The sequence below is a fragment of the Mesoplodon bidens genome (assembly GCF_964165515.1).
Source record: "Mesoplodon bidens genome assembly, chromosome: 10".
NCBI classification, from domain to species: Eukaryota; Metazoa; Chordata; class Mammalia; order Artiodactyla; family Ziphiidae; genus Mesoplodon; species Mesoplodon bidens.
The window spans coordinates 83,460,950-83,572,657 of record NC_138172.1 but is presented as its reverse complement, the minus strand read 5'-3'; the positions used below and the strand labels follow the sequence as shown (position 1 = coordinate 83,572,657).

Here is a 111,708-nt window from a genome sequence, read left to right as displayed (position 1 = left end):
GCCCACCATGACGTGAGACCCATGTTTCCTCTCCTTGAATCTGGGCACAGCCTTGTGACTGCCCCAACCAATGGGATACTCTCCCTCCCTCCCTCTCTCTCTCTCTCTCTCCCCACACTTGCCTTTGGAACCCAGGCACCATGTTGTAAGGAATTCCAGGCTGCATGGAAAGGCCAGGTGTAGGGGTTCCAGCTGACAGCTCCAACTGAAGTCTCAGCCAACACCCATCTTTAGACCCTTCTGATGATTCCAGCCCCCAGCCTTCAAATCTCCCCACTGTCCCCTGAGTTCCTGACCCACAAAACCATGAGAGATAATAAATGATTATTGTTTTAAGCCAGTGTTTTAGGGTAACAGGTTACGCAGCAACAGACAATAATTCACTCATCCTGGATGCTGGCTCTCCTCATCAGCTGTGTGACCCTGAACAAGAGTCTTCCTCTCCGAGCTGCAGTCTCTTTGCCAGGTAACAGACATGAGTGCACAACACCTTCCCACAGCACCATCCTGAGCAGCAGAGATAACGAATGCAAGATGCCCACACTCCTGGCTGTTCTCTCAGGCTACCTTGTTTATTTATTTCACCTGCCTACTTACTTACTTCATCTTCCCTCTTTGAGGATGTACATCCCACGAAAGCCCATCTTGCCCACTGCTCTACCCCAGGGCCTAGAAGCACCTGCCACAGTAACTTCCCCATCAAAACGTGCTGATTAGGACTTCCCTGGTGGCGCAGTGGTTAAGAATCTGCCTGCCAATGCAGAGGATACAGGTTTGACCCCTGGTCTGGGAAGATCCCACATGCTGTGGAGTGACTAGGCCTGTGCGCCAGAACTACTGTGCCCATGCACAACTATGGAAGCCCTCGCTAGCTGCAACTGGAGAGAGCCTGTGTGAAGCAAGTAAGACCCAATGCAGCCAAAAAACTTAAAAAAAAAACCAAAACTTTTGATTGATTGAAAAAATAACAAAACTAACGTAGTAGAAAAGTGTTCGCAAAATTCTGTTAGTAAATGACTAGGGCAGGGAGGCAAGAGGCCAAGTCAGGGCAGAGCGGGAGCCACTGAGGCCTGGCAAGCAGCCTAGAGCCCACGGTGCTCTATAGTCAGGAGATCTGAAGCCTGAGGGTGAAGCCCATCCTGACCGAGGCAGGGCTGGAGAGGCCAAGGGAACGGCTCTTCCCAGAACTGCTGAGTGGTGGTTGCACCACCCGGCAACACATCTTCCTCACACCAGGAGCCTCTGCTGGCCCTACTATTTGACCTGGTCCCTGTCTGTGCTCCTGCCAGCAAAGAATGTCTGGCTTGACCTTGGCACAGTAGAACTGACCCTCTGTAATTTGTAGCTCCGCTAAGTGCAAAGAAAGTTCAAGGTGGTAACTCTGGTCTCTTCTGTTCTATCCAGGGCTGGGATATAGCTCCTGCTGCTGCTTCTGAAGCCAACTGTTCACTTTCCACACTAAAGGCTTACCTAATCCACAGGCTTCTTCCCCTTTTCTCGAGAATATTCTATTGTGGGAAGAGGGGAAACTCAAATCAAGTCCTATTGGTCCAATGTGGATAATCACAGTAGAATGGTTTTCAAGTACTGCTGGTCCAAGATTTAACCACCCATGCTCTCAGGGAACTTCAGAACTTGGCTCTTCCACAGGATGGTGAAATGAGAGGGCCCATCCAATCCTTGTAGCTCTTTTGCAAAACAATGAAAATCACTTTAAAAAAAAATCAGTGCTATGGGGAAAGAGAAAAATTGAGCTTCAAAAAGGCACTTCTCCAAGAGGACACAAAGAATTACAGAAGTCCCAAGCAATGTTTTGTTTTGTTTTGTTTTCCATTGGCCATTCAATACTTTCTTTCAAGTGGATAGCCAGTTCCTGCCAAGATGCTCAGAGTTCTTAGACAAAGACTTTTAAGGCTGGAAGCACTCAGGGGCCATCTCATCTGCTGCCTCCTAGCAGTCATATTTTTTTGTTATTCTTAATTCCTAGGAAGAAGACTCCCCACATCTGTTCAGCCAAATGCTCCAGGCTCCCATAACTGCCCATCACTGTCAGAGAACTCATTAAACAATAGCAACAGTGGCTAGTGTTTACCCAACATGCTCCACGAGGCAAGAACCATCGTGAGCACTTGTCCTTGCAGCCACCCTGTGGAGGGCTGGATGATGAAGATGGTGATGATGACGATGAGTCTTATCTTCGTAAATGAGAACTTGGAGAATAAAGGAAATTTTTTGCATGTGGTAGAATCTGAAGCTCGGGTAGTTAGACTCCAGTGTCCACACTTTTAACCACTAATGTCATCCCTCACTAATCTCAGTCCTAATAGTGTCCTGCTTTGCCCTGATAAGCCCTCAATGGATCAATAAAACACCTTTTTCCATCCCTCCACTGCAGTGCCTTTTCATCAACGTGGCGTCTCCCGAGCCTCCCTCCTTGGGCTGAAGCCCACTCTGTTCACAGTAAAGGTGCTGAGTCACTCCGTTCACTGGTTTATTGAGATTTGGGGAGCTCCTTCCCCAAGAGACACCACAGTGCAAAAGGGACGCCACCTCCCGCCCCATAGGACCATCTTCCATCTCAACAGTCAGGGGTGCCTTCCTTTGGTCAGGATTCTCACCGAATATCCACTGGAAGCAGCTCCCCAAACCTGCCCCCATTTCTTCTCCTTTCTTTCCCCCAGAAAAACACAAAACCAAGGGAGCACTCTTGGGAGAGGATGATTGTGAGTGTGGACCAAGGGTGGTCCATGAGCACAAAGGAGAGGCTGGAGAGTGCGAGCAGAAACCAAGTGTGACAAAGAGAGGATGTGGACAGCCACACCAAACATAAATTGGGGCAAAGTGCGTAACAGTGTGCAGGGTGGGTGCATATGACTGTTAGAAGAACAGAATGATTTTAAGGTGCAGAAAGAAGAGGGTACGCGAGACACCACGAGGGCACACAGGGAAAGTGCATGGATAAGCTTGGATGTGTGCACACAGGGAAGACGTGCTAGACAAATGGCACACGCCCACCCACACATGCCCTCACAAGGACACACCCATGACCATGAGAGGGGCACACACAGCCATGAGGGAAGGGAATACAATGGAGCATATGCGGCCACAGGAAGGGTGCAGAAACCACGTGTGAAACATGTGCACACACAGGAGCCTGTGCAGTGGGAACGAGCAGTGGAGGGGAGGATGAATGTGTGTCTGGCAGAGAGGAGCATGTGAGCCTTGGCAACAAGAACGAGTGCCCTGCAGAAGCAAAATTCAAGAGGAGCAAAACTTGTGGATGTGTGGAGGGGCAAGTGGGCTGGAAGGAGATTAGGATGGTGCGAGAAATGGCCAGGCCCTGTTAGGGCAGAGAGAGCACTCTGGGGAGACCCCTGCTGGATGGGCGCAGAGCACAAAGGCAAGGGCGCTGTGGGGTTGCCATGGCAACGAGGCAGAGGAAAAGAAAAGGGTGTAGGTAGTGAGACTGCCGAGGAGCCAGTGAGTGAGAAGCTTCAGGCCAGGTACAAACTAGGTTATGAAGTAGAGATAGAAAATCATACGAACGAATGAGAGAGAACAGGGCCTGGCTCTGGGAGTACTGGAGACCCAGAAAACCCCGGGACTTGCAGAGGGGCAGGTATTTACAAGAGATGGGATGGAGTAGTGTTCTTCCCACCTGGGGTTGGTATCCCCTGCTTCCTCCCAACCCCTCTCCCCTTCTCCCTCTCCCTCCGCCTACTGGCCTGTCTCCCCTTACACCGCCCTCACTTGTAAAGCAAGTGGACTCGACTCCCATCACAGCTAAGCCGGTCGGGGGGCTCAGGGGGCCCCCTGGGCAGGGCCCCCGAGGGGTCTGGGGGTGTCGGAGGGTGACGTCGGGAGCGGAGCTGCTGCCGGGACTGGAGCTGATGGCGCAGTTCAGAGACGCGCTCCTCTTTCTGGAGGAAGAAAACAATTGGGCGAGTGGGAGACAGGAAGTCAGGAAGGGCTGGGGGAGGGAAAGAGAGGCAGAGGAAAACGTGTGGGAGACGCAGGGGCAGGCTGGCAGAAGAAAGTAACACGAGGCATGGGGGAAAGAACAGGGAGAGCCGAAAGAACACAGTGGGGCACCAGGTGAAGAGATCAGGGAGACACAGGGGCTGGGGGGAGGGGACACAGGTGCACGCACACAGCTTCCAGTAACTCACGCACAGGTTGAGCTTGAGCACCCCCCAGCCTGACACTGCGCCGGCCTCTAGCTACAGCGGGGGCGCAGTGGACACCCTGGGGACCTGCCCAGACCCCTCTCACTGGAGGGTACACTCAAGCCCCGCAGCCAGCCACCCCCAGCCCAGGGCCACCCCCTCGGCTCCTCCGCAGGTCAAGCCAATTGTGCAGCTGTGCTCCAAGAGTCGCCCCCACCTGCCGGGGCCAGCACCCGATTTTGCCTGAGGCCGGCTCCACCCTTTCCCCTTTGTCCTCCTCCACTCACTCCCTGGCCCACTCCCTGGCCGCTTGTCTCCTGAGACCCTCCCTTGGTAAACCACAGGCTCCAGGAAGGCTGATCTCAGGCTCTGCCTCCAGAAGCCAGACCTGAGACGTGGGCCTCCAGGACCTGCCACCAGCCCTGCCTTCACCGCACACCTCAGCAATGATCTTCTCCAGTTCACGGTTCTCCTTCTCCAACAGCCGGGACTTCTCCTCCTCGTTGTTGTTGGTCGAGGACCCCGTCTTCATGGTGTCCTGCGCCTCTGACTGCCACTCCCCTCGGGTGATCAGCCTGCGCATCTGGGGGTGGGGGGTAGGGGCATGGATGGCCGAGCAGGGACTGTGTCAGTGCTTAGCTGACAGTGGCTTGCAGTTGAAAAGAACGAAAACAAGAGGGACAAGCTGGGCCCGAAACAAGGGATGAAGTGGGAGGAGGGGACATGCGACGAAGGTGTGGAGGGGACACGGGCTGGAGAGGGTGGGAGGACACCCAGAACCACACCTTGGGCACGAAGAGCACAACCAGGGTGATATACGAGGAGAAAACTATGGCGAGAGAGGCAAAGGCGAAGGCCGCGTCCTGCTGGCTGGACAGGATCATGGTGACCGGGGCCGTGATGAGGCACAGGACCTGGGGCAGAACATGTTTGGGGTTGCAGATCTGCCGGCTCAGACGAGAGCCGAGGTCTTCTTCCCCCAGGAGAGAGGCTATGGGGACAGGTTCCTGGGGAACTTTCCATTTGAAAAGGACCCAAAGTCAGGATCATCCTCAACTCTAGGTTGAGAAGAATGCCAAACAAACTGTTCCAACCCAGCTCCAGCTCGAGGTCAACCCCTCCCTCGAGGCAGGAGCTCCCAGGACCTCTATACACACATCAGAGTCCCCGAGAGCCAGTCCCTGGGCATCCCTGGCGATTCCAGCCTGTGAACCACAGACAAGTAATTTCACCTGTTTCTGCTTCCTCATCTATCTAGTGGGGATGCTAATATCTACTTCACTGGGTGGCTGTATGAAGATTAGTATGTGCTTTATAGACTGTAAAGTGCTTAACAAATCCGAGACATTAAAAAATGTTTGAAGACTTCCACCCAGCTGACCCCACATCTGGCACCTGATTCATCCCAGGCCACTCCACCTGGGTTGCTATAGTCCGTCCCCAGGGTCGATGCTAGGGGTCCGGGGAGCTCACCGCCACATTGTAGATGGCCATGCCCACAGCCCGGTGGTCGTTGATCTTCTCGGTGGACACACTTTTGGTCTCATAAGCAAGAAAGATCCCCAGCAGCAGCAGGAGCCCCTTGTAGCCATAGAAAATGCCTAGGACAGCAGGAAAGGGCACGCGGGCAAGCAGGCCTTCAGGCTGCACTCAGTCCCCTGCCCTCTGTGCTCTTCACCTGCTGCTACTCCTTCTGGTCGCTCCACAAGGAAACGGGGGCCTCCTCTCCAATCCACCCATTCTGACCTAGCACACCCCTCCCTGTCCGCTGCCCCCACTGTCCACCCAACTCGCCCCGACCTCACTGCTTCCTCTTGGGACTAGGAACCAAGTCGCACAGGACGATGAGGGTCATGAGCAGCTGTCAGTCAGCAAAGGCCTGGGCCGCACACAGTGTCTCACTCCCTTATTCTCCAGGTGGGAAGACGGCTTTCCACGCTGAGGGTAGGTTTGCCATTTGTGCTCATAGGTCAGAGCGATGCTAAAAAGGCCAAAGAGGGCCTAACCCCTCACAGCCCCGGTCTTACTCCAGGGAGCTGACCAGAGATGGTGTCAGGTCTGGAGATGAGGGTGAGGCATCATCACTGATCCCTCTGATGAATACAAGCTCGGCCTCATCCCTGCCTTAGACCTAAGCTCCTCACGCAAAAGACCAACTCTCCCCATTCTCAGAAAAGATTAGTGCAATGACAAACAGGAGGACATTCGCACCGGGTGGGCATGAGCTCTCTCTTTTTCCAAAGACACTTCTCCCTCCAAAGCTACTGTCCCTGCCCCACCCCACCCCTGCCTTAGTGGCATCTTCCCCCACATCCCACACACCAAGCCAGGTATTCATCTTCTTGGAGCTGCAGTGCTCCAGCTGGGGCAAAATAGACACGTCGATATCTTCCTTCGGTTCCTCCTTGGCAAAAGTCTAAGGGAGAGATGGGGCCACAGGAAAGATGGTTGCCATCCTCCCCTTCCCGCCTCTGCTCAATCCCTGACTCCCAACTCTGCCCCCTCTTTCTGATGAGATCCTCAACTCTGATGCCAGATCCCATGCCAGATCCCGGGAGCATTTGCCTAAACACCTTAAAAGTGCTTGTTCCCCCACTTTCCATGATATCTGAAGTCCGCACATCCTGCCAGCTCCCCACCACTTCCTTTCTTCAGATGAATCCAGAGCCTCTGGCGGGGCTCCCTCCAGGAAGGAGGTAGAGCTGCTGAGATGCACTGGGCTGGAAAACACCTCCCACGAGCGGCTCTTCTCCTCAAGACCACATGCAGCCCCGGAGGCCCTTCCACCAGTGAGCCCCCCTCGGCCTCCTGACCACAGGGCCTTCTCCCAAGCGGTACCTCAATGGTCCGGTGCAAAGGGTCCACGATCTGCCAGATGGCGAGGGTGAGGACGTCCATGCCCACCAGCAGGCCCACCGTGGCATACAGCTTCCAGGGCTCCAGGGTCTGGGTGAACACACGGAGTACAGGTGTGTTGGGGTGGGGGTCCTCCAAACCCCGAGAGTCAAGGCGCTAGGGGCCGAGGCATCTGAAGCAGCTCACCTTCCTCCACTCCTTCTTTTCCTCCTTCTTTGTGAAGACCGTGTGGACCCACCAGATCTTGGTGAACATGGAGCCATAGCCCAGGCTAAAGCCCAGACCCAGGAGCCAGAGGCGGGCCTAGGAAAGGAGAGAGGGCAGGAAAGAACAGGGCGGGGCAACAGGTGGGACTGTGCCAGGATGGGGCAGGCTGTAGGAGGGGACAGATGACAAGGCAGGCAAGACGCAGCCAGTAGGGGGGCGGGGGGGAGGGGAGCAGCGGGGTGGCGGCGAGTCTCCCTACTTTTCACAAATTCCTCCTAACCACCTTTGCTACTTTGCCACCTGGGTGATCGTGCTAAAAAGCTCTGGGTTTTAGTCACTTCTGACTGTTCTCTAGTGCCTACAGGTTGCAGCCTGAACACCTCCAGATGTGGCAAGAGGCCTTTCACAACACGGTCCCACCCAAATTCCCAGGCTTATCTCCCCCCAGGCCCTCACCTGCCCCGTGCTCCAGCCCTGCTGAACTGCTCATTTGCTCTCCCTCACCCTTGAGCTACTCTCTTTTGTGTCTTTGCTACCCACAGGATGCTCCCTCTGCTCCTGGAGTAATTTATTTCTCCAGCTGACAAAACCCCCTGCATCCTTCATGATTCAAATGCCGCCTTTTGTGAGGTCCGCCCAGCTACTCTGACAGTGAGCTGCTTTCTCTTTGCTCCCACAGCAGATACCTCTCGTATGCCACTGCAGCTAATTATCTGCTCTCCCACTGCATTAGGTCTCACTGGGGACAGAGAGCCTCTGAGGAATTGTAGGTGTATGTGTGCGCAAATGCCATGTGCATGGATGCATGATCAGGACAGGCACAGGGCAGAGGAGAGAGAAGGAGTGAGGAGGGGCAGGGAAAAGGGTGGGTGTTTCCCACCAGCATAAGAGAGAACCAATCAAATATTGCTGCTGAAGCAGCCCCAGAACCTTCCACGTACCCAGAGTCCCACAAGGCCTCCTCCCTGTGTGAGAGAGGTCCCTTCCCCCAGCTCTCCTTGCTGTTGGTTCAGATCCCCGCCTCCATCCTTCCGAACCACAACTAAGGCTCCCACGGGAAGTCCCCAGTTCTTGTTCTCAGCCCCCATGCCACAGACAGGACACCATTGTCCGAGGGTTCTCTGCGCAAGACCCCCTTCCTTCGCCTTCGATACCTTCCCCCTCTTCTCTGCAAGACATGCCATGGCAACCTTGGAACTGACAAGCGAGCTACAGAATGAAAACTTCTGGAGGCACAGAAAGAAGGGACGGAGCCAGACATAGACCAGAGGGGCGATGTCAGGAGAAGGAACTGGGACAAGGGTCAGGGAAAGACAAGGAGAAGGACAGGCAGGGGATGGCGCATCACAGAAGGCGCTCCTGAGGGGCCGGGAGAGCCATGCTCTGCAAGGGACCTGCCACCCCCTCCTCACCTGGCAGACGAAGGGGAACTGGCTTCTCCCGATGTGGTAACCATCCAGCCCGAGGGGGAAGACGGCAGCTAACGCCAGAGAGCAGCCCACAGCAGTCAGATTATTCAGGTTGGGCTGTGAGTTCTGGATATAACTAGGGCAGAGGCAGAAGGGTGGGAGAGGGAGAAGAGCAGGATTACCCCCTCTCCAGGGAGGCTCAGCTCCCCAAACGCCCTACGAGGGCCTGACCCCAACCTCAGGGCCGGGGGCAAAGGAAGGCAGGCTTGGAGCAGGCAGCGGAGCCTCGAGAGACAAAGCCAGCTGGGTCATGGCAGGGCTGCAGAGGGCTTCCTGCACGGGACCCCGCCATACACAATCTATTAGAGCCGCACACTGTGCTACCCGGTCCCAAAGGCGCTTTTTTTTTTTTTTTTTTCCATTAGTTGTTTTGGAGCAAGGATGGGAGTTATAGCTGGTTTCTCCTTTTTCGTTCCCACTGGTCACTGGGAAAGCAATAATTCAGAGTGGAAACCTCAAGGATGCACAGCCTCAGAAGCTACACAGTTTCCTTCTCACTCCCTTCAAGCAAATGACTGTTATCTTGGAGAAGCAGAAAGGACAGGGAAATGTCAGAAGAGAAACTTACCGGACATGGGAGTTATAGATGTTAAAGGACAGACAGACAACAGCTAGGACAATGCCCAGGCTGGAGAGAACGGATACGGAGATAAAGAGTTTCTGTGACAGGAAGCGGAACGTCTTGATGACCAAGGTCTGGTCAGCTGGGGGGGACCCTCCTGCATGGCACAGGGGAGGGGGAGGGGAGGGGGACGAGAAAGGAGGGAGGACAAAGGGGTGAAGGTGGGACGGGAGAAAGGGAAGAAGGACAAAGCTGCTGATGGGCACCCAGGTCTTAGCTCTGAGGACAGGAGGCCCTAACTGCCCTGAATAGGGGCCGCTGCAGGTCAAATGCTCTTTGATGCTGGGGCTCTTAGGAAACAATCAGAAATGAGACTAGAAGATGGAGCTAGAAGCTGAGCTGTATCACCGAAGTTGTAGAGTCTTTTTTTTTTCCGTTACCGTTTGTTCTTTGTGTTTTTCTGTCTTTCTTGCGGCAAAGGAAAATGGAGGGGAAAGAAGGAGATACTGAGAAATAAACTTTATGAGGTCTCTTACAACTCAAATCAAAAGCTGCAAAAGACAATCATAGAATCATGGAGCTAAAGTCCCTCAAAGTACTGAGTCTGGCCTCCTAACCTCAGGAGGAATTTTTTTTTAAAAAACTGATCCGTGATTTTACTGTAGGCAGGGTGATAGTCCCAAAGGTGTCTTTCAGTTATTATTAAAGGGAAGCTCAAACTTGTCAAAGAGTTCACAGAAAGGAAAAAAAAAAGACTAATTTCAATTTGCTTAGTTTTTTTTTTTAAAAGCATAATTTAGGCCATGAAGCATTTATAGCAATACAGAACACTGTCCTAAATTCAAATTATAAAAAAAATTTCCAAACTCCAGCAGTACTGAGAACTACTAGATTTCAGCTGGGCGGGGCAGATGGCAGCTGTTTTCCACGGCTGTGTCTCCCCTCCCTCCTTAAGAGGCCAAACCTTTGTTTGATCAATAGAGCCCTCCTTTCGCCCACCTCCAGTATCTTTCCCATTTCCTATCATTTAGCTCACCAAGCACACAAAGAATATAATTGCTTCCTTTTTCTCTTTAAAAAGCACATTTTAGCAGAAGACAATTCAATGAGGTTTTGCAGCCTCTCCTACAGTTTAAGCAACCATTTTCCTATCAAAGCTGAAGAGGCAACTCTAGGATTAAAGTAGCTGGTTTAGATACCTCAAGTCACCAGAACATCTGGGAAACCCAAATGGAGTTTCCATTTCCCACCCCCTGCCTCTAATCCCCAGTCATCCCAGCAATGTACTATTTTTAAGAGTGCATTGCTACCAACCGCCTATTCCCTCTCCAAATACACCAGTCTCCCCTACCCACGTCTTGGTGGTTTTATTCCCTTTCTCTGAAACACAGCCCCTGGCCCATCTCCCAGCACATTTCAACCTAATGGCACCTACCACCCCACCCTCACTCAAACACCATTTTTCTGAATTGTTCAGAGGGGTTGAAGGAAAACGTAACCAGGATCCACTTACCAATCCACTTATCCGTTTTGGACCAGGAAAGGTCATCCTTGGTGCTGTCATAATAGCCAATCTTCTTGTAGCTGCCACCTGGACGGACGATCATAGAAAGAGTGACCACAGGTAGGTGAAGACCGATCCCAGGCATTCTCAACCTCCCACTTCCCTAAAGTAGCTCTCCATGGTCGCATCTGATTTTCCCTTCACCTGAGCCCCTGAAGGATACTTGGGAGGACCTGGGGGTCACTTGAATCAGCAATCTGACTTAAAAGCACTAAAGGGTGGATTCCAAGGCAAGGCAAACAAATAAGAATATCTTATATGCTTAAAGCCCTTCAGTGAAGAAGGCTGTACAGTATGTCTGCCGCCCATTCCACAGGCTCACACCTCAGCAAGATGTCTCTCACTGTGATTCTGGCTTCTAAACCTTTCAACGTGTTTCTGTGTATTCTCCCTCTCATGATAGACAGAATCACAGGATCTATTTTCCCAGAGGCTTTCATTTTAATTTTAGAAATTTCTCTTCCGTTGACTTGGCTTCTAATTCCTTAGACAAGCTGCATCTGCCTCTTAAAAAGCCACGAAGTGAAATTCAGTCACTCCTAAGATTTCTAGAGCTGCCCCAGTTACCATAACTCTCCCTTCTAAAGCCAATTCACACCCCTTTGACCATGACTGAAGTCTATTCCCTCTTGTCCTGGTTACAAAGAAGATCTGAGAGGGTGTGGGAGGTGGGGGGAAGGAAAGAAAGAAACTTTTCATAGGAGGCCAAGAAATGGTTCTTTTGGCCCTGCTCTAAGAGGCTGAGAGGGGGGTGGAGTTGAAAAACGAATTCAGAAGTTTTGCAAATACGTGAAGTGCGCTAAGGTATAAGAAAATACCATCTAGAAAAGCCAAACTATACGCACTACAGAAAAATTAGAAATAATTGTTTACAAATCAAGGAAATGCAATGGATTCCCTTTAAAAATAGCAGGTTTCCCAGATTCGACTTTTCTTGAGTCCATGAGTGTGCCACTAACAAGTCATGAACCCCTCAACTCAAGCCACCAAAGGGAAATCTTTCAAATCAAAATGGGGGCCACTGGGGAAGGAGAGTGGCTGTTTTCAATCTGCATGCACAATCACTGCAACTCAGAGAAACCCACCCATAGCTAAGCTTTTTATTATCATCATCATTATTATTACTATTACTATTATTATTATTTAAAAGCTTGATGAAAACAATTAGAAGAGCGGGCAGGAGGTAGGGAGGCACCAAGGCAATCTTTCGATGTCTCCTCCTGGTGTTCTCCTCCCAGACGTTGTCCTAGCCCAGCCCCAGCCTGGCCCCCGACCTCCCCATTCCCTCACGCCCCTGTGCTCACCCTGTAGCTGCTCGATGAGCGTCCATGCCATCCGAGAGCCACTGGCATCAAACACCACATGGCCCTGAGGGGGAGAAACATGTGGAGGAAGGCAAAGCGATAAAAGCAAGAGCAAAAAAGAACATCAGGAACTCTTTGAATCCTTATGTTTTTGATGTAATCGAGCTTCTGAATGAATTCTATTTATGGCATTTGTCTGCATATAGGACATACCCCAGATGCCTATACCCTAGATTTTAGAAACATTATTCTTTTGAAAAGAAGCTTCACCCAGGAGATTTGAATGGGAAAAATCCCCAGAGCACCCAGGGGACCTGGCTTCTGGCCGTGTGACCCGAGGAAGCCACCAAATCCCTCTGGACGCTGTTTTCCCCCACTTTAAAAGGAATAAGTAGATGATCTTTCAGGCTGTTTCCTCTTTTGAAATCCTATAATTTTCATCTGACTCATAAATATTGGGACTGAAGAGAAGTGAGGGGAGAGGTTGAAAGAAACGGAATATACCATTTCCCTTCTAGCCTTCCGTGGGGTTTTCTGGTTTGGGGGCTCCTACCTCCCTGGTCTGAGACCGATTATTGCAGAGAGGTAACTGAGAAAGACAGAACGCATGTCTCCAGAAGAAGGAGCTGGGAGGGGTGTCTCTGGATGGGAGGACAGAGGCAAGTGAGGGGTTGCTGTAACTCACGGAAACACCCTCGAAGGACGAGGAGTTCATTGCCCGGTAGATTTGGTCTGTTATGGTCTGGTTGTTGTAGTTGAAGTCTTCTAGGCGCACTCCTGAACGGCCACCTCCTCCAGACGTCTTGTTCAGGGCCAATGCCAAGGCCCAGATGGCATCATAGGCCAGAGGTGCCTCCTGGAAGCCTCCCGTCTCCTCAGGGTGTCTTTTTAGTCGTTTGGTCAGTTTCTCCACAAACTCCTGGGACGTCTGGGGAGGGAAGAACAGGAGGAAAGGACTGGAGTGGGGGTGGGCTTCTGATTCTGCTCCGGCACTTCGACTTGAAAGGATGGTTTGTGTGCATGTTGTCAGATTGAGAGTATGTACATCCAACATCTTTAACTATAGCCACTTGTCTGTCTTAGATCAGAAGCTACTAGACTAGAGCAGGAGCTAGCTGGCTCCGATGGCCTCAGTGTGCACAGCTGCTAGCTCAGAACTGCAAACAGAGAAGTTTAATAAATAGATGCTCTGCATAATGAACAGCAAAGGATAGAAACCAGAGAGAGGGCAAAGCAAAGACCTGGCGACGCCAGTGAGGAGTGGCAGCGTTGGTGTTCTGTCAGCCTTCAGGCTTTCCCAATAGAGCTGACGCAGGAACTAACAGCTCCTCCAACTCTGAAAGAGCCCGGAAGAGGTGACACCACAGCCTTCCTCACCCTGTCAACCAGGAAGGTTTTTCTTTAGCGTGCTAACCTCCTGCCAACCTCGTGTGCTTCCAGCACACTGTCTCTTGGAGGCTTTTCAGAAGACTTGGGGCTGCAGAAACACCCTTCACACATTTGAAGTCAATTATTCAATCCTTACCCACACCCTTCCCAACCCTCCGTCTGTTTTTTCCAAGAAATCTAAAAAGAATAATAGCTCCTTTAGCTCTGTCATGAAATGGATCAAGAGACCTGAATTTCTATACCCGGCAGTAACGTTGTTTAGCTAAATGACTGTAAGTAAATTGCTTCAGTTTTCGGAAGGGTCTTCCGTATAATGGGGAAAATCACTTCTGCCCTGCTTTATCTCCCAGAAACTGTACGAGGAAAGGTTCAGTGGCCACCTCTTGGCATGGCACAGGTAATACACAGGGGCACTACACAACTCTGTTTAGATTTGGAATCTATTAATATACCAACGTACTCTAATGAAGGAATGAATAGATGAATGAAGAATAAATATAAATCTTTGTTCCTGGTGCCCTGCCCACTTTTCCTTCTCTTCAACTTTCTGGAGACCCGGGGGAGTGGGAAATGCAAAGGACGCGCAGTGTGGTGCAGTGGAAGCAGCCTGGGCTTTGACGACAGGCAGGCCTGGGCTCTGCTCCCCTTGAGGACAGGACCAGGTTCCATTCTGCTCTTAAACCGCAGCATCCAGCACTATGCCCAGCCCATTCTGGACAAATAATAAGTGTCTATAGATTAGGGCAGTGAAAATGCTCTGTTTGGTGGGTACATGTCATTATACATTTATCCAAACCCACCCAATGTACAACACCAAGTGAGACCTCATGTAAGCAATGGACTTTGAGTGTCAATGATATATCACCGTAGGTTCATCGGCTATAACCACTCTGTTGGGGAAAGCCAATGATGGGGAAAGCTATCAATGAGTGAAGCAGGGAGCATACAGGAAATCTCTGTACCTTCCTCTCAATGGTGCTGTGAACTTAACCTGCTTCCAAAAAATTGTCTTTAAGAAAAATGTCCATTGGATGGATAAATGGGAGGATGCTTCTAATTCTAACTAATCCACCTACCTGCTATATAATCTGAAACAAGTTATTAAACCTCACTATGGGGCTTCCCTGGTGGCGCAGTGGTTGAGAGTCCACCTGCCGATGCAGGGGACACGGGTTCGTGCCCCGGTCCGGGAAGATCCCACATGCCGCAGAGCGGCTGGGCCTGTGAGCCATGGCCGCTGAGCCTGCGTGTCTGGAGCCTGTGCTCCGCAACGGGAGAGGCCACAACCGTGAGAGGCCCGCGTACCGCAAAAAAGAAAGAAAAAAAAAAACCCTCACTATGTAGTTATTCAGCTTTAAAATGGGAATAATATTAACTACCTTGAAGAGTTATTATAAGGATGAAATAACAACATGTATAAAATGCTGGGTACAAAGTAAGTTACATTTTCTCCTTCAACTTCATCTTTGTTACTAATATTGAAATCTGTAATTCCAGCTCAGTATTTCAAGTCCTGAATCTCCAACTGTCTCTAAGGCATTTGTAACTATATAATCAATAACCTGAAATTGTAAGTATCTAAGAATAAGCTCTATTTTTCCAACACTCCCCAGTATATAAGATTGAAACCTTAGAATCACCTTAGACTCTTTGAAATCTCCAAGTCCTCTTAATTCTTTTGTTGAAATGTTTCATTAATATCACCACTCCTTAAACAGAATAATGTTAATCATAATAATAGCTAACATTTATATTGGCCTTACATATATCAACTTACTAAATTCTCCAATAATCCAATGAGGTAAATACTATTATATGCCCATTTTAGAAAGAGATAAGGAGACTAAGACACAGAACAGTTTCACTTGCCTGAAGTTATACTGCTAGTACGTGGAAGAGCTGGGATTCAAACCCATTCACAGTCCATACTCTTCCAACTACCCTACACTGTCTCTGTAAGCTGAAATGTCTCTCTCGAGAGCACCCGTTGACAGACAGCAGCTAGCCTGAGACTTTCTGAGTAATCCTTCAGCCTCCAAGTCCATCCGACCTTCAGTTCAAAGTAAACACTGCATCTGAAAATCACCCAGATGGGAAGAGAATCATCTGCTCTGCATGTCGCCATCCCCTGCCCAGATCCTCATACTCTCTGCTGGCTCCAGGTCACCACCACTAACACACTTGGCCACTGGGGGCACCACTGTCCCCACCCATGACTAAAATTACCAAAAAATCTCTCCCCTTTGGGTCAGCGAAGATGGTTGTAAATTTTCAAATGCAAATGTTACAAGGTGGCTTGAGGAAAACTGAACAACACAAGTTCTGCAACCCATAGAAATTAGTGAAATGACCAAGTACAAATTTATGATCCTAAATTTTTAACAGCCCTGTCTGGCTGTCTCTCTGCATGAGAATAGGTGCCCAACGGTGATCTAAAATGTGTATCCTGAGGTAGAGTTTTATTTTCTATCATACCCAGGTCTGACGGGACCTCTATCCCAGTCAGAATCTCCTGACATTCTTACCCCCACGTGTGCTGCCTCTTACCTGATCTCTAGTACAGCTCCCACCCAGAGCTACTTTTCTCCAAAACCACTCTAATCCACTCTCCCATATCTGGCTCCTAAAAACTCTTTCTCTAAACCAGAGTTTCTCAATCTCTGCACTATTGGCATTTTGAGCAGGATAATCTTTTGTTGTAGGGACGATCCTATGCATTGTAGGGTGATTAGAAGCATTCCTGGCCTACTCATTAGATACCAGTTGTAACAACCAAAATTGTCCCTAAACATTGCAACCTCTGATTGAAAACCACCGCCCTAAGAGTCCCCAGAGTGTGTTCCCCACACCAGTAGCATCTACATCCCCAGGGAGCCCCTTGAAATGTGAAGTCCCAGTCCCCACCCCAGACCCACTGAATCAGAACTTCCAAGGGAAGAGCCCAGTTGTGGTTCTGACAGAGGCTAAAGTTTGAGAACTACTGATCTAAACATAAGGCCATCCTTACAGAGTGAAGGCAACTCTGCTTCTTTTCTAAATCTCCTTGGCTCTGGGCCATAGACTCGACCCTTGCTTCTGGTCCACTTCTCTTGGTCCTATTTGATTCATCTACAACCTCTTCTCTAGTCAATTGTTAAGATGGCATCTACCCTCAGAAAAATCTTGGCCTCTTCACCTGGCATTTTAGGCTACTGAGCAGGCCTAGCAATAGCTCTAGACCTCAAAGGCAGACACCATCTTTCTCTAGAGATGAAGAGCCAGAAAGAGACCCTCCAACTCATCCTGTTCAAAAGCCCAGAAGTCCCCCTATAACCCCAACCAAATCCTTGTGTCCTATCAGGGGCTCCTCTAGTTCCCTGCTATGGGGCAGAAGCCACTATTGGCAAGTCCTGGGCCCAGGGTACCAACAAGCCTTTCTAGCTTTGATTACCAGCTCCTCTATCTCCACAGGTTCTCAAGGGCAACTCACTTCTCAGGTGCTCTACAGGGAAGTGATCTTGCAGAATTTTTCCATCGTATTTTTCAACCAAGATCCCTTAGAAATGTCCCAGGACAGTATCCATGATCAGAGTACCGGTGGCAACGGACCTTTCCATCACAATCCACTGCAGAATAAACTTCCTGAATTTTATTTCTCCCTTGCTCAAAAACTGTCATCTGCTAAACAGTGTTAGCTGATAAAAGTACAAGCTTGTTAGTGAGACTTCAGGGTTTTCCACGGGAGGTAACAGAGCAGAGGGTTTGGAGTTAGATTCAACTAGAATTCAATTCCAGCTTCACCACTCAGTAGCTGGTGACCTGCAATAAATCACTTAACCTGAGTCTCAATTTCCTGGTCTATAAAATGGAAATGAAAAGTCTACATCAGAGTATTGCAATGAAGATCACTGAAATCATGTATCTAAGCTCCTGGTTTACTACATAAAAGTGATTATTACTACAACTTTAAAAAAATAAGATATTAGGGTGGCTTTACATCATTCACTCGCCCCTAGCATGCTCTCCAAAGCAGGTATTCCAGACCTGGGGCTACACTTGGAATAATAAGCAGACACATAGGTTGCCCTATCAAGCTCACCCAAGATTCCCGTACTCCTTAAGATGCAGTGCAGAGCAAGAAAGGGGTCTCCCCGCCACACCACACCCTACTCACTTGTGCCCCTCACCTATAGGCTGATTCCCACATCAGAGAGTGTATCTTTTAGCTCTAGGTCTGTCACTAACCAGCTATCTGGGGCTAACTGATTTCAAAAGTCCCTTCTACATCTAAAATGCTAAAAGAGAATCATTAAAAAAGCATCGGGAGCCAAGCTAATTGAGTATCAGTCAGGAGTGAATATTAAGCAACTCTAAAGTGCTCTGAAGTCACCAAGAAAACAAAACGAATGTTTGCCCAGGAACAGCGCTCCTATAAAGGTGTGCTTGCAGATACAGCATCTATATTGTCATTAACACCTCTCCCTCATTTGACTTCTTGCCAACTGCTCCTTATTTCCATGGTAACAGCTCTGCAACTCATCAGGGGCCCACTGAACACACCACTCTCATAACTCTCTCTTTCCTGCCCAAAGAAGTCACAGCAGAGGTGGAATCCACAGGAAACACGATGCAAGCAAGTTCAGGGTGGGCAGAGGCCCCTTGCCTTCCTAGACCTCCAAACGCCATACCTGTTCCCCTCACCTAAGAGACCCCTTCAGTCCCCTCCATCTGCCCAGGTGCCAGCTTCCAAGTCCTCACACACTCACCATGTTGGAAATGCTGCGGGTGTTGGCAGGGTTCAGCATGACAATCTCGGTGGTGATGTGGCCCTCCACCGCCTCGGTCATCTCGTCCACTGTGCAGTTGATGGACGGGTCATAGATCTTGAACCAATTGTCCGCATACCACCCGATGAGGAACCAGACGTACTTCTTCCCGAAGAGCCGCTCCTTGTACACCTGAATGCAGAGGAGGAGGAGGGCTGGGTCTTTGTTTTGTTTCTTTGTCTTATCTCACTTGACACTATGCAGCCTCTTCGGATTCAGAGGAGAGCAGAGAATTGAAACAAGAAATCTACAAGTCTGGGGGTAGTGGGGAAGGCTGGACTACTCCTCCTTCTAAGTGCCTCCCCAGCCTCTATTTTTAAGTGGTCTTTTCCAGCCAGACAGGAAAGATGGGATTCACAGGCTCCTCCAGAAACACAAAGCGATAGGAAAATAAGACCTGGAGAGAGTGTCACATGTGTGAGAAGACAAGATGTGGAGTCAGAGCCAACAGACAGGGATTTCGTATTAATCCTCACCTCCGATCACTCATTCAGAGATGCAGAGGGGAGAGCCCAGGAGACACCCAAGGCAAAGAGCCCACCCAGTGCCCCTCCATCCTCAGATTCCAACTCCACCTCACAAAAAACTTTCCGGGCTTCGGTCTCATAGAAAAGTCCCACGATGATCCGGGCGTCTTGGCGCTACAGAATGGAGAGAGAACAGAGCTCCTGAGGGACGCCGGAAGGGACTAAGCCAAGCACTTTCACAGCTTTGATTTCCTGTCCCAAAGTGCTTAGTGCAGGGTTCTGTCCAATGGGTAGTGGATAAATGTCAGCTAGACGATGGAGCTAAACTTCCCCGGGAGACGCTGTTGCCTCACAGAATCGAAAGTATGTGCCATGATGCAGGTGGTGGCTAATGCTACAATGGTCAGAAACCGCAATAGATTAATGTACCAAATCGACACATTGTACTTTTTTTTTTTTTTTGGCCGTGCAGGCATGTGGGATCTTGTGGGATCTTAGTTCCCCAACCAGGGATCAAAACCACGCCCCCTGCAGTGGAAGCACTGGAAGCACGGAGTCTTAACCCCTGAACCTCCAGGGAAGTGCCAACGTGTTGTACTTCTTAAACTTACACAATGTCATATGTCAATTATACCTCAATACCCCAAAAAACAAAAAACAAAACCTGTCCCTGCCTGACTCTCCTTTCCAACCCACCACTGTTTTCCCCACCCAGACCCTTGCAAGCTGGGCCCATCACCCCCTGCCATCCCACCTTAAGGTTTTTGACGGGCACAGCTGGATCTGAGAAGAAACTCTGACGGAAAGTAATCTCGATTCCAGCCTCCTTTACCCGTTCCTCCAGGTCGTCCAGAGTCTTGGGTGGGGATGAGGAGCAAATAGAAAAGACACAGGGTGCACAAAGGAGTAAAGACTGGAGGTAGGACAGTGGGCTGCGTTCTCAGAGCAAAGGAAGAGCGGTTCTGAACCTCCCTTCAACAGCCCTGTCCCCGGTGGGGAGAGTTCGAAGGAAAGCATCTGGAGTCTTAGGATGTAGCTTCCAGCTGGGAAGGTGCTTGGTGAGCCCCTCCTGAGGAACTGTGCCCAGGGAAGTCACCCCATCACCCCACTCCTACCTGATAGCAAAAGTGGGGGAAAGGAAAAGAGAGGAACCAGAAAAGACGAGGCAGGGTCTAGTACAGGCAGGATGATGTCAACCTCAAGAGGCAAGTGGGCAGACAGACAAAGGATCAGAGAATGTCCTGAGTCACTGAGAGAAGGTTGGGGGAGGATTAAAGAGCCACCGAACATGAGAGTGAATAGAGGGCCCAAAGAACAGAATTAAAGGGAGGGAGCAGACTGTCTTCTCTGGGTACAGAGCCAGGTATTTCCTTTCTTCCCCCACAAATCTCCCTCTTCCCCTCCACCTCTCCTTGCATGTCCGCATCTCGGAATCAATTACCAGGCCATGTACATGCACGTGTCTGTCTGCCTCTTTCTTCTCTCTTCTCTCCTTCTCCCTCCGTCCTCCCTCTCTATTCCCTCTCTTCTCTTCACACACGCCCACCACCTCCCCTTGAGTGCCTCTGGAATCTACTACTTCCATAGGTTCTTATCTCATATTCTCTCCCTTATCTTGCCTCAACTTTAGAGTGAACCTACTTTAATAGAACTGGGTCACTTGGAATCTCTCTGTCTGCGGGACAGAGCCTCAAAGCAGGAAAAAAAAAATCCTAAAACCAGAAAGTTGGAGAAGGTCCCAGAAACTCAACTTGTTCATTCCTCTGGCTACAGGAAGAACATGCACTTAACCCACTGGGAATGTGTTCTCTTTTGATAAAGAATCAAGGTCTTTGCCCCGCCCCCAGTGAATCCCGTGTCACGTCTCTCTGTGCTGCGATTTGAGCAAAGGCTCCCTTCACCCTGTGCCTCCTCACCGAGGTGAAGACCTCAGTGGTCTGCTGGATGGTGGCGATCTTCTTCCAGCCCCACTTTTCGAAGAGTTTCACCCGGGTAGGATTATGGAGTGTGGCTGACGGATGAGTTCGGAAGAACGTAGGAAAGCGTTGCCGGTTTGACAGGGCCGGTGAACTGGAGCCATAGGAAAGCTATGAGAGATGGGGACAGGATGACGTGTTCATGGCAGCCTCACGAAGAGCTGCCGAGAATTCCTTCAACCTTTCCCCGCCTCTGGGATTCTCTCTCTCACTCTATCCAAGCCTCCCTACCTCTGCCCAAGGAAAAGTGCTTCTCAAAAGCCCCCTCCATCAGGGCGCCCTTTCACTGAGCTGACTTCCCACTCCTTCTGATGGAGAGCAGGTCAGCTGCAGCCCTGGCAGGCCAGTGTTGCTAGGAGGCCAACTAGCTCAGGTCTGCAAAGGACTCTATCTCGGAAGTGGGTCCGCTGTGGTCCGCAATACCCTCCCCTCTTTAGTACAGCCCAGGGGACAGCCCCACCTTCTGGCCCCCAGGGCCTTGCTTACCACAATGAGGTTCCACATCCTGGCAGCCTCAGCCACGAGCGTGGACACAGAGCTGCAGCCAGGCATGAGGATGATCTTGATAGGGTCATTGTACAGCAGCTCGTACAGGTACTTGGTGGCTTGGCCTGGGTCACACTGAACGAGGAGGGAGGGGATGAGGGAAGCTCCCCCAGGGCTCCTCCCCTCCCTGCAACACCTACTCTTTTCTTTTCCCCCAACAACCTAGTTACTTCCCCCACTAGCCATCCCTCTGCTGAAACCCTTTTGCCATTATCACCATTTCTTCTCCTTCCTGAGTCTCCTTTCCCCTCATTCGTGAAACACCCTTCTCTGTCTTCCACCTGGCGCCTGCCCCACACCCTCTCCTGCACACACCCCCATCAGTATGTATGCAAACACTGCCTTCCCTCCTTTCAGCGCATCCTCAGACATCCCCTAGCCCACCTTCGCTCCATCACCCTGCCCCCTTTCCTCAGGTTTCTATGCTCCAAACATTTGTGAGTAGAAAAGAGTCTGCAGGAATATGAATAAATTTTTCCTTAAGTCCCCAGACAGCCTCCTTAAAGCCATATTATGAAGAGTCCTCCCTCACCTCTGCAAACTCCCCCTCCCACCTACTATTTTTTCTCCCTCTTCTTTTTTCAGGGCTGGAGATAAATAAACAGGAGAGAACAGGGACAAGACCACCAGGGGGTCCTGGCTCAGCGGATCCATGTCCGCCCACTGAGCTCTGACATTTGACGGGTGCATTGGAAAAAAAAAAGACATTCAGGGGCGAAAGGGGATGGGGAGAAACAAGGATGAGGGAAGAGCTGGAGAGAATAAATAGAATGGGATGCTCAAGAAACCAGATGCTTTTAGGGGTGCCTGAAAGAGAAGAATGGAGTTGGGAAAGTAAACAATGCAGACAGCTCGAGAGGAAGGCGCTCGAGGGGAGGAGGGGAAGTGGGAGGAGGAAGAGCCAGCCACGGGGCTCCCACTGCCTGTTCCCCTCCTGCTGAAATATGACATTTCAGAAGCTGCTGGAGCCCCAAACGAAGTGGGGAAGAAATGGAAGCCAGTGGGGAGCCAGGGAGGAGGGGACAGACAGGAGACAGAGGGGACTGGGGAGGGTGATATGGGGGTGGGGGGGCAAGCAGAAGGAAACAAAGAAGGCCCCCTAGTGCCTGCTCGCTTCCCACTGAGGCCTGACATTTGGGACACGGTGGGAAGTTGGAGAAGGGGGAGCCAGGGGAGGCTGGCCCAAAGAACCAGCTCCCCTGCTGCCCGCCCACCCACACCCCTGCTAAGGGCAGTGTTCAGTGTCTGCTCAACTGCGTGTTTGGAAGGTCCTGCATCCCTCCCACTTGGGCATCTTTGTGTATCTTTACCATTCTCACGCCCCACCTTCCGCATCTATCACTCCAGATCCTGCCCCCAGCTTCTCCCGAGGGCCCTCTGTGGCCCTCACTTTCTTGTCTGAAGAAAAGGTTAATAGAAACAATAAGGACAGATAAGAACACATAAGATACAGGCAAACAGGGCAATGTACGCTACGCCAGCGTCTCTCCTTCTGGCTCCTCATTCCTTCCCGACCTTCTCTTACACCCCTTTTCCCTTCCACGCCCTATTCATCACCGCACATCCCTCGAGCCACCCTATTCATCACCGCACATCCCTCGAGCCGCGTGATTCTCACCCCCTCTCCAATAGACTTCCTCCGCTGCTGCTCTCGCAAGGAGCAAGGATCCGGATTTGCAGGCAGGAAACGACACTTCCCAGTTTGTCTGCCTTTCCATCTCCCCCTCGCTGCCTCTGCTATTTTCTCTTCCAGCCCCCCTTCTCTTGGGTCCCCATCTGCTCCCCAGCACCTCCAGGGAATCACCTGTCATGGTGCATGAGTTTGAGCTCACACCCAGGGCTCCCCTAGCTCCCTTCAATCCCCTATTCTAAAGCCTGCACCCACCCCTCCCTGTCCCTCTCCCCATACTGCCCCCCCCCCCGCATAGCCAGTTACCTCTCTTGCTCTTCTAAGCTTGACTCCTCCATGGGATCTGACCCTCTTTCTCTTCCTGTCTCTCCTACCCTAACTAATTCTTTTCCTGTGCCCTGTGACCCTTCTATAGGCACCCTGGGGTTAGCTTCATGGGATTTTGACTGGAAAAAGTGCAGATCCTTGGGACTCATCCCTGACCAAGGATTTAGAACCTGTATTTTTAACAAACTCCTCTGGGGATGCTTAGGTACACTGAAGTTTGAGAATCACTGTAAAAGCAGCAGAAGGGATTCAAATTTCCCTAAGAGTCCTTGTGCCCTCTTCTCCCCAAGGGCCCTATCTTCAACTTTGCTTCTGCCCCTTCCCTCCTCACATACCTATATCTAGGTGTAGATTGCTGTTCTAAAGAACGTATTTAAATCCTCAGTCCACCCCAGGTGTTAGATCACCAAGTGCTCCCCTCTGTACTCTTTCACTCTCCCCCAGTCCCTTAAGTCTCTGGGGCTTCCTATGAGAGAAGATAGATTTGAGGTCCCAAATCGCCTTCCTTCCGTGTGCCACATCCTTCCCCCATACTCCCAATCATTCATGTAAGGGACAGGGGTGGGAAAGGAATCTTGCAGGACTATCCCCTACTACACCTGGACCCAAATTTTCTTACTTTCCTCCCTCTCCCTCTTCCCCACCCCCCCAACCCTACATCCCATTTCCCTTCTCACATCTCAGAGGCCACAGTGCTGCAGGGAAGACCCTTAGGAGCCGAGTTCCACATGATGCCCCAGGGTCTCTCACTGTCCCCAGCCCTCCTCCTGGTCCCCCTTCCCCACTGCCACTCTTTCCTGTTCTCTTTCTCTTCCTCGCGTCCTGACTCTTCACCATCCCCATGCTCTGCGGGGGCTCCTGTGTGGACCTGTAACCCCATCATTTTCCTAGTGCCTCTGCCCATCCCTTGACTATTAGCCTTCCCCAACCACAATATGCCATATAGTCCCACAACCCAGGAATCTGCGACAGGGTTGGGGATGAAGGGATGAGAAGGAGTCAGGTAGGGACCACAGCTACCCTGCTGTTTGTTGTGATAAATAAACTAGAGCGCTCAAGTCCCTCCACATTTTGCTCATTGGGTCCCTATTCCTTCCAGCTCCGACCTGCTGCCAAGATTTACCTTGTTACCATGGTAAATGTAAACCCCAGATCCAGCTCCCGCCTCGTCCCCTCCATCCCCCAACCCATTCCAGGGTTAGTTTACTCTCTGGAGGAACTGGATCAGCTTGTACCCTAAACCCATCCCCAGTTTCTCCAACCACCCCCCACCCCGGCACTTCCAAGGGTCTCAGGGAGCAGAAGGGTCAGCCTTGCAGCGTGATTAACCACCTTGAACCCCTAGACCCTCATCTTGAACCTCCAGCCCTTGAGACTCGCCCCGAGCTCGCGCACCCCCAGCCTGTCTTCTGCTAGTCACACATGGGAGGGGTCTGCCTGGCAACCCCAGGAGCGACTCACGCTAAGGTACATGCAGCTGGCCCCCTGCCCCCCACCTCCCACCCACTCCCATGTCCGGGGCTACCTTGCTGTCGTGGTGGATGAGCTTGAGCTCATAGTCCGGCAGGATGTCCCTGCGGCTGTTCACGTCCTCCAGCGCCATCTCCACCGCGGGCTGGCAGGCCTGGCCCCCCGGCCAGCCCCCGCTCATGGGAAACAGCGCCCCGATGTACACCGCGCGCCGTTCTGAGGAGGGGTGCGGGGGGACCCGCGGGTGAGGCCGCGGGAGATGAGGGGAGTGGGAGGCCCACGCCGGAGCCACCCCCGCCGCCATCACCACCAGGAGCGGCAGTGCCCACCCCAGCCGGGGAGAGGGGACCCCCGGACCCATGGCAGGGGGCGGGGGTGGCTGCTGGGGGAGGAGGAGGAGCTCAGGGGGGACACTTCTCCCGGGGAGGGCTGCTGAGGGGATGTCGGGGAAGCGCCTCCATCCCTGGTTTTGTGCGGAGGAGGGGGATAGGGCCTCGGGGAAGCAGGGGAGGTTGGCTTCGTACGGCCCCCAGGGCTCTAGCTCCCGCCACCGCCACCGCCACCGCGGACTCTCCTCGCGGACTGACTGACCGACCGAGGGGAGGAGGAGGAGGAGGGAGATGCAGGGCTGGGAGGGGGCTCTGACGTCAAGGGCGGCGCGCGGCAGCCGGGGTGGGAGGGCAGAGTTAGGGAGGAAGGAAGCGGGTGGGGATGGAGGCAAGCGCCGCTGTAGGAACCACAGTGTGAGAGGAGGGGAGGAGAGGGAGGATGCGACCCCTAGGGTGAAAGAGATGGACGAGGAAGGGAAGGATCCCACCTAAGGGAACATCAGTGAAGGAGGAACGAGGCGAAGGGGCGTGCCGGGAGGGCGGGGTGGGCGGAGGGAGCCGCGGGAGGCCGAAGCCATGAGGGGCGAGCGATGGAGAAGGGGAGGACGAGAGTGGGACGCGAAAGAAAAGGGGCTGGCGCCTAAGCGTCTTAATGGGGGTGTGAATAGCTGGGGTGAAGGACTGAGGGTGGTGAGGGAGAGGGCGATGGGAAAGGTTTTGGAGAGAGAGGGAGAGCTGGGTGGGGAAGAGGGAGGGCCGGGGTACAGGGGGAGGTGATGGGGGTAGAGGAAGGGAACACGGGGCTCGGTGGACAGAGGCTGAGAAAGGGTGGTGGGAGAAGGAACTGAGATAAAAGAGAAGGGGAAGGGCGTAGGGAAGGAAAGGATGTGGGGAGGAGCTGAAGGAGGGAGAGTGAGGCCTGGCAATGGGTGAGATGGCTGGGCCAGGCTGAAGGAGTCAGCAGGTGAAATCCTAGGAAGGGGGCAGGCAGGGAAAGGTTCCAGAGAAGGTCGGAAGGAACCCCACAGGGGAGGACGAGGTGGAAGCTCCGGGTCTCCCAGCACTCTGCCGCCCCCTGCTGGGGCCCTGCCATTTGGCAGAAGCGGAGTCTGGGAGGAGGCGGAGCCGAGGGGCGTGCAGCCAAGCGGGGAGATGGGAGGGACCGCAGCCTCGCAGAAAACCGGGACTGGAGGCTGGAAACAGGTAGGGAAAGAAAGGGCCAGCCGCGTACTGGGGTGGGTGGGGGAAGGTGGGGGAGGAATGGGAAAGATGAGAACTCATAGCCTAGGGGCAGAATCCCTGGGGGTGGAGGGTGAAGAGTGAAGGGTAAGGGGATTGCAGTGCACGCGATGAGGGTTTCTGATCTCACCTGAGTGTGGCGTTCGATTCACTGGCAGCAGGAAAGACGGGGATCAGAGAAGAGTTACCAGTGGTGCCCAGCTTCCCAGGCCTGATCCCCAGCCCCCTCCCACACCTGTCCATGCCGAAGAAGACCGCGGGGTGAGGGGGAGCAGAAGCCTGCGTTTCTGAGGGGAGGGTGCCTGGGAATAAGAGCAAGGTGGGGCTGTGGGTCAGGACTTGTTGGTTTTCTTCTTTTATTTCTCATAGGACAACAGAATTTGAGACAGGCGTGCCAACAGCTAAAACATGGGCAGATTCTGGTTTTGTGGAGCCTAAATATTATAAAATTTGGGGGTCTCTCTTTAAGAGAAAAAAATTACAAATGCAATTGATTTGAAACTATTGCTGTTAAAATATCTTACTTTTGCAATTTTTACAAAACCCTATGACCATGTGAACACATTATTAGAACCTTCTACATTATTCGAACACAAGAAGAGGCCTGTGTAAGTGAGGAACCCTGGAGCTTAACTTTCATTAGCTTCATAGTAAATTCACCCCTGGCTGGGAGTCCCACTTTCCAGAATGGAATGATAAACTACAAGCAGGATAATTAAGTGAGGAAAGCCAGGTCCAAGGATCTTGAAAGGTAGAGGGTCTACAAAGGTAGAGGAAGCATGAAGTATGCCTGCATCCCAGGAGAGAAGACTGCAGAGGGAGAATCTGGGTGCCCAGAAAAGGGGGAAGTTTGCAGAACCAGATGGAAAAAAGGGGGGTGGTGGACACAAGATGGATTCCCTTGGGGAATGATGGAGGTTGTCCAGGAGGTATAGAAAAGGACTGTCCTCTTCCCACCTCATCCCTGGGTTGTCCTTAATACTCTGACAATTCTGCCCCCACTTTTAAGTCTTTTAAATTTTTACCCTGATAATTTTCCACCCCGGATAGTCTTTTCAATCTTATCGATTTTTCTAAATATGATATACGATTTATTGCTGAGTCTTTACAATAATTCAGGTATATAATGAAGGGAGAGGGATCAATTCTAGAAGAAGGTTATGCATAGAAAGTTCTAAGTTTCGAGACAGGAACTGAGGCTGGGGAAAACTGGAGTAGTTAAACCTTAAGAAGAGTGATGGAGGGAGAGATTCACAGGGAAGGAGAAAATGTGAGACCCAAGGATCGGGAGCATGGGGAAGATATTAAAAAAGAGAAAGGTAAAGGAAGGAAGTCCCCAGCATAGATAAAGTGGACACGGGGGACTGCAGCAGGAAGTGTGAGGCAGGTGGATGGAGGAAAGTATTAAGCATTCACCTCTGCCTCCCCCATGCCCCCCATTTTGTGTAGCACCCTATTTTTCCCCACCATCCATTCCCACCCCACTCCCATCCTCTGACAAGCGTCCTCATCTGCTGCATGCAGGCAGCTGTTCCCCTCACCCTGGCAGTGGGGCTTGGGGGTGCTCCACTGGCCCTGACTACAGATGCTCCGGGAGCTGCCCACCAGATGGAAGTCGGAGTCACACCGGAAATCCACCCGGGCTCCGTCCAGAGCTGGGAGGTCCCCACCCGTCAGGAAAACCTTCCCATTTTCCAGGGTCAAATAAGACTTGGAGCAGATTCGGACTGTGGAGACAGGAAAATAGAGACAGGCGAGTTGGAGAAGACTCCTTCCCCTTAGGGAGCAGGGAGGGGCCTCAGATTTGAGTTTGGGTCCACAAGCATCCTACTCTGCAGGAAATCAGGTGTTAAAAGGATTAGCTTCTCTAGCTGCCACTCCTCCCTTAACCCTGTAAGCATCCACACATTCAAAAAAAAAAAAAAAAAAAGAAAAAGAAAAGAAAGAAAAGAAAAGAAAAAGAAAAAGCATTTCCATCCTAGGAACCCAAGATGGAGCTATAAGCACATAAAATGGGACCTCTTCAGAGTCAGCTACAGTGGGTGGTTCTTTGGCTTTGAAATGTGTGGATGTATGTAACTTTAGATGCACAATCAGATTTGCCTTATTATCGCTGGCTTATACTCATGTTAAACTGGGTTTTAGTTTGGGGGTATATGGTCTCTCCGTTGGAGACAAGTATTCGAAAATGTGACGAAATCATTTTAGAATGTTTTTGCATAATCTGCCACTAATAATCCTCAAAGAGACTAACTCACAAGATGAATAACCAAGTTATTTTCTCAAATGGGCAGTGGCCTAATGAAGGGAGGATGAAATGAAATGTGCAGGCTGCTAACTTTGCTGCCTGCAACTGCACACAACAAAGCCCCTCTTACATAGTAGTTGTTCAATAAAGGTACTTGTGAATTTAGTTACACTGGATTTAAAGTGCTGACTTGCAAGCAATGATGCTAAGTTTGAGACAGGAAGAATTGGCTTGAAGAGGAGAGGGGCTCTGAGAGGCTACTCACCACAGCGGCTGGGTGTGTCCATATCTGTCCAGGAGCCGTTGGCCAGGCACTTGCGGACCTTGGGCCCCACGACCTCGCGCTCCCCCCGGCACACATACTCAATCTCATAGTCCACGGGCAGGAAGTTGATAGCCTTCACCTGGTCTCGAGTCAGGCCCCTGTACCTGATGCCCCCTTCCCAGGGCGGGTGTATGATCTGGCAACCTGAGGGGTGAGTCCAGAGGCAGGCGGAAGGAGAGGGATGGTGGGGAAAAAGGAAAAGGCAGAGTCAGCAGTGGGAGGCAGGGGAGGATAGGGCGTGGTCAACGGGCAGGTGGAGGACAAAGGGGATGGGATGAGGTGCGAGAGGGTGAGAGTGGGGAGGGGTACAGACCCTGGGCTGAAGGACACAGTGCAATGAGCCAGGGTCAGGGAGCTCACAAGTGGGAAGGGAAGGGTGCTGGTTGGGGTAATGGAGAAAAGTAACTAAGAAATCGTGAAGGGCTATGCTATGCGAGTGAGTTTGGTAAGAAAGGCTAAAGGAGAATGAGTTGAATTAGCATGGGAGGGGGTCTTACAAGGCCACCTGGGCAGCAAGGTGGGACCAAGGAAAAGGCGGAACTGAGGTAGCAATGGGGGGCCCAGAAAGAGGGGCAGGGTTGAGGGAATAATGCGGGGTCACAGAAAGGGGGCCTAGTGTGGTACCGGGGGCCGGAGAAACGGGTGCTGGGTAATAATGCGGGGTGATGGAAAAGAGGTCAGGAGTAGTAAAGTGGGGCCGAGCAGACGGGGCTGCCAGGCCGGGATGCTACGTAGGGCCGACGGGATAGTAGAGGGGATGCGAGGAAAGGGGGAGTGGAGTGGAGGGGTGCCCGAGGTCGCCGGAGAAGGGTGCACCTTCCGAGGTGGCGTTGGGGGTCTGCGCCCCGCCCGCGCCCGGGGGGCGGAGGAAGAGTGGCGCCAGCGGCAGCAGCAGCGGCAGCAGCAGCAGCATCTGAGTGAGAGGCGGCCGTGAGGACCGGACCGAGCCCCGCCGGCGCTGGCCCGGACCCGGGAGGCGGCCCGGCCTCCCTCCTGTCGCCTCCCGGGCTCCGACCCGGCTCAGCCCGGGGACCCGAAAAGCGCCCCGTGGAGGAGGCGGGGGCGGAGCCCGGCGCGGGGTGGGGGGAGAGGAGGAGAGAGAGCCTGTCCCCACCCTCCTCCTGCCTCCCTCGGCCCCCCCCACCCTCCCGGGACTCCACCTCTCACCACCTCCTCTCCCCCGGCCCCCGCGGCTCGCCGGAGCCCGGCTTCCCCACGCTCCCCGGATCGGCCGCCTCGCCGCTCCCGGTTCCTTCCCCGTCGCTCCTCTTCTCCCGCGGCCCCCCGACCCCCGGCTCGGCCCTCCCCGCGCGCCCCTCTCCAAGCACTGCCTCCCCCGGGCCCTGGCTCTTACCTCGGCGCGCCGGCCCAGCTCCCCGGCTCTCCCGGGCCTCAAGGCCCCAGGCCCCGCCGCTCCTCCCCGCTCCCCCCTCTTCTCTTTTCCACCTTCCCCCTCCTCCCGACCCTCCTCCCCGCGAATCCGGGCTCCTCGTCGGCCAGGGTGTCTCCCTCCTCTTTCACCTCCCCCAAACCCCACCCCCGTCTCTCCTTCCCCGGGGCAGCGGCGGCCGCGGGAGCGGGGAGCCGGGAGGGAAGGAGGCGGCGCCGGGGACCGGGGAAAGCTCCCGGGCGGAGGGAAGAAGGAGGGTGCGGGAGGAGACAGGGCGGGGGGAGACCGGGGAGAGGGCACCTCCCACAACCCGAGCCCCGGGAGCCGCCCGGATCCCGGCCCCGCCCTGGACCGCCCACAGCGCCGGGGGGCGGGCGGCAGGGGAGCGGGGCTCCGAGGTAGGGGAGAGGGACGCCGGTGCACAAGCACAAACGCGCGGGGACCCGCGGGCTAGACCACTGGAAGCTGAGGTGGGGGCGAGGGTGACCGAGCCAAAGGCCGAGGAGCTGGCGCTGAGACAGGGAATCTGGGATGCAGGTGGAGAAAGACGGCTGCACAAAGAGAAGGCAGCCCTGGTTCGGGGTGAGACGAGAGAGGCAGAGGCCGAGGGCCAGGAAGAGAACGAGACGGGTGGGAGAGAAAGGAGAAGCCAGGGTCAGACAGGGGATGGGCGGGGAGGGGAGGGGGCGAAGGCCGGGAGCCGCCTCATCGCGACAGGAGTTGGGTGGAGAAGACAGCTGGAGACCAGAGTGGCTCCGTGGGTCCAGCAGCAATGCTACTCGCCTGCTTCGGGGAGGGAACGCGGAGAGAGGATTGGAAGCAAAAGATGGGGAGGGTAGCATCAAGGAGAGAAATTGAAGTAGGAGGGGAAAAAAGAAAGAAAGAAAGAAAAAGACCAGGAAATAAAGAGCCTCCAAGTGGGCAGAAGCTAGCATTATCTCTACTCCAGCAGGGCCTAGCAATCAATATTTCTTGACTAAGGAAGAACTGGGAGCTCTAGAGACAGTGGGGGAAATGCAGGCCTTTTGACAGTTCCGGAGGCTCCAGGCTGTTGTCTGGTGGTGGAAGGTGTGTGCCTGTGTGTGTGTGTGTGTGCGCGCGCGCGCGTGTGTATATTGTTCATGGGAATGAGTTTGGGCTGCCAGAGGAGAGAGAGGGCTCCTTCTGGAGGATGGGGTAAAACAAAAAGCTTCTTTCTGGCTTGTCCTGGGAAGGAGGTGGGGAAAAGCCAAATGCTGTGAGACTGATTAGAACTGAGTTTCTCAACCTTCAACCCTTGAAACATTTTGTCATGACTCCTTTACTGTGCTGAATTGAAGCTCATAGAGGAAATAACCTACCTACACACAGAACTTTAAAAAAAAATCAACATGCTTCCCTGTCTGTGACATAAGAAAAAAAGTAATTTGTAGTAAAAGAACATAAACAGTATTTTAACGAGTATTGAAGTCATGATGAAGTAGGCAGATGCTTGCACTTATCCATAGAATTACAGGGCTGAAACTGCTACAGATGCGGGATGATACAGGTGCTGAGTTGGTGACTCAACTACCTCCAGCACGTCGCCGCCAATGAGGTGACTTAACGAAACGTTGAACAACTCTTGGTAGCAAAGTCAATCTTCCCTGAATTCACGCAGAACCGTAATTGCATTCCTAGAAAGTTCATTGTATATTAAAACCACTTTTAAAATTGTATTAAATTCTAGGCTCCGATAATTAAACACAAGTTTTCACCTACATGAATGTCCTAGGGGACATTTGAGAATCTGGAGGAGGGACCGTTCTTCATAGTTCAGGCTATGCTTTGAAGAGTATCTTATTCGCCTACCCTACCCATAGGGCCCACAGTTCCCCCCTCATCACTGTAATTACAAAAAGAAAGCCCACGAATCTTCAAACTGTTCCCTAGGGAGTGGCTGAGAACCACTGAGCTAGAAAATGGGCAGAAGAGAAGAAGAGAGTGGGGCAGGATTTCTAAACACTCAAAATGATAGCAACCCCTCCTCTGAGTGACCTGCTGTTCTTTCAGCAGGGCAGAATCAAAAATGTGGCTGTCAAGTTATTGGCAGCAGAAAAAACATCATATGGATGAGAATTTTCCCAGACTGCTGTAGAAAGAAGAGTTTCCTGTCTCTGTGCCCTGTCTATGGGCTAGGTCAGCTCTCTGGTCTCAGTGCTCTTTCATGGTCCTGGCAAGGTTGAGTGCCCAGAGGACACCCTTCCCCATCCCAGCAGGGCCTTTCTGTAGGGGAGTATCTGAGTAGGCATTCTCTCAGGATCCCACAATTTCCTCACCTAGTTTTTGTTTTTTTTGGTTTTGGTTTTGGTTTGTTTGTTTTGTTTTGTTTTTTGCCACACGCAAGACTTGTGGGATCGTTGTTCCCTGACCAGGAATTGAACCCGGGGCCCTAGATGGTGAGAGTGCGAGGGAATTCCCTTGTCGTTCATTCTGGAAACTTGTCTCTGGCTTCCCTGAAGTCCTGAGTCCTTTACTATGCTGAATTGAGGAGGATGGAAGGATGGAATCACCCCCTGGAAAAGAGGAGTCTATGATTCTATGAACTTGAAAATTATCTTGGTAATATTAATCACCACATTGCTGATGCTAACCCAGGAAAGGAAACAACTTTAATGTCCAAATCACAGAGTGTTTATTGATTCAATAAATTAGAATGTTGTCTGTTCAAGGGAATAGTTATAAAAACATGTTCAAAAGATTATCTAATGACATTTACATGGGAAAACATGAGAGTTTGGGAAAAAAATACAAAATGTGTACAACTGTGATATAATATGTGTTTACAAGCTGAAAGAAAATACATCAAAATGTTAGCAGTGATTACCTCTGGGGCCATGAATTATTAGATAACCTTTTTTGGTCATATTTGTTCAATTTTTGTTCAAATGTTTTACAAGGGTTACCTTTATAATCCTTTCTCTTTTAAAAGTTGGGTTTTGTTTTCTTTTAACCTTCCAAAGCACATTGAAACAGTCTAGCCAATATCTGTTATTCAGTGGGCAGAGGCATTTGAGGGTGTGGAGAGAGGCTCCAATTATATTCACTACGCAAACCACTCACCTTTTTCCACCAGTAGCTGCAACTTCCTCCTTTCACACTTTTTATCTTCCAATGTAGCTTCCCAGCTTCCCGGTCCATATTCCTCAGGGACATTTATTGAGGTCCTTCCCCAATCACGGCTTGAGTACCCTAACCCCACCCTCCCCACAGCCAATCCACTTCCTCCTTCCACACCAGGCACAGAAGTCCTCTCCTCCGGAAAAGTCCCTGGACGTGATTCCATCCTTCTGCCATCACTCCTGTATTCTTTGTGCCTTTGGAGAAACCACCTCTTTTCTCGGTTTTTGACTGTTTTTCATAGAGATGGTGGTGTTCCCACTTGAATTACCTGAGAATGACCAATCTCCTTGTTCATTTTATTTCCCACACTTCCACTTCCTTTCCTGTCTTCTGCCTTGTCTTCTGCCCAACCCTGAGAGCAAAGAGCCCAGAACTTAACACCTTGTAAGCTCTGGAAACATATTAACCAAAGTAGCTTAATTTATTGATGATCTGCTAGAAGCTAGGTGCTTTCGGGGTGAGGAGATGGTATCTAAGTTAATTCTCTCACAACCATGCAGAGTAGATGTTAGTGCTTTAATTTTGGAGCCAAGTAAACTGTGATTTAGAGAAATTAAGAAGCAAATCAAAGGACATCCAGCTACAAAATCAACAGAGCCAATATTTGAATTCAAGTCTTTTACTCCATTTCCAAATTCTTTCCAAGGCATTCAGAGACTTAGTCTCAAGGCACATCTCTCACCCAAGTCCCACCTCAGGGCATTCTTTATCAAAGGTCAAACTACATTTCAGTTCTGTCTTCCCATCTAAAGCAGCCGTGGTGACTGTGTGAAGGGAGGATATTCGTGCCCTCTTACATTAGGATGAAAGACTTACCTTCAGGGGGTGTTTTCTGTCGTACACAGCTCTTGCTGTTTAGAACATGTATGGGATGAAGACTGAAAATTCAAACATGAAGTATTTACATGCTGGACTTCACTCAGGCATATACAGAGGAACCCAGTCTGGGATTCACAAAACTTCAATAAAATAAAAAAGCCACACTGTGAATGCCTGGTCGAGCACTTACCTCCCCTACCCACAAGGTGCTCTGGGGTCGTGGGGAGCACTCTCTCACAGGATCTCAGGGTCAATAACCAGATTACAAAGTTGACACCATGAGTTACCTCTGCAAATAATTTCTCCATAAATAAGCCCTTCTATAATAATGAATGAACACAACGTAATGAAATGCTCGGTCAACCTAAGCAACAAAAAAGGGAAATGGTAAGTTTGTCCCTCTTCTAAAGGGTATATGAGGTCAGGTTAACAGATTTAGAAAATATTCCATTCTCACAAACAGAGTTAGTGTGTATTTCTACTCCTGGAACTATGAGACAATTGGATTTTTAAGGATTTTAAAATAAACAAGTATTATGTTTAATTAAATATATATAATTAAGTATATACCAGGTATGAGTACCTGTACATAATTATTCATACCATTTCGAAAAGTACGTGCATCTTAATGCATGTATGAAATTGGTTGGTGGGGTTTTTGTTCATTTTGCTGCAACAGATTTGTCTCTTCTGATATGTCCAATTCATGCACCCTATAATGATTCTCACTTATGCTAAACACGCTAGCACACTAGCCAAATAATACTGAGTAAAAAGACACATCACCCAGATTTTTCTATTAGAAGCTACAAAATGTTGGAAACTCTGATTATTTGATATGTATATGCAGGTCTCAAGCCCATAATAAACACAATTATGTTTCTGCAGTAAAATGCATGACTATTAACATTAGGTTGAGTAAACAAAGACTATAAATAGCGTCACCTCTGGCTTTGCCACAAAATGGATGCAAGTCAGGCCAGGTTTTGCCACCCAAATGAGTTAGAAACAAAATTTTTTGTTTTCAGAACGTTGCGGACTTTGGAATTACAGAAAAGCATGTGTGGAACCGACTGTATAAACATGAGAAAATTTTTACAAATAGATGTTTTTAGGAGTCAAATGAACACATCTGAGGCAACAGACTAGAAATGTCTTTTTATTATTTTTAAAATTTTTATTGAAGTATAGTTGATTTACAATGTATTAGTTTCCAGTGATTCAGTTATACATGTGTGTGTATACATACAGGCTAGAAATTCTATTTATGGAAATACCATAAAAACACCATTGAGGATCTCCATAAAGGCACTATATGGAAACCATGACCCTATTACAGTGGGGCAGGTGGGTCCTTCCCTGGTCCAGAGAACCATATGTACCATTCAAATCCTAGCAGAAGGCAATGCCTAGAACAGCTGTGAAGCAAGCTCTGCTTTTAGCAACCTAGGGTAAACAAACACCTGCTGAGTTTTAACTCTTCCCTATTCTTCCAAGCCATCACTCTGAAACTCTAAAAACCAACATGACTTATCCACACCTTCAGATGCTTTCAGTATTCATTGCACTTAGATCAGCACAGAAACATAATACCTTATTGGTGCATGATTTACCAAGAACTCACATCTCTCTTAATCCTTTCAACTGCTTCAGTGTGGTAATATCTCCATTTGTCACATGAGAAAACTGCTGCTCAGAAAGTTTAACTGACCTGCCCAAGGTCACACAGCCAATAAGTAGCAGAGCTGGGCCAGAAACCCAGGTCTCAGGTCCTCCCTCCTCACTCACGGTGCTCCAGCCATGCTGACCTGATTACATTTTTTAAGCTGCTCAAATACAGTACTTTCAACTCAGGAGACACCAGGCTCCTCTGCCTGGAGATGCCCTCCTCCTCCTCCACCTCCCCACCCCATACCATCTTCACTTCATTAACAGCTTAAATATCACCTCCTCAAGGAAGCCTTCCCTGAATTCCTCAGACTAACCTAAACCCCCACCCCACCCTGCTAGGTGCTGTCTTGGCACACTGTATTCATCATTCAAAGCACTTATCTCATTGGTTAACTTAATTGTGGAATCATTTACTTAACATCTGCCTTCCTGACCAGATCTTAAGCTCCATGAGGGCAGGGACACTGATTATGGTGCCCATTTTTTCCCTCCTACGAGAGCTGCACAGTGCCTGCTATTTGGTTAGGAGTTTGATAAAAGATCAATCAATAAAAACATCTTCTGACTCAAAGATCAGTATTCACTCCACTGTACAGAATTATCACACCATTTTCCAAGCCTATTACCCTCTTGGTGGTCTTTGTTGTTTGTCAAAGACCTTCTAGTTATTGGTGAAATGGGTACTTTATTCCACAGGCCATAATGGTGATACACCCTCCATGCATTTAGGTCTTTCCACTCTGTGAGTTATAGGGTCATAATAATAGCATTTATTATAAACAGTTTGGGGTTGTGTACTTTACTTGGATTGTCTCACTTGCTCCTTATAACATTCTCTGACATAGATATCTTTATTTCCATTTTGTAAATGGGGAAAATGAAACGCAAATAAATGTAATAATTTGCCCAACGTCTCACACATAATAAGACAAGATGTGAACATTTATCTGACTTTAAAGACCCTGCTCATCCTGATGACCAGCTGTGGGAAGCATCCCCAAGGCACCTAGGGGTCTGTCTCCCTGAGAGTTATCTGCATATCAGCATTGCTATTGTGGATAAAACCAACCGGGCAATCATTATGTGGGTAAGATTTCTGTTAGGAGTAGATTCACCCTGTCACAGAGCAGGGAACTTGGCAGGGACACAGGCAGGGTCCCTCTCCAAGAAGACTTCTCCAGTGTTTTTCTGTATGTTCCCTTTTAGCAATATCTCTACTTACTTGCCTTATTTGCAGGTGCTGTTGTTTTGCTGTCCACAATGCTGCGATGCCCAGTACCCTTCCCTTACTTCCCAGTACCCTTCCCTTACTGCCCAGTAGCCCTTATGGTTAGCAGACTGAAGCTCCCTCACCGGCATTACGCCTGGCAGGACCTCTGCTCATCTCCCACCACTCACAAGTCCTCTAATGGCATTATGGGTATAATTTCTGGTGCATGCACAAGTTTACACCCACATGGCAGCTCTAATAGTGGTCCAAGTCAGACCACCATACTAGTACAGCAAGATGCTACCAGGAAGATGGTCCTGCTGCGCTTCCTGCTGCTCTTAAGGAAGTGCCTTTCCAAAGATCAGCCTTCTTGGTCTTATTCCAAGATCCTGCTGTGAAATAGGGACAAAGGTGAAGAATTTCCAACTGTATCTGGAGCAAACTTTCATTCTGCCTTGGTAATTACAAGTAGGACAGAAGAAGGGGACAAATAAAAAGAAGAGGGAGACCAAGACCCAGTAGACCTTAGGAGAAGAATAGGTGACCCTCTTGTCCTTGGTTGCTGTCAAACAGCCAGCAGGCAAGACAGGGTGTCTTCTTTCATCTTCCTTCTGTGCTCACTGTCCTAAATCCTAGAACCAATGCCCTTTGAAGTCTCCTTCCCTAAATCCAACCCAACTGAAGCTATTGTGGGGAACTTTTTAAATAGCAGGAATGTACCAAGCAGGTATCCCTGAATTTGCTAGCTTCTTACCAACATGTTACTAAAGGGATTGAGGGTAACAATGCAGCTTCTAACTCAAGGGGCCCATGATGGAAGAGCACAAAGTAAACTGGAGGTTAAAGTGAGAAGAGCAGGATGGTGGTCAGGAAGGAGGATGAAATGGCTCCAAATAGAAGCACAACTAGCATGGGCTGAGCACCTACAACCATTTTTCTCGATTCTAACTCCTGAGTAAATGTGAGTTCATTGATGCATTAATATTTCAGTAAGTATAAGCTCTGTACAACTTTGTCAAACGACTATGGTATGTCGTCCACTAAGTACTCTCACTGGGGCAGATCCCGACTGAACTCCACCCAGTGTCTTCCCAGCGCTTGCTTTGTGTCCAACTTCAGAGCAATAACTTAACCTGACCACGAGATGGCACTAGTTACAAGGCAACCTTAGATTCCCTCCAGAAACAGTATTTTTCCCAACTAAGGAGACTTTCCAGGTTTGTTTTGTAACTTTAAAAAAAATCATTATTATAAAGGCTATATGCTCACTGTGAAACTATATCAAACAGTGTATGAAATAAAAAGGAAATGCCTCAATTCTGGCAGTTTCCTAGCCTTGATTTGAATACAATAGTGTGTAGCGCTGATTAACCCCAGTTAGGCAGAAAGCTGTGCTGGGCTAATAGAAATCACCAAAATATCTCAAGGCCACACCAGAAGTATAGCCATACCCAACACAAAACCACTGTACCCAGGACTATTCCCGCCCCCTCCAGACACACATGTCTCCACATTCAACTCCACTCTCACTAATTTTAAGGCCCCAGTCCCCTTTTATAGTTTACCATCTCCTTTCAAAATCCTTGTCCTCCTTTGAGGGAATAGCATCACCAGACTAACTGAGCTGGTTGAACTTCTGTGGTTTGTTAGTAAGTCAGTACCTGAATCAACGGTTTCAGGAAGCGTATTAAAAATCCTACAGTCAAATATATTAACATAATAGGTTTTTTTTCCTCCTCTATAACATTTTTTTCTGAGATAAAACTATACCTAACATGCCTCCTTTATCAGATGACTTGGCAACACCAACCATTTGGAATGCTGCTGAGAACCAAGGGTAAATGGGAATCAAATTGCTCCAGTTGGTCAAAATAGCTGTCTTAAAGCTCATTCAACAAGAAAGACTAAGTGTGAATCAACTTGATTGATTAAAAAATCTGGACATCGGTTTTCTCATCTGACACTTGAAGGATTCTTGAGCAGCTGGGTGCTGTGGCTCCAGAAGCCTCAACATCCCCTGAAATATACACAGAACTGGGATTGCTGCTGGTGGGTAAAACTAATGTCTTCCTTTCCTGGAGCAGCAGGGAAGATGACACAGAGAGGAAGACTTGGGTCCTGTGAGAGTCTTGGAAGCGGTAGAAGTGGCCGTGGGGAATAACATTAAGAGAAGGGAAAGGTGAGGGGGAAGGGAGAGGAGATGCTGGCTCCAGCTAAACCACCTTTGGCCCCTGAAAATCAACCAAAGTCATTTATCATTGGTCATCCCTATCCCTCAAAATAGCTCCCTCCAGGCTAGCAGACACCTGAAGTTCCTCATCACACAAAGCCCTTAATCCAGGATTCAAGGTCAAAAGTCAAAAATACTAACCTCTGGGGACTTCCCTGGCGGCATAGTGGTTACTACTCCGCGCTCCCAATGCAGGGGGCTGGGGTTCAATCCCTGGTCAGGGAACTAGATCCCACATGCATGCCACAACTAAGCGTTCGCATGCCAGAAATAAGGAGCCAGCATGTCTCAACAAAGACCCAGTGCAACAAAAAATAAAAAAATAAAAAACTAACCTTTGAGTTAACAAGTTGGTGTGATCTAGATCAAGTAAGAGTGTAAATATTGACCTAGAGGGGTTACAAGGCAAGAAGGTGCCTGAAGGGGGAACCCACAGCCTGAAAGGGAGGAGACTACAAAGCGAGGAGAATACAAAGGCTGGAGATCAGAAGGTTAAGATTCCAGCTTGATCAAGGAATCTAGAAACAATAAATGCTGGAGAGGGTGTGGAGAAAAGGGAACACTCTTGCACTGCTGGTGGGAATGTGAATTGGTACAGCCACTATGGAGAACGGTATGGAGGTTCCTTAAAAAACTACAAATAGAACTACCATATGACCCAGCAATCCCACTACTGGGCATATACCCTGAGAAAACCATAATTCCAAAAGAGACATGTACCAAAATGTTCATTGCAGCTCTATTCACAATAGCCCGGAGCTGGAAACAACCTAAGTGTCCATCATCGGATGAATGGATAAAGAAGATGTGGCACATATATACAATGGAATATTACTCAGCCATAAAAAGAAACGAAACTGAGCTATTTGTAATGAGGTGGATAGACCTAGAGTCTGTCATACAGAGTGAAGTTAGTCAGAAAGAGAAAGACAAATACCGTATGCTAACACATATATACGGAATTTAAAAAAAAATGTCATGAAGAACCTAGGGGCAAAACGAGAATAAAGACACAGACCTACTTGAGAATGGACTTGAGGATATGGGGAGGGGGAAGGGTAAGCTGTGACAAAGCGAAAGAGAGGCATGGACATATATACACTACCAAACGTAAGGTAGATAGATAGTGGGAAGCAGCCGCAGAGCACAGGGAGATCAGCTCGGTGCTTTGTGACCGCCTGGAGGGGTGGGATGGGGAGGGTGGGAGGGAGGGAGATGCATGAGGGAAGGGATGTGGGAACAGATGTATATGTATGACTGATTCACTTTGTTATAAAGCAGAAACTAATTAAAAAAAAAAAAAAAGAAAAAAAAAAAAAAAAAAAAAAAAAAAAGATTCCAGCTTGCCATTCATTCTTTCCACAAACTTATTCTATTATGTATCCCTTACTCTTCTAGCCAAGGAGGTTACAGGGAAAACAAGATAAAGTCCTGTCCTCATGGCCTGACTTTCTATGCCCAGGCCCTGCACAAAAGGTGTTATTACAGTTTTTGAGAGCCAGACACAGACCTAAGTACTTTGCGTACCTTATATTCAAGCCTTACGTCAACCCCATAATCCCCATTTTACAGTTAAAGACACGGAAGTTTCTTTACTTTCCAAGGTAACTGTCCCACAGGACAGTAAACTGGAGTCTGACATGTTTATCAATCAGCTGCATGGAGCTGAAATTTGCATCTGAGCATCCAGGTTTATATATATATATATATATATATATATCCATATATTATATATATAATACATATACATATATATATGGAGACGCAGTGTCCGCCATATTCTGGAATAGGGATATAAGGAGTGCTGAAAGAGCTGTAAGATTTCCATACTACAGAATTCTCTCTATATATAATTTTCTCTGCTGGGGGGCCGGGGGCTGGTGCTGTAGTTGCCAGGCTTTAAGATGATGGCCAAAATGACAGTCGCCCAGCTCCAAAATGGCCACCACTGTGTTTTCTTTCTATCGGAGCAATCGTGTAGTGACTGAAGGGCCATCACTGGTGGGTGCTCTCAGGAACTGGGCCAGATGCCAAAATGGGGTCTTCCCTCTCCTGAGCTATTCGCCCCGCAACATTTTAGGCCTCCATAATCCAGGCTGGACAGAAGCAGAGGAACGAAGCGGACAGGGGAGGAAGGCAGGTAACCAAGGGCGGTGGGTCTGAAGTGAAAGGGTAAGAAAAGCTTTGCCCTTTGGAACTGGATGTCACTGCACGGTCCGCAGGAGCCTTGCTTTTGCCTGAAGAGGTGTAGTCACCTCCTTATTCTCCGCCCCCAAGGGCTCCTGGCAACCAATTCTCGGCGGGAAGTCGAGGACGTCAGCTGTTGCGAGGCAGACTGGGAGAGCCTCCTGGGCCTTCCCCTGCAAGATCCTTGGGGAATGCTGGCGGAGAGTGAAGACGTCGGGGAGATGGAAAGGAGGCAAGAGGAGCAGGAAAAAAAGACGAGAAAGGAAAATGTATATTCTCATTGGGTCTTATAGCTAGGGAAAAACCTTAGAGTTACTTAGCCTAACTTCCCATTCTATGTTGGCTGGATGTCCAGGGATGGGAAGCTCGCTCCCTCAGTCTCCGCCAGGGTTGGACAATTCTGATGGAAAGAAGATTCTCCTTTGTATTGAACTGAAATCTACCTTCGAGGACTTGCACCTAATTGTTTTACCCCACGAGGACCTGCAGAACAGTTTAATGCCTCTTCCATAGGACAACTCATAACATTTTGCTCAAAATCAGCACAAATTCATTCCCATTTATTGGGGGGCGCGGGTAAGTAAGCTTAAGTGTTTGACTCACCTGATTCATAACAAGCTGAATGTTTTTCTTTTTGAAAAATGAAACATTTTCAGAATAATAACAAAAAAGACACCAAAATGGGGGAAAATGTTAATAGATAAAATGTAAACCTTTGGGCACAAGAACTTATTTGCTGGGTACCTGCATCAGCTTGATTCAGATCAGTGTTCTCATTTTTCCTGCAGACCCATGAAACACTGGGCTAAACAGATGTTAATTAGACATTTTACAGTCTATCGGTCATTGAGTCTCCATGGAATTTGCAGACCAGTTTAAACACACATATACTATGAAAATAAGGCCACAAAAGTGGAAAAGAAAATATCAATTTCCTCCTGAGATTTATACCACTAGAGGGAGTTCCAGAAGAAAAATCACTGCAAGTGAGAGCTAATAACAGCACTTACAGAATGTTTACTGTGTACCATTCACAGTTCCCATGGGTCATTCATGTAATTCTGTTCACAGCCCTAATGAGGTAGATGTCAGTATCCCCCATTTACAGAGGAGAAAGCTGAGAGGTATAGTGTGTCCACCTGTACAAAGTATACAACTTTGTGCTGGGTAATTTATCAACATTTATTAAAACTGCAATTGCACATGCACTTTGAACCAACAACTTCATCTGTGTAGAAGGCAGTGAACTTCATGGGCATTTGAGCAGGGCAGTCACACAGGGCCCATGTTTAGGAAGGGACACTATGTTTGGGCCATGATGCTCTGTGTCACTATCTTGAAATTCTTAATAATTTTCTTTCAACTTGTGTTTTGTAAGTGAAGTCTGATGGGGTAATAGAACATGTGCTGAGGGCTTGGAGCCGAGGTTCAAGCTTGATCTCACGTCTCAGCCTCCCCAGGACTGGGTTTTAGTTGCCTTCAACTCCCCCCAGGAACCATTGCCACTCTCTGTGCTGCCCTCTCCCAGCAGGAGCCTGGGCACAGGGGAGAGGTGGGGTCAGACATATACACCTGTCTTGCCAAGTTGAGAGGCAGGACCCCAGGCACATGGGAAGGCCTGCATTCACCCCCCTAAGTATCCCAGTGCCTGAAGGAATGTGATATTAAATAGCAAAAACAGAAACAAAGCCACCATGACAGGTCAAGAGTGGAACCACAAAGAAAGCAAGAACCTTCTTGGGAACTCCCTGGCTTTCCAGCGGTATGGACTCCGGGCTTCCACTGCAGGGGGCTGGGGTTCGGGAAGCTAAGATCCCACAAGCCGCAGCACAGGGCGGCCAAAAAAAATATTCTTTTTTCTTCATCTTACTGAAACTTTTACAATCAGAGCCTAATATAAAGCTTGACTCACATAGTTTCTGTTAAATATTTATTAATTTAAATTAATTGAATACATTTTTATTTAACCTAGTAAAATAGATATTTTAAAAATTGAAACAATCTAAATGTCCTGGGAAACTAGTTAAATAAGTATGATACATTCGTGCCATAAAATATTGTGTAGCTGTGTAAAATAACAAGGATGTCCTTTAGGTACTAATATAGATTGTCTCCAAGATAAATTGTTGTTACCATTTATGTTAAAAAGGGAGGGAGAGTAGATTAGTTCTCACATGCAGGAACTTTCTTGTGGGGCTCCCTCTAGTGGCACATATGTGGAAGGATTCAGAGAAAACAAGTTGGCTCCGGCCGGCTGGGCGATTTTCAAAGTATGTCATTTTATACATTTTGGATTTGGAAACAGAAGCAAATGAACAATCAAATAAACAAATAAATAAGAACCCACTTTCAAAAGTTCAAGAGGGCTATATTATGTATTATTGTGGAATTATGCATTATTAAGTAAACACCACAAGAAGAAGAACACAAGAAGCAGAACAGGGCATGATATATATGTTACACATTCTCTGGAAAAGCTTAGGCAGTACTGCTATTGGGTAACATCTAGGTAAGCTCCCATTTATTGAGTGTTGACTATTTGACATACGGATAGTGTGTTAATATACACATTAACATATTTATAGTATGTCACTTTGCATACGTGACTGTGTACACGGCCTGTTATCAGACCTGGTGAAAGGTGTAGATCAAACAGAAATTACTGAGGAGAGTAAGAAACAGCCCAAGAATATTTGCAAGATCATATAACATACGCCACACAAAATTAAAGTAACTTTTAAGTGCTGAAGGAAATGACCAGCCTGACCAACAACACAGGGTTGTTAGACACGTCCACACCATGCACCATGCCCAGCAAACCCCAGATGTTCCTATACCCAGATTTCTGTAAATGGCAACTCCACTGGCTTTGTTTTTGCTGGTGGCCCTGCCCCTTTCCCTTATCCAGAGACCATGTCATCCAAGGGACTGCTCGCCCGAGCTCCAGAAATCCACCCCCTTTCCAAAGATGTGAGGCAGTCGAGGGCATGGAGGCAAGTGAGGTGAGCTCTTCAGAGGTAGGGGGTGTAGTCGTTATAAGTGGTTTTGGTTGGCTAGCTCCTGACCCTCTCTCATCTTCTAACCCTCCACTCCACCCTGATCTCCTATCCAGCTTTTGACTACTGGACTAGTGCCAGATAATTTCAAGCACCCTACGACCCCCAAACCCTGTCCAGGAAAGCATCTTGTGCATAACTTTCTTACCTGAACCTGAATTTGTATCTTGGAGGAAGAGCATCACAGGATATGTTAGGTTCTAGAAGGAGAGAATCCCCACAGGAGAGGAAGTCAGGCAAGCACAGAGACTCCTCTTCCCACCTCATTCATCCCTCCAGACCTTGACTTTCACCCTCTGGGCTTCAGAATAGCCAGCCTGCTTGTGCCCAAACTACAGCTGCCTTGCAGAAAAAAAGAATACACCACTCCCAGACTCAGCTGACTGGAGTCCATCCTTCTAGCCCCTCATGCTCATCTCAGACAAGAGCAGAAAATGTCTGTCCCTGTTCTGTTCCTAGCCCTTGAACGGTGCTGCCCAATATAATTTTTTGTGATGATGGATCTGGTCTATATTTGTGCTGTCCGATGCAGTAACCACTAGCTATATGTGCTACTGAGCGTTTGAAACATGGCTGGCTAGTGCAATCAAGGAACTGACTTTTTAATTTTATTTAATTTAAATGGGCACTTGTGACTAGTGATTACAGTATTGGACAGCATGGCTTTAAATTGTCCATCCTTTTTTTTTTGATGAGACATCCTTGTTTTAAGATTGGAAAATATATTTTTCAAACTTGGTGCTGATACTGGTCTCACTCTTTAGTGATCAGCCACGTCTGGGGATAAGGAGAAAGATCATATTCCCATCCCAGATCTCACTTTCCCCTGTGACACTGAGGAAACTGGAGAGTGATGCCCAGGCTGGGGGCTGTGTCCTGACTGCTGATCTGTCCTCAGTGCCTGTATTGATTGACAGCCGCTGACTTTGCGGATCTTGCTTTCTTTATGCTTGCCTCTTGGAGCACAGGTGGCCATCAACTCCTGACACTTGACTCGTGACTTTATTTTTTTTTTAATGCATTACTTTAATATATATATATATATATATATATATATATTTATTTATTTGGTTGCACCAGGTCCCAGTTGCGGCAGGCAGGCTCCTTAGTTGTGGCATGAGAACTCTTAGTTGCAGCATGCATATGGGATCTAGTTCCCTGACCAGGGATCGAACGCAGGCCCCCTGCATTGGGAGCATGGAGTCTCATCCACTGTGCCACCAGGGAAGTCCCGACTCGTGACTCTTTGAAATGTATTCTTTGGGAGGGAGAAGTTAACTAAGTCCAAGCAACACATCTGAACATAAGGAAGGGTGTTTGGATTTGCGGTGGGAGAGAGGAAGGTCAGACATCAAGAGGAAAGGATGGCCTGGTAATGACAACTATGAGACCGTAGAAATAGGAAACCAAGTCTAAATGTTCCTTCCTTTTTAAAAATCCAACACAGATCCCTATCTTTTGGCTAATACCTGGAGGAGAGGGATTGAAGGGACCTTGCAGATTGCACTGACAAGCCTCAGCTTGAGGGCCGGTGAGTGATCTATCCCAACAGGTCAGATCCTAGAAGCCCCCTCAAAGGCTGGCCACCAGGAGAGAGTGGGGGAGGAAGCCCCAGTACCAGGCAGCCTCTGCTCCATAGCTCTGAGGGGGTGGGGAAGGCAAACCCTGGTCATCCCCTGGCTCTGTAGCTCTTTTGTGTAAGTGCCTGGCAAGGGTAACGTGGGGCTGTGCCTGGGAGCACAGCTGCAACTCTGCTGGGGAGGAAGCAGGGCCAGGGCAACTCTGCCCTCCCCGATCCTCCCCTGGGGCTTCTTCAGCCGTGGGGACAAGCACCCCGAGGGCCTCTGCTCGGCCTGACTCTGCTGCAGGGGCTCTCTTTCCCCACTGACAGTGGAGATGGCCAGTTTTTTGAGCTCCTCTCTGCCCAGCTGCCTCCCCTCCCTCCTCCTCCTCCTCCAGCTGTCTTCCATCTCTGCAGGTAAGATTTCTCTTTATTCCTGACCTGGGGAGACCCTGAGAACAGAAAGGCTAGTTCCCTGGGCTCACCTCCTTCAACTCACCCTCAAGTTGCCATGCAAGTTACCTTTTCGAAACATAGATGTGCTGACATGGTTCCCCACAGATACCGCCAGTGCCTCCCTACGGCCTTCAGAAGGGGACCCAAATCCATCATGCGACCTTAACTCAGGGCTTTCTTTGAACTTGGTCTTACCTACCTTTCCAACTTTGCTTTCTCACCTATCAAACGGGGACTATCCTAATAACAGCCTCTTGGAGTTGCTGTCAGGGTTCAATTAGATAAGGTGTATATAATATGCTTAGTTGTGCCTGTCCCATGGTAAATCATGATAAATGTTTGTTGAGTTGTAGTGTCTCATCATGTTTGAGAGTTCTGTTTCACACTATCAGGCACTAATAAGTTTTTACAGAGGATCCCTGCTCTCCGAAGACAGATTCCCAATCTCAGGGAGCCGCCTAACAGAGAAGGCTCAGAACATATACTCCCTCGGGAAATGGTTGCAGGTCTAATGGAGAAACCAGCTTCATCTTCTAGCAGCTCCAAGTCTGACAAGGAGATATATCCCACAGAGGAAAAAAGACTGGGAACATGTACAGGGCAGGGTCCAGGAGCTGTAGAGAGGGCTGAAGATACAGAGGAAAAGAAGAAGGAAGAAAGAAGGAAAGAAGATCCTCCACCTCTAGGGTGGAGGATCTCAGAGGAGAAGAATTTGGGACCAGGGTGTGAACAAGTACAGAGGGCTGAGAAGTGATGGAGAGGTGGTGGTGGAGGAACGACCAAAGCAAAACCTCTAAGGGGAGAAGGAGGATCAAGTTGGCCAAGTCTGAACAGGGAGGCCCACGGGACAGTTAAACTGCAAGATGCTGGACCACATTCCAAGGTGGGACCTAAAGACTGGGATGACCACATGCTAGAATGTTCTGTCCAGGGAACTCACGGTATCTCTATAACCAGAGACCTTTAAGAAAAATTGAGCTTCTCCCTGGCTCTAGAATTCTATTTAAAAATCAAGTGTCTTCTTCTTTCCCTGTTTTGAAGCAGCCCTTCCCATGAAGGGCTTGTTTGTCAAGGTTCGCTCTGATGCTCAGTTTCTTTTCTTTTGTGTCTTGGATAGGACAGTTCAGAGTAATGGGACCAGGGCAGCCCATCCGGGTGCTGGTGGGGGATGAAGCGGAATTGCCCTGTCGCATATCTCCAGGAAAGAACGCTACAGGCATGGAGGTGGGATGGTACCGACCCCCCTTCTCCAGGGTGGTTCATCTCTACCGAAATGGCAAGGACCAAGATGAAGAGCAGGCGCCTGAATACCGGGGCCGCACGGAGCTGCTGAAAGAGACTATTGGGGAGGGAAAGGTGACCCTCAGGATCCGGAATGTAAGGTTCTCGGATGAAGGAGGTTTCACCTGCTTCTTCCGAGATCATTCTTACCAAGAGGAGGCAGCAATAGAATTGAAAGTGGAAGGTGAGTAGTGTCTATAATAGTAGGTATTGTCTGTTGGGTGGCCAGGACCTCCCTTTGAGGCTTCAGTCATTCTCTCAATTGAGATGAGATCCTTCAACCCAAACAGTTCATTCCTGGGAATTAACTCCATAGAGATACGCACATCAGTATCTCTGGGAATTCATATGCTCACATTGTCTGTTACATCATTATTCTGTAATGATGTAAGGAAGCCAGAATCAGAGACCGTGCCCATGAGTAGGGAAGTGACTGAGTAAACACTGTTACCCATACAGTGAATATCATGCAGCCATTTAAGATTGTTTTAGGGCCATTCCAGACAGCTTGGAGGCATTTTACAAGGTATTGTTGAGTGATAAAAGCAAGCTACAGAATCTAGGGAACAAAAACAAAACCTTACGTTTTATATATCAGAGAAACATATAAAGATATCCATAAGAAAGTTAATACGGTTCACTTTGGGGGAGACAAGGGAGGATGGGGTGTGATCCAACTAAAAAAGACCATAATTTTATCCATATCATCATATTTATCCATTTATATAAAAGTGTGTATATAACATGCACATTTGTGGGTACGTATAGAGAAATTTAAAATTTTTTTAATAGAAAAAATGAAAAATGTAGGCAGCAAAATCCAAAATAATCAATTTGTGATTATTTTGTGCTATTAGAGGGGAATATGACTTACCTGAAAGTTAATCAAAGTATCCAAGTGGACCTTTTCCTTTCTTGTTTTGCTTTGGATTGTCTTTTCATTTATTTGTTATAAACAAGGGCCTTATTCCTAAGGAGTCAAACTGATCAAATCCTATTACAGTGAATTCCTCAGTTGATGTGTTTGTGGTGTTTTATTAGATGAGGAACATTATTAAACAATATATTCCTGGTAAACATAGTTGCAAGGAATTAAACAAGTGGAACTAATGTCTGAATATAATCATAGAAAGAGATGTTACCTATAGATTTTACCTCCACTGCTTCCTCTCTCCAGAATTTCGTTTGTGGTATGTTTTATGTGAGGGATGACTTTGAAATTTATTTTTTTGTTTTATCCCTGAGGGGTTAAGACACCGACAAGGAGGGGGAGATTTGAAAGTTAATTGCTATTTAATTGAGGAACAAAAAAATTCTGAGGCCTGGGCCTCAGGTCATTTCCCTTCCCTCCTCCCCACCTGCAGGGCAAACATCAGACAATTGATCACTTTTGTATCTCAAGGGCCACTGTTGCAGTACTGGGACCAGAAGATGGCACTGTATGCAGGATAACAAAGCACTATTTCTCGAGATGGATCTCAGGGATGTGAAAACAGCTTTGTGTGTCACAGAATGTTCTTCATACAGCTGTTTTCACTGGGGCGGCAGAATGTTCTTCATACAGCTGTTTTCACTGGGGCGGCAGAATGTTCTTCATACAGCTGTTTTCACTGGGGCGGCAGAATGTTCTTCATACAGCTGTTTTCACTGGGGCGGGGGGGGGGGTTACCTGCAAGGAAGTCTGATAGTGAGGATCTCTCCAGTTTTCCGATTTTCCTCATTCCTGTTCAGTAGCTTCCTGGCTCAATAACTGCCTCCCCCAGTACATCCCCACCCCACCCCAACAAGCAAACAAACAAACAAATGAACTGCCTGGGGAGAAAGTTTTCCTTTGGGTGGATTTCCACATTCCCACCCTCTTCTCCCTTCTCATAATCTGTATGCCTAAGAGTCTTTTAAAAAAGAGAGTTTTATGATGGACCACCCACCTAGCATGAGGATCCAGGAAGCTGAGACAAATTTAGGACTGAAATGCAGTAACTATGTGATTGCCAAGTTTCAGGTGTAATTACCTCCCCTCTTTCTCTAACGAGTTTCTAATCTCTCCTTCCAACTTTGTATTTTTCTTGTCAGTTTTGTGATTTTATTACTAGTTGTCTCTAAACCTTTCTTTAAACTCTTCATTGTGAAACTTTAAAACATATACAGAAGTAGAGACATTATTATAATGAGCCTCCAAGTTCCCATCACCTGACTGCAAGTTATGACCCAAGGACAGGCCACCTGTTTCACTAGACCCCACTCACCACCATCCTCCCCAAATGAATTCCTCCGGCAAATCCTAGGCAGCATTATCGTGTCATTGCTAAATCCTCAAAACTGTATGTCTCAAATAGAAAAACTCAAAAACACAAAAAACCAAAACAAAATCATAACCAAAATACTATTATTACATCTTTAAAATTTAACAAAAATCCTTAACAATACCCAATCTGTGTTCACATTTTTATGATTGTTTTATAAATATATTTTTACAGTTGGTTTGCTTGAATCCAATCCAAACAAGATCCACAGGTTGGTATTCGCCCTGTAGAGTTTCCCACGGTCTAGATTTTGCTGATTTCATTCCCATGTTGTTTAATACAGTGTTCCATACCCATTATTTTCTGTAAACTTATAGATTAGGATATGAACAATCAGATTCAGGTTTATTTTGTCAAGCATATTTCATAGGTGATGCTATATACTTCGTTCATATCACTTTACATCAGAAGTCTCATAATGTCTCTTTTTCTCTTTTTGTGATCCTAACCCTTTGTTAAAATATAAAAGGTGTACAAAAAAAGGAACTAAAATATGTAATTGTTAAACCATGTTGCTCCAGGTAACTTCCAATGAGAACTTTGAAAGTAGAGCTGGCTGTGTTTTCTCCTGGGGAACACAGTAACAGACAAGAGCCTGAAACCGCAGCTTGAAGGATGGTATTTATACCTAAGAAACCAGTTTGATGTTGTTTGCTGTGACTTAATGCCTACCCTGATGGCAGTATCTTTATCTAGCCTCCTAACGCAGAGAACAAGATGAAAAGGGCCGGCCCTGCACATTGAGATTATACAGGGAAAGCTTTGGGGCACTGAGCCAACTCGAGAATGGGCAATAGATGGCACCAGAGAGCCAAAGGTCATCCCTGTCTCTTTATCTTTCCCACTCCATGTCCGCTCAGTTACCGATTCGGCGGATCCTACTTTCTCAAAGGCTCCAGAAGAAAAGTTCTTAACTTTTCTTTGTGTCATGCACCCTTTTGTCGGACTGGTAAAGTCGATGAACCCCTTCTCAGAAGGATATTTGAAATGCATAAAACATACTTGTACTGAAATACAGTTATCAAAATATTAAAGTAAGATATGGGGTGGCCCTAATAATAGTGTCATTTCAAAATGAACATAAGTGATATTTTGAGATTTCTGTACCGTGATATGAAAATATTTGTGATTTTTAGGGATGACAAAGTCTCAGGTTCTGTTCATATGGTTGTGGAGTGTTGCCTACAAACATAATTGAAAGAAACACTAAATTTCAGCTTAAAGTTTACTGAAAATATGTATTTTTTTTTCCTATTTAAGTTCCCTTGACTTCCTACACCGCCACCACTGTCCTAGGCTCATGTGGGTTTTTTTGTTTGTTTGTTTTGTGGTACGCGGGCCTCTCCCTGTTGTGGCCTCTCTCGTTGGACAGGCTCAGCGGCCATGGCTCACGGGCCCAGCCGCTCTGCGGCATGTGGGATCTTCCCGGACCGGGGCACGAACCTGTGTCCCCTGCATCGGCAGGTGGACTCTCAACCACTGCGCCACCAGGGAAGCCCCGTCATGTGTTTTACTTTCACCATTACCATGGCCTCTTGACTGCCTTCGCCCCCCTCCTCCAGTCCTGCAGTCAGTAAATCAGATCTTGGCTCCTCAGCATGAAATGCTTCAGGGTACCCCCTGACCTTGAGGATCAGATCTAAGTCCCTTTCGTGGTTCTCAGAACTCTCCAAGACTGGCCCAGTATACAGCCTCGACTCCTGTCATTCTAAACCACTGGCCCTTCCCAGAAACAACCACTTACTTTTCCTTTAAACCTAAGCTTAGGTGTTAGTTCTGAGTCATCTTCTTTGGCCCTGACTCATGGAGCCGTGGGCACCGTGCTGGGTGTTGATGACACAGTGCTGGGCCCCCGGTTCTGCCTTTCAGATCCCTTCTACTGGATCAACCCTGGAGTGCTGGCGCTCATCGCGGTTCTGCCTGTGCTCCTCCTGCAGATCACTGTGGGCCTTGTCTTCCTCTGCCTGCAGCGCAGACTCAGAGGTACAGGCTGGGGAGGGTGGCGGGCTGGGGACCCTTCCCTGAAGTGCCTGGTCTCTTGGAGCTTGGTCAGCTAATGTTTATTTTTGAGGGACTTCTGGGTTCAGAACTCCATAATGACAAGTTTTACATCCTACCGAATGTAAATATCATTTAGATAATAGGACCTTTCATTTCCCTATGAGGTACGGCTGATATATAATAGCCCCATTTTAGAGAGGAAGCAACTGAGGCCTGGAGTGGTTCAGAGATTTACTCAAGCTGGCACAGCTTATAAGTGGCAGAGCTCAGGCCTAAACCCCTATCTTCTGGCCCCTGAAACATACACAGCAGCTCATGCAACTGGGGGAGTGTGAGCTTCAGAATCAGGCAAGTCTGTGCTACTAGGTTTAAATAAAGATACTGTAAGTAAAAGTCCCTACCACATAGTAGGTGTTGTTTCCTCCTTTTCCATCCAACACTGAGGACACGGGTTCAACTGTCTTAAGCTCCTCTCTAGTGCCCAAGAGCTTTCATTTTGCGACTTCTCCCAGCCACCAAGCATTCTCAAAGCCAAAGCCCGCAGGGCCTCCAATTCTCCTCCCCCTCCCATTCCTAAGAGGATAAAGCAGCAAGGAGGGCTTGGAGTATATGAGGGGGGATATTGGTGGGATCTTCTCTTCCCTTGACCTCGTCCCAGATACTCAGTTACCTCTTCTCCCACATGAGAAAGATCTTCAGCCCACATGGCTGAGCAGAAAGAACCTGATCAGTGGAGTTGGCCAGCCTGGGTTTAGATCCAGTTCAGACAATGACATGAACTCTCCAAGCCTCAGTTGCCTAGTCTGAGTCAAGTAGAGATAACACCCTCCGTCCTACAAGTTATGGGAGGATTAAAGGACACAGTGTTATGTAAAGCACCTAGTACAGAGCCGGTCACAAAGCAGCTGCTCAACTAAATGTTTAGTTCCTTCCTTCCTCATTCAGATGGGAAGTAGCTTTAGATTTACAAAGTGACAACCCAGCGGGGTGGAGTGACATTGTGAACTGAGAACCAGCAAGAAAAGGAGCAGAGAGCAGTGGGGGCGGTAATAAAACCTTAGATCGGCATTGGTGAACATCGCTGTCTACTGAGCTTCTCCGCTTTCTTTAACCCAATATTTAACCCAGGCAATAGCCAGGGAATGAGCCTGAACTCCTGCTTTCAAATCTGGTGCTCTTCTCACTCTAAGGATGTTCATGGGCTACTGAGAAACATGCTGCACAAAGGCCCAAGGCAACGGGTGTGGAGGGGCCCCATCTAGTGCCTGAGCTGGAACTAAAAATGTCGCCTTTTTCTATTTTAGGAAAAATTCCAGCAGAGATAGGTGAGTTCCAGGCAACTTCCCTCCCCATGCCTCCCTCCAGGTCATTTTCTCAGACCATCTCTGCCTCTGTCCCAATACCCTGTGCTCCCTTCGAGCGGGAACTTCACTATTTAAAACTCCTATAACCAGTCATAGAGTCTCATTCCTCTTCCCTGCCTTCAGCCAGAGTAGAAGTAAAATCCTACAGCTTCCTTTCCTCCATCGTGCTTACATCGTCACTTACAATTTAAAGTGACTAAATAACAAAGGCTCAGAGGAGAAAAGATCGTTTTGAGTGCCATACTAATAATCCCTTTCCATTTATGCTTTCAGAGAATCTCCACCGGACTTTTGGTAAGTCCTGGGGTACCCAGCCCCCCAGATCAGCTTGGTGCTTCACTCGGCTCCTGTTACCTGGGGACGTAAGGACCCCTGGCTTCTGGTTGGTTTCCTCCCTCTCTTGTTCTTTCTTTGAATGTCATCATCTGCACCTAGGATGGGTTAGATAATAGCAAACACTTACATTACGCTTTCATGTACCTGGCACTGTAACAGCTTCCCAAATGTTAACATTCTAGGAATTACAAGTACTTTATGTACATTACTTCCTTTTTCAGGAATTACAAAGGGGAGGTAAACAGATCCTTTGCACATCAACTTGATGTCTAGTTGGGGAGGTGATACATATACATAAATTAACTGGAGAACAAAGTACATATACATCGACAACGCACACAGAGGAATGAGTTTTCACAGTACAGAATGAGTAACTACATGTGACTCCTCAGGGAAGGGAAGGCGTCTTGGGGGAAGAGGAAGACATCAAACCCCACTAGAATGTTGGCCTGGACTTCCTGGTGGTCCACTGGTTAACTCTGCACTTCCACTGCAGGGGGTGAGGGTTCAATCCCTGGTGGGAGAACTAAGATCCCGAATGCCGTGCAGCGAAGAAAAAAAAAAATAGAATGTTGGCCCTAGGACATGGTCTCTGTCCTTTTTGTTCACTGCAGATTGTCCAGTGCCTAATGACAATGCCTACAACAGAAGGGCACCCAAATATTTGTTGAATGGATGTTGCAGAAATTATAAGATGGTCCCTGCTCTGAGCAGCCTTCCTGAACAGCCTCTCTTCCTGAGGCTGGAGGTGCCCCGGCTCCACGCTAGCATTTAATCAGTGTGCAGAAAAAACAACACACACAGTCTGCAACTCAAAGGGGAGGAACAGGATCTTTGTTTTACAGGATTCAAATAACAAAGGTCTTAACTTTTTGTACTCTTTGGCAATCTGGTGAAGCCTCATGGACCCGTCCCTTCCCGGAATGTTTTGAACTGTACGCATAAAATATAACACATAGGATTACAAAGAAAACCATTGTTTTGAAACAGTTTTCAAAATATAAACAAATTTGTGATAAAGTAACAAATGTTTCTTTAACAAAAATATACATTAAGTAATAAGATGTAGCAGCAGGTCTAATAATTTGGTGATTTCAAAATACTGATAAACAGTATTCTGAGATTTCTGCAACAACTCTGAGGGGAATGTGGTTTCCATTGGTGATAAAGTCACAGGTACTGCTGGTAACTGGTTTGTTAGCTACATTTTTAGTGTAAGAAAATGCTAAATTCAGTTTGAAGTTAGTGCAAATAAAAATGTAATGCTTTTCTCATCCAAATTCATGAACTCCCTGGACTCTATCCACAAACTATTTTGGAACCCAGGTTAAGAACCTCCCCCCTCCACCACCCAAAAGAAACCCAATAATAAATGGAGAGGGGTGGGTGGGACACAAAGGGGAACACATGTTAATCCTGTTTGTTCTGTGGCAAACGATTCAGATCCCCACTTCCTGAGGGTGCCCTGCTGGAAGATAACCCTGTTTGTAATTGTGCCAGTTCTTGGACCCCTGGTGGCCTTGATCATCTGCTACAACTGGCTACACAGAAGACTAGCAGGTGCAGTGCTGGGGCAGCAAACAGGACCACTGGGCAGCAGGGGATCAAGCCAGCCCTGAGTGGGAAACATAAAGAGGGTGGATGGAACCAGGGCTCAAGATTCAGAGCTGGAATTTCCTTCCTGCTCTGTCCACATGGCCAACTCCAGGCTCCTCAGAGAATTCATGAAGAGAACCACTTACTGAGATCTGTGGGGTCCCTTAGTGGAAAGGGAGGGGGGGTGACTATGAATTCCACAGGGAGGATGTGGGAGGAGTTAGTCATCTTCCACTCATCACCTATTTCTCTTTGTTTTCAGGGCAATTTCTTGAAGAGCTAAGTAAGTTTTCTTCTCTTTCTTATAAGCTGAGAGCAAAAAAAAAAACAAGGAAACAGCAAGGGGAAGAGGGGGCTATTGAGGGATCAAAATCCCAAAGGAAAGGAAGGGCTGGTGAGCCTGGCTGGAGGGAGGATTCCTCCTCCACCTTCGTGCTCCAAAGCAAGAACCCCACTCCAGCTGGCCTCCTTTCTCGATTGTTCCCTACAGCAGCTGTCCTGGGCCTCACCTCCAAGACTAGATGACTCCACAGGGCCTTTCTTCCCCCTGGTGTGACAGTTTCATGATAGAAACTGTTGACAGCTTTTTCAACTTATTTTCTCCTCCTTCTAGGAAACCCCTTCTGAATGATGTCGCATCTTGGCAGGGTGGAGAAGAGCCTGGTTGGCCCAAAGATTGGTCCTCGGGGATGTCGCATCCATCAAGTTGCACACTCACTGGCCTCTTTGCAGTGGGGACATTCCAATCTGTACTTGCAGGAATGCTCTGAATTCCAAATAGGATCAACTTCTCTTCTGTCATCTACTTTGTCTCTCCCTTTCCCCAGCTCCTTCCTTCCTCTCCCCCTTTATGCTGCCCACATATTTCTACTCCTTGGTCTATCTTCCATGTGGAAGTCCTCTCTGGTTACAGCCAGGCAGCTGCTCTTCTCTCCATCAGAGGGCACCTGTGCTGCAGAGTAACACAGACAAGAGGGTCTCTGCCATGAACTGGAGACCAGGAACCTCCGCACTGCAAATTATAGCACACCAACTTTGCAAATGGTGGTTGTTTCTTCCAAGATCTCAGCCCTGCTGGGAAGGAGCAGGAAAAGTCCAAAACATCCAAGACAGCACCAAGTGACCTGCAGAGTGAGGACATGGGGAGCCCTAACCAAAAGCAGGAGATGGTGAGAAACCCACAGAACACTGGCCAGAGCTTCATCTTGCCCCGGGCAGCCTACCGAGGTGCCAGGGGAGCAAGGGATGAGAACTGGGCCACACACCTGCTTTAAAACGCCTCCTTTCTACATCTGGTCCAGATGGGTCCCTCAGATTCTCTCCCCCACTCATCCTTTTTCTCCCATCTTCATACCTATTGGAGTGTTCACTGTTTTCTTCAACAACTACTACTTGATGGTCTATCAGACACAAAGAAACAAGCTGGGTGCTAATTAATAATACTACAAGTTTCCATGTGCCACCTCTTTTCCTTTCTGTATTTCCTTCATTATTCCTTCACCTCTCTCTTCCTCTACCCCAGTCTCCTTACCCTGGAGGTTAGCCCTCAGGAAAACCAAACAGAGAAAGACCTCGGGTGGAAAGGCCATTTATTTACACTCCAACACCTTCACTGCCTTATCTGCTTTCTTTCCTCTGCTGCCTTCTCCCCTCCCTTCCTTCCCTCTCCTGAAGGTATGGATCCAGGAGAAAGATCCATCTCCTCCCCTGCCACAGTGGAGGCATCGGGAAAGAAGCCAAGCCACTGACCCAGGATCGCCCAGCATTTATGGGGACTGCCCAGGCAGAGCCCCTTGCCCCTGTAGCCCCCCCAGTGACCCAAAAGGTCCTCTTTCTCCCCAAAGCAGACGTCACAGATAGGGCAACAGTAGAGCTTCTGCTTCCAGTGAGTCTGCTGGTGCCTGACCAGCCCCGAGAATAAAGTGAAGGACTTGCCGCAGTGGAAGCAGCGGTTGGACTGCTCTGTGAAGTGGGCCTTCTGGTGGCTGGAGAGACAGATTTTCTTGCTAAAAGTCAAGGGACAATGAGGGCAAGAGAAGACCTTGAGTCTTGAAGGCTTTCCTGGGTGAGAGCTGGACTTGGTATCCAGGCAGGCGGTTCTCGTGTTGGCTGCCTGGGTCCTGGTCACAGGCTCTGGGGTTGTAACGACTGGGCGCTGAGCCTTCCCAGTGACTACCTGGTTCTTGGTTGCAGGTGCCGGGCTCCTGTCTATAGATGGCTGGGTCTGAGCCTCGGGACCGGTGGTTTTAAATGAGGGTCCTTGGGTCCCAGCCACTGGTGCATTGTTTGCAGTTGCCAGCCCCTGGAATCCACCTGTGTTGTCTGGAATCTTCACGATATGCTTCTGGTTTCCAGCCCCCAGCTCCTGGCCTTGGTGTATCTTCTGGTGGCGTTTGAGCTCAGACTGGTCCCGAAAGCGCTTCCCACAGAAGGGACACGAATGGGGCCGGTAACCCAGATGGACACGGCGGTGACGGCTCAGTCCAGAAGCATCACAGTAGGTCTTGTCACAGAGCGAGCAGCAGAAGGGCCTCTCCCCAAGGTGCTTGCGCCGGTGGTAGCTGAGGTCCTTGGGGTTCAGGAAGGACTTCCCACACTGGCCGCAGCTGTGAACAAACTGGTGGTTGTAGAGGCTGGAGCGCTTGCTAAAGCACTTGCCACAGGTATGGCAGGTAAAGGGTGGCCCAGTCCAGGATGCTGGGAACACTGGTGTCCTGTCCAGGGACCCAGCTGGAGCAGAGGATGGGCCTGCCCTTCTGCGAGCAAGGGAGACCTTCTTGTCATCGCTATTTCCCTCATCTCCCAAACTCTGACTCTGTTCTTGAAGTTCCTCTCTCTTGCCTCCTGTAGGGAATGAGGAAGAATAGTGAGATTCACCACGACAACCCCGACACAAGCTCTCTGTTCAGTCCAAGCTACTTCCCCTCTTTCTGCCCTCCCTCTCCCACCTGACATTCACGCTCACTCTTAGACCTCAGAGGCCAGAGATAAGAATAAACTTTTGGGTTTTCCAATTAAAAGCAAATAAAAATTTAACTGGAATCTTCCAACAATATCAGAGATCAAAATTTTAACCACATTTCTTGAAATCCATTTCCTTTTTCTTTTTTTTTAAATTGAAGTATAGTTGATTTACCATGTGTGTTAATTCCTCTCATTTTCAATTTTGCTCGTATTCCCAGACACCTCAGATACCCACAGGTGACCTCATAATATATCATGCAAATTGGGACACTTGTGTGACGGGAGGTGCTATTAACAATCAAGCTAGGATGAGAAGCATAAACCAGGACTGTCCTGGCAAACCAGAAATGTGGTCAGCTCAGACTTAAATTTCTCTCAAGTCCTTATTCTACTCTTAAGAACAAGTCTCCCCTGCTCCAACTCAGCATCAAGCTCATCTCCCTTCTCTTTCTTTTCTTTTGGAAAGGACTTTAAAAAAAAAAATTATTTACTTATTTATTTTGGCTGCGCCAGATCTTAGTTGCAGCATGTGGGATCTTTTAGTTGTGGCATGCGTGTGGGATCTAGTTCCCCAACCAGGGATCAAACCCGGGCCCCCTGCATTGGGAGCATGGAGTCTTACCCACTGGACCACCAGGGAAGTCCCGGAAAGGACTTTTTAATCAAGGTAGTATCACTGACATAAGCAACTGACATGGAATCTCTCCATCTCTAGAAACTGAAGATATTCATTTGTCCTGAATGGCTTAGATACTCATCTTCTTGAAGCCAGGGGACTTGAGCAGATGATGTCAAGGTTTCTTCCAGCTCCATGTCTGACCAGGCAGGAAGGATGCAGGCTCGGGGTGGGTATGCAGACCCCGATCCTCTTAGTCATTTCCATCCTCCCAAGGCATGTCCTGGGTCCTTTTCACCCTCCTCTCTCCTTTGCAATTCTTACCTGAATGAAGGCCTTCTCCGTTTGGGGGACGGAGATCTGCTCTCCACTGTTTCTCTTCTTGTTCAAACTTGGCGATCAGGTCTGGATTAGACAGAAAGATTCTGACTGGGGAGTGGGAAGGAGAGGAAGAGTTGAGGTCCCAGGCTCGGCCCCTTCACACCTGATGGGGACGACAGGCTACCTTCTTCCGTTATCTTTGGTTTAAGAGCCATAATCTGGGACACTTGGGGCAGGGAGGAGACACGCAAAAGGCCAGCTCTTAACAAAGTGCCTGGTACATAATAGGAGTGACTCAGTAAATACTAGTTGGATGAATAGGCAGATTTGCATACTTTGAGAACATTATCATCATGCCACAAGCCTTATCTTTGCCTTCATGCAAGCTTTCATTTCTTCTTTCACCCTGAGCCTAGTAACCCAGATCTTGCATACCTGGAACGTATAGAACCAAGAATCAGTGAAGCTAATTGTGAGCTGATCTACCTGCCCAGGGAAACAAGATGTCCCAGAGGCCTGGGACAGAGGGCTTGTGAGGAACCCCAGCCTCTTACCCACAGACATCAGGTTTCTGAAGGTCTCTGACATAACGTCCTGGTAGAGGACCCTCTGACTGGCATCTAGACATTCCCACTCTTCCTGGTTGAAATTCACTGCCACATCCTCAGAGGTGACTGGCTTCTGGAAGAACAGGAGAGATTCAGAGAGTCTGTATATAGACAGACAGACATCCAGTCTCAAGATTCAGACAACTATGAGAAAAAGAAAAACATGGAAGGAAGGGAGAAATAGGAAAAGACAAGTACAAAGCCAGCAACTTTAATGTACAGACAGGAAAGGAAGGATGGAGAGGAGGGAAGAACAATGTGGGGGGAGAAAGGAGGGGTATATACTGAATATAAGTAGGAAGAATGCAAAGGGAAAAGGCTGCCACTCTGATGAATTTCAGCAAGTACTCCTTGAAGGATGCCAGGGTGGTGTGGAGTCTGAAAGAAAGTCCTTGAAACCCCTTCTCCTGGGTGCTGTTCAGCTTGGAACACTCTTGAGATTCCATTTGTTCTGTAGACAGGATAATGGATGAAAGAGCTCCTGGAGTCCAGGACCCAGTCCCTCCCTCTGTCTCTGGCTTGGTCTCCTCACCTTCACCCACGCCTTCCACCAGCATTCTCCCTTCACGGCTTCCTGCAGGGCCTCCTCATCCACCTGAGGGAGCAGCTTCTGTACAGGTTCAATTGGCTTCAGCAGGTCAAACACCTTCTCTTCCCTGATGTCTCTTTCTAGCTTTATCCGCTCCTGGTCTGGCCCCCAAGGCTGACTGGGCTCCTTCCTGGGGCTATCTACCTCCCAGTGACTGAGCAGATGGAGAGACTTTGAAAAGCCCCCAGGGTTTGATGTGGCCTCCAGTGGCAAAGTTATCTGCTCCAGGGGGCTGTCCTCCTTTTTTGTCCTGCTGTCCAAATTCTCCTCTTTCACAACTGAGAACATCTTTGATTCCCTCCAAGCCTAGGCCACAGAGTTCAGGAACCTGGTCACCCTTGGCTCAGCAGCCACTGTTCAGTAATGCCAGGTTGGGACTCTGAAGGCGTCGTCTGCCTTCTGCTTCACCCTGCTTCTAGCCGCTGGCTGGTGCCCACCTCTAGGAACCTGAGATGAGAGAGAAATCATATCAGCAAGAGGGTGAGTGAGTGAGGAACAGCAGTTTCCTAATTTGGTCAGGGAACACCAAGAGTTACTGAACCCCTGCTTTGTACCTAAAACCCCTCAGCACTGCCCCATGAGGTAACGATTAATGACCCCATTTTAAGGAACCTAAAGTACAGAGATGCTAAGTAATGTGCTCAAGGATACTCCCGGTCCACAGCAGAGTTTGTGTTCAAAGCCTTGACTCTACCACTGAGGACATGATTTCCGCCGTCCCAAAGCCCTCTCTAGAGGAACAGTACAGTATTCTGGAAAGAAAGCATGTGCCTGAGGTAACCAGCCCTGGATCTGTCACAAACCACCTTGTACAAGTTTCTTCATTCTGATCTGGTTTCATTGGAATATGAGATTAAAGGAGACTCTCTAAGATCCCATCCAGGACCCAAAAATATACGATTCTGTGGATTTTTAATACATACAGATACTTGTAAAGAATGATAATGGAGGGACTTCCCTGGTGGTCCAGTGGTTAAGAGTCTTAGCTCTCACTGCAGGGGGCATGGGTTTGATCCCTAGTCCAGGAACTAAGATCCCACATGCCTCGAGACAGGGCCAAAAAAAAAAAAAGAATGATAATGGTAACAACCCAGCAGCAAATGCTGCTGCAGGGCTCCCAAGGAGCCCGGCGCTGGGCTGCCTGCCCAGCCCAGGAAGTTCCTGCTCTGCCCACACGTGGCTGAACTCCCACCTCCTCCTACTGACAGCCACTCACCCCGCTTCTCCTCCCTCCAGATGGAATGAAAAGAATGAAGACATAAAAACCTGTTGACTTTCTTCCTTTCACTTTTTTGAAAGGTGATAGAATTGAAAATGCCAGCAAGGAAAAGGAGTTAGTGGACAACAATGGAGTTAGTGGGATCGCTAAAAAGAAAGCTGACAGGAAAGGTGCATTCCTGGGAGGTGAAGTTCAGTCCCTCCTTCCCTCCCTCCCTTCCTTTCTTTCAAGACCATCCACAATCATTGTGTGAGAGGGGCAGGTGTGGATTATTCTCCTACCCTCCAGCCAAACACAGTGAAAGTAACACTTCAAAACAGTCTCAGTAATAGTATCCTCAAGCTCCTGGCTTTCTCATTCTCCCTCAGGAAAGACCCACCCCTGTCAGTTGTTCTCAAAAAGCATTTGCTGCGGGTGGTAGCCTGAGGCCCTCGGTTCAGATTCTAAGCTGGTTCTCTGGTTTGGGAAGGGAGCATGACTATGGAGACTGAAATTTCTGGCAGCTGCTGCCTGCCTCTGGCACTTTTACCTCGACAGTACTTTCTACATCCACACGCCCCAGGGCTCAAGCCGGCTGGGCCGCGATGGAAAGAGGCTGGATATAACTCAACAGACTTTCCGCGCAGACCAGTTTATCTGTTCCCGGCCTGTCCCTGCCCTTCCAGAATGTAAATCCCTCGAGGGAATGTGTCGCCATTTTCCAGTTCTCTGAGTCCACCCAATCTCTCTCTAACCCCAAACCCGTCCGTGGTTTCCCACAGCAATTCTGAGAACGACTGAAATCCCCACCACACCTGTCAGGCTTCGTGGGGTCCGCCCTCGCCTCCCCCCACCCCGGTGTTCCAGCCACTATTGTTTTCTGCCCTGCGGCCAAGCAAAAAGACCCTCAGGCATTAGCCCTTCTCACCCGGTCTCCGGGTCTCTGCTCTGTCCCTCAAGGACCCTTTGCAGCTCCTGCCCAGCTCTGCCGGACCAGATCGCGAGCCCACAGGGCATACCTCCCGGCACTGCGCGCCCAGCCCCACACTCCGGTCTCGGGGCCTCCCGAGGGCAGGGACGGAGAGTTTCGCTCACCACTGCGTGGCACGCTCGTTAATACCCACTGGTTGGGGTTTCTGTGCCCTGAACTGGTCCCGTTGACTAGGACGGCACTGCCCAATGCCTGTCTGCCCAGAAACTTCGTTGCTGGGATCCCGACTTTTTCAGCACGTGCCAGGAGCCCGTCCTCTTCGCCGAGTCCCCCACGCGGCCGGAGTGGTCTGTGCCCTGGGCCATACCCTAACCCAGGTTTCCCCATGGGCCCCAGGGGTTGGAATCTCCCGTCGCCTGCCGAGGTCAGGGGCGGAAGGTTGCGCCTTCACTAACTTCCACCACCGCGAGCTCAACTCCCCTCTGCCCTACTCACCCGCCGCTGCCGAGGACCGGGACTTTGGGACGTAGGGTTTCCGAGGGGCCAGCGGCGAGCCCGCTCCACTCCAGCGCACGTTTACCGGCTGCGCACGACCCCGTCCCGGCCCCACCAGGGCCCGGCACCGGCCTCGCTCTCCTCGCCTGTTTCCGCAATGCCACCATGCACCCTGCCGAAGTAAGCCTATGGGCCCGCCAAGGTCAGGAGTTCACAGTCTAGGAAGCTTAAAAGGAAGAGGACGCGCCCCGCCCCACTAGCCCATTCCTCCTACCAATTGCAGCCGCTGGTCCCACCTAGCGCTCGGATCTCATTCCCAGTCTTAATTTAGTCTTGGGGGAAAAAAGGATAAAATTACCTCTGATTAAAACACATAATCACCAACCACCATCACCTAGAGCCCAAAGGAGAAAAATGAGACCTTTACATGCTCCCAGAAAGAGACCTGGAGGCACACAGCACCTTTAAAAAGCAAAGGCAGGACTGCCCTGGTGGCGCAGTGGTTAAGAATCCGCCTGCCAATGCAGGGCACAGGGGTTCCAGCTGTGGTCCAGGAAGATCCCACATGCCACGGAACAACTAAGCCTGGGCGCCACAACTACTGAGACTGCGCTCTAGAGCCTGCAAGCCACAACTATTGAGTCTGTGCTCTAGAGCCCACAAGCCACAACTACTGAGCCCGTGAGCCACGGCTACTGAGCCTGTGAGCCACAACTATTGAAGCCTGCGCGCCTAGAGCCCGTGCTCTGCAACAAGAGAAGGCACCGCAAGGAAGAGAAGCCCCTGCTTGCTGCAGCTAGAGAAAGCCTGTAAGCAGCAAGGAAGACCCAATGCAGCCATAAATAAATAAAACAAAATAAATTAATTTTAAAAAGAGAGACGGAAAGAAAAGTGAAGGCAAACCACTGTGACTTAAATGATGACAGCAGACAGAGGTAGGGGAGCAGAGAAGACATGTTCAGGTAAAGTTCTACTTACCTTGGCCACTTACCCAAACCCGGTTTGACCCTTCTCAGTAATGCTTTTTTTTTTTTTTTAATCAGCTCAACGGAAATCACATTTATTTCCTTTCCACTTAATTAGCATTTACCATATACCATTTTGTATCATGATGATTTTTTTTTTTTGCGGTATGCAGGCCTCTCACTGTTGTGGCCTCTCCCGTTGCGGAGCACAGGCTCTGGACGCGCAGGCTCAGCAGCCATGGCTCACGGGCTCAGCAGCCATGGCTCACGGGCCCAGCCGCTCTGCGGCATGTGGGATCTTCCCGGACCAGGGCACGAACCCACGTCCCCTGCATCGGCAGGCAGACTCTCAACCACTGCGCCACCAGGGAAGCCCCTATGATCATATTTTATGTTTCACATTGGCTCGGGGCTTTGCAATTTACAAAAAAAACTTGTAAACATAGCCTCCATTAAATCCTCACAAACATCTTGTGAGGTAGGAATTTGTTATTCTGTCTTCACAGATGAGGAAACAGGCTCAGAGATGTTGAGCCTTGCCAAAGCCCACATCTAGTTGTACTGGTACAGGAAACCAGACCCCCTGCTTTAAAGTCTGTACACTGGAGTCTTGGATCCATGGTTAGTACTGGATGGCTGGCAGATGCAGGTTTTAAATCTCTTAGTGTTCCCAAGGTACCTGACCCTGTGATCTGCCCTTGTGGACAGACCATTCATGTGGGTGGGCTGAGGAGGCTCCCACAGAGTCAGATGGAGACAGTAGGCTGGTGGAGATGGTGATGGAGGCAGCCTGTGCTCAGTGGCACCCCTTAGGGTTCTGGACCTGCCACCTTCCTAACATGGTTACTGGGTACACTCATCTTGAAAAGCAGCATCAGCTTGCTACTGGGCTCCTATTGAAACTAAACACCTGACCCATGGAGGCCTTCTGACACTCTAGCTTAATGCTCACATTTGGGGGTAGGTCAACTTGGACTCAACTTGTAACAAAGTGGGAAGGACCCAATAATCCTCATTTGGAAATGGTATATTTAAGGATGTGGCCTGGCTTCAACATCTCTACTTTACATGGAAAAGTGGCACATATCCCTCTGGGAAAAACTTTATCCCCTACTCTGCCAACTGAAGCAAAGCTGCTGGTTCCATGGGGCTCTCAGTTCACAGAGATTCCCCTAAATGCCTGGCCCTGCTTCCCTGTGGTTCGGCTAGGCTGAAACCCAACGCTGTCCCTGGCTGATGCAGCCATTCAATCTCATTGCCAGTGATGCAGAGCCAAAAACGGATGCTGTCGCTCCTCTTGGTGGGCAGAACACAAGGCCCTTTCATAGCTCTGCCAATAACTTCTTTGATCAACCTTCCTATAATTTTACTGACTCTTGTGCTGTTGCCTACCTATGTGGTATGCCACTTGAAAAACTAGACTGGTGAGACATCTGTCTTTGGAGCTGCAAGCTGTGGAAATAAACCATAACTGCTTATCTAACCATCTGGGTCACTCAGGTGAATGCCCACAAGAAGAGCCTGGTTGCTGATGGAATTGACTGGAATCAAGCTGCTGATGGAAACATGTTTTGTGAAGACAGTCCCCACTGCTGCCTGAGTCCATCATCATACCAGACAGGGCAAGACATTCACCATCATAGACCGGGCACAAAGTAAAGGACTCAGTTTCTGATTTGGACTTGCAATTACTGCCAAAAGTTGACTTGTCTTACGATGAGGGAGGCCACATAGCAAGGGGCATTGTCCTCATCTGCTCCTGGCAGATGGACTTCATTGGCTCTTTGACCCCCTCAAGGGCTATCAGTGGTGCTTCACCACTGCTGACACTGTAGGGTACAGTGCTGTTATTCTAGCCCAGCCTTCTCCATCCATACCATTGTGCCCCTTGAAACTAATCTGTGCCATGTATTTGGCCTCCCAGAAAACACAGCAATGGTTTGCCTTTTATTTGCCTATGCTAAATGGCCTTGCTGATCTGCTTACCATCCCCCTTGAAGGATAAAATGTACTCCTGTTCAACCTTACTGTAATTTGTAGTGCTACTCCAATGAAAGACTTTATAATTAGTTCTATTTAAAACAACACACCAACCTTGTACACCTTGTATCCTGAGGCTCAATTTTCAAGCCACTATGTCTTCCATGGTTAAAGATAATATCAGGCATGCTTTAATGAGTTCAAATTCTTATCTCATGTAACTGACTCAGTATGAGGGTTATAGTAATTATCTGCTTTGACTCCTGCCCCTGTGACCTGATAAGCTCTGTTTCTATTTTGGACTTTCTTAACCCTCAACTATTGGCTCAACTCAGCCTAAAACTCAGACTTGTCCCATCCCTAGTGGAACCCAATTCAATAGTTCTACTTCCTGGATTTGTCAGTGCTTCTATTCCTATTCTTGTGTTTTATCCTGAGTCTTATAAATTTGTTTATCTTATTCCTTTGGTACCCTAGTCCAGTTCCTTAAATGGGTTCCATTGGTTTCCTTGCCTGATCTCCAACTTCTAAGGACTGTTGCTCTTCCTTGGCCTCTTGTTCTCTGTGTCATGCATTCTTACACTTGAATTGTTGGTCCCTCTTGCTGCCAAATGCCTATCAGGTCTTCTGCCTGTTGTTGGCACCTTCTCCTTTTCGTTCCACCCTTAACTGTCCATTGGATTTAGCCACAGGGAGCTCTTTGCTGATGACTCCGCAAAAAGGGATTTGGTGGATTGATGGGCACTGAAACTAGAATGCAGGGAGCTGGTATAGACTTTCTAAGGGACTTGGCTTTAAAGGAGTGCAAAGAAATAGCGTAGTTACTTATTTATTCTTTTTAAAAAATTTTTTGGCTGCACCACTCTGTTTGTGGGTTTTTTCCCTGACCAGGGATTGAACCTGGGCCCTCAGCAGTGAGAGCACAGAGTCTTAACCACTGGACCACCAGGGAATTCCCACATAGTAGCTTATTTAGATGGGAGAGATTTGAGTACATTTATAGGTCAAAAGGATGGTCCAGCAGTGAATATCTTCATGGTAAACAATTACCAACAGTTATGTATTAGGTTACTTTTCAATCCCACTCAACTCAAAGGCTGTATCATTACCCTATTGATTTGAATTTCTAAGTCTTTTGCCTCTGCATCCTGAGGAACCACATCTTTGCAAGGTATAAAATCTAAAGCTGCAACATGATGATGAAAGACCAGAGAACAGATAGGACAAAAAAGTCTGCATGAGGCAAATCAGGTGGGTAGGAATGAGATTTTCGTATGTGTCCTGGTCAAATTCCAGAAGGAGCAAAGGGAGGGCTAGTTTCTGAACCCAATTTAAGCAACTTCAGCCACCTCATTTCCACACAGAATTTGCCTACAATGCTTTTTGAATCTCTTCATGGGATTAAGGAGCATCTCAAATATAAAGGAAACTAAACTTATACTAATGTAAGTGAGCAGTGATCTATTATACCTGCAAATATTGTCAAAGACAGAAAACGGATTGTGGGATTGAAGTCTAGAGCATATTTATCTAGTGCCATGCTGGACAATACAGCAGTCACTTGCCACATGTAGCAATTTAAAATTAATTCAAATTAAGTAAAATTAAAAATTCAGTTCCTCAGGTGCACCAGCCACATTTCAAATGCTCAGTAGCCACATGTGGGAAATGGCTACTTTATTGAAGAGCAAACCTATAGAACAGTTATATTATCGCATAAAGGTCTATAGGACAGTGCTGATCTAGCAATATCCTGGGTAAAGGGTGTCCTGCTAATACAAAAGGGTGGGCATAGGGTTATCACAACTTAAGTATAATATTCCTTAGGCCATCCAGTTTCCATTCCTCTGATTCTCTACTCACCAATTCTGAACCCCAAATTTCCCAACTTTTGGAGGACATATATTTGAGAGAGGTGAGTTTGGTTACCTATGAGCGAATCCAAACATTGGGAAGGTCTTGCTTAAGTGGGTGACTGAAAGTGACAAAATATGGAGCTGGAAGAAACATGAGAGATTACTACACTCCATTCTCTGACCTCCTTCCTCCTCACCCTGATCACCTAGGCCAGGTTAGTTGTCCCTCCTCTGTACATACATGTCCTTCCTCTGTACATACCTGTGCATACCTCTATCATAACCCTATTTTATTATCTGTTTTTAGAGTGATCTATGCCACTAGTTGTAAACTAGCCAAGGGCAGGGATATCTCTTTATTCATCTCAGTAACTAACAATGCCTGGTACATAGGAGGTTCTCAAACTTAAGTTTCTCATACAGAGAAATTGTATGGTACAAGTTAGACTTTTAAGGCCTGATTAGCAGTTCCCTGATAAAGGTATGAATGGAAAATAAAAGACCACATAGTGACCTATAGCAATCTCATCAAGATAACCTTTGAGGTGTGGGCAGGGGGACTGGAAGAGGCAGATTAGAACAACTCCTTATTCATCATCTTTGCCCAACCCAGGTCTTTCCAACTGGGAAACCCAGCATTTATGAAACATCTAATATATGCTAATGCTTCACAAAAATGAAATTCTCCTATAAATGCTATGAACTATTATTTTCCCACTTTACAGATTAGGAATGAGCATCAAAAAGGATAAGCAACTTGAACAAACAAAAGGCAACTAAAAATAGCCAAGCTAGTTTTAAAGTCCAGAACTATCTGACACTTCTGTATCAGATATAAATGGGAAAATAGTCACTGAACCCTGTAGAAGATAACTAGCATTAAAAAAAAAAAAAGGTTAATTTAAGAGACATGACTTTATCATGAAATCACTGAATCTTTTATTTTCCCTATTTGACTTCTCAAAAAGGGTGGCATAGTTAAGAATCTTCTTTGATATGGCTTGATAATTGTACTGTCCTCTCTATTCTGAGACTTTTCCATAAGAATATTCACTTTAATCCGACTGCTACTCCATGGCTGGAAAAGTGGATATGCAATAACGATTTCATACTCTTTTATCTCTTTCTTTACACTCTCATGCTTCTCACATATAGGAGGCTGGCTCTGGTCTTTTCTCAAGATTTCTTCCCTGAGTTTTTGCTGTACAAGTTCTCTCCCTCGAATCATGCATTCCTGGTGAGCTTTAATTTGCATCTGTTCCCTCTCATTTACCTGCTTTCTTCTCTGTGCGTTCTGGATCCCATGTACTTCTGGCACAATTTTGGGCAATTTTATTTCACTAGGACACGGTGGTAATTGTCTAAATGTTTTATTCTTAAACTCTCCGACCTGTCCTGCTCGATGTATGTGCATTTCTACATGTTTCACTTCTCTCTCAGGTACCAAATAATATCGTTTTTGTCCTTCTATGCTTTGGGTTGTTTTCCCCTCCAATCTCTTCTTGATTTCATTGCCTGTCTCTTGTTCTTTCATCATTTCCATTATTCTTTTATTCTAATAAGACTCCGCTTTGGCAAGCCAGTAGTCAAGAGAAAGACCTTGCTCCCTACCGAGTGTTTCATACTCCTCTTGATATTTTTGAATTATCAGTTGTCTTGCTGCTGTTGTATGCACGCCGCCTAGATTCTGTCAAAGTGAGGTACAGAATTTTATAATATGACCATCTTTTTACTTTGAACATATTTAAACAGGAGCTCACTATTGACACCAAGAAAGGACCATGGTCTTTCATTAATTTGGTGAGCTTGTGAGCTCTGAAAGTTGGAGTTCTCACCACCAAAATCAGTAACTAGTTTTTTAAAAACATAGGGTTGGGAGTTTTAAAAATAATACTTTGTTTTGCAAGTAAAGACTTAACTGGAAAACATTTGCCACTGTGGACACACTACTGGAAAGTGTCACTTGGACAGAAGGATTTTAAACCTAACTTTCCTTCTCCTAGTCATTTCAAACTGTATGATGTTAAGATAATTTATTTACCAAGATTTTTTTCTCCAGTGGGGACTGTTGACCTGCAGCAATCCTAGGGTCTTTAGATACATTAGCCCAGGACAATCTGTAAGACAAAAAAGCAAAGGTAGATTAGAATGTGGGAAATGTCAGAACAAATCTGCTCTCATACTGACTGAACCAAAAAACCCAATTGTTTTGGTCATGGCCAAGGGTATTTCCCTCAGAAGGAAAAAACCTGGTAATAGGTAGGACTACAGCAGGACAATTTCCCAATGGGAAACCACTACATTCCTATGGTAATGAATAATGAATGCTCTTTTAATAAGAACATATAAATAAGAGCACATACAGTCATCCCTCAGTATCCACGGACACCCCTGCCAAGGTCCCTTGGTTCCAGGACTCACCACCCCCACCCCAGATACCAAAATCCATGCCCTAGTCCCTTATATAAAATGGCACAGTATTTGCATACAACCTGGGCACATTCTCCTGTACACCTTAAATTATCTCTCAATTACTTGTAATACCTACTACAATGTAAATATTATGTAAATAGTTGTAAATACAATGTAAGTAGTCGTAAGTACAATGGAAACACTATGTAAATAGTTGCCAGTAAGTGGCAAATTCAAGTTTTGCTTTTGGGAACTTTCGGGAATTTTTTTTTTTTTCAAATATTTTCCACCCACAGTTAGTTGAATCTGCAGATGGGGAACCCTCAGATATAGAGACCAACCATAATCCTTTCATATAAACTTAAAGCACACTTCTCCTGTGGACTCAACATGAACCATTCTGAATCTTGTACCAGGGATTGGGCAAGGGAAGAGACAGGCTCCTTGGTGAAGCTTTGCCCAAGCACATCTATGACAGACTGCTCAGTCCCACTGCCTCCTTTGTCTTCTGAGATAATTCTAGACTTCAGTGTTATCAGTTCATTCTCTTTGTGCAGTTTCTTGATCCGGGCCCTCTCTGCCTCTATCACCACATACAGCATCTCTGCCCTATAATCTTTCGTTCTGAAATTCTGTTCTTATTTGATCACCCACCCCTCTGCTTGCCTGCCTTATTCTGCCAATCATCCTTCACCCTAAATCTATTATGAAACCATTCCCTGTTGATCCGCTTGGGATGAGACTCTGTGGTTACTCTGGGTTTATTTATAGGACAGGCTGATGGCAACACAAGTGAAGACTACCAACTTTTTCTGTGTCATCCGTGGTCTAATCTGAGCTCACTGTGAGGTCGTATTTAAGCCACTGAGGATGCCTGGCATCTCATCTCTGTGCCTTTATTTACTCCATTTATGGTTTAGAGCATGGGCTTTGAAGCCTTACAGGGCTATGCTTGAATCCTAATTCCACCACTTCCCAGTGTGTGACTCAGGGCAAGTAACTTAATCTCTCTCTAAATCAGTTTCCTCATCTACAAAATGGAGATATAAGACCAAAATTTGCCTCTTGGAGTTATAAAGAACAAATGAGAATTAGATTAAAGAGCTTGGCAAAATGCTTGATATACGGTAAATTCTCAATAAATGGCAGTTGGGGCTTCCCTGGTGGCACAGTGGTTAAGAATCTGCCTGCCAATGCAGGGGACATGGGTTCGAGCCCTGGTTGGGGAAGATCCCACATGCCACGGAGCAACTAAGCCCATGTGCCACAACTACTGAGCCTGTGCTCTAGAGCCCATGAGCCACAAATACTGAGCCCACTGCCACAACTACTGAAGCCCGTGTGCCTAGAGCCTGTGCTCCGCAACAAGGAGGCCACCACAATGAGAAGCCCGCGCACTGCAACAAAGAGTAGCCCTCTGCTCACCACAACTAGAGAAAGCCCACGTGCAGCAACAAAGACCTAATGCAGACAAAAAACTAAAATAAAATAAAAATTTAAAAAATTAAAAAATAAATGGTATCCATCCTCCACAGGTCAAGCCCTGACTATAAAGTCTTTCCAGTCTACTCTATGTAATAGTGATTTTTGCCAAGCTATGAATATGAACACAACGTTTTTTTATTTCTACAACTCATCTGAAAATCAATCATGGTTTCCACTGTGCTGTCTGTATCCATATATCACTTTTAACATTTTGATGATGAAATTCAGACTCATAAAGAGTTGGAACTATAATTTTTCAATCTACAAATACAATGATCTATCTATCATATCAGAAAGGATCTGATAACAAATACTGGATCTCACTGACCTCTTGGGCATATTCCTATTTGCCTGACTACATATACCTATTTTGAGATTTTAAAACTATGACTACCTTACTTTTATTTCTCTGTACATAGTATCTAGCACAGTACTTAACATTAGAGTCTGTAATCCCAAATTCTCAAAATTAATGATTTGTTGATTGGTGATTATCCTCATCACAAAATATCTGAGTATCTTTCTCTCTTACATTCCCCATGACACTGTATCTTTTTATTAAAACATTTACCAGTCCCCTTTGTAGTATACAGGCCTATTTGTTTTATATGCCTATCCTGGGCTCTCACATTTTGTCCTATAAGTGTACTTTCATTGCATTCTAATTATTCATTTGTACTCCTTAAGGTCAGAGACCATAGTTTTCAGCTTTGCAGCCCCAACTTCAGCTCAAAGACTGACATAGGTGCTTAATAAATACGAACTGAACAGATTGTGAGCTTTTGTTGGGAAAGGGCCATGCCTTATAATGCTTAGTTCCTTTACTGCATTAGGACAGTATTCAACTCATGGTGGATCTTCACTGAATTTTGTCAAACTTTAAAGGGAAAGTTGGGGAGAAAAGACGGCTAATTTCAATTTCCATTTTCAAAGGAGAAAGACACACAGAGAAGAGAGAATTAAAACGTGCCTACCACCATGGGCTCAGCAACAGACGTCTCCTTGTAGGACAAATTATTATGAGGCTTGTCACTCTCCAGTAGCTTGCTCAGAGTTTTAATCCCCTCACTACTGTGAGTGTTTCCATTATTGCAGAGACAAGTAGGTCAAAGCCTCTCTCTAGGAGAGATCACAGCTTGTCTCTTTCAGAGGAGAAAATAGTGATGGCTCCAAAACTTTTATATGTAAGGAGCTTAGCACAACTATCAGGTTGAGTGGGGTTGGATGGACTGGAAGCGAACTAGGAAACTCATCTACAAGCTGTCCCTTCATTCAGGACAACAAGATTCTATACTTTAGGGACTTCCCTGGTGGTGCAGTGGTTAAGAATCTACCTGCCAATGCAGGGGATATGGATTGGATCCCTGGTCTGGGAAGATCCCACATGCCGTGGAGCAGCTACGCCTGAGCGCCACAACTACTGAAGCCGGCGCGCCTAGAGCCCGTGCTCTGCAACAAGAGAAGGCACCACAACTAAGAGTAGCCCCTGCTTGCTGCAACTAGAGAAAGCCCGCACACAGCAACGAAGACCCAACTCAGCCATAAATAAAATTATTTTTAAAAAAAGATTCTATACTTTATTTATTTATTTATTTTTGGCTGCATTGGGTCTTCATTGCTGCACGTGAGCTTTCTCTAGTTGCGGCGAGCGGGGGGCTACTCTTTGTTGTGGTGCGTGGGCTTCTCATTGCAGTGGCTTCTCTTGTTGCGGAGTACGGGCTCTAAGCATGCAAGCTTCAGTAGTTGCGGCACGTGGGCTCAATAGTTGTGGCTCGCAGGCTCCAGAGCGCAGGCTCAGTAGTTGTAGCACACGGGCTTAGTTGCTCCACGGCATGTGGGATCTTCCCCCACAAGGGCTCGAACCCGTGTCCCCTACATTGGCAGGCAGATTCTTAACCACTGCACCATCAGGGAAGCCCAGATTCTATACTTTAGATGGTAGGTTACAGATGAATTAAAATAGCAAGATTTTAAAAATACTTGTCCTCATGTTTTATAAAAGAGCAGGGAAATGTCAGCTGTCCACCTAAGGGATGACGATGATGAAGTAGAGTTGGTCCATGGGAGGCGGGGGACAAGGTGGAAGGGGGTCCGCAACTGAAAGCCAAACTCGACCAAGTCTTACTGAAATCCTACCCAAGGTTGCTCCCTTGACTAATGCTAACCTCCCTCATCTGGCAGGCATCTAAAGAGGAAGGAGTCCCAACCTCTTCTGTTCCGCCACCTCCAAGGTCCTGAGCCCCTTCCCAAGTGTCCTACTTCATCCCTGTTTCCTATCGTGCCTAAGGACTAGATGTTCCTCCTCCGCCTTCACCCCCTCCACTTCCTGCCCCGTAAGAAGTCGACTCACCCCTTCCAACGGCCCAGAACAGCCCCCACAGCACGCGAGCCAGGAGGGGCTCTGCAGAGAGCCCTTGCTTAGACCACGAGGTCCAAGGAGCGCTAGAACTGTAACTCCCAGAATGTTTCGCTTTGTTTTTAACCACTGCCCGGCAGCTAACTCAGGAACGGAGGAAGTAGTAGTTCTCTCGTCCAAAGAAATTAGTATTCAGTAAGGTTAGTACGATTTTTCAAGAGAAACTCTCCCCGCGACTGCGTCCCTTTAAAATTCGAGACCAATAAAATAAACACCCCAGTACTGGGTCCTGAGGGGAAAAATAACCGGAGGCGCATCTTCAATCACCTGTTTCCTTAGCCGACGTCACAGAACCAGGCTGAAGGTGGCGCTAAAACTTTCCTTCAGAGAGGCTCCTCCCCATCTCCAGGCTCTCGGGACCATGTTTGCGATTAATTATGACGTCACAGCCAATCGTCAGGCGGGACGCATCGACGCTCTAGCCCGCCGTTCTCTCACTGCTCCGCTGCCGCGTAGAGCTGGTCCTCTATCCCGCGGAGCTGGCTGGCCCCTCCCTCCAGCCCCAGATAAGCCCCCAAGTCGAAGTACCGGACACGGGCTTGGGATTCCGGGTATTTGGGCTCCTTAGTCGCAGAGGCACAAGGCGTGCGTGGGAGAGGGGCTCGGATTCTGTATGCTTAGGTCCAGGGACAGAATAGGAAGGACCCTTCAGTGGGGAGGGAGTTACTCTCTTTCTTTTATTAATACTCTCGTCCCCTTCCCAGCCCTCGACCACCCGTCCATCATGGACCTTGCCAGCACCTGCTCCAGCTTTCAGTCTGACCTGGATTTCTGTCCGGATTGCGGCTCGGTCCTGCCTCTTCCCGGAGCTCAGGATACGGTCGCGTGTACTCGCTGTGGCTTCTCCATCAACGTGCGAGGTGAGGGGCTCGTACGCAGCGGCCCCGGCAGAGGGCCCAGCGTGGAAGGGTCAGAGGCTTTAGGACCTCAGGATCGGTTGGATTGAAGAGGGGGACCCTAAAGAAGGGTATCAGGCACTTTTGGTCATGGGTCGAAACCTGAAGGGAAGAATATAAGGCCTCCTGGCCAAACCGAGAGGGAGTTGTGGGTGTCAGCCCTCTCCAAACCAAGTCTTACTGCCTGCGCAGACTTTGAGGCGAAGGTTGTGAAGACCTCAGTTGTGTTCCACAAACTGGGAACAGCCATGCCCGTGTCGATGGAGGAAGGACCTGAGTTCCAGGGACCCGTGGTAAGTGAGTGACACGGAGGACTGGCCCCCTTGGGAGGGTGGGAAAGAAATGGAGGGGGGATTGCACAGATCTGGAGTGTTTTGTACCCAATTCTAAGAGTGAAGAGGGGTCTTTAAAACAGTAGTGTCTGAGGAATGTGATAGCCAGATGTCTGTGATCAGTAGGGGGAATTATTAACCCACCTGTTGCTTCCCAGGTTGACAGGCGCTGCTCTCGATGTGGGCACGAGGGAATGGCATACCACACCAGACAGATGCGCTCCGCTGATGAAGGGCAGACCGTCTTCTACACCTGTACCAACTGCAAGTGCGTATCCTTTCCCTCCCCTCTGCCCTTTCTCAGTCTGTTTGCTACCTAAACAAATCCAACGATTTACTTTTTGTACTGAATAAACAGTTGTTTCCTTTGGTCCCATCCCTCATTTCTGTACAGTTCAAGTAATAGGGAGATTTGTGGTATTTTTTTTAATTACACTTTTCTTATCCTTTTTATACCCAGTGAATTAAAGTTTTAAGATATTTAAAAGGAAAGAAAAAATACAGAAGGCAAGTATTGCTTGGTGATCAGTGTGTTATGTTGGAATCTTCCACTGCACTCAACATAGTTTTACTTTGGTGAGAATTACTCTTGAGTGATTTAAAGAACACGGAATAGTTTTAAGAACTCCTCTTTCTCTTTGGTGTTCTGCAGTTTCACTACAGTATATCAAGATGTGGCTTTCTTTTATTTATTGTGTTTGGGATTTGTTGGGCTTTCTGAAAGTAAGGATTGATTTTTTTTTCCAGCAACCTTGGAAAATTATCAGCCATATCTCATTGAGTATTGCCTTTCCCCTATGTTCTCAATTCTCACATTCTGGAGCTCTAATTAATTAGTTGTTTATATTAGACCTTATCTTCTATCCTCCATTTCTCTCACCCTGTCTTTTATATTTTCCATCTCTTTTTATTCTGCCTCTGGGTAAATTCTTCTGGTCTTTCTTCCGGTTCACTAATTCTGTCTTCAGTTTATTTCAATTATTGTTACTTAAAAAAATTTTTTTTGAGTTTTACTTGATTATTTTTCAAATCCCCTCCTCATTTTTAATAATTCACACTTCTTTAATCATATTTTAAATTGTTCCTTTTATTCTTAAAATATATATTACATTTAAATATTCTAAACATGATATTTATATTCTGTCTGTTAATTCTCATACCCACAGTTTTTGTGGGTCTGATGCTGCCATCTGTTATTTCTACTGACTCTCTCATGGTGCTTTTTTTCTTTTGTGATTTTTTTTTTTTTTTTTTTGCGGTATGCGGGCCTCTCACGGTTGTGGCCTCTCCCGTTGTGGAGCACAGGCTCTGGATGCGCAGGCTCAGCGGCCATGGCTCACGGGCCTAGCCGCTCCGCGGCATGTGGGATCTTCCCGGACTGGGGCACAAACCCGTGTCCCCTGCATCGGCAGGCGGACTCTCAACCACTGCGCCACCAGGAAAGCCCCTCTTTTGTGATTTTTGATGATAAGCTCAGATTTTTTAGAATTTGGACTACGGAATTCTTTGAGGCCTGGGGTGAAAGCTGTATTCTTAGCATTTGTGTTTCCTGTTCAGGTGCCTTGAGGTGCTACCAAGCTAGAATCACTTTAAATAAATTCTCAGCTTCATGTTTTTTGGAGCACATAGGTAGTATGAATTTGGACTGCAAATCCAATGTAAAGGCCAGCTTTTGGTTAGAAATTCTCAGGGGAGATTTTTTTTCCCTCCCTCTACCTAGTGAGACAGTCAAATTCCTCTTCTGAAGAGTTGGATTTTTTTTTTTTCTTGTTCACTTTTATACAAAGAGGTAGCCCTTTGGGGGTCTCAAACTTATTCAGAGTATCTCCTATCAGACATTGTAGGTTTGTCTCTAGTTCACCCATGTGGCTATCAAAACAGCAAGGGCACCATGGTAGCAGGGGCTTCAGTTTTAACTTACCTGTCTAGATTCCTAGTTTTATATCATTTCAGCCAGTGCGAAGGTTGCCTTTACTTTCTTGCCTTCTCACCAGTGGATTAAAAATATTTATAGTTAGATGTGCCTTTTGCGAATATTTTTTTCCCAGTCTGACCTATTTGTTTTTTTAACTTTTTATTTTTTTAATGACCAGAAGTTTTTAATTTTTATGAGGTCTAGTTTATCCTTTTTTCTTTTATGGCTAGTGCTTTTTGTTTTCCTAAGAAATCTTGGCATACTTCATAATTTGCAAGATATATTTTTAATCCCAGCATTTTTAGTTGTCTTGAATTTGTGGAGGGTTGTTTAGGGGAGCTAGTCCTCCATGGTCATAAATGAAAGTCTTTCTTGATTATTTAATTGATTGTCTTATCTTACACTGCTAGAACCTCTTCCTTTGGTCAATATAACAAGTCCTTTCTTTCTCTATAGGTTCCAGGAGAAGGAAGACTCTTGATTTTTTTTCTGAGCAACTCAAGAATCTCTCCTCCTCTTCCTTGGAAGGTGAAAGATATTGGGTTCTTAGATCCTTTGTCCGTCTCCTGATTGCAGTGTTTTGCTCCCAGAGGAAAAGCAGATCATCATGTGGGGATTACCATTGTCCCCAGAGTACTCCTACCCTAGTTGAGTTTCCTTTATTAAAGTTATAGTTTTCTATAAGAGCCAGACATATGTATGTTATTTATAATCTGTCTTCTTCCAAAAGATATTTATGTTAGCTTAGAGAGATATATTTGTCCTTTCAACAAATATATCAGCTACAAAAAGAGAATATAAATTAGTACGACAAAAAGAAAAAGGGAAAAAAATAAATAAAACAAAAAACAAGGACAAAAAAATGGAGCCAGGAATGAGGTTAATATAAAAAGGCAATTATAAGTACTCCCTCATTATCTAAATCTATTTGGTTCCTGAGTTTAGGGAAACAAAGAGTGAGAGTTTGGATAGTGGGAGATTCAACAGAAAACTTAACCAGATTCAATTGGTATGTAAGTCTGGACAATAAAAGAACCTGACACTCAGAGATACAGGTGGACACTTAGGAAATTTTTTTATTGCTCTTGAGATAAATGTAATATATATATATATATATTTTACATTGTAATAGATTCATATATAGAAAGGTAGAAAGAAAAAAGTAAAAATCAAAAGGAATCCCATTCCACAGAGATATTTGGGTTTTTTTTTTACTGGGATTTACTATACATGCTGAGTTGTGTCTTGCTTTTTTCAGTTCAAACCAAAAACTTCAAAGGGAAGCAAATGCTTAGTCCAGGCACAGTAAACATTCAAATTTCAGTATGGGAATGCTGATTCCTGCATTCCTTGGTTTAAATGGCGACCAAGAGGTGATGGTAATGATTATCTTGTAATTGTACTGCCCTTTATATATTGTGAGCTCTCTAACATACACTATCTTGTTTGATCCCACAGCAACTTGGAGGGATGGGCAGGGCAGTTTTCTCCACTGTATGTTTTAACAGTTCTGGTAATTGACTTTCCTGCCTCACTCCTGAAATCTAAAACAAATCTGTTCATGTTTCTACCCTGCTTTAAGCCTTTCACCGACTGCATAAAGTGCAAGTTTCTTAGCAAAGCATGCAGGGCATCTTATATAACCACGCCCACCTGTCAGTCACCATTTGGCACTCCCCTTACATCCCTTCAGTACGAAACTGCATTTCCTTCAGTGCGCACAACTACGACTTTGTAAGCTGTTTCTTTACCTAAAAAACCCATTTGTCTGCCTTCCTGTTCTCTTTTTGCCACTCTTGTGCTCCCTGAGAAACATACACATATTTTTATCTTATAAACTGGCCTATATTGTAATTTATGACAATTTCTGTGCTAAATCTTACTCATCTCCACCCCAGAGCAAGGGTAGGCAGTATGTAACTAAATTCAGTTTCATAGATGAGACTTACATCTATGTTAATATTCCAATGTCTTATATGTCTGTTAGTATTTATGCCAGTCTTTCCCATTAGACTGGGAGCTAAAACGCAGGGTCTGAGTGTTTTATGCGCCTCCATCTTCAAGTTACAGCACAGTGAAAGGAAATAATCCAAGTTGAAGACGCATTAAGTGCCCTGCTCGAACACCTACAGGCACAGGGCGAGGATTAAAACCCAGATTCTTATTTTTTAAAATAAATTTGTTTATTTTTTTAATTTTATTTTTGGCTGCATACAGTATTTGTTTTTCTCTTTTTGGCTGCGTTTGGTCTTCGTTGCTGCGTTCGGGCTTTCTTTAGTTGCAGCGACCGGGGCTACTCTTCGTTGCAGTGCATGGGCTTCTCATTGCGGTGGCTTCTCTTGTTGAGGAGCACGGGCTCTAGGCATGCAGACTCAGTAGTTGTGGCGTGCAGGCTCAGTAGTTGTGGTGCACGGGCTTCGTTGCTCCGCGGCATGTGGGATCTTCCCAGACCAGGGCTCGAACCCATGTCTCCTGCGTTGGCAAGTGGATTCTTAACCACTGCACCACCAGGGAGGCTCAACCCAGATTTTTAATCAAGTGTGTTTCTAACTGCTCCCATGTCTCAATTCTTTAATTCCCAGACGAAACTAAAAAAAACGAAGCTAGGCCGTGGTAGGATCATTACTATTGCCCCTTAGCTTTCTCCGCGCTCCCACACAGCCAAGGGATGGGGGTGGGCTGGACTCAGCTACTGCACATCTGAACCACGTGAGGTAACCAGTCTGCAGCGTCTAGTCCGACTCTACGCTCCTTGACCGCAGGTTCCAGCTCAATCTCTGTGGTGCATGCGCGTGCTGCCCTTGGTCGCCCCGCCCCTGCTTCCACATCGTAGTGACGCCCCTTCCGCCAAAGTTGTGTAGCCTTCTTGCGGCGCCTGCGCACTGTCACATTACGGCGGAACTAATCCGGCGACCTTGAGCTTAGACGCATTTAGTGCCAGGAAGGGAAAAGGGGGACCACAGAATGCGTCACACCCGGAAGCGGAGATCCGGAAGTGGGGTTGGACAGGTTATCCCCAGGGGTGGGGCAGCGGAGGCCCAGGAGGAGGGGGAGAAAAGAAGGTGGAGGATCCTGGCTACTAATCTGAATCCGATACCGATTCTCTTAGACCTCAGAGACACAGAAAAGACAGAAGGGTGCCTCATCCCCCTTCCTCCCCTCCTCCCTCTCTTCAGCCTTAGCCATGGCGGAGGCAGGGGCCGGGCTGAGTGAGACCGTCACTGAGACAACGGTTACCGTGACAACCGAGCCCGTGAGAAAGGCGGGGGGCGGTGCTGTTTAGGGGTTGGGGAGATACCGGGAGGGAAGGGATAGGGCTTTGGAGAGTTGCTGGAGGGGCTGGGCCTGGGGATATGGGAGGAAGTGGGGTTGGGAGAATCTCAAGGTATTGGGAGATTTTGGGTGTGTCAGAGTTGGTGCAGAAGGCTGGTCAAGAGACATGCAATAGAGTTAGGATATAGGTGATGCTTGGAGTGGTGGTGTGTATAAGTAATGAAAGAACGGGAATTTGGAGATTAAGGAGCAAGGGATGTGCTGGGGGGAAATGAAGGGCTGTGTGAGAAAGCATGGTTGGAGGCCAGCTGCAGGGGAATTTGACTGGAAGCATACTTATCAGTAAATATTTGTTGAAGGGATGATTGTAAAAGGAAGCAGAGGGAATGAGGGAACAAGAAAAGGGAGATGAAGATAGTATTTTGAAAAATCAGAGGAGATATAAATAGAGAAAAATGTAGCATTTTTGCAAAAACAACTTAAGTTGCCTTCAAAGGGAGAAGGTTGTGTTGGGTTTAATAACCCTTGGACTAAGGGAGTTTAGAGTAATAGTTACTAGAGATGCCAGGATGCTGGGGAATAGGTGGATAACAAGTGGGGCGGGCTGGGCTTGAGGATGAGAGAGGTGAGAACAGAGTTCTTTCTTTAATGGGAAAAAGAATAGGGGGTCTGGAAAAAAGAAAGGGAGATCAAAGATTAGGCATTGGTGACTGAGAAAATAATTTCCATGTATTAATACCACCAAGGATGATTTGGGGAGGAAGACGGAGAAACAGCGAGGATTATATTTCCCTTTGAATATTTGCTGGGACCTTTCCTAGGTTAGGAATTGTATCTTCTCTGTATACTAGTGGTTACCAAGAACAGGAAATAATACTTCATGATTCCTCAAGGGACTCCCTGAGGCCAAAAATCTGTTCTATTTTATCTTCTCCCAGCACTCAGCTCCTCTGGCACTATGTCTGATCCTGATTGAGTTGGGGAAGGGAAGAGAGGAGGCCCCCAGGAGGAAGTGGGAAAGGTTAATAGGAGGGGACTAGCTAGGTATGCCCATCCTTCTTAACGTTCCAGGAGAACCGGAGCCTAACCATCAAACTTCGGAAACGGAAGCCAGAGAAAAAGGTGGAATGGACAAGTGACACTGTGGACAATGAACACATGGGCCGCCGCTCATCAAAATGTGAGTAATTGTTGGCCCACAGTAACCCTGGAGTCCTGGCTCCCCTCAGCATGTCTTCTGCCTTCTCACATTCACTGACCTTCCCGAAGCCCCCAGATGCTCACAATCCTGTGGCTGTCCTGGTGGTTCTCCGGTACCAGGGAGAGAAGGTTAAAGTTAGAGGAACAGAGGTAGGGAGAGGCTTGAATTGGGATGCGCCAAGGCCTAAAGTCAAGAGATATCTGAGGTGGGAGAAGTGGAACTTTGGATTCCTGGCTGGAAAGGACGAGGGAGTTGGGTGTCTGAGTCCCAGGGTGTGGGCCTGGGGAAGTCGGTTCCTGGAAGGTAGAAGGAGAAAATGGTGAAAGTAGGGATTTTTACTGAGATCCAATGGGAATGGAACTGATGCTCCATCCTATCTCTTCCTCCTTTTTAACTGGGCTCCTCCCTCCAAATCCAGGCTGCTGTATTTATGAGAAACCTCGGGCCTTTGGCGAGAGCTCCACGGAGAGTGATGAGGAGGAAGAGGAGGGCTGTGGTCATACACACTGTGTACGGGGCCACCGCAAAGGACGGCGTCATGCAACCCCGGGACCAAGCCCCACCACCCCTCCCCAGCCTCCTGACCCCTCCCAGCCCCCTCCAGGGCCAATGCAGCACTAAATTCCTTTCTCCCCCACCATTCCTGTGTCTGTCTGGCCCTGAATGTATTCATGTGGCTACTCGGGGACTTAACCCATGGTTTGATCCCTTCTCCAGCCCCCTCCTCCCCTCTCCTCTGCCTCATAGAGGGAAGAGGGGGAGGAGGGTGGACAGAGATCCTGGAATTCTGACTTGCTGCTATTCCAGAACCCAGGTTTCTGGGTTCCCCCAGCCCTCATTTCTGCCTCCTCTCTTCAGGGATCCAGGCATCTTGGTCCCAGTCTTTTCCCTTTGTTCTCACTGCCAAACTACCTGTCCTGTGATCTAATTATCTTGGCCCCTTGCACTCTCTACTTGAGTTCCAAACAGTTAAATTGGGTTTCCAACAGCCCCAGCTTTCACTGCCAGGGTCCTAGTCAGATTCCAGGCAATCTTGTTCCAGCTATGCTTGTTAATCCTGGCTTAGAGCTTTTCCACTAATGTATTTATGTCATCCTAACTCTTAGTCCTTGCCCGTGGGATGTGAGGTCTTATGTGAGACCTCAGAGCTCTTAGCCCTTTCCCTCCTCTCCTGCCCACTCCTGTCATGCCCTTAAGAGGAGTTAGGAGAGAGAGAGGTCTTTGTCATTCTCACCTTGGGAGAATGGCAAATGGAAAAAGAAATAGTCATGTTCTCCCCTCACCCTTCTCGTGTGACCTAGGGTTTCTGACAAAGCTGGCTTCAAGACTGGTCACTTAGAGCCACCTATCTCCGCAGGCTTTGGTCTTCCAGCTTAGGAGACAGATCCAACATGGTCCCAGGGGCCTGGGTCCCTGGAAGAGGAAGGAACAGGGAGGGAGCAAAGAGATGCACTCTCACCCCTTCCTTCCTAGGCTTTGATGTCTCTGCCAGCCCAGATGTCCTGGCCTTCCCCACCCCTTACTGGGATCTGGATATCATTTTCCAGGCCTCTTGCCATGCACAGTTGCAGAGATCAGTCAAATACATACCACCACTGAGATCTCATTTATTGCCACAGATGCACAAAATAAATAACCCAACATCACAAAATGTGTTAAATACAGGCCTATTTATACATATGGGGAAAGAAGTGAGGCTATATACAAAGGTGAATTTGGGGTGTCTGGGCCATTCCCAGGTTGAGGGAAGGAGAGGTAGCACAATTGGTTGCTTGTTGTGAGTATGTGCAGGGGGGAGGTTTTAAGAAGGTTCTTAATGGGAAAAGGCTGTAAGCATAGAAAGCCGCCATGGTGGAGTAGAACTGGCCTGCCCCCATCTCCCCCAAAAAGAGGGCCCTAAGGCCCAGGCCAGAGTCAAGCCTCTTGTTTTGGGGGAGGAGGCTTTTGTTTCTCTTGAGGAGAAACCTCAGAATGGACAAGGCAGGGAAGCCCAAGCCTCAGACCTGTGGAGAGGGCACTGGGCCCTTCTTTGCCAGGAGGAGAGGCAGGGGTGGGAGGTAAATGTTTGACTGGCAGGGCCTCTGTGTATTAAACATGGGCCAATTATCAGTACTGATGGGGCAGGACCTGTTCCCCAATTCAGGCCTGGGAAAGACAGAAGGGGCAAGATCCCTTGGGAAGTACTGGGGTAACCTAGGGAGAGAAGCATCCCAAGATTTGGGGGGAGGGGGCGGGGAGCAGGAATGAATTAAGCTTCGGGCATGGATGTGGAAACTGGAGGCCAGTTGAGGTCCTAACTATCTGGAAGAAAACAGACAATGTAGGGGGGGGGTGCTTATCAATACACGGGCAATGGGCGTGGACATGATGCCTGGAATGAGTAAGGATTTCCGTGCCCAAGAGGAAGCAGCCTTATTTCAGACCAAGCCAGAATAAGTGTTGTGGGTGAGCTTCTCAGCCTTCCGCTGGCACGAGGCAGAGGGGGACGCGGGGGTCGCGGGTGCACAGCAGCGGGAAGACGCGCTCACCCAGGGGACCGGGCGCCTGGAAGGCGAAGAGCAAGTCCAGGGAACGGCCGTCGTAGAAGGCCACGCGGCCCCGCTCCCAGTCCAAGTCCACGCGGATGCGCCGCGGCTGGGGCCCGGCGCCGCCCAGCGGGGTGGGCTCCGGGGACGTGAGCGCCCACAGGCGGCCGCCGCGACCCTCCACGGCCCACACAGCCCCCGCGGGACATAGGCCTACTCTGCCCTTGCGTCGCACTGACTCCCCGGCCGCGCCCAGAGCATAGCGGCTCTCCCCGTCGTCCTCATCCTTCCCGGAAGAATCTCCGCGGGAGGCGGTGTCCGCGATCTCCACCTCCCAGCAGTGGCGGCCAGCCCCGAAGCCCTGCGCGCCCAGCACCGCCAGGAGCTGATCGAAGCGCGCCGGGCCGTCGCGGGGTGCGGGTGCCCCCGGTGGGGCCAGTCGGACGCTGCGGCGGTCCGCGGAGACCAGCAAGCGGCGGTGAGCGGTGCCAGGATCCAGGGTCAGGTCGGCTGGAGAGGAGAAAGCAGGGGGAGGACCGCGTGAGCAGGCTTTCCGAATCAGAGGAGGGATAGGATGGAGAGGATGCGCGGAGGGTACACAAGAGGCCCACAGCAGCTCAAAAGGCGGCTGTAGGACCAAAGAGGGGGAAGGCATATGAAGAGCAGGCTTGGGCAAGACCCAACCTGCGCTGATGGGCCACTTCCTTCTGGAGAATTGGACTTGGAGAAGGACCCTGCTGGCCCAGGGCAGGGGGTACAGCACAGCGACTGAAGGAGGGGTTGCCCGAGTTTGCGGCCTTGGCGGCAGAGTGAGGCTCGTCTGACTTCTAGGGAGGGTGAGGACTGATACCTCAATCTGCAGCATCTGGGGAGGGGGTGTGGGGTGGGAGCTGGGTCAACAGGATGGAGAAGATGGATTTCAAGAGGAAGGCTGATACCAGATACCAGCACCGCACGTGATAGAGGGGAGGGCCAGAGGGAGAAATCCAAAGTATCCTGAGAAACCAGCCCACCACCCGCAGGAACAGGTGGGAGTAGACAGGCCTATTCCTATAGGGAGCGCAGGGCACAGGAGAGAGAAGGTGATGATAGCCAAAGGGACCAGAAAGAACTAATCATTGGCCTTGTGTGTATGGGGTGCTTTGAGGAAAGATTCCTGGATTAGGGGTGCCAGAAGCAATCTGGGTTGGGTGGGATGGTGGGTGGCCAAAAGGGCAGAGCACCTTCTCTAGGAAGTTTAAAGAAGGGCAGAGGGCAGCCTTGGAAGTGATGGAAGGAACTCCCCAGAAGCTGCAGAGAAGGCCCAGAGCCTCAGGGGCAAGGAGACGTGGGAATCCTGGGACACTTCTGGAAGGGAGTGATGAGAAGTGGTGGCAGCAGGGATTCCCCAGAAGCAGCTGACCCCCAGGGGTCTGTTGTGTGAGTGTATGAACAGGTAAGAGGAGAGAATAGCTGGAATATGAGGAATGAAGGATAGACCTTGTTATAGGTTGAATTGTGTTCCCCCCCCCCGAAAGTTGTGAAGTCCCCCCAATACCTCAGAATTTGACTGTATTTGGAAATAGAATCTTTACAGAGGTAATCAAGTTAAAATGAGGTCATTAGGGTGGACCCCAATCCAGTATATCCAGTGTCCTTATAAAAAGGGGAAATTTGGACCCAAAGACAAGTGTGTATAGAGAGAAGATGCTGTGAAGACAGGGAGAATGCCATCCACAGGCCAAGGAACGCCTGAGGCTATCAGAAGCTAGGAGAGTCCTGGAACAGAGTCTCCCTCTCAGCCCCCAGAAGGAAACAACACTGTTGACACCTTGACTTCTACCTCTAGAATCATTTAACTTCTGCCTCTAGAACCATAAGACGATAAATTTCTATTGTTTAAGCCACTCGGTGTGCAATGCTTTCCTATGGCAGCCCTAGGAAACTAATACAGACATCAAAAAGGACTTGATCATATTTGAGAGAGAAAGGGGAACAAACTGAAAACAGCCTCTCATTTAGTTCCCTCCCTTCTGCCCTCCTTACCTGTCAGCCTATGAAGCATCTTTTTGACCACTGGGTAATCTTCAGAGAGATCGTCCTCTGAGTTAGATGACTTGGGAGTTGGGGCATCAAACCTGGATAGATGAGGGAGAAGGGTCAGGAAACTGGTAGATACCCTCTGCCCTCTGATGTCCCCACCCCTACCCCACTCACATCTCTGGAGCAGAAAAGGGTGAGGCCACACCCAGAAAACCTGTCTGTGAGTGGGGACAAAGATGTGGCTCCTGTAAGACGGTGATGGATGTGGCAGCTGATAGTAGAAAAGAAAAAACAGTAAAAATGGAACTCACCTTCTCCATGTCTTCTTCGTATCCTGGGGTGGGCAGAAAAAAACATGGATGTGAGCTCTGGGCTTCATACTGTGGGGAGCTCTTCCCCTGCCTCCTCAGGTAGCTGGGTCTGATTTGGTGAGGTCCCTCTGTGCATCTCAGACTGATCTCACCTCTTTATCCCCTGTGCTCCCTTTTCCTCTCATTCTCCCCCTTCCCCTTTCATGACCTTTCCTTCCTCTCAGTCACCACTTTCTCATCCTCCTAACTCCACCCCCACCATTCTCCTCCCTTTGCCATGCCACAAAGCCTCTCAGTTCCCCTTCCCCAGCCTCATCCAGGCCTTTTTCTTGCCCCCAGAGTCCTCACCATTCCCTGTTTCCTCCCAGCCCGCCCCCTTCTTTCTCAGTGGCCCCCATCCTTATCCCCTTCCTGAGGGTGTATCCCAGATAAACATCCCCCGCCTCCTCCATCACACAGACCAAACACATACTTAGAGTCCTTAGGCTAAGAGTTCATTTATAAAAGCCGTATAATAAAGCTGCTTCCCCTCTTGCCATAAAAGCCCAGTGTCGTTTATAGGGCCCTTTGTTCTGTGTCTCTCTACCCTGACCAAGGAAGCAGCTGGACTTGGATGTGTCCCAGAAGGCCCAGCAGATCTGCAGGGTACCATGAGAGCCAGGAGAGGGCGCTGGATGCTCCCCATCCAAATACTAGGATTCCCTCTACCGGCTTAGCAGTCTAGTGGGAAAGACTGGGGCCGACCAGTAGGGTGGTGAAGGGGAGAGAGGAAAGGCAATTTGCCTAACTATGCCAATTACACCTAGACCAATTAGGTATATGTAGACTTCAAAGGGTGGAAACAAGACTCGAGACCGGCTCGGCTGCTGGCGAGAAGCCAGTCGGGAATGCGGGGCGCCTGGAGGTCGGCAAGGGTTGGTCGACGGCCAAAGAGTCAGGGCCCAGGAGGGACGCGGGAGGCTAGGTGGGTGGGTGATCAGGGTGGGATGTGGAGAGGATCCAGAGGTCCCAACGTCTGTTTTCCCGGACCTTGCCTCCACCCGTGGCCGCCTCTGCCTGGGGCCCTGGGAGGAGCGGAGGACAACAATAACAACACAGCAAGGCCCAGGCCGGAGCCCGGGGACCTACCCCACGACACTACAGGGGAGTTTGGATCTGCCTCCCTCCCTTCTTCCCAACTTTTGACAGCCGCCTCCTTCCCCGCCCGTCCACTCCAGCTTTTTGTCCATCCTCCCTCCTGCTTCTCCTCTGCTGGGCTAGTTCTGATCTCACTCACCAACCTCCCAGGCACCCAGCACCCTCCCCTCCGCCTGGCCTCCGCCTCCGGGGCGCCTAGCGGCGTCTTTCCCCAGCCTCCCAGTTCCCGCGCTCTTCGCCGGGCCTTAAGGGTCTCCTCCTGTTCTGTCTAGTGCCCCAACCCCTTCCCTCCAGCCCCTCTCACAAGCCTCAGGCATCCGTCCAGCTTCGCTCTGGGCAAAGCGTCAACTGCTTCCCGGCATCTCTCACTTGACAGCTGCCGCCCCCTCGTCCTCTGCTTTTCCTTCCCCAGCTCCATCTTTTGCCTAAACTTTGAGAAGGGCCCCAGCTCGGGAGGTGCCATTCCCCGCTTCCCCAGGGAGCCCGCGGATGGCCCCTTCGGCCGACAGCTGCGGACTCGCGAAGCGCACCCCTGCCTCACCTCTCCGTGCGGGTCCAGGCAGCCCATGGTGGGGACGCGGCCCCCTCGGCGTTTCCCAGCTCGGGCCCCGGGGTCGGCCAGCTTCTCCCGCAGCCCGCGGCTGATTCGCACTTCCACCGCCAGCCGCACGTTAGACCTCAGGCTGCGGCGGGGGCACGGCCGGCCGCAGCACGGGCAGGCGGTGGGGGGCGCCTCGGGGCCGGGGGCCGGCGGGGTCCCCCAACGGCGGTCCAGGCACGCGCGGCAGAAGCTGTGCTCACACACCAGGAGCACCGGGTCCTCGAAGGGGCCCCCGCACAGCGGGCACGTCGCTAGCTGCTCCAGGCGCTGCACCAGCCCCCGGCCCAGCAGCTCGGATGCCTCCATGGGGAGCCAGCGTCCGGGCGCCGTCCCTTCCGCGACCATCGGGACCACCTTCGGGCTACGCAGGTGGCTGAGCGCCTCTGCTGCTGGTTGCGTCGCTGCCCCTCTCTCCGCCTCCCGCATTAACTTTCTGACGCTTTCTGGCGCTCTCCTGGGATCGCCTCTCTCTTCAACCAGTCTGTTTCCGCCAATCTCCCCACTACGTCAGGCTTTATAGGGAGGGAGGAGGCCCCTGCGGGAGGTAAACATCAGGGCTTGCGTAACACCCCATCTGGTTCTCCCGCTTCCCCGTGAGGTTTGGAGGAGGAGGGTGGAAGGGACATCTAGGTCTTGAGCCGAGGAGGTGGTCGCTAGGGGGCGCTCTGGGGGCAAGGTAGCAAGGTGTGGGGTGGGTAGCCCCCGTCACCCCCCGAATTGCCCGAATCTCGCCTCCGCCTTGGCCTGCGGTGTACAGGTGGGCAGGGCGCCCCGGCTCGCTTTTGGCATGTGTGCGCACATCGCCAGAGTATGTCATTCCAGGTGGCTGGCACACCTACATCTGGGGGCCTGGGGCCAGGAAGAAGGGATCCTGGTTTGTGCGGCTTTGGCAGGCCTCTGAGTGTTGGTGTGTGGCTGTCATTCCAGAGGCCTCTCTCCTCTCCATCTTTCTGCCTTACCTATTAAGGGCTTGAGGACACTGAAGCTGTGGGGTAAGGGGTGGGGAGCAGGCACCCACACCCCCACCTCAAGGAGTCAGCGTAGGGCTCTCTCAGCTGTACCTCTGGCTGGCTCCCATGGCCTCCCTTGTTTCTTCCTATGTCTCTCTTTCTAGTTGTTTCTCTCTCTTTTCCCTGTGTATGTTTTTATTTCCACTTTTCTCTTTCTCTCCTTCTTTGGCATGTACCCAAAGGTTGTCTATTTTCACTCTTTTGGTCCACTGAGGCCCATAGACCTGGCACTGTCAAGGTCACACAGTAAGGGAATGACCTGAAGCGGAGCCATACCCAGATCTTCTGATTCATGGCCTTGCTGTGACTGCACCCTGCCGCTTTTTAATTTCAGATCCCTAGAACTCCCTTCTACTTTCTGATTTTTTTTTTCCGGAGTTTTCCTCATGCCCTCTTCCCTCACCTCCATCTCTCTGTCTCTTTCCTCCTTCCCTTCCTTCCTCCTTGCTCCCTCTTCTTCCTAGTTCCTCCACCTCTCTCATGCTAGGCCTTTCTGTCTGGTACCCCTGTGGGGTTGTGAATAAGTAAACATTCAGATGTCTACAACTATGATCACACACACTGTTGTACAAACATGCGTGTGCATCCAGCAATGTCTAAATGCCTCAAAATGCACAAATAGGCAGATACTTTCATATAATGCAAAATCACAGATATGGGGCTTCCCTGGTGGCACAGTGGTTGAGAGTCCACCTGCCGATGCAGGGGACACAGGTTCGTGCCCCGGTCCGGGAAGATCCCACATGCCGCGGAGCGGCTGGGCCCGTGAGCGATGGCTGCTGAGCCTGCACATCCGGAGCCTGTGCTCCGCAACGGGAGAGGCCACAGCAGTGAGAGGACAGCGTACCGAAAAAAAAAAAAAAATCACAGATATGCCCAAATAGTCTCATACACACTGAATATCACTGAGACGGACATCCAGGATTATTTAGGGACAGATAGACGTACTCAAAGAACAGATGCAAAGAGACACTCTGTCATTAGTTTTATTGTCAATAAGAAGAGCAATACAACAATAGTAAGTCTTTATGAAGCAGCAGCATGTTATTAGGCAACTCCTCCAGGCATCCTTCTCTCCCCTACTTATCAGGGAGACACTCAAACATGACACCCTGATAAACAAAGTACACAAATAAACACACTCATCTTGGAACAAACCTCCCAGCTCCATGCTCATAAAACGCACAGCTATCCAAGAAAAAGACTTCAGATATGACCAAAGTCTATTTTGTAAAATGGACGTTCATGTAATGATAGGTAGAATAATGGTCCCCCAGAGATGTCTGTGTCCTAATTCCTGGAACCTGTGAACATGTTACCTTACATGGCAAAGGGGAATTAAGCTTGCAGATGGAATTAAGGTTGCTAATCAGTTGAGTTTAAAGTAGGGAGATTATTCTAGATTATCCAAGCGTCCTTAAAAGTGGAGGACAGGGACTTTCCTTGCAGTCTAGCAGTTAAGACTCCACGCTTCCACTGCAGGGTGGCACTGGTTGGATCCCTGGTCGGGGAACTAAGATCCCGCATGCTGCGTGGTGAAACAAAAAAAAAAAAAGAAAAAAGTGGAGGACAGAAGCGGAAGAAGACAACCAGAAAGATAGAAGCTTATCTCTCAGCTGGCTGGCTTTGAGGACTGAGGATGGGGGGTCATGAGCAAAGGAAGTGGGTGGCCACTAGAAGCTGGAGAAGGCTAGGAGATGGATTACAGATGGAATCCAGCCCCGATGACAGGGCTTGATTTTAGCCCTGTAAATCCTATTTTAGACTTCTGAACTACAGAACTATAAGATAATAAATGTGTGTTGTTTCTCAAATTTCAAACAAAAGTTTGTGATAATTTGTTACAGCAACAAATAGGAAACTAATACACATGCTTTCCCTTTCTCCCTCAGTCTCTGGCCCTTTGGGACTGTATGCATTTGTTTTTGCCCCTTCCAGTTTGTCACATTTTTCGGATATCTCTGCCTCTCTGGGCCTTCTTGTCTGTCCTCTCTGTCTCTGTCTCTCTCTCTTTTTTTTTTTTTTGTTTTTGAACTGCTTCATTTTCTTGGCTCTATCCCCACCTCAAGGCCTCTTGGACATTGGGTTCTTTCTGGATCTGGGCCTGGAATATCAGAGAAATGCCTCTGAATCTCATCAGGAACCTTGTATCGTCACCAATCCAAGAGCCTTTCTATGACCTTCAAGTCCTACTCAATGGTTCACATCCTTAGTTGCACATTAAAGTCATTGGGGAAACTTTTAAACTCCTGATGCCCAGGAGACACTTCAGATCAATTAAACAGAATCTCTGGGGATGCGTCCCAGGAATCAACAGTTTTAAAAGCTCTCCAAGTGATTCCAATGTTTAACCAGGGGGGGACCCACTGTCTTACATGTTGAGGTTACAGGGCGACCTTCCCCTCCCCATTTTGCTCCTTATGCTTTACCTGCAGTGCCTTATATTTTCTGTTCCTTGAGCATAACAAGACTGACATTACTGCCAGGCCTTTGCACTCATGTTCCTTCTGTTTGGGCCCTTCTTCCTCTAGCAATATCCATGGCTGTCTCCACCTTCTCATTCAGGTCTCAACTCAAAGGTAACATATTCGGAGAGGACTTCTTTCACTACTGTATCTCAAGTCGTTTTCCTCCAAAGTGCTCACTGTCTCTTTACCCAGATATATTGATTCATGGTATTTATCACTATCTGAAATGATCTATTTATCTGGTTTTATCTGTTTCTATCCAATAGAAGGTAGCTATATAGGAACAGGAGCCTAGCCTGTTCACTGCTGTTTCCCCTGAACCTGGAACCGTGACTGGCACACAGACGGTCTCAATAAATATACAGCCAGTCATTGAACTGCCCATCATCAATAGGCAACGCGAAAGGGTCTTTTGACTGACTCTGCTTAGATCTTCTAAATGCCAGATACAGATATTCTTTTTTTTGTTTTTAAATTTTTGAGTTTTATTTTATTTATTTTTTATACAGCAGGTTCTTATTAGTTATCTATTTTATACATATTAGTGTATGTATGTCAATCCCAATTTCCCAATTCACCCCCCCCACCTCTTTCCCCCCTTGGTGTCCATACAGACACAGATATTCTTATCCTTCTCAATCAACAGTGATTCTTCACTGGCAGACACCAGGCCCAGTGCTGGGGGATGCTCATGTGAAGTGAGACATGGTGTTCAGTCTGGCTCAAGAAGCTCATGATCTAGCTGAAACTTGCATTCTATAACCAGATGATGAGGATTCCTGCTAAAAATGCTTTAGCTCAGCTTTTAAGCAGTAGTTGCTGTGAGTTCACACTTAATGATTTTAGGACATGGAGTGCAGGGAAAAGGCATTTGGAAACAGACATTGCCAGGAAATGTCTCACTTCTCAAGACTGTCTCCCTCCCTCACCAGAATCTCCAACAACTCTGCACTTGATCCTCTAATTCCCCCTTGGGTTTATTCTATCTCCGGAGAGCTGGGTGGGTGGAGGTGATTTTTAGTGTGTGTTGGCTTGGCTTGGCTTGGCTTGGCTTGGCTTGCTCTTGTTGACCATGACTGGATCCTGCCTCTCTGTTAGCACCACATCTTCTTAATATAGGTGTCTCCCACATAACTGTTCACACCTCTTTCCAGCTCTCTCCAGGATGTCTGCTTGTGGTGTTGTGGAATGTTGCAGCTAGACACCCATGCATGGCACTGGGGATGCTAGAGGTGGGAAGGCCTTACCTAATCCCCTCATTTCTTTTCCATCTCTTCCTTTTTTTCTCTCTTTTTGTTTATTCTTCAGTTTATCTCTCCCCCGTATCAGTAACATACCCATCTTTTTAAACAGCCTGCAAGTCTTGGGACTTCCCTGGTGGTCCAGTGGGTAAGCCTCCGCGCTCCCAATGCAGGGGGCCTGGGTTCTATCCCTGGCCAGGAAACTAGATCCCGCGTGCCACAACTAAGAGCCGGTGCAGCCAAATAAATAAATATTTTTAAAAGTAATAATAAAGAGCCTACAAGTCTTTGGGAGCCTTGGCGAGGGAGAGGTAGATATGAAAAGGTGTTTGGGGGACATGACAAGCCAGCCAAGGTCCCTGCCCTTAGCAAGTATGATAAGGCAGGTAAAATATATCCATCATCATCCAAAATCTGCCATTACTGAATCAGGGAGTGTGATGAGGCAAACAAGGTATATCTATCATCAACCAAGGTATGTCATTACCAAATTATAAAGATGTGCTGAGGGAAGAAGAGTGAGTGGAAGATTATGTTTACAGATCAGAGAATGAGTGAAAACGATTTCAGGAAGATTTCCTGGAGGAGGTGGCTTATAAATGAAGGATGGGTTGGATTGAGCGGGAGACAAATGAAAAAACCTGAACAAAGAATGTGAAGCATCTTTGGGGAAAAAACTGGAAGTGGGAAAAGAGGCCCAGGGGTAAGAAGCACAAATGAAGGAGACCATTACTCTTTCTCAATTCCCACTTACTCTTCCCCTTCCCAAAGATTTTCTTTGAATTCGATTGCTTCCAGAAAGACTCTTTTTTTTAAAAGGCTGCTGTTTACAATGTGCTTTAACAGAACTGAAAGTCCTAATAGAGCACGGCAGCTTCCCTATTCAAGGGCTCCAGGAACTCTGGGTAAAACACCCCCTGATGCTCAGGGCAGCTTCAGAAAGGGTGAACATAAGGTAGAGATAGACGATGAGGATTTGACCAGATTAACCAAACAATCCTGATGCTCAAAAATGTGACCAAGGTTATATAGGACTGTCCTCTTTTTTGCCTGGTCTCTTGTTTAACCTTTTAACAGTTGTGGGGTTGACAGTCCAGCCATTTTACAGTGAGGACTCGGATTCCAGCAAGGTAAGGGATTTGCCTGGGCTCAAACAGCCGGTTAGAGGCAGAGCCAGGACTGAAATGCAGATCTACTGCCTCCAAATTCTGTGCTCTTTCCCCTAAAAATTACTTTGTCTCTTCTGAGACTTTATTTTCCCTCCTGTAAGCCTCCTTTGTCCCTCTCCCTTTAAGTCCCTGCTTAAGGCTAACAGTTTCTCCAAGATGTTGCCCCTCCTCGAGTTCATTCTGGATACTCATTAATTCTCCTTCCTTCTGACAAGCCCCCATCAATGTCACTGACTTTACTTTATTTATCCTTTAAATTCCCCCTTAAACATTTGCTAATCATTCTTCTCTTCTCAGTGTTCCCAAGCCTTCTTATTCCCCCATCCTTTAGCAGTGTTCCTTTAAGAGCTGTGCATTTATTCATCCATTCATTTAATCATTCAAGAGCTATTTACTAAGCACCTACTGTATGTCAAACACTGTTCTAGGAGTTAGGATACAGTGGTGTACAAGCTAGCCATGGTCCCTTTCCTCTGGCAATTTTATTTATTTATTTAGGCTTCGTTGGGTCTTCATTGCTGCGTGTGGGCTTTCGCTAGTTGTGGCGAGTGGGGGCAACTCTTCGTTGCGGTGTGTGGGCTTCTCATTGCGGTGGCTTCTCTTGTTGCGGAGCACGGGCTCTAGGTGTGCAGCCTTCAGTAGTTGTGGCACCTGGGCTCAGTAGTTATGGCTCCTGGTCTCTAGAGTGCAGGCTCTGAAGTTGTGGTGCATGGGCTCAGCTGCTCTGTGGCATGTGGCATCTTCCTGGACCAGGGATCGAACCCATGTGCCCTGCATTGGCGGGTGGATTCTTAACCACTGCGCCACCAGGGAAGTCCCCCTCTGGGGATTTAGATCCTATTGAGAAAGACTAACTAATAAGCAAGTAAACAGATAAATTAACAAGATAATTATAGATATGATAAGTGCTTTGGAGAATATAAAGTGGGTAATATACAAGGAATTAACTGGAGGAGGGGCACACTGCTTTTAACAGGGTGTTAGAAAAAGCTTCTCTGAGGAGGTGACATTTGAGCTGAGCCCTGACTGATAAGAGGGAGCCAGCAGTAAAAAGAGTTGGGGGAGAGCTTTCCAGGCAATGGGAACAGCAGGTGCAAAGGCCCTGAAGTAGGAAAGATCTTGATGAAGATCACATGCTATGAGGTGTGATGAGAATGCTTTAAAATGAGATTGGAGAGGTACTAAGGCTGTGCAGGACCTTAGGGACCAGGATAAGAAGTTGAGTTTTTTTTTTTTTTTCCTTGCTGTACGTGGGCCTCTCACTGTTGTGGCCTCTCCCGTTGTGGAGCACAGGCTCCGGACGCGCAGGCTCAGTGGCCATGGCTCACAGGCCTAGCCGCTCCGCGGCATGTGGGATCTTCCCGGACCAGAGCATGAACCTGTGTCCCCTGCATCGGCAGGCGGACTCTCAACCACTGCGCCACCAGGGAAGCCCCAGAAGTTGAGTTTTGTTCTACAAAGTGCAATGCCACTGAAGGGCTTTAAGTGGGGAATTTACATGGTCCAATTTATGTATTTAAGACATTCACTTTGTCCTAGTCGTCTTTTCTTTCCATTTCCTTTTAAACTCTCATCCTCTTTCACGTATTCAAGATGAGCATCTCATTTCCAGCCCATTTCCCCATCAGGGAGAATGAGTCTTCCAAACAGTGTGTTAACCTGTACAGTGCACCAAGTGTAGCTAATTTGACTCTGATTCCTGCCTCTATTACAGAGTTCAAAGAATCAGACATTTGTAGAATATTAGAGTTGAAAGGGGCTTTAACCCTTATATTGCAGATAAGAAAATTGAGGCCTAGAGGGGGTGTCCTAACTTGTCCAAGATAACTGGTAAGTGGGGAAGCCTTTGTGGACCTCATCCTTCAAGAGCACAAGAGCAAATTGCTTCCTGTTTCTTAGACACTTATTTCAATTAAAAAGGTATTAACTGACTAACTCAGTATATGTCCAGAGTTGGGGCCCAGCTTGACAAGGAATAGGAAGAGCAAATGACAAGGTCCGTTCACAGCCACACTGGGGTGTGATGGTGGGCATAACAACAACTGCCCTCAGGCAGCTTAGAGTCTGAGGGTGAGAGATATTGAATAATCACACAGTGTATACAAACAGTGATATGAAGGAAGGTACAGGGTGATGAGAACTGTACCAGGAAGGCCTCAGTACAGGAAGCAGAAATCACTCTAGGTACTTTAATTTTTTTTTTTTTTTTTTTTTTTTTGCAGTATGGGGGCCTCTCACTGCTGTGGCCTCTCCCGTTGCGGGGCACAGGCTCCGGACGCGCAGGCTCAGCGGCCATGGCTCACGGGCCCAGCTGCTCCGCAGCATGTGGGATCTTCCTGGACCGGGGCACGAACCCATGTCCCCTGCATCGGCAGGTGGACTCTCAACCACTGCGCCACCAGGGAAGCCCCTCTAGGTACCTTAAGTAGCAAGAGATTTAACACAGGGAAGTAATTGACAAGAAAATCATTGAAAGGCCTGGAGAATTAAAAGTTATTAGGTCCTAACTGGACTCTTGGCTTCAAGGTCAATCACCATAAGTGAGAAATGCTGCAGCTACTGATAGCATAGCAGCCACTGCCCCAAGTGTCCTACTCCCATGCACCTCTGCACCTCTCATGTTTATTGGAGATTGTCCACCTGATCATCTGCTATAGGAGAATGGCTTCCACTTCACTTCTGCCTTTCAAATCTCATACAAACACATCTGGGACTTCCCCAGTGGTGCAGTGGTTAAGAATCCACCTGCCAGTGCAGGGGGCATGGGTTCGATGCCCGGTCCAGGAAGATCCCACATGCTGCGGAGCAACTAAGCCCATGCACCACAACTACTGAGCCTGCTCTCTAGAGCCCGTGAGCCACAACTACTGAGCCCACGTGCTGCAACTACTGAAGCCCATATGCCTAGAGCCCGTGCTCTGCAACAACAGAAGCCACCGCAATGAGAAGCCCGCGCACCACAACACAGAGTAGCCCCTGCTGGCCGCAAATAGAGAAAGCCCGTGCGCAACAATAAAAACCCAATGCAGCCAAAAAATAAATAATTAAAATTAGGAAAAAAACAAAACAAAAAAACACATCTAATTGGCCGAACTTAATTCATGTCCAGAACCCTAGCTGCAAAAGTTTCTGAGAAATAGTTTTTTATTGTCCAACCAAATAGAATGGGAATAAAGTCAATCCACATATCTAGAGTTGCCAGGTAAAATACAAGCAAATTTGAATTTCAGGTAAATAATGAATTTTAAAAATATATAAATATCTTCCAAATATGTTTGGGGGCATACTTATACTAAAAAAAAAGATTCATTATTTATCTGAAATTCAGATTTCAAGTGGGTGTCTTGTATTTGTACCTGCTAAATCTCGCAACTTTATAAAGATCCAGCACAGAGACTGATAGCAGGGGGCTCTAATTTAGATGAGGGGCTGAGGAAGGCCTCTCTGAGGAGGTGACATTTAAGAGGAGACCTGAGAGATGAATAAGAGTTCATCAGGCACAGAGAGGACGGAAGGGCGTTCCAGGCAGAGGGAGCAGCTTTGCAAAGACTCTAAGGCAAGAACAATTTGGGCTAATTTAAACAAAGCTGGGGGAATTCCCTGGCAGTCTAGTGGTTAGGTCTCAGCGCTTTCACTGTCAAGGGCATGGGTTCAATCCCTGGTTGGAGAGCTAAGATCCCACAAGCTGTGCAGCATGGCCAAACAAAAAACAAACAAAAACCCAAAGCTTGTGCATGGGGGACTGGGTGGTAAAGATGGTATAAGGTGGATAAAAACTTAGGCAGAGACCAGATATGCAGGGTCTTAAGTATTTTTGTTTGTTCGTTATTTATTTATTTATTTATTTATTTATTTATGGCTGTGTTGGGTCTTCGTTGCTGTGCACGGGCTTTCTCTAGTTGAGGCCAATGGGGGCTCCTCTTCTCTGTGGTGCGCGGGGTTCTCATTGCGGTGGCTTCTCTTGTTGCAGAGCATGGGCTCTAGGCACGCGGGCTTCAGTTGTTGTGGCTCGTGGGCTCTAGAGCGCAGGCTCAGTAGTTGTGGTGCACGGGATTAGCTGCTACATGGCCTGTAGGATCTTCCTGGACCAGGGCTCTAACCCGTGTGCCCTGCATCGGCAGGCAGATTCTTAACCACTGTGCCACCAGGGAAGTCCTGGCTCTTAAGTTTTGCGTAGTGGATTAAGACAAGTGTGGAATGAGAGAGACCCAGAACCACTACATGCTAGTGGCATCCCCCAGAGTTGTGCAAGATGATCATCCTGAAGAGAGAAATTGATTCCAGTAATTTAGGCAAGAGATGATGATGGCTTAAGTTAGATGGGAGCCAGTGGATCTGGAAACAAGCAGGCCAATTTGAAATATAATTTGTAGACAGAACTGATGAAAGAGTTGGAGTGGTCATTGGAGGGTAAGGGAGAGGAAAATCAGGGGTGAATTCCTAGTTCCTGGAATGAGCAACTGGGTTGATGCAAGAGCTCTTAGGGAAATGGGGAAAGCTCTTAAGGAGATTTGGGTGTTGAGATGGGATCACAAGGGAGGAAGTAATGACAAAGTGATAAGATATCTTGTTTCAGTTGGACAACAGTGCACAGCCAATGCCTCTCTCTGCAGAATGTTTCCAAACATCCACTTACCTGCCTACTCCTTCTCCCTCCTCTGCCTTCTCCTCAATCATTTTCTCTTTCTTATTCTCTCTCTCTTTCTTTTTTTCTTTGTAGTCATCCTATTTCCTGGACAGAATCAGAGAGTCAACCAGTGAGATAGGTGGAGTGTAGGAAGCTAGAAATGAAAAGGTTTCTCATGAATCTGTGGTCCACTGTTTCCCAGTGGACCTGGTAAACCATTTAGCCTCTCTTCCCTGGACCCAGGAAGGGGTGAGGATAGGAGGAGAGAGAAGAACTTGGACTGAAGCAGCTAAGGAGGCATCATTCTCTAGCAGATGGGAAATCGACTAGTCTAAATCCCTCATTTTGAACTGAGAAAACTGAGGCCTTTGCTCACTCTGACTAAACTAGGTAAGAACCTGCAGAGAATGAAGGAACACACAACCCACTTGGAAACAGTGGGGTTTTCAAGATTTGATTCTACTCCTGTTATTTTTGTGACTATAAAGTAGAAACAATTATGCTTACATCAAATAATTGTTTTAAAGATCAAAGGAAATAATTTATATTCATTTATTCAACAAATGTTTACTAAGTACCTATTATGTGCCAGATGCTGTTGGGAGGTGGGAACTCAGCAGAGAGCAAAGCAGACAGGAATGTGCCCCCATGGGAATTACATTCTAATAGGGAAAATGGATAATTAACAAATAAATAAGTGACATGTATGGTAGGTATCATAAAACAACATGAAGCTTGGAAGTAAGACAGAGGTGCAGGATAGGGTGAGCAGGGTTATAATTTCAATAGGTAATACTTGAGCAAGGATTTGAAGCAGGTGAAAGAATTAGCCAATTGCTTATCTGGAGGGAGAGTGGTCCAGATTGAGGGAAAGTCAGGGGCAAAAGCTACTGATGTGTGAGACTTAGCATGAAGGCCATGTGGCTGGAGCAGACGGAGCAGTGGGGAGAGTAGTAGGTAGTTAGAGAGGTGATGGGCTGATGGTGTGTGGTCTTGAGGCCACTGTGAAGACTTTCTTTGGTCCTGAGTGAAGTGAGTCTGGTAGGGAACGAAGATGATGAGAAGGGGCTGACTTGTGGATGTGAGTTGATGGAGAGCTGATAGGGTTGCTGCTGAGTTGGATGTGGGATATGAGAGCAAAATAGGAGTCAGGAAGCTCCAAGAGATTTGGCTCAAGCATCTGGGAGAATGGAGCTGCCAGTGACTGAGGTAGGGAGACTGTGAGGGGCCAGTTTCGGTGGGAAGTCGGGAGTTAAATGTGAAGCATGTGAAGCTAAGCTGACTGTCAGATGTCCAACTGCTTTGTGAACTGTGCAATGTCCACAGAAATAATCAATAACCAATCTATAATGAGAATAGAAGAGTTTTATTCAAGCCAAATTGAGGACTATGGCCTGGGAAACACAGACTCAAAAGCACAGACTGCAAATGGGGGAGGCTTATAAAGGCAAAAACTGCAAGGTTACATAAGTTGTTTGTCAAGAATTAGGATTGGAGCTGGCAAGAAGGATTGGCTGGGGTCCAAAATGGTTGCATAGTTACAAGGGGAGAACTTGAGACCATAAGGTTGCAGCTGGCAGCTGCTAGCAGATATTATTTTGAAAATGGCTGGTGGTGTCCTTGGGTTTGATACAGCTGAGAAAATTCAAGTTCTCAGTAATGCAGGAACCTGTCTGAAACCACAGTCATAATGGCCACCTGGTTCCATTTTGAATGCCTGAACTACAGTTACTCCATTTTTGGTTTTTAAATGCATTCTTTTCCTTAATGGTTAAAGCAGATGCATGCTTGACAGGCTGTAAGACAGGCTGTTCTAGTTAACATAAGATCAAGCAAATCATGCATAAGCCAGAGTGAGTTCCCCATACCTCAACATGTGAACCTTTCTTCCATCAAGCCCTAGTAAGCGTATGACATTATGAGCAGTGACAGACCAAAAACGATAGTTCATGTTTATATAGAAATTTATAATCTTTAAAGCTTCTTATTATTTTTATTTTTAAAATTTCACTAACTGCTCCAGGGGAATTACAGGGAGGAAACCAGGGCCCAGGCTTGCTTGCCCAAGGTCAAGGCTGCCGAGGTGCACAGTCAAGATTGGGATTCAAGGGCTTCTTCTCCCAACCCAGTGTTAGAACCCTGATTCCTGACTCCCAGGGACAGAGACACAGAGACACAATGAGAGTCAGAGACATGGATTATGAGTCACAGAGACCAAGTCAGAAACATGAAAGCAAGCGTGAGGCAAAGCAGGGGCACCCTTGAGGGAGACGGCAACACAGGGAGTGACCTGGAAAAGCCTAATGAGCTGGAGAGCTGTCAAGAGAGCCCCACGTGCCTCTCAGGTCTTGACCCACATGATGGACTGTCCCTCCCTCCCTTCCTCTTCCCAGGTGACCTGTCGCCAAAACATCACTGGCATGCTGCTGGCATCCAGCCTGCCAATTCGTTCAGGAGCCTCTCCCTCTGACTTCCTCCGGAGCCTCAGATGTACCCCTTCTTCCTCCCCTTCCCTCAACACTCCCCTGCTACACAGTCCCGCCCTGCCCTGTGTCTCTGGGAGGAGAACTGGCTTCGGGACCTGCAGACTCTGCGGCTCCCCTCATCAAACCCGTCCCTGTGTAGAGCGTGGCATCTCGCACCTCCCATCTCTGAGCACCTTTGCGAGCGTCTTGAAACCAATGCTTCGTGTAGAGGCATCCACCGGCCAAGCCCGGCGGCCCCCCCACCGCCCCCCCGCCAGGGGTGGTGTGTGTGGCAGGAAGGACAGGGAGGGGCTTCTAGGAGGTGGAGAAAAGGACCCCACCAAAGGGCAAAGGCTGCAGAGAAGTCACAGGAGGAATTAGTGGAGAACAGGGCCCATCAACTTAGCTGAAGGGGACTGGAGAGTGAAACAATAGCACCAGGAATGAATGGGGAACAGAGATGGAGAGGAGAGAGATAGTCTCACAGAAGTGACTGGACCTGGGGAGAAGATTTGTCAGAACTAAGTTGGAAATGAGTTTGGAGAAGGGACAATAATAATACTTGTTACTTTTTAGAGCACTTTTTATATATTTTAATTTATTTCATCCTCATGAAGTAGACATCTTTACCTCCCTTTTACAGATCAAGAAACTGAGGCTCAGAGAGGTCATGTGACTTGCCCCAAATCACACAGCTAGTAAGACTCTAAACGGTCTCCTTTATCCTTTATACTACAAGTGCTGCTGCTTCTTTATGTGGCATATTATATAAAAAAGAGAGATTAGACTTTTAAGAAGTTGAAGATTTTTATCCAACAAATATTTATGGGGACTTTTTTATGTGCCAGGCAATGTGCTAAGCCCTGAAGATGCTAAGACTGTCTGTCTTCAAAAGGCTGAGCTAGGGACTTCCCTGGTGGCACAGTGGTTACGAATCTGACTGCCGATGCAGGGGACACGGGTTCATGCCCTGGTCCGGGAAGATCCCACATGCCGTGGAGCGGCTGGGCCCGTGAGCCATGGCCACTGAGCCTGTGCGTCCGGAGCCTGTGCTCCACAACGGGAGAGGCCACAACAGTGAGAGGCCCGGGTACCGCAAAAAAAAAAAGAAGGCAGAAGGCCGGAGGCAGTAGCATCGTAGCTGTTGTTTGGAAGGAGATGTTAAGGGCTCTGTGGGGGAAGAGACTCACCAATAGACAGAAGCAGTGGACTGAAGGAGGCAAGGTCACAGCCTCATGCCCGCCTGTCCTTAGAGAGTATCCCCAGAGAACTCAGGTGCCAGGCATCTGCAGTGAGTCACTGGATCCCAGAAACTGATGGCATGAGTGAGATCATCAAAAGGCAGGGAGCAGAGATAGCAAAGCCCTTGGGGTCCAGGGAGTTCAACCTGTCTGGTCAGAGGCCACTGTCACAAAACCAACAAAAAATTCATGTCTGATAAGTTTTCCTCAGGGCTCAAATGAATAGGTAGGGGAGTAACTGTGAGGCTGTGATACCAGGCAGGATGACAAGCAAAAACAGCCAGGCCAAGGAAACAAGCTGCAGAGTCTCTGTCCTGGGAGAATGAAGGATGTCTGGGAGAGGTCGCAGCCAAGGCCATCCAAGGCAGCCGGCCCCTCCCTAATCACGACTCAGCTTCACCAGTGCCAGCGGTTACCAGTGCCCTCCCATGGCCATGGGGCTGATGACCGTAAGTGCTGAATGTGTCAGCCCTGTGACCTGGGATCATATGGCTGAGTTGGGGGTTGGACACTGGAGATAAACTCAAGCCTCGCTCTATTTGAAAAGTTTCTTGCATTGACCCGGATTCTGCAAAGATAAACACACATGCCCCAGCCCCACTAATTCATCCTTTACCCAATTCCCCACCTAAACATGGAGAATGAACAAAATAGCCGCCTCTGACATTCAGAAACTGGCTTGACACTCACAGGTAAACCATGTTATTCTTCTATTAGGCATAAACTATCTTACAAAACAATGACCTCAGACAAGTTCACTCTGAAATCATATGAGACAAAACAAGCCCAGCTCGTAATTCTATCCGAGCACAGATGAATAAACAGTCACTATGCTACCCACAAAATACCAAACACCCCTTCCCTTGGCCAAAAAAAAAATGCTGTTACTTCTTTACCCTCATTCTGGTCTCCCCTCCCTGTAGAGAGGATTGACTGAGATAGTCATAGAATCTACCCTGCTTTCTTTTATTTATTTATTTATTTATTTATTTATTTATTTATTTATTTATCTACCCTGCTTTCTGACAGCATTCTATCTAGAGCAAATCCCTACTTCCTCAGACCCTCCCCCAAATCACCTAACCAAAGCCCAAATCCTATCATAGGTTTTCATTCTAACACTCTCTTACTGAGATGTTCCACAGTTCCCTATGGTGTGCATTCTCTTTTGATGCCAAGAGTAATAAACCCAACTTGTTCAACTACAGGTGTGTTTCTGGGGGTCTTTGGCTGGAGGACATTGATAACATCCAGTGTTTCTTTTCTTCATTCTTAGCCTCTGAGGTCTACCTTGAGGATCTGGACCCAGGCTGTGTGGGAGAAGATGGGACAAAGGCAGGAGGTGATGTCAGAAGGGACAAAACAAAACATGCATTCACTCAACAAGTATTTATTGGGGACCCACCCACATATGCCACACACCGATCTAGATGCCAAGGACAATAGGCAAATAAAGCAGGATCCATGATTTTTCAGGAAGCTCTCATTTGGGGGCAGAGGTGGGAAAGACACATAAACAGATCATTATGATTTATAGAGCTAAGTGCAGTGATTGAGGGAGGGATGCCCTGGGGACTGTTGCCTGCTCAAGAAGAGGTGCATCTACACTAATGTGGTAAAAGGCAGGTGGGGTATCAGGAAGGGCTTTCTGGGAAAGGGGATACTTGAGGTCCTGGAGGCTGAGGACAATCTCATGAGAAGGGACAAGAAGAGCAGGGCAGGGAGGTGACAAACTAGATGGTGAGTGGGGACTTTTTTGCTCTCACTAGAGTGAAAAGTAGGAAGCACATTGCAGGAGGAATTAGGCTGGAGGCACTTAAAATCATGATACGGAGTTGCGTTTGGGCTTTACCTTTAGCAAAAGGGTGCATCATGGAAAGTCCATTGAAAGTTCTGCAAGTCCTGACATGATGAGATTATGTTTTTAAACATCATTTGAATGTCTGCAACTTACTTGAAAATGCATAAAATTATAAAATGGACTGATGGATGGAAAAAGCACTTGATAAAGTGATTATAGTAAAATGCTAATGATAGAATCTAAGTGGTGGGTATTTGGGTGGTCCCTGTGAAATATTCCAACTCTTCTGTTTGAAAATGTTTGTAATAAAATTTGGGGAGGTGGGGGGAATTATGTTGGCCTCTGTCATGGAGGATGGATTGAGCAGGGTAAGTCTAGAGGCAGGGAGACTGGATTGACGCTTGTAGAAAGCCAAGGAAGGACAAGGATTGCCAGCGAACACAGGAATTTGAAGGGGGAAGGAAGGTTCTTCCTTAGACCCTTCTGAGAGAGCATGGCCCCGTTGACACCTTGATTTCAGACATTCAGCTTCCAGAACTGCGAGAGGAAAGTTTTTCTTGTTTTAATCCACCTAGTTTGTGGCAATTTGTTATAGCAGACCAAAGAAAATAATACAGGAGTTGAGCGTGTCAAGCTAGAAGGCAATACCATGGAAAGGTGATTATTTGTTATACCACACTATCATATATTTTATAGTATTTTATCTTTTCAAGATGGCTTTTGTATGTGCTTTGGGTTAACAGACCTGAGTCTGAGCATCAGTGCCGTATCTGGAATATGGGGAAGTAATGAAACCAAATTCAAGAGGTTGTGAGGATCAAATGGCGTCATGTGTATGAAACTATTTGGTAAACTGTTAAACTCTGTAAACAAGTTGTTGTTACTGTTATCGGCGCGTGGAGGAGAAGAAAACACCTTGAATTAGAGAATGGAAATCTAGGCCCTCGACCTCAGTGACCACTTGACTTCCCAGCCATATCACTGTGTGAGTGGCCAGGACCCTCTTCAGGTTTGTCAGCTTCTGAAAGATTCAACAGTGCTCCTCTCGGAAAGGGACAGAAGAGGGAGTGGTCGCAGTTCAAGGTCGGGGATCGGGGCAGGGGAAGACCTCTCCAGATTTAAACCGTGTCACACAGTGTCCCTTCATTCACTAAGAACTGTGCAGGAAGGGTGGGAGGGTGAAGCCAGAATGAGTAAGGGGCTGCTTCTGCCCTCAAGTTCACAGTCTCCTGAGGTCAGTGCTACCACTTTGGGAGTGTGCACCTTCCTACAGAAGGAGCCGGGAACCGGACTGGGGAAGGCATCCTGGAGGAGGTGAGGTGAAGCTGGTCCACGACAACTGAGTGGGATTGCCAAAACGTCCTTTGTGGGAAAGAGGAATTAGAGGATGGTTTCAATTTAGTAACTGTTCTCAACTACCTCACTGAGGATCTGCGCTAAGCGTCAGGGGTTAGGGGAGGGAGAAAGAAAGTATGAAATCAACATACATCAGTCCGGGAAGCTCCCCTGTTCTAGCAAGGAAACGAAATCTACATCCAATTAAAGGAAACTACGAGATAAAATGTGTGACGTCAATGACTCGGGCTTTGAATACCGGATATAGCGAATGTGGGCTATGTCAGGGATGATTCTGAATGAATGTCGGGGGCGGGAGGGTTGTGTGTCCTGGTCCCCGTGTCCCCAGTCGTCACCTAACAGGCAGATGACGGCTGTTTATATAATCGATGGCGCCTCGCGGGCAACCGGGGGAACAGGATGGGGGAGCCGGGCCGGGGCTGAGTGCGCGCTCCTGGAATCCTCGCTGGGGTGTTGCCTCTCCCAGGCCCGACACCTGGGTCCGCCCTCCCACTGCGGAGACTGGCGCGCGGCCTCCGAGAGGTCGGCGGGCGGCTCTCCAAGCCTCCTGTAATCCAGCCATCTCACAACTGGAACCGGGCGGCTGTAAATGCCCGGGAAGCCCGCCCCATCCGCCTACCTCGCTCTCCACCCGGTTGAAGGGAGTCGAAGAGGAGGAAACCGAAAATAATCTTGAACTCTGGCGCAAATCCTGGGTCTTGCTCTCCGTAGGTCATCTTGTCACCCCGTTGGCTCGGGTTTCCAAGCCTCTCGACCCTTTTACTTTTTCGGGATCATCCTGGAAACAGGGGCGGTCCTTCTCTGAGTCAAACTTCGATCCCTCACGTGACAACACTATAGAAAGATTTTTGCTATGCGTGGTGGTGGTGGTGAGGGTTAGAGAGGAGGATGCATCTGGCCCTGAGATTAATTTTGGTTTCCGAGTATGAGGAAGAAGAAAATGCAGACGGTTTGCCTTAGAAAGGGAAACTATTGATACATCCTCTTAACCTCCGAGTTAAGCCAATCTTTGGTAAGAATCAAAATCTTTACACACCTTTGAAAGGATGTTTGGGTTCTGAGTCAGATTCATTCCTAAGTATTGACTGTGGGAGACCACACTTACAGGATGTCTTTAAATTTTTGTGTCAACTTTTTTCATATGGAAAAATTCAAACATACATGAAGTAGAGACAATAATATGATGAACTCTTGTGCACCCGTCTACCCCTTCAACAATGATCAACCCATGACCAATTTTATTTCATCAATTACCTCCCACTCATCCTTCCCCTTTTCCCAGTGTGTTATTTTTAAGCAAATCTCAGACATATTTTATTAATAAAACTTCAGGGACTTCCCTGGATGGGGAACTAGATCCCACATGCATGCTGCAACTAAAGAGTCTGCATGCCGCAAGGAAGATCCCGCGTGCCACAGCTGAGACCCAGAGGAGCCTAAAAAAAAAAAAAATTCAGTATACCAAAACCTCATTTTTAAAGAGGTTTAATATAAATGTACAGTCAATGTTAAAATTTCTGTCTCATGTTTTAAACATTAGATTACAATTAATTTGTTCAAACCGGGATGCAAACAAGTCTACCACTGCGTTCTTTTGATATGTCCTTTAAGTCTCTTTTAATCTATAGGTTCCCTTTCTCTCATCACCCCCCCAACCCTTTTTCTTCTGGAAATTTATCTGATGAAGAAAACTGGTCCTTTGTCCTGTGAATTTTCCCAGACTGGGATTTGCTGACTGCATCTCTGTAGCGTTTTTTAAATGATTCTGGTAGATCCAGAACTGTGATGGGTTATAGATTCATCATTTTCGGCAAGTATCAAGTCATTACCTCCTGTTGTATTACATTGGAAGGCACATAATGTTGGATTGTCTTTCTTTTTATGATGTTAGGATTGATCAGTGTGTTCAGGTGTTGTCAGCCTGATTCATCATTGTAAGATTCCCCATCGGCTTTTCACATATGCTTCTAGCAGCTGTTGATGATTATTGCATAGGTCCATTATTTCATTGGGTGTTACAAAAGAACAATATTCTTCCATTCTGTCTTCATTTATTAGCTGGAGTTTGTGATAAAGAACTGTCCCTCAACCATTTGGTATTCTTAGATATATTTGTACAAGAATGATAGCATAAAAAACTGAGCATTTACCAGTGTTCAGAAAGTGGTATAGTTTCCTAGCATTCTCCAAAAATGACCAATGAGTTTAGTTTTTAGTTGTCATGATGAACTGATGGAATTTTTTTCATATATGACGTGTCTCAATCAATTGCAGTTATTATCCTTATTCATGCCAAAAGTATCCCATCTTTAACACTTCATGTTGGCTCCTGAGTCATTTTTGACATGACCCCAGTAGCTTTCTCACAATCTGATGTGACAAGATGCTCCAGAATCATCTTGTATATTTTTCCTCCCAGACCTAGAATTAGCCAGTTCTTTAAGGAACCCTTTTTTTTTTTTTTTTTTTTTTTTTTTTGCCACGCTGCGGGGCATGTGGGATCTTAGCTCCCCGACCAGGGATTGAACCCATGCCTCCTGCAATGGAAGCAAGGAGTCTTAACCACTGGACCACCAGGGAGTCCCAAGGAGCCATTTTCTTTTGGGTGGGAAATAATAAGATCACTATCTGGATGTAAGCAGTGCCTGCTCAGTGTATCCAGTTAGGCTATTAATATTAGGCCTTCTTTGTGAAGGGAACTAAGAAATACATTTTATTATGTTTTAAGAGAAAACACATCATGAGTTTATACTGATTTTCCAATTCAAATTTGGGATCACTGTGTTTTTATTTCTCTTCTTTTATGTCATAATCATAAGAGAAAACCTAATCTTTTAGGTTGTAAATCTTGGTTCCTGGTAACATTAACATAATTGCTTATTTTCTTTATCCTATTATATATGTGTATATATGTACATGTACATAATATATAATATATTCAGAATAACAACAAAAATATTATTACCCAGATGATAACTGAAAAATTTAAGTTTTATTTTCACCTCTTAGGCTATATCTCACTGGGGATATACAGCTAAATTACTGCATTTTAAAGTCACCTAAAATAACTCCTCTCTAAGGAGTTACCAACTGCAGAGAGTTTAAGCTACCAACTACACACACAGTTAGTTTCATTTTGTCTTGTTTTAACTTAATTTTGTTTTATAGTGATGTAAAACATTTACATGATTCCAAAGCCAAACATACAAAACAAAGTACATTTAGAAAAGACTAATTTCCATCTCTTCCACCTGGTTTTCCTTTCCCCCTACAGGTAACTGTTTTTGTTAGGTTTTGGTTTATCCTTCCACTTAAAAAATAAATATAAGCCCCCAAAAATGTATATTTACATTTCCCCTTTTCTTAGGTAAAATGTAGCATGCGGTGTGCACTGTTCTCCACCTTGTTTTTTTCACTTAATATATCCTGGAGGTCACCATAAAATAATACACAGATAGTCCTCATTTGCAAAATGGATAGAAGGCGAGGGGGCAGACCTGACTGAGTCGTCTGGGGAGACAATATCCAGCGGTCCGGCGCCATGTTTTTCAGATCCCCAGAAAGGATGAGGTCAGATGGGTCAAGCCCGCACAGGCACCCAGGGGCTTCGGGAATGAGTTGGAGGAGGAGAACGCTGAAGCCCAAAGTCAGTTGTCTGGTCCCCTGTATCTGGATCCCAACCAACTTTCTCATTGCAAAGTTTTCAACTATTACCTATCGATTTACAGTGTGACAATAAATAGCCTTGTGTGGAGTCTTTTCGTGGATTTGAAGCTTTCTTTTCGACCGAGGTGTACTGGGGAGAAAGGGGGACTGAAAGAAAAAAGGAAAATAGCTTCATTCTGTTTGTTGTCTAATTTGTTGTCTGATTTGTTATCTGATTTGTTGTCTACTTTGTTGTCTGATATGTTGTTTGATTTGTTGTCTGATCTGTTGTCTGATTTGTCGTCTAATCTCACACCCTCTTACTGTAATATTACTTAATTTTCCCTGCTGGATGGGGGGTGGGGAGAGATGGAGGATGTGGGAATGTGGGGAAGAAGAGAAAGAGTGACCAGGTTCATGGGGATGAGTTAGGTGAATTGTGGCCCAGGCAGTCCTTACTGGTCTCTAGAGTCTACCCTGGCTGAACTGATGCCTAGGTAAATAGTTTTAAAAAAAGAAAAAAAAAAAGTGGACCGGAGCAGTCAACTATAGTGACTTCCTTTAGCCACCAGGGGGTACCACAGCCAAAGCAATAAGCAGAAGCCAAGCTGGGGCTTCCAGGTCATCTTCCTCTTTCTGCTTGAGAACCCCCTCTTCCTTCTCCAAATCGTCAACACTACCCCCATCTCCCTCAGCGCAGCTCCACTCAGGGACCTTTCACTGCTCTCAGCCACTCACCCAGCTCCATCTTGAGCTCTTCAATACCCGTAGCTCCAGGGCACCCCAGGTTCTCAGAGCTGTCTTTTTTTTTTTTTCCCCAGTACACAGGCCTCTCACTGTTGTGGCCTCTCCCATTGCGGAGCACAGGCTCCAGACACGCAGGCTCAGTAGCCATGGCTCACGGGCCTAGCCGCGGAGCGGCATATGGGATCTTCACAGACCGGGGCACGAACCCGTGTCCCCTGCATCGGCAGGTGGACTCTCAACCACTGCGCCACCAGGGAAGCCCCAGAGCTGTCTTGCATTGGTGAATAAGAAACAAAAGAGGCCCTGCTTCAGCTCTGGAAGAGTGGGGCGAATGAAGTTGAGGGTTTGGGATTTGGTGGCACTGGTCTAGTTGTTCTGTCAACTTGGAGGGAGAAGGAGAGGAGAAAAGAGAGTCAGTGAGAGCAAGGCAGCAATGCCAGGAAGTGCTGCTCAGCTCCAGACACAGCAGGAGGGATCAAGGTTAGACTCAAGAAAGTGAAACCATGCTCCAGACAGTTCCAGAAGCTGGGAACCAACAGCAATTCTTGGGCTTGTCTTACAGAATGATAGATAAGGGAACAGCTTGTTAAAACCCCTCTGCTTGTAAGCTGCCTTCACTGATTAAGCTCCCTTTAGTGACTTTTTTCCCTCTTTAATTGCATACCCTCCAGGTAATATAGCACAAGACTCATATAGATATAGAGCCCTATAGATAACACCTCTGACATATGAGTTGCTATAGTAATGGAAGCTTAAGTTGTTTTTTTAGGAATTGGAGCGAGCTCTTGTCCAGTTTGAGCTGGCTAAAACCCTAAAACTAGACCTGCACAGGTGTCAGAAGAGCAACCTTTTGCCATCAGAGGGCCAAAAACTACCTCCTCAGATTATGCTAAGCACCTCCATTTTTGAACATGCATCCCATGAAGAAGCATATAACCCAAATCCGCCTGCGCCACAGAACACTGATTACCTCACCTTCTCCCTACCTCTGATCATCTTTCCCCACGCCCGAGACCACCCTGTTTCATGATCCCATAAATATCTCAAGCTCCTCGCCTTCAGGGAGGCAGACCTGAGACTTGTTCTCCCGTTTCCTCCCTTGGCTGCCTTGTGAATAAACTTTCTCTGCTACAAACCTCAGCGTCTCAGCATTTGGCTTGCTGCACGTGGGGCGAACAAAAGCACACCTGAACAAGTTAGGAGTTTGGTAACAAACTCCTGGTTTGGTAACAAAAGCACACCTGAACAAGTTAGGAGTAAACTGATCAGGTGGTAGATTATTTCCTGGAGGAGGTGTACTCTGGGAAGGGGAAGAGGAGGTGGATGAAATGCCTGCTATCCCCACCCCCATCTCTGCCCATGCCATCTCAGCACCCGAAGGTTTCAAGAACACTAGTTGCTACAGCCC

The 111,708-nt window shown here is 47.9% G+C and overlaps 7 protein-coding genes across 13 annotated transcripts; 3 read left to right on the top strand and 4 right to left on the bottom strand.

Moving 5' to 3' along the window:
• Positions 1–3,715: 3,715 nt before the first annotated feature.
• Positions 3,716–30,294, bottom strand: GABBR1 (gamma-aminobutyric acid type B receptor subunit 1). 3 transcript variants are annotated; one of them, XM_081245893.1, is made up of 22 exons: positions 30,234–30,294; positions 29,696–29,792; positions 28,820–29,023; positions 26,437–26,457; positions 24,794–24,954; positions 21,252–21,386; positions 20,706–20,876; positions 19,544–19,645; positions 18,898–18,963; positions 18,263–18,454; positions 12,814–13,056; positions 12,129–12,192; positions 10,774–10,851; positions 9,267–9,417; positions 8,642–8,774; positions 7,209–7,325; positions 7,005–7,112; positions 6,489–6,582; positions 5,640–5,767; positions 4,952–5,080; positions 4,606–4,749; positions 3,716–3,920 (listed from the first exon to the last, which is right to left on the bottom strand). In XM_081245893.1, exons 2-22 carry the CDS (start codon positions 29,790–29,792, stop codon positions 3,747–3,749), a joined length of 2,712 nt encoding a protein of 903 aa, XP_081102019.1. In that variant the 5' UTR covers positions 30,234–30,294; the 3' UTR covers positions 3,716–3,746. The 3 variants fall into 3 exon arrangements, with proteins under 3 accessions (XP_081102019.1, XP_081102021.1, XP_081102020.1); XM_081245895.1 differs by lacking the exon at positions 19,544–19,645; XM_081245894.1 differs by lacking the exon at positions 26,437–26,457.
• A 16,185-nt stretch (positions 30,295–46,479) lies between these two features.
• On the top strand, positions 46,480–55,817 carry MOG (myelin oligodendrocyte glycoprotein; the record flags this gene model as incomplete). Its single annotated transcript, XM_081245966.1, has 6 exons — positions 46,480–46,561; positions 47,718–48,065; positions 52,054–52,167; positions 53,490–53,510; positions 53,823–53,843; positions 55,329–55,817. 6 exons carry the CDS (start codon positions 46,480–46,482, stop codon positions 55,502–55,504), a joined length of 762 nt encoding a protein of 253 aa, XP_081102092.1. The 3' UTR covers positions 55,505–55,817.
• Positions 55,818–56,060: 243 nt separating this feature from the next.
• On the bottom strand, positions 56,061–61,306 carry ZFP57 (ZFP57 zinc finger protein). Its single transcript, XM_081245911.1, has 4 exons — positions 60,523–61,306; positions 59,937–60,063; positions 59,386–59,490; positions 56,061–58,325 (listed from the first exon to the last, which is right to left on the bottom strand). Exons 1-4 carry the CDS (start codon positions 60,865–60,867, stop codon positions 57,091–57,093), a joined length of 1,812 nt encoding a protein of 603 aa, XP_081102037.1. The 5' UTR covers positions 60,868–61,306; the 3' UTR covers positions 56,061–57,090.
• Positions 61,307–68,723: 7,417 nt separating this feature from the next.
• Positions 68,724–74,673, bottom strand: LOC308623497 (uncharacterized protein ZNRD1-AS1). 2 transcript variants are annotated; one of them, XM_081245968.1, is made up of 3 exons: positions 74,585–74,673; positions 70,046–70,121; positions 68,724–69,691 (listed from the first exon to the last, which is right to left on the bottom strand). In XM_081245968.1, exon 3 carries the CDS (start codon positions 69,545–69,547, stop codon positions 68,924–68,926), a length of 624 nt encoding a protein of 207 aa, XP_081102094.1. In that variant the 5' UTR covers positions 69,548–69,691; positions 70,046–70,121; positions 74,585–74,673; the 3' UTR covers positions 68,724–68,923. The 2 variants fall into 2 exon arrangements, with proteins under 2 accessions (XP_081102094.1, XP_081102093.1); XM_081245967.1 differs by having other exon boundaries at positions 74,252–74,667.
• A 78-nt stretch (positions 74,674–74,751) lies between these two features.
• POLR1H (RNA polymerase I subunit H) lies at positions 74,752–78,152 on the top strand (the record flags this gene model as incomplete). Of its 4 annotated transcripts, XM_081245975.1 has the most annotated exons (5): positions 74,752–74,868; positions 75,022–75,177; positions 75,406–75,506; positions 75,704–75,813; positions 77,917–78,152. In XM_081245975.1, the coding sequence occupies exons 2-5, from the start codon at positions 75,042–75,044 to the stop codon at positions 77,939–77,941; spliced, it is 372 nt and encodes a 123-aa protein (XP_081102101.1). In that variant the 5' UTR covers positions 74,752–74,868; positions 75,022–75,041. The 4 variants fall into 4 exon arrangements, with proteins under 4 accessions (XP_081102101.1, XP_081102100.1, XP_081102098.1 ...); XM_081245974.1 differs by lacking the exon at positions 77,917–78,152 and having other exon boundaries at positions 74,752–74,841; positions 75,704–75,865; XM_081245972.1 differs by lacking the exon at positions 77,917–78,152 and having other exon boundaries at positions 75,704–75,865.
• Positions 78,153–80,430: 2,278 nt separating this feature from the next.
• Positions 80,431–83,585, top strand: PPP1R11 (protein phosphatase 1 regulatory inhibitor subunit 11). Its single transcript, XM_081245977.1, has 3 exons — positions 80,431–80,713; positions 81,805–81,913; positions 82,353–83,585. The coding sequence occupies exons 1-3, from the start codon at positions 80,645–80,647 to the stop codon at positions 82,553–82,555; spliced, it is 381 nt and encodes a 126-aa protein (XP_081102103.1). The 5' UTR covers positions 80,431–80,644; the 3' UTR covers positions 82,556–83,585.
• Positions 83,586–83,710: 125 nt separating this feature from the next.
• On the bottom strand, positions 83,711–89,028 carry RNF39 (ring finger protein 39). Its single transcript, XM_081245946.1, has 4 exons — positions 88,471–89,028; positions 86,793–86,815; positions 86,485–86,576; positions 83,711–84,969 (listed from the first exon to the last, which is right to left on the bottom strand). Exons 1-4 carry the CDS (start codon positions 88,954–88,956, stop codon positions 84,389–84,391), a joined length of 1,182 nt encoding a protein of 393 aa, XP_081102072.1. The 5' UTR covers positions 88,957–89,028; the 3' UTR covers positions 83,711–84,388.
• Positions 89,029–111,708: the final 22,680 nt, after the last annotated feature.

Coding starts and splice junctions, on each gene's coding strand:
- GABBR1 (XM_081245893.1), bottom strand. CDS start 29,792: ATGCTGCTGCTGCTGCCGCTGCTGCTGCCGCTGGCGCCACTCTTCCTC. Junction 6,583..7,004: donor CTTTGCACCGGACCATTGAG/GTACCGCTTGGG, acceptor TCTCTCCCTTAG/ACTTTTGCCAAGGAGGAACC. Junction 5,768..6,488: donor GAAGATGAATACCTGGCTTG/GTGTGTGGGATG, acceptor CTGCTGTCCTAG/GCATTTTCTATGGCTACAAG.
- PPP1R11 (XM_081245977.1), top strand. CDS start 80,645: ATGGCGGAGGCAGGGGCCGGGCTGAGTGAGACCGTCACTGAGACAACG. Junction 80,714..81,804: donor TTACCGTGACAACCGAGCCC/GTGAGAAAGGCG, acceptor TTAACGTTCCAG/GAGAACCGGAGCCTAACCAT. Junction 81,914..82,352: donor GGGCCGCCGCTCATCAAAAT/GTGAGTAATTGT, acceptor CTCCAAATCCAG/GCTGCTGTATTTATGAGAAA.
- LOC308623497 (XM_081245968.1), bottom strand. CDS start 69,547: ATGGAAATGATGAAAGAACAAGAGACAGGCAATGAAATCAAGAAGAGA.
- RNF39 (XM_081245946.1), bottom strand. CDS start 88,956: ATGCGGGAGGCGGAGAGAGGGGCAGCGACGCAACCAGCAGCAGAGGCG. Junction 86,577..86,792: donor ACGAAGAAGACATGGAGAAG/GTGAGTTCCATT, acceptor TCATCTATCCAG/GTTTGATGCCCCAACTCCCA. Junction 84,970..86,484: donor GATGCTTCATAGGCTGACAG/GTAAGGAGGGCA, acceptor TCTCCTCTCCAG/CCGACCTGACCCTGGATCCT.
- ZFP57 (XM_081245911.1), bottom strand. CDS start 60,867: ATGTTCTCAGTTGTGAAAGAGGAGAATTTGGACAGCAGGACAAAAAAG. Junction 60,064..60,522: donor GGTGGAAGGCGTGGGTGAAG/GTGAGGAGACCA, acceptor CTGTTCTTCCAG/AAGCCAGTCACCTCTGAGGA. Junction 59,491..59,936: donor CAGAAACCTGATGTCTGTGG/GTAAGAGGCTGG, acceptor CCCACTCCCCAG/TCAGAATCTTTCTGTCTAAT.